Source organism: Magnolia sinica, chromosome 14, assembly GCF_029962835.1.
Source record: "Magnolia sinica isolate HGM2019 chromosome 14, MsV1, whole genome shotgun sequence".
Classification (NCBI taxonomy): Eukaryota; Viridiplantae; Streptophyta; class Magnoliopsida; order Magnoliales; family Magnoliaceae; genus Magnolia; species Magnolia sinica.
In genome coordinates, this window is record NC_080586.1 from 7954324 (window position 1) to 8098502 (window position 144179).

General features: G+C 39.9%; 4 protein-coding genes across 15 annotated transcripts; all 4 read right to left on the minus strand.

Annotated features, from left to right (window-relative positions):
• Positions 1-435: 435 nt before the first annotated feature.
• LOC131224676 (outer envelope pore protein 16-2, chloroplastic) lies at positions 436-9105 on the minus strand. 2 transcript variants are annotated; one of them, XM_058219955.1, is made up of 7 exons: positions 8849-9086; positions 8702-8753; positions 3277-3348; positions 3051-3082; positions 2611-2644; positions 1144-1211; positions 436-731 (listed from the first exon to the last, which is right to left on the minus strand). In XM_058219955.1, the coding sequence occupies exons 1-7, from the start codon at positions 8978-8980 to the stop codon at positions 588-590; spliced, it is 534 nt and encodes a 177-aa protein (XP_058075938.1). In that variant the 5' UTR covers positions 8981-9086; the 3' UTR covers positions 436-587. The 2 variants fall into 2 exon arrangements, with proteins under 2 accessions (XP_058075938.1, XP_058075941.1); XM_058219958.1 differs by lacking the exons at positions 2611-2644; positions 3051-3082 and having other exon boundaries at positions 8849-9105.
• A 3100-nt stretch (positions 9106-12205) lies between these two features.
• LOC131224775 (uncharacterized) lies at positions 12206-70051 on the minus strand. Of its 5 annotated transcripts, none has more exons than XM_058220133.1 (26): positions 69764-70051; positions 50127-50207; positions 49170-49269; positions 48973-49057; positions 48836-48885; positions 48684-48740; positions 47220-47299; positions 46604-46663; positions 38155-38254; positions 37973-38050; positions 28636-28703; positions 28457-28525; positions 28290-28367; positions 28110-28205; positions 27014-27084; positions 26728-26805; positions 26420-26513; positions 25289-25387; positions 24353-24520; positions 23353-23570; positions 23135-23249; positions 15727-15858; positions 15512-15619; positions 13677-13786; positions 13440-13541; positions 12206-13347 (listed from the first exon to the last, which is right to left on the minus strand). In XM_058220133.1, the coding sequence occupies exons 1-26, from the start codon at positions 69806-69808 to the stop codon at positions 12852-12854; spliced, it is 2838 nt and encodes a 945-aa protein (XP_058076116.1). In that variant the 5' UTR covers positions 69809-70051; the 3' UTR covers positions 12206-12851. The 5 variants fall into 5 exon arrangements, with proteins under 5 accessions (XP_058076116.1, XP_058076117.1, XP_058076118.1 ...); XM_058220134.1 differs by having other exon boundaries at positions 24353-24514; positions 69764-70050; XM_058220135.1 differs by lacking the exon at positions 15727-15858.
• Positions 70052-100555: 30504 nt separating this feature from the next.
• LOC131225188 (uncharacterized) lies at positions 100556-125756 on the minus strand. Of its 7 annotated transcripts, none has more exons than XM_058220662.1 (6): positions 125677-125756; positions 113888-113965; positions 113211-113302; positions 113008-113092; positions 112870-112919; positions 100556-101087 (listed from the first exon to the last, which is right to left on the minus strand). In XM_058220662.1, the coding sequence occupies exons 2-6, from the start codon at positions 113941-113943 to the stop codon at positions 100990-100992; spliced, it is 381 nt and encodes a 126-aa protein (XP_058076645.1). In that variant the 5' UTR covers positions 113944-113965; positions 125677-125756; the 3' UTR covers positions 100556-100989. The 7 variants fall into 7 exon arrangements, with proteins under 7 accessions (XP_058076645.1, XP_058076641.1, XP_058076644.1 ...); XM_058220658.1 differs by having other exon boundaries at positions 113203-113302; positions 125677-125750; XM_058220661.1 differs by lacking the exon at positions 125677-125756 and adding an exon at positions 119151-122326.
• Positions 125757-142676: 16920 nt separating this feature from the next.
• LOC131226020 (uncharacterized) lies at positions 142677-143393 on the minus strand. The gene has a single exon (XM_058221673.1). It carries the CDS (start codon positions 143391-143393, stop codon positions 142677-142679), a length of 717 nt encoding a protein of 238 aa, XP_058077656.1.
• Between the last annotated feature and the right edge of the window lie 786 nt (positions 143394-144179).

The following is a 144179-nucleotide window of genomic DNA, read 5'->3' on the forward strand; positions in this document are numbered from 1 at the left end:
ATCAAGGAATGTGAAACACTTACATAAATGCCATCCAACCCCTTCATCAGGTATGATCCACACAGATTAAGGGACACAAATTCAATGGCTGTTCATTGCTCCTATGGTGTGTCCCACCTGAGGTGCCTGTGATTACAGTTTGGATCCTATGCAGACATCACAGTGGGCCCACATGACACTTGATTCCATGGTAAATGGATTGGGGCACATGTGATCATTCCTCAAAAGGAAATATTCAATCTTCAGCATAGTCCCATCAGATGATCCTACCCATCAGTTCTAGCAGTTGAACACTGACCATTGGCCATAATTTCTCCATTTTTCATGGACTACCCAACTGGGGAAATATTGGGGCATGGCCCATCCCATCAGATGATCCTACCCATCAGTCCTACCAGTTTTATTACTGGATCTATTAGGAAAACCTGGTCAAAATGAAGGAAATGCAAGTTCTTAAAAGATAGATGGATTGTTCAAAGTTCCAAACATCACATGCCTCATATGAAGGAAGAACTTCCTTCTCTCCAAGGACCCAAAACCCAGATAGAGAGAGATTTCAAAGGAGACTAAACAAAGATGAGTAAGATCTAGAATACGCCGGTGAGAAGATTCGCAGCCGTTGAGAGCGCTGCTCCAGTGATGGCGCATTGAACAACCTGCTCATGAGAGGCGTCCTCGGAAGTGAGCGCCAACGTCGCTCCTGTCAATGCCCCTGCCACCATACTGTTTTTCTGCAGGAAATTCACTCTTTTAGCCATTGCATGTAACTTGAAATTGCTGTGATTTGTGATGTTTGCAAACATCACAAATCACAGCAATGGGGTTGGATGGCCTGTCAACGCCGCTCATCAAGTGGGCCATACCATGTTGATGGCTTGGACCAAGAATCAGTCTGCTTCACCAATCAGGTGGGCCACTGTAAGGAGCCAACACCAGTATAATAAACAAAGGGTGGTCTGCTAACAAGACTTGGACCTGTTCATTGGTTTTTGTACTCTTAACCCAGCTGATGGATGGTCCTGCCTAACTTCTACAATGGGCCCACGTGAAGATCATGCCTCCCACATGCATGCATGGGTCCACACATGTAACTAATCGAATCTTTAAGATTAAAGCGGACAGATAAAAGCATGCGAAAGTTACCCAATCATGAGCTCCCCGAGCTTCTTGTAGGCCATACGTTATGCCGGAATACAAACCAGCAGCCAGTCCTGCACCCAATCCCTCATTAGAAACCACAAGAAATTCATAAAGAATCCAATAGCTTCGTGACCCAAGCACAATTGAAAACATGCTGAGTCGACTCAATCTGCTAAATACCTATATGAAATTTTGTACAAACCACTGAATCAAGGATACCAAACTCACCGAGTCTTGGCTAGGTGTGTAAAGCAGCCAGCACATGGAAAAGAAGCACAAACAAGTAAAATCTGCCTCCCATCCAAGGGGAATTTCATGACCCCCGTGCAGAGAAATGTGCAATTTTCCAAAGATTTCGACTGTCGCACACCTGTGGTGGGGCAATTGCCCATGAAATCTCCCAGCCAATTATGCATTTGATCTGGCAGTGCTCCGAGAATGGAAGATGATGCCCAAAAATCAAATCCAACTTGGATTTTTACCTGTCAAATGTGATTTGCTCATTGTGTGCCGTAACGGCCATTACGTAAAGGTAACGGTAGAAACCATTACACATTACGGGATTTTAAACAGTCCATTACAGGGGCAATAAAGGTTTTTTGGGTGTTTATTATTATTATTATTATTTTATTTTAAAAGAAAAAAAGAAGAGACTAACGGCCATCACAGCCCATATTGTAAAGGTTAACAGTGGTGGCCTATCATAAAGGTAATGGCGGCGGCCTACCGTTACAGTTATGGAATACCTTGGAATTGTTGCTATCTTTTACCTTTCCCTTTTACTCTATATTGGTAGGCCACAGACCATATGGTTAGAAACTTTTCGGACATCCCATCCCTGATGAGCCTATCAAATCAACAGCCCATGGGTCGCATGGGCATAATTGGGAGAATCAGCTGACTATATATTTGCTAAGGCTTGCCTCCCTGCAATGCTACCCAAATCCACTTTCCCTTTAATCTGACCTGAGGATGGCACGGTGCCGTATTTCGTGCTTGTGTGCCCAGAATTCTGCGATTAGATAATTGACTTGATGGGCACACTGTTGATGGCAGACACTAAATAAACTGCCGAAATTGGAAGACTCTCAGCCCTCAAACTTTGGACTACAACAGGTGTATTCTTTTCCCCTTAATCATCTGATCAAGGGTTAAGATCTTCCAATCTGGAAGATCTATTGGAAGATCCTAGGGTTTCCCACATCCATCGGATTGGCATCTCAGTTTACTGAAACATGGCCATGCATTGCAGAATTGAAGGACCATATACATTCTCTGAAGCTAAGAAACTAAGAATCCAACTGTTCCTCATCTGACAACAAGATCCTTGATCTCTAAAATGGTGGGGCAAGCAATTACAAAATAGCAAGCGATCACATCCATTGCGCAGATACACATTCCTATCACTCGTGTAGAGAAAAGAGAAATACATAAAAGAAGCAACAACATGGAACTTTGATTTGTACTAACCCCATTGGATTGACTCCTTCCCAGTGTTTCTCACCTGCAAAAAAGAAAAAAGAAAAAAAGAAAAAAAAGAAGAAGAGCAAAACCTAATTGAGCTTCTTCCAAACAGTTTGACTAAGGCAGCATAAACCATAACCATAAAAGAAGGCAATGTTTGGATGCCATAAATGTCAATTCAATCACAATTCAAAGTGACTTCCATCAAAGGCTCAACTCGAAAGACTTGAAAGTAACAGTCTTAATTTCGAGCCAGACCCATATACAGATGCACGGGAAGGGAATTTACAGCTTTGCTTTTTCCACTTTATCAGACCGCCATCTGCAAGTTACTTTGGTAGAGCATCCAAACACAACCTTAGTAAGGGGGTGATATTCTAAAATTCTCGACTCGTGGCAGTAACTACAGAGGACTTATAGTCCATTGAAGGCTTCTCATTTCTTACCATTGCTTCGAGAGATTTCCTATTAGTCTCTCCTGCCAAACACAACGTAAACAGTCTTCAGATCAATAGAAAGTAAAATCTATAGGAAAATTTCCACAAGCTCTACATGGAATAGATCCCATCGTTTTCATCATAGATGGCGGTTTACTATTTCAAGGAATAGTTGCAAGCAATACTTTTTTTAAACCTTTAATGGAAGGAAGATAAGGTGGTTGATTCTAAGTACCTTTGAGACCCGGAAACCGATGTTTCTTGCTGCTTGCAATATCCGGCACTGCTGTTGAGTCAATTCCTGCGCCTGAAAATACGATATTCTTTTTATTACTTATGTTGGGGTGCAGCAATCATCTACTGTACACAGGCCAAAGATGTATCATGGCCCCCAAAATGGATGGAGCTTGAACAGAAACATACTGATACTGATCAGACAACCCTAATCCAACTATCTAAGTGGCTACTCATCACATGAGTGTTTAGAAAAAAATGGAGAGTGGTCTAAATTTGGAGGAGGAAATTCGAGGTAGAAATTGCATTTGGTCTTGAAAATGCAACCATCATGTTTCACATGCATGCAGATTCATCATAAATCACTCTGCCTCAATGGTCTATCCATCCAATCGGCAGGCTATGGATGCCTGAAATACAAACATGCCATGTTTGTAAGTCTCTCTGATTGGAAAATGACATCAATCATCAGTAGGGTCTGCAATGGGTCATGTTAACCCACGGGTCAACTGGCCCAACCCACTTCCGAGGGAGGTTTGGGTCAAGCTAAATGGGTAGTGGGTCATGCTCGGTTAGAAAATGTGGCCCGTTTAAGTAAATGGGTCGGCCTAGGGTTGAATCTTACCCTACCCAGCCCACCCATATAATATAGGCATTTTTTTTTTCCACACACCCCACACGCACCCGTGGACTCACACCACAATGGGTGCTCGAACCCATGACCTCATGTTGAAACTCTTGTGAGTCTACCACTGGGCCATAGGGTCGCAGGCAATAGACCATAAGCATAGATACATACAAATAATGTATGTTTGCATGTATCCACTAATTGGGCAGTGGGCATACCTTTAGCCCCAAAAACCATATGTTTGCATGTATCCACTAATTGGGCAGTGGGCATACCTTTAGCCCCCAAAACCATATCTTTGCATGTATCCACTTATTGGGCAGTGGGCATACCTTTAACCCCAAATACCATTTTAAAACCCAAGTGAAGGGTTGGGTTGAGCTGGTGAATCCTAACCAACCTAAGCACAATCTAATGAGTTGGGTCAGGCTTGCCCTTGATGAGTTTTAAGTAGGTTGAGCCACGCCACAGGGTAATGTGTTTTAGGTCGGGTTTGGGCCGTAATCCTTGCCCCAGAAAATAGGTTGGGGCTTGGGATGATCACAACCCGACCCATTGCTACTCCTAATTATCCGATCATGTAAACTCGACCCATTGCCATCCAAAACCCAGCCCATACCTGGTGGGGCTTTCCATGATCACCGATCTTTCACACATGGTTGCTATGCTTACCATTAGAGGTGGCGACTAGCCAGCTTCGGGTCAGGTGTAGGGGTATCCATACTCATACCCGTTGATCGGCTCTACAACCATACCCAGACAACCAGACCCATGTTAGACCTAAAATGGGCACCCATACCCATTCCTATTGTATTGGCCTATTGGGTTAGGGTACCCATTTATCATTTCAAATTGAAAAAAAGAAAAAAGAAAAAGCACAAGTACTTGCAAAAAATTAGACTTTGTAGCGGAAACTAAAAGGTGATTTATTCTGCAAGAACATAAAGAAATAGAAACATGATGCTTTAGATTAAACTTAAAATACCATAATCTATCAATCTTATTTTCGATCCATCCCACGATTAATTAGCATAGATATGGCATGCACTTGAAATAAACCATGAATTGTAAGTGGCCCACATTATTGTTGGATTTAATGAAATTTGGGAGGCCATCTTTTCATGGTGTAATGATCTTTTTGATCCATCACAAAAGTAATTAGTGTGCGCGTGGCATGCACTTACTCAAATTAAACAGTTACTTGAACATGTGACCCACAATATGGTTGGATTTGCTAAACTTCGACGCGCCCACTTCAATGGTGGGTCCCTTGTTGGATTGACTATATGACATGCACAATGCACACACCAAGGTGAACCCACATTCCATAGTGGGTCAACCCAGTTAGGTGGTTGGATGGCATACACAATGCACACACCAAGGTGGGCCTACTTTTCACGACAGCCCTATTGGATAGTTGCATGGTATCAATCTTATTTTCGATCCATCCCACGATTAATTAGCATAGATATGGCATGCACTTGAAATAAACCATGAATTGTAAGTGGCCCACATTATTGTTGGATTTAATGAAATTTGGGAGGCCATCTTTTCATGGTGTAATGATCTTTTTGATCCATCACAAAAGTAATTAGTGTGCACGTGGCATGCACTTACTCAAATTAAACAGTTACTTGTACATGTGACCCACAATATGGTTGGATTTGCTAAACTTCGACGCGCCCACTTCAATGGTGGGTCAACCTTGTTGGATTGACTATATGACATGCAAAATGCACACACCAAGGTGAACCCACATTCCATAGTGGGTCAACCCAGTTAGATGGTTGGATGGCATACACAATGCACACACCAAGGTGGGCCTACTTTTCACGACAGCCCTATTGGATAGTTGCATGGTATACACAAAGCACACGTTCAAGTGTGCCAACTTAGAGTTTTCATAGCTTGTCTACCTTAATAGCATAGGTTGGGTGGTATTCACAATTACTGCATATAATAAGGTGAGCATAAACCTCTTTCCTTACATAGATTTGTAAATAGGGAACTGCTAATTATCTTTAATTAGTAATTAAATATTATAATTGTGTAATATTAAGGATATAATATAAAATATATATGATATTAAAATATAATTAAGTTCGGGTTCACGTATTGATACCCTGTACCCGCACTCATTTACCTATGTCCATACCGAGCCAGTGTTGGCCTGGGTTCAGTTGCCCGTCGAGCATACCGAGCCCGCTGTTATCTCTGCCTACCACTCACCATTTAAGATAGACAGATGACTGTCAAGGATGCAGAAGCTCAGAACATAACCTTCTATCTTCAGCCTATCTTCTGTTCATGAGATTTGCTACTTCCACACACCCCTCTCAGCGACGTATCTTTACCCGCAGCACAATTGCCACCCTTGCAGGTGCCAGCAACATGGGAGGTGGACCCTGCAGTGAAGATGGCGGCCATATGCACGCTGGATGTGCATTTTATAACCGCTCATCCATTTTGTGTAGGAGTGCTCCACCTGATGAGTGGACCATCCTAGTTTTGCTGACGAAAGTTACATGATACTTGCATGGCCTATGGCACTTGATACACAGGCACTCAGGAATTATATAGGTGGCATAAATTAAGGCATAAATCAAATCAAATCAAATAAAATGAACTAAATTGTGGAACCCACACATTTGCTAAGTTACAGTCCCAAAATCAGACTGGATAGATAATCCTAACCTCCGAGTCCCAAAATCAGATTGGACGGACAATCCTAACCACTGATTCATGGACACTTGTTTCTTGAAATAAGCCCACAGGATATTTTCATTTTAAAAGGCCAATAAAAATGCCCACTAATCCAATGGTCAGATAATCAATTAACATAATTTTTCTTCACGACACTTCTAAACTGGGTACCATAATTTGGACAGTTTAATTTTAGTTACTTGTATGCCATGTATGCAATTTCTAGGTGATTTCTACATACATGACTTAGTTGCTACCCGAACTAGCGATGTGGGTGGGACCCTGACCATGGGACCTGCCTCGATGTATGCGTTGTATATCTTAGCTGTCTATCCATTTTGCCAGCTCATTTTAGGGCACAAGCCCAAAATGAAGCAGATCCAAATCTCAGGTGGACCACACCACAAGAAACATTGGTCATTGAGTTAAAAACTTCTTAGGGTCCACCATCATGTTATTTTCCATCCAACCTGTTAAAAAGTCATACAGACTAGGATGAAGGAAAGCACAAATATCAGCTTGATCCAAAATTTGTGTGGCCCATAGAGTTTTTAATGGTCAGTGACCACTGGTTCTTGTGTTGTAGTCCACCTGAGATTTGGATCTCCTTCATTTTTGGGCCCATGCCCTAAAATGAGCTGGCAAACGGATAGACAACTTAGATATACAATGCATACATCTAGGTGGCTCCCACTGTTAGGGTCCCACCCACATTGCTGGTTCCTGGGTCGCAGCTAACTAGCTAAATCGTGTTTGATTTCTACTAGCCTGCTGTGTATCATCCATCACACTCTGCCAGAGTATGAAAGTTTTTCTCTTTTGCTAATGCTTGTCTAAACAGCTTCATGCACCGGCTCATCAAATGTCCGACTCATGTGCCAGTGTGACACGTCGGCTGCATTTGTGTTATGAGCAAATCTCTTATGTTGATTATGGAAGGGCTATTTTTTCTTTTTTCTTTTTCTTTTTAATTTTTTTTTTAAATTTTTTAAATTTATTTATTTAACACACACACCCCCACACACTCACACCATAGTGGGATTTCACCAACTATGGATGCTCAAACCCTTGATTGGTGTTGAAACTCCTGAGAGTCTGCCACCGAGGCAAGAGTAAGGATCCTTATGGACAGGCTGTTGTTCCTTTTCACTTAACCATCTATTCTAAGCCACTGATCGAAGGATTATGATCTTCAATTATAAATATTCTTGGGGCATCCCTCAATCCTTGGTGTGGCCCATCGAATCAACGGCTAGGAACCCCAAACCATTCCACATGCACCCGCTAAGCAGCCGTGGCTTGGGCATGGCTTCAGTGGAGGTGGGTGGGACCCCTGACTGTGGAGCCCACCGTGATATATCTGACTACATCCACGCCGTTCATCCGTATTAAAAGCTCATTTTAGGGCATGATCCAAAAAATGAAGCAGATCCAAATCCCAGAAGAAACCATGGCGATTGGCCATTAAAAACTTCTTGTGGTCTACAAGAGCTTTGGATCAAGATGATATTTGTATGGTCTCTTCATCTATGTGTTTGTTACCTTATCAACAGTTTGGATGGCAAATAACATTCGGGCGGAATCCATGAAGTTTTTAACGGTGAGGATTCGACTTTTTTCTGTGGTGTGGTCCATCTAGGATTTGAGTAAGCTTCATTCTTCAATTCGTGCCCTAAAATGAGCTGTCAAAATGGTTGGACGGTGTGGATTTAAGGCACATACATCACTGTGAGCCCCACAGGGGTCCCACCCAACTCATGGGGACAACATGCAAATGCATTCTCCTGATCTAAACCGTCCATCTTATGGAATCCAATCCTGATGGGCCCTGACCCAATAATCAAGCATAAAGAATAACCCAACGTCCTATCCGTTGATTTATCCAATTTAAATTAAGCTTTTGAAAATGAAAGAATCGACAACGGAAAGATTCATCCACAAGTTTTGGATCATCGTCCATGGACGCTGGATCCAAGAATCTGAACCGATCATATCATTGAACCACATCTTCATGTGGGTCCTAATAAGTTGATGCATGCATCAGAGCGTGCATCGCGATTAACGCAAAACGAAACATTTAAAAAACCGCTTTTACCTTCTACGGCGGTCAGATACGCCTCGCGAGAAACCGCCTGAACTGCTCCAATCTAAAAGAAAAAACCATAAACTGTTTTGAGGAAAGAAAAACCAGAAACCGCAACTGCCACGAGAGAGAGAGAGAGAGGTGAAAGGACGAAATTACCCCTGCGACTTTGACGAAGCTCTCTGCAATTCGGTTGAGGAGAGGATGGCCAAGATCGAAGAGCCCTCCCTTGTCGAAGCTTCGAAACTCGTCCAAGAGAGAGCGATTCTCCAATTTACTGGTAGCATTCATCTTCGATTCTATTCGGAGAGGAGGTGAGGAAGGAGAAGGGCTAAAATAGAATTTTCTAAAGAGAAGATGGGAGGAATGCAGTCGGAGAAGAGAGATTTGCAGAAGGAAGGAGAAGGAGACGGAGCTGAAGAAAAGTTCCTGGGAGAGAGGAGATGGAGACACGTGTCCTTTGGACTCTTACGTGTCAGTCTTTTCGCCGGGAAACCGGAGCTTCGGGGCGCATTTTAGGCGGTGGCCGTTAAATTACAATCCTGTCCCTGCCCGCCAAACTTCTCTTTCGCGTTGCCTACCATGTGTGCCGGACTGTTCGTGGCAGTTCTCTAATATGCGCATGTTGCGTCTTTTAGTTGGCCCCTGGCCTCACCCAACACGGTGCGGCCATTACCGTGGGGTCCACCTTGACGAATGTATATCCACACCGTCCATCCGTTTTTCCATATACGTTTAGTGCATGAACCCAAAAACGAAGCAGATCCAAAACTCAGGTGGGCCATACCATGGGAAATAGTGGTGATTAACAGTTAAAAACTTCTCGTACGCCCCAAATGTTTTACATCAATTTTATGAACGCATTGTCGGGCATACATCCATGTATGTTTTCTATATCAACTCCGTCCATCTATTTTTCCAGTTCATTTTAGGGAATAGGTCAAAAATTGAAGCAGACCCAAATCTCAGGTAGACCACACCAAAGAAAAAAAGTGGTGAATGACCATTAAAAACTTTTTATTCACCTCAAAAGTTTTGGATCAAGCTGATATTTGTGTTTTCCCTTTACCCAGGTCTGTGTGACCTTACCATCGGGTTTGATGGAAAATAAACATTAGGATAGACTTTAGGAAGTTTTCAATGGAGGGCAATCAATGAGCACTGTTTTCTGTGGTGTGGTCCACCTAAAATATGATCTGCTTTATTTTTTCGACCATGCTCTTAAATGAGCTGGAAAAATGGATGGAAAGCGTGGTTATTCAACACATGCATCGAGGTGGGCCCATGGTCAGAGACTCACCCAATCCGCTCCCCAAATTTACCTAGTTCCAAATTGATGTATCACATCGGAAGATCTTTTGTGTGTACGGTCTAAGTAAGTGTTCCCATGTGATGAACATACACAATCTGGTGGGGCCTACACAGCCAGTGCTTCACTGTTTTGTAGAGTGTAGAAGATGCTTCACCAATCAGAATGGTTGGGCTCCGTTAGATGAATCGGGGCAAATGCTTGTGTAGGGCCCACCGTGAAGTATGTTTTATATCTCTTCCGTCCATCCATTGCGCCAGCTCATTTTAGGACATAAGCTCGGACGTAAGGAAGATCCAAAAATCACGTGGACCACGCCACCACGGGAAACAGTGGCCGTTAAAACATTCCTGCGCTAGCTGTGATGATCATATGCCATCCAACCCGTTCATAAGATGACTCCAACCTGCATGAAGGTAAAACATAAATATCAGCTTCATCCAAAACTTCCACGGTACCCAAGAAGTTTTCAACGGTGGCCATTCAATCCGCACTGTTTGTAGTGTGGTCCACTCGACCTCCTAATTGGGACCTTCTCCTAAAAAGAGCCAGAAAAACGGATACATCATGATGAGGCCAATAGAGCTTTAAGTTACGGGCAATCTAGAGCGTCCGTCAATCCATACTGTCCAATTAGTGGGCCTAACTGTGCATATAGAGCATATGAATAAAAAAAAAAAATTAGGTAATATGATATTTATTAGGGGCCACTATGATATTTATTTGACATCCAATCTGTAGATTAGGTCATGCAGACCTGAATGATGGAAAAAAAAAAAAAACAAATATCAGCTTAATCCAAAAATTAGGTAACCCCAGGAAGTTTTTAATGGTGAGAGTTCAATCAACACTGTGTGGCCCACTTAAGAATTTGATCTACCTCAGTTTTGGGTTCATACCCTAAAATTATTTTTAAAAATGCATGGACGGCGTGGATTTATCATTAACATCTTGGTGGGACCCACCTAAGTATCCCAGCGAAAGAATTTTATATGAAAAGGCTTTCGCCGCATCATTCAGATAGTGGGTGAGCGTTCCTCTATATATATATATATATATATATATATATGGAGCGGAAACCATTGAATGTGCGGTCCAAATAGCCATGCAAGAACACAAGCACGCACCGTCATCATCGACCTACACCTGATTATCATCCAGTGGTGATTCCTACGGGATGACAATAGGCAGCATCGTTAGTTGAGCTGGCAATAATCAGGTTGGTCCCTCAGATTAACAACGGGCCATTCGGTAATTTCTCTTCTCAGCCGTTCAAGAAAGTATCCATCAATAGACTACTTTTAAGAAATATCAAATTAGCAAAATATAAAATAAAAAATTCGTTGTGGCCCATCTTAAGTGGAGGTCACCATTTCAATGTTTAATTTGATGCATTTGCCTGAATAGCAACTGTCAAAACCTGCCAGAGTATCCAAGTTTAAAACCAAGATTCAGCTCGTCTTAACTTGAAATAAAATTAGCCTCTTTTTTTTGGGGGGGGGGGGTTTTGGCGGTCAGGGGGTCACAGACTATCCAAGAGAGCCCCATTTATTTATTGAATACTAAGGCCATCAACTGCCTAACTCACCGACAACTTCAACTGGAGCTCCACCTGGCTCTACCACCCATTCCAACACATTTGCATGTAATGGCTGCACTCCTGCTGCCCACACAGGCAGTCCAGTTCGCATAACAAAAAAAGAGTGAAACGGAGTTCAGTATCTACTTTCATGCAATTGAAATGCAAGACAGTAATGCAGATGAGACTTCTTCAAAAACAGGAAACCACCACATTCAGGAACTGAGAGGCATTACCAAAAAATGAACCAGTTACTGGAAGAATCAGAACCCAACCCAAACACACCCTTACGAACAGTTTAAAAAGGAACACAAAATGGCAGAGTGCAACACATACATGGAAGATTTGGCGTATAAACTGCCACCCTAACAGCTAGCTGATTCAGCCAACCACCAGGCGGGTGATTATGATCCATCGGATCAAGACAGGTGCACCCCACCAGGTGCCATCTGATCAGAGGTAACGCTGTGATGAAGATTGCAAGCACCAAAATATAGGTGGGAGATATCCGTCCAATAAACATATTAGACCATTGCTCCTCTTCTAAAGGCACAAGTGGAGATTATAAACCCAAGCTTTGCAGCCAGAAATCACTTGGTAAAATGCATATCAAGTAGAAAAAAAGAAGAAAAAAAGAGAACCTACATTTGCATTTAATGATTATAGATTGCGAGTTCAAATGTATTAATCACACAAAAAGCTACTCCCAACAAAATCTAATGTACAGTAAGAGACTACAAGCATCAAAAGATTATAGTGTACATAGCCACTTTGTGATTATAGCTCACCTGTTATTTCTTTTGAATTTAATACCCCTCTTCTTTTTGTACTTGAACCCCAACTAATTTCTACCCGCACTCCCCACAAAAATTGAAAAAAAGAAAGAAAAAGAAAAAAGAAAGAGAGAAATGCAGGGAGAGAATGGTGCCCCTCCAACATGGGCTCACAAATAAATTACAAGATCATCAACCAGAAAAACGGGGGCGGAACATTAGACTATGAGATGTCTTACAAGAGACAGCAACACAGTTATGCCGCAGCACCGAAAAAAAAGAAGAAGAAAAGATGAAACAGATGACATTACCAGATATGGGGCAGGTTGCTGACACTATCAGATTTCTACAACAGATGCGATGGCGCCTTCGTGAAGGACCGATGTGATTGTGTAAAGTCCCCATCCAGGGGTTTTTCCTCCTTTAGAAAACAAGGGAAGCTCAACTTATGTTCTTCAGCTCTGACTGGAATCCGATGATACAAGAAGGAAACCCGAGTCATCATCGTACCGAATATGGCTCTGAACCTGTGACATTTGCCCCGTTGGCCATCTCTGATGTGGAATTACTGATCGGCATCGCTGGGCAGTCCTCTCCAGTTGATTGTCTTGTGTCCACAGCATCAGGCAAGCAATTAGAACTACTTGAAACTGTATCTTCCTTTTCGCTATCCGGCTCATCTGAACTGCTCTTCCCATCGTCAGTTATGGGACTCTTGGGTGTGACTGGCCGTGTACTGGGTGGTTCTGCATGATTGCAAGTCGAACAGGCAGCAGCAACATTGCCACCATTCGAGTTCTTCTCCAGTCTGTGTTTCTTCACTGGCTCGAGCTCTTCATTGGTGTTGTCAGTGCTGGAACCCAATTTACGCTTTGACTTGTGAGAGTCAACTGCTTTGTCATTCCCTGTTGAAGTTTCCTGTTTACTTCCTAATGGCGGATTGTAGACTTCTTCATCGTCGTCGTCATCATAATCAACTAGCCCACAGGATCCCGGCCTACAAAATACAGAAGGCAAACATGAATACACACATGGTGTGAAAATGCAAACATAGAGGTGGAAAGAGACTACACTGACTAATCAGAGTACCTAAAGGACAGGTAGCTATCACCGGTTCCATTAGGCAAATTGGGTTGTGCCAGTTGGTTCCGTGTATGTGACTCCCGAGCAGATGCAGTATCTTCTTCATCGCTGATTAAGAAAAAAAAAGAAAAGAAAGAAAAAAAAGAAGAAGAAGAAGAAGAAGAAAGAACCCAATGCTCAGTTTCTCTGAAGCTCGACACAAAGTCATTCATACAAGCATGGCCACCTATAACAGGCACAAACCTATCCTCATTGAAGTAGTCTTCTTCTTCTTTCTCAAGAGCACGAACATCAATCCGCTTTCTAGGGTCTGCTACATTAGTAGTGTTTCTTGATTCAAAGGTCTCTAGGGACTAATAAGCACAAAATGTGTTAGGATAGGAGGAAAAAAACTCACATGTAACACCACACTAGCAAGTCTCATGAACTTATTAACCAGCCAAAGAATTCAACAAAGGATGTGTATAATCGGAGTACTTGGCTTTTGTAGTTGTTTCCAATGTTTTCAGTATCAGTGTCGACAGATGTATCACAACCTTGGGAAATAGAAACATATCCAGTATCGCATGAGAAATATCAGATGTTTCGTGAAATGTATCTACTTTTGGGAAATATTGGGAAATTGGTTGCATTTTTCAATGAAACTTCAGGGAATGTTACAAAAGGCATCAATTTTTTTTTTTAAAATGATGACAAGGTGTCCCCGCCTCTTTTTAAGGCAAGACTATTCCCTGCGGATGCACGCAATCATCCACAAACCATGTGCATCGGGTTACACACTTAAAATTTTAATATCACAAAAAACAAGTGCACATAATAAGTTCCCTTTGTATAGGGTCCTAAACCATTTACTGTCCGACATAAGTGATACAACTACATTCAAAATCAACATTAAGCAAACATGATATTAGCACATTCAATGTATTAAATACATAAATATTACGCTTAAATAACCACTTATCGATCTATTTTTTTTTTAATAATTTATTATATTTTGTAATTAAAAAGATATTTATTTTTAAAAATTTTCAAAAACTTCCCCTCAATCTGTGGATCAGCCTCCAAACACTCTAAAATCATTTTTCCACACTCTAATTTTTAAGTTAAATGGGTGAAATGAGGGAAAATTTTCACTCCCCCAATTTCCTCCTATTTCCCCCAAATTCAAGAATAACCGCTGATTAATCTAGAATTTATGAAAACACTCAGAAACACAAATATAAAGTCTAAATAACTGCCAATCAATCTGAATTTTAAAAAAAATATATATTTTTTAATTATTTGATATTTTTTAATCATTTTTTCTTTTTTGAAAATTCCAAAAACATCCATCAATCCGTAGATCAGCCTCCAACCACTATAATATGATTTTTCCACACTTTAATTGCAAGTTAAATGGGCAAGATTGGGGAAATTTCGGATTTTCACCCATTATTTTCCCCAACTTACCCATTTTCTCCAATTTTGCAAATGGGATGTTAAAATCAATGATTGAGCATGCAAAACGTGCAAAATCATGGATTTTCATCTTTATTCTACTGATTCCAACCGATTTACTGGAAGAAAAAAACTGATTAAATTTTTTTAAAAAAAAATCACCACTTCCAATTCAGGCCCACCCGATCTCCTATCTCAATTTCCACACCCAAACCCCTTGTTTCTTAAAAAATGGAGGGATGATGGTTGAAATTAATTTAAAAATGTATTACAAGTATTTGACAAAAAATGTGTTTTTTGAGGATTTTTTGTTAATCTTTTTCAAAAATACAAAGGAGACTAGCGGCTGCCGGCTGGAGTGTATCGCCAATACTGTTGTCTCGTGTCATCAATATGAGAGAGTATTTAACCGTGATATATTCAATATATCGCATTGTACAATACGATATATTACAATATATCCAGCGATACGCAGAAGTCCAGTGACTTCCAGGCTATTCGTATCTGCACACCACGATACTGATAGTATCAGCTCAATACAGCAAACACTGGTTGTTTCTACTCTTAAACTAAGAACTACGCATTCTACATCCAATCTCCACAACCTTATAAAATTTGATCCACTCAGAGAGAGATTTCACCTGGTCATATTTAACTTTCAGGGCTTGAATGGTTCCCAAATACTCAAACTTTGCCAACTGATCCCAGAAGCAATCAACTATATACAAAATTAAGGTTTTGAGATTTTCCTGCACAAAAAAGAAAAACGGTGGTTAAGTGCCACAAGAAGAAAAGAGGCCCTGAAACAGCAACTTTGAATGCAGTGGAAGAGGCAAGGCATAACATAGAGAAGTACCTTACGGATATACTCGAGTAGTTCTAGAACAGCAGAGTTCAGAAGATTATATCGATTACCGTTACTAATGAAAACATGTATGATCGGTTTTAGAAGGTTGTTCTTAACGATGTGACGATGAAGATGATCATCCTGTAAATTAACAAAATCCCAGCGTCAATTAGCTCTCAGTCAAAAAAAAAAAAAAGAAGAAGAAGAAGGCTGAGAGATGTTAGATGGTAATCCATCTGTTCCATCATTGTGATATTGCAAAGGACATGGAGTCTTTTTTCAACAAATATGGAGTTGCTTGGAGACACAGTGATTCTCTTCCTGATGTGATAAGTAGTTGGAATGCAGGCCCATTCAGGATAGGAGAAGCATTGCGTGGAAGATGATGCCATATAGCATTATGCAGAGTTTGTGGCAGAGAGGATTAAAAGAATCTTTGAAAACAAATCAAATTTGGTGGGTGCAATAAAGAGGGGCACATCCTGGGCACTTGTGACAAGAAGTTTCGTGGATGCTCGTTGCAGGAAAGTTTGTGGAGATGGAGTGGAAGAGGATCTGTGGAGTCATTCTCGTGGGGATTATTTCAGTTTCCATTTCATTTTCATGCACTATGTCAGTCTGTTTCGGTGACGTTTTTCCCTGTCTTTTTGGAAGCCAGTATCTCGTTTCGCGTTAGGTATGTGTCACTAGAGTATTTACTAGACTTTAATCTTGCATCTCCCCTTTCTCCAGTTTAAATATCAAGACTTCTTGCAATACCATATTTTAGAATATATTGGTACAGCATCTCATGCTTCTTGAAGCCTCCATGTTCTGCCCCTTGTAATTGTGTCAAGACTAGATATTCATTTTCATGTCCAAGTTACATAGTGGAAGACAAGTCAAAGAAGAATCATAGCAAGAGTGAAGGCTAACCAAGATATTCTATTTCAGTTAGACATTGTCCATTTCTCTAGTCCTGCTTCACCTTCACCAAAAGACACCTCCAATATGATGCAGCATTCCAATGAATTGATCTTTCCAAACTGCGGTGATGTTGAACAGGTGGAAGGAAAACAGGACCTATAACTTTACCTTTTGCATAGGCTGGAGTCATTTTCATCAACCATGGTGGCACACTTTCTGAGAGAACGACATCAAAATGCTGCGGAACTGAACCAAGGTGGCTCACCTTCCGAGAGAATGACATCAAAATGCTGCAATACTGATATATCATTGAATAGCCAACTGAGTCCAACATTTCATGTAGGTGATGGGAACGGATTTGATTATGAGAAGATGAATGGTAATAAAAAAAATAGCATGTTGGCAATTGCGTCCCATGGCCATATTCCTTGATTAAAAAATGCTTTAATTAAAGATCATAATGAAATCATTGGGGGCATGGAAGTTAGAAGAAACCTGTGGGTTGAAATTAGAGGTGGGCATCGAGTTGAGTCGGACCGAATTAGGTCCAACTTGACTCGATCCGATTTTTCAAGAACCTGACCCGAACTCAATCCGATCCGGGACTGAGTCCAGCAGGGCTGACTCGATCCAATCCGAATCCTTGCTGGCCTGACCCGAACTGAGTCCGACTCGGTTTGGGAAACCAAATTGAGTCGGATCGAATTGAGTCTGTCTAGTCGATTCGAACTGAGCTGAATCAAGATAGGGAGAGAAAGAAGGAGATGTGCGAAACCGGGAGAGAAAGAAGGAAAGAAACGAGAAGAGAAAGTAGAAGAGGAGGGAAATCAGGAGAGATGGGTGGGTGCAGCGCCACCTTCGGGTAGAGAAAGAGGGGTTGGGGTTCGTTCGGTTCGGGACGGGTAGAGAGATGGGTGGTAAAAAGTAAAAAAAAAATATATGTAAAAAACGTATATGTAAGACCTGACCGGATTGGATCGGATCGGATCGGATTTCGGATCGGATCAGTCCAGATTGACCACGATTCAAACTCAATCCGATGTACGATCGGATCAAAGTGGTCCTACTCGATCCGCACCGATCCAGGCCTTCGGATCGAGTCGGATTCTGCCCACCTCTAGTTGAAATTTCACTTATCGACTTAATGCTGGCTTTGGATAACACATTTATCAATCTAGGATGTAGGTGAAAGAGGGAAGAATATCAACTTGAGGTCCCTTTGGTACATTCTCTCAGTTCTTTAGAGCAAGTATTCTGGAGGAACCAAAGAAGTCTGAAAGTGGGATGATATCAAGCCCCACTAGGGTGAAGATTTTTTCTTTTTGGTAATTGGTAAACAATCTTGACCTTTGATCATCAGGAATGTGCTACCCGTCAATTACTTCATGTACTGGTTGGATGAGGAAAAATGTTGATCAGTTTATGGAATCTCTTGCATTATTCTAAAATCTGTGGCTGAGCTTTTCAAAATATGGAAAGCCAAGCAGGACCTTTCTCCGTTAGAGGAAGAATCCTATGACAAGACTGGAGAAGATTCAATGGGCTCTTGTGGATTGGAGCTCAATTGACAAGGAAGCATTTGGGTCCATGGGAATTCAGATGCCCAGTACTCACATTTGAATCTAGTTAGGGGGGTTGTTTTGTTTTATAAATGCCATCTTCCATTCAAATATTGTTGCATAGAAGACAATAAATGGCAATGATGATCAATCATCCCCAAAAATACTACAATCTCACCAAAAAAATAACAACAACATCCCATGATCACCGTTCAAGGCTCCCTGGAGGAAAGGATATGATGATGGAAAAACCCTGCGAAGGTTAGACTATACATGGACCACTCCAATATCATACACTGAATCTTCTTCTTAAGAGGCTCAATCAGGACGACCTTGTCTTTGAAAATTATGCGAGTCCTCCCCTTCCACACTCCCCACATGACAATGCATATCCACATTCCTCTTCTAAATCATAAAAAATTTATTGTTGCCAATCTAAAGAAATTGGATAGTTACCATAGACAATAAGATGTAAGGGCCTCAACAGCACCCTTTAATCATCAACAACAAGTGTTGCCAAAACTCAGTCTTGAAGGAATCAAACCCAAGGGGTACGAGTCACACTCTAATATTGTTCAAACACCATGGATTTCAACTCTCGAATATCCATTATCATTGTTGTAGTGGTCCAAGAATTTTAGGACTTCAAACCCCCTAGAGACTCAGACTCTTCAGGTCGCTCTCGATCTCCTCAGACACTTCTATCGCTTTGCCCTCCAACTTAGCTTCTTCAACAACCTACTCGCTTCACCAACGAGTCCAGCACCATAGACCTATCTCCTTCCTTGGTCCGCGGACCTATCACTACTAAGATTTCCTATACCTCTTCGTTTCAAGACAATCACAGTGACATTTGATGTTGACATGGTGCCCAACTAGGCTTGAAGATCTCTGACTCTCACTAGTGAGAAGCTAGTCCAAACCTCAAGCTTAGAATGAGTTGGCATGTGCTTATGTAGTCTACCATGCTATTTATGCCCAGCCCTTGTGCTAACACTATACTTGACCACCATGCAGAGCAATATGAAAATTGGAAGAACAGGCTTCGACTGTAAGGTAGAGAATATAAATCTGGCTGAGTCCAAAATGGGGGACCACTACACCAATAGTCTAGATAATGCCACATGGTACTCATCCAATGGTCGGAGTCCGAGAACCTTTTAGAGTTTATCAGAGGATGAGAGCTACCCTAGTTTCCTTGTGGGTAGGTGAACATTACATGGAGCCTAGTGAGCCCAATTTGAGTTCCTATCCACGTTGAAGACCCCACATGCATGATCATGCATCTTTGAACACCCCACACTAGGAAGATGCATGTGGGCTGCTTAATTGAGAGTATTGGACCATTGGATCGATTGGATACATCTATCAGACAATAGGATTTTACATCAAATCGTTGAATTTCGCATGACGGGTCATCTTGACCATTGGACCATTTTGATCGCCAGGTCATCTTCATCGTGGACTCATATTGGACGCTAGTTTTACATTTTTTTTGTTTAGTTAGTTTGATTATTTTGGTTTATTTTTATGATGTAGTTGATATTAGGGGTGTTTTGGATATTTTATGGTATTACAAAAACACCCTAAATAGAGCATATAAGGCCTCGACATGTGAAGCCTAGGGCATTTTTATTTTTTTTTAAAGGTCACATATTATATTAATAGAAAAAAAGATAAAACAAAATAGTAGGCTGCACCGCTGAGGGAGCTACATAGACTACTATAAACCTAAAAATAGCAGATTACAGCCCTTTAATTTTTCTACATTAACAGCCCATTCCACAACTAACATTCTAGCTCTAGCAGCAACACGAACAGCTCATTTGGATGTCCTGCTAAAACATCTGCCGTTTCTTTCTTCCCAAACAGCCCACCAGACAGCGAGCAACACCATTCTCCATAATGGCAACTTGATCTTCTCAAAGGAAATTCCATGCCAAGCCTTTAAAAAACTTCCTGCTGAATTTGGGGCTGCCCAAAACATTCCGAAACGGGATAAAATATCCTTCCAGATATGGCTAATGAAGGGACAGTGAATAAATAAATGGTTCACCATTTCCTTGTTGGACATACAACAAAGGTAGACATTAGTGAGAATCATCCCTAGGGCATTATTAGCAATTGAATGAAATTTTCTTCTTGCTTTGTTTTGAAGCAAAATTCCTCCTGTGATTGGATTTTGGTGTGAAGCCATTGAGTGTATCCAACTATCTTCTCCCACTTTTTCTTCTCTTTAAGGTATTCTTTTCACTTTTCTCTTCTTCCCTCTCTCTATTTTCTTTCCTCTCTTTTATTTCCTCCCAAATCTCATCCCCACCATCCCCAAAACCCTACCCAACCATACAACCATCCCATGTCCGTACGACCGTATAGACGCAACCGTACGGCCAGCCCCATCCCTCCTTTCCCTCGCTGGTCTTTGATCCTTCACCTTTAAAACCCCATAACCCTAACCCCTAAAACCTAGAATTGCAAACCCTAATCTCCCAAATTCCGTAAACCTAGAATTCCAAACCCTTATCTCCCAAATTTCGTAAACCTTAAATCTCCAAACCCTAACAAAGCACAAGTGAATCCTCATACTTAGATCGAATCCCATGCTAGATGGAAGTTCTACCTTCCATTGGGCCGTTTCCGATCGATAACCCTAAGATCCATCTGCGGGATTGTGATATGGCCTTGAATTTGAGCATTGTTGACTAGATTTCTTTAGATTTGTGATAGATTGTCAATATTTTATATTTTGATTTACTTTAATAATCCATTTATTAATTCATTTGCATCATTATAATTTAGGCTATCCGTACTGCATCAGATATCTAGCTACAAGGTTAAGAATAGGAAAACTCTAAAATCCTCAAGAGGACTCTAGACAATACTATCTTGTAGGCTTTTCTAGAGTCTTCTACACTCCTCTGCCATGTACGAGTTAGCCAAAATGGTTGCTTGCAGGGAAAAGATCTCTCCATGACAGGGAGCATTAGAAGCTAATGAAGCCAATTGAAAACCAAGGGAGCCAGACAATTTGCCAATCATGATTGTGAAAACCTAAAGGACATGCCAAGGCCACAAACGATCGGATTCTGACCTTGGACAAATCTTAGAAAACATGTCGATCTTTTCTGTACATATACTTTATGGGTGATGAATGGAAAAATGCATTAGGAGATACGTGGTTACCATTCCTGACCATTTTCTTTTCAAACACCAAATACTTAGGAACACAGCCCTTTGCAATTACGTGAAGGATATGGAAAAGGAGAAATAGAAGGATTTTCAAAAACAAGATCAAGCCAATGAAGCCAATTAGAGATTTAATAATGAAACTTTTGGTGCATTAATCCCCAAGTAAAGTGGAATTTCTGGGGGTCACTGTTTTGGTTCTTTTAAGAGATGGGAAAGTGACAACTATCTCCATGAAAAAAAAAGAAAAAAGAAAAAAGAAAACCAAAATTACCTCCAGGCCTCCCCTACTGGTCTCTTGAAGCTTAGCTTTGATGGAAGCTCAGTGGTACTACCTGGCCTGGGTGGGTTGTTAGCAATGAGTACAGTGCAATCAAGTTGACCTTTTCCAGTCCACTTGGATACATGCATTCTAATGAAGTGGAACAATGGGTTGCTCAAGGTCTTGCCATCTTCCAACCCTTTGATTCTGGAGGGCGATTCTCAGAATGTCAACCAATTGGCATCATTCAGACCTGGAACCAATGGAGGGTACCTTATTGAGGAAATCCTTATTATCACTTCTCATCTCTATATATCTTTTTTCTCATATTCCGAGGTAAATGGGGTTGCTAATCACCTTGCCAATGAAAGAGTGACAAGAAGATCACTTGTGATTGAACCTCCTTACCCCCATCCCAACTTTACATACCCTTCAGATCGTATCCATCCTTTTCCTCCAATAACAAGTTAATCTTCGAAAAAATTTAAAATTAGTGCAAGCATCATGAAGACCAATGGGTCTGAGTGAAGTGTCACCTAAGATCAGTGATGATTTTAAAGACTTAAAGGGAGGCAATAAAGGAATTGCAGTGTGGGTGTCCCAGCTCCTAAAGGAACATTATTCAAACAATAGTGAGGCAGTTACAAAAACCATTATGCAGGTAAAAGGAAAAAAAAAACATGGAGGATGGAAAAGATAGTTTATCATGGTAATCACACAAATAGTGCAAAACAATTACCATCAATCCCTTCTTTTTTTCTTAATGAATGGTATGATTATATTAGCCAAAGGGCAGCAAGTGAAAACCAACAAAGAACAAAAACCAAAGGCAGCCAAGGGCGGGCTACTGCAGGAACAAAAATAAAAAATAAAAAATCATGTGGTAGCAAACCAAAGTAAGACTAATCAACCTAACAGATGTAAACTAGCCCCCATCTAACGTCCAAAATGAATCCAAGGAAACCCCTCCTTTGCTAGTGAATCAGCATGGTTATATGCTATCCAGTGGACATGAACAAAGACCACATCCAGACTCTTGCAGAGTTCTCTCGCAGACCACATCCTCCAGACGTGAACAGAGGCTGTCCACAACTATCACCAAACTGTCAATTATCAACATGCGACTAATCGAATAGATGCATCCCCGAAAAGGTGAAATTAGTGATATTTACCAACCAAAAATGACAAATTGAAAAAGCCCGTAAAAACCTATATCTAGAGAATCATGCCGGACGTCACAAGTTACTTCTTCTCAAAACTAACAGGTTAAGAGGCAGGCTCAGTCTAACCTACATACATAGAAAAGAACCCCACATCCAGGATCGACCCCACGATCTATTAGTCTCATGAGAAAAAAAGTTGATCTTGATTTAAATAACATAGCAAACAAGAAATTGTTATCCACCCATAGCAGTATGCTTTGTGGATTTGATAGAACATTCACTTCTTTTGAAGGATAAAACCAAATGGCCATTCCGAAAACAGAGAAAACCAAACCACTCACATTGCGGGAAATAATAGTCCGCAGGAAGCGAACAGCAGCAACCACCAAGTATTTTTCCTTTCTGCGAGTTAGAAACAAGACTTTTTCTATCAGGTTATTGGCAAGAAAGTTGCACCTGCACAGAAAACAGAAAAAATAAAATATGAATTTTACAGGGTTCCACAGAAACACAAGCAAATACACCATAAATGGTCAGCTAACCAAAACTAGAAACTTACTTTATCCTGTAAGGATGGTGAAGAACACAAAAACACAGAAGCTCACAGATGTTTGACAAAATTTCAGGTTTAGTGACAACTTGAGTTTCAACTCTTCCACCAGAGCCATGTGATTTCCGGGTAGCTCGACCTGTTCCTCTAGGAGGGCATGATGCTGTTATAGTATCTATTAACTGATCCAAGTGTTTGTCATAGAAAATCTCTACAATTGTGTCTCTCTGCAAAAATTAAGAAACACATACAGGCTCAGGTACATATACTGGAAAGAATATACAGAAAATTTAACAGTAGTACAGACTATAAAATATTGATTAAAGCTGGAAATATTTTTACGCCAAAATCATAGGTAAGAGTTTTCCAACAATTTAGACCAGAACGAATAACCAAAACCAAACTGAAAACCAAACGACCTGCACAAATAAACTTTGAGACTGGTCAGGCCGACATTCGTACAGGCCGAACCCCCCATAAGTTAAGGACTCGAGTCAAACCCCAACCCGGCCCATGAACTAATGAAAAGGCCGACCCACCAGCCAAATATTCAGCCCACCAGGGTAAAATAAGTGAGTCCATGCTGGAATGACCTTCTGGGCCATTAGGCCTGACTCAACCCAGGCCTAGGACCCATAAATCATCAAGCCTGAAAGCCAGGCCCAGGCATGCCATCCTCAGGAGAAACACTGCTCAAATGGGGTTAGGGTAGGTTAGGGCTAGGCCAGGCTGCCCCGGGCCAGTTTCAATCATAGTGCAGATATATGTACGACTGCATGAGCCTAATTGCATAATGGTATTTAGTTTTACCAATATTAGGCATACTTCCATTCTATGTAATATGGACATGGAGACATCTGTTGGAGTTGTATGAGTTGAGTTGTACAAGTTCGATTCGCAGACACATCTGTACTATAGTTGCACAAAGCTTGACAGGAAGTCGCAACAAATATGGGTGTAAACATCAAGTAAGCGGGAGTGAGAGCATGATTTGAAGTGGGAGCAACACCTGGTTATAAGATTTGTGCAATTCAGAAATGTAGAAGTACTTAGCATCATCCATCGTAGCCTTGCCCAAGCTATCTGGGTCGGCTTCCCGAATCTGCTCTCGCCAATCATTCCTATCTGAGTCCCTACCTTGGTTAGTGAATGAGCCTTCATATATTGTGTTCTGTTGCTTCCAGGGAAAGCCATAGAATAATCAAGAATCGAGATGGGAATTCTCATATTTATTGCAATAATATTGTATCTTAAATTATGATTATTCATATTTAGAAAGTATTATAAAAGTAAAAGGTAATTATAAGTTCGCATAAAAACCAGTTTTCCATATAAGCCATGTCCAAGAGTGTCAAACACAGACACATCTCAACATGGCACAATTTATTAGGTATTGTCACTTGTTACATAGCCTTTCATTCCATCATCAGCCTGATTAAAGTGTACACAACTAAGAGCATCTTTGAAAAGAAGACGGATCATCAAGCAATCACAAGCATTACTCATCAAGAACATGATCAAATGAAAGCACATCAACGTTCACAGTTGGCACTTCTAATAAAGGATCTAGATCAGCATTCAGACATGGAAAAAACGTCTTCCCCAGGTCTTTGCCCAAGGTCCAGGCCAGGCAAGAAGAATAACAATTTCAAGAACATGAATATGTGTGTTCCTTTAACAGGCTTCACAAAGTAATGAGGGGGAAAAAAAACAGAAGAAACACCAGCCATTAATAAATGGTAATAAACAATAGGATCCTACTGTTCAGACTGTTTCCATGTACAACTTCCATGTCTTGTCTCTTGTGTGATGTCTAAATGCATAAGCATCAATCACAACATCAAGCAACGACATACTCCCATATATAATAAACACTTCATTAAATTGCAAGTCATTCGTATCGAGAAGTCATGAAATGGAACAGATAAGGAATAATCCAGGGCACCTGTGATCCAGACAACGTGAATGAATCCAGCAAAATGCGCATAATCTCGAGAAACTGGCAGTGCATATCCTCCCCAAAGTCCGTTATCATACCTTTAACCTGTAAATCAAACCTCCGCGAATTGATGCACCAATTAATAGGAAAAATAAACCATCCATGACTTTGACTAAGTTGTCAAAAGGCAAAGCGTCACGGAATAGTTCAGACATAACTATGAAAATAATGGCATAAGAAGTGCAAGTTCAGAAAATTCCAAGATTCTTATGTCGTTCAAAGTTGATTTCTGTCATACTCCTAGGTAGGGACACTCTGAAGCCGATTCTCTAGTTAAGGAGCAAATGGGCCTCTCCCGCAGTTTGTAGTACAGGTACAGGTGTTGAATGCAGTGAGAATCGGGCTCAGTGGATCCTTAAAAATCAAAATTATCTGGGTATTGCAATGATTCATTGCTGCTCATAATTACAACATATATTTATTAAAAAGACAACTACAAAAATTCAATCAAGACAGTGATAGGAAGTGCTAATACAATTCCTGGCTTGGAGACCCCTTCTTTTAATAGCATGTTAAAATACTCCCCCTGACAATAGGATTTGTGACCAATTGATAAGCTGTTTTTAAATAATAAAAAAAAAAAAAAACTTTCACTACAAATTATAACAGAATATTAAAATCAGAGTTCAAACATTCTTATTTATTTATTTCAAATTATAACAGAATACTAAAATCAGAGTTCAAACATTCTTATTTATTTATTTATGCTTTTGAAAGGAACACTGGACTCGTAGCAGATTAAGATTTCAAGTCTCAAGGTATGCAGATCTCTTATCCGACTTGGGTACAGCAGTTCTTTTTTTAATGTTCAGTAAATTCTTCTTTTAACTGGTCAGTATGAAAAGATCGAACAAGCAAGGAAAACATGTGTCGATGGTACACCTCAATTCAGTTGGCAAGTTGGTGGAGAACAAAAAAGGAAAAAAGCAAAAAGAAACAAGAAACAAGTCAACCACACGTTGCCATGCACGATGCTGCAACTATTATGATCCAGGACTTAAAATAAATATATAAATAAATAAATATCATCGAATTAAAATAAATATATAAATAAATAAATATAATCAGCATACGTACCAGGAGTCCAAGAAGTACATTGCCCTCCTGTTGAATGACGTATGTCCTCAGGAGGTTTGGATCTTGGTTAAGGAAAAGGATAAGGATGTCTGTCCTGCATTTCGAGTTGATTGAGCAGATAACTAAAGATTATCATTATCAACGTCTAATAAAAAGTCAAAACTAAACAGACCCTAAAGCTGGAGAATCTGAATAGAGAAGGCACAGAATAAATATCATCGTCCTCGTCTAATCCTTATCCCAATTAATTGGGGTCGGCAAAATCAATTACCCAGAGTAAATATGAGAAAATCTATCACAACAATTACCCAGTCAACACAAGCCTTTTGTCTGGACTCTGTAAAACGTCAGTGATAATGTCAAAGATGCCTTCATTCACAAGATCCCTGTAAGAAATATATAAGTTTAAAATTCAGAAAACAATTTGACGAGATTGCCATATTGAATCTGATACTTCCTGAAATGACACTCCGCACAAGTAACAAAATACGGATTCAAAGATGAATTTTGACAAATGCCACAATCACTGATCCTCATCGAAGTAATGGATATAAAATAGGGTATCGAAACCGAAAAACTAGAAAAATAACATACCGAAACAGACGAAGTTGCTGGACCAACTGCAGGCTCTTACTTAAACTACAAAACTCTTGCAAGAACAAAACCTGTTCCAGAATGTAGTTATACATGGTCAAGCCTTGCAGCAGCAAGGGGTAAAGCAATGCGTTAACAAAAATGTTAAACAAAAGAAACATTCACAACCAATTCTAAAAAAACACATCCTACCATTGTAAAAACAATTAACGGGTATGCACTATCAAATAACCCATTCCGTGGCACAATCTCCATTATTTAGTAAATTAAATTGAAGATTTGGTTGTTGCTTTGACTCTTGCAAACATCAGCTTGTAACTTTGTAATGAATATAGAGATTTCTAAGCTGTAGAGTGAAAGCAGTGACACGGGAATTGCAACTGTGAGTAATGATATGCATACATGCAGAATATACCCACATTTATATTGAACTATTTGTTCATAGTAACTTGTACTCTAATGTTGATTGTTGTGAGACCAACATGGAAATAAACTTTGCTAATTTTCTGATATCCTTAATTAAAATGGAAAAACTGAATCCTATCTGACAAAAATGTTGTGAGACCAGTAAGGAAATAAAATTTGCTCATTTTCTGACATCCTTAAAATAGGAAAAACTGAATCCTATCTAACAAAAGTGGTAAATCAATGGTACTAAAGATGGAATTTTTAGCCCTTCATCATTTTTTACTTTGAAAGCACTTCTTTCTTATGAATTGAAGGGTGATCAAATGGAATCAGAGGAAATATGCTCTCAATTGACTAATTTCATGCCTGATTGCTATATCGTTTACCATACACAAGCATGTAATGGAATGCTATAAATTGCTTAAATTTTGATGTGGAATGTAAGAATATGATTATCTCGGCTAAATTCATTTCCATATTAGTATCTACCACACACACACACACACACACACACACACACATTATGAAAGGTAATATCTATTATCTATATTTTACAATTTTAGAAATGGAAAAAAATTGAAGAATTTTCAATTTCATTTCATGTTACCAGATTTTGCACTTCAATTCCATTTACAGAAAACTGTCAAAGCAAAGTGCCTTAGAGATGAAAAAAGAGGTGCCAAATTACCAAATTCCTCTTTGATTCTGCCAAGGTGGTAGATGATTTCATCCTTGCGAACAGTTCTTGAATAAAAGTACTATCATCCTTCAGCAAAGAAACAACCTATGACAAATAGCAAAGTACATATTAGAATTTTGAAAGGCCAACCTAACTCAGAATGTTTAAGAATCAAGCTGAAAATCTCACAGCAGCATTATTTCCATGAATGATAGAGTTCAGATTTGCAACCGTCGCCTCATCCAATAGTCTTGGTAAAATGACATCCTAAAATTTAAGTGATTACAGTAAGAATTCTGCCAGAAGTTCCCACAAACCATCATATAGCCCAATGTCTTAAGTGAAAGATTCCAAACCTTTATATAACCAACTCTGTAGGTTTGATGAATCTTCGACAATACCGAAGGATCCTTAATTGGTATGGCCTATGAAAAGGAAGATACAAAATCAGATTGTTTAGTTAAAGAGACCAACACATTTCATTCGCTGATGACATTATCTCCCATTAGAAAGGGGAAAACCATGGACATGTTACCTCTTTAAAAACGACATGCTCTTTCAGGAAAGCACGATGCCGTTGCACTTGAGGAACCTCAGGATCATCTATGCAACAGTCACAAGAAAACATAAAAGCAGAAAATGTTGGTATCACATAAAATAACACAAGAAAATTCATTGTTAAATGACAATCAATCATGCGAGCCCGATGCCATCGCTATATGGTTGCTTTAGGACATCACATTATGCCTACATTCGGAAACACAAGTGATTGGATTGAAAACATTCAGTTTAAACAAGGGGAAAGACCAGATCATAATATGGCTTACAACTATCATCACAAGATGCAGCCCTCAAGTAGCAGTTACATTCCTTTCAAATCCAATTTGAAATTTACGTAATTGTGATTTGGAGATAATTCTCAAATAACACAAGAAAATTCATAGTTAAGTGACAATCAATCATGCTACTCCCAATGAACATAGCTAAATGGTTGCATTAGTACATCACATTACGCCTACATTCGGAAGCACAAGTGATTGAATTGTAAACATTCAGTTTAAACGAGGGGAAAGACCAGATCATAATGAGGCTTACAACTACCATCACAAGATGCCACCCTCAATTAGCAATTAAATTCCTTTCAAGTCCACTTTGAAATTTACGTAATTGTGATTTGGAGATCATTCTCAATATTACTGTTAACAAAGGTGGTTGCAATCCAGTCATTTCCACTTTAGAGGCAAATTCAGATGCAAAGAACAAAGAATTCAACCTTCGTGTGTGTGTGTGTGCGTGTGTGTGTGTGTGTGCGCGTGTGTGTGTTGAATATGTGCGAATAAACATAGGAAGAGATGACAAGAAGAAGGAATGCTCTGCAATATAATTAACTAAGCACTGACTTCTGTATGAATGTCAAAAGTGTAAATGGGATATAGAAAAGAATTAATAGAATTTTGATGCACTCACGACCAAACAGTTTTTTTTTTTTTAATGGATAATATAGCTTTTATTAAGAAAAAGAAACAAAATAATACGAGGGGGGCAGTATGCTGCACCTTCACGGCCTACCACAAAAGAGAATCAGAGATGACCAATAAACTTATACACACTCCCCAACATCATAAATCCCCATGTCCCCCTGACGCAAATTTAGCACAACTAGCCCTGCTGAGTCCGAATCCACATCTAAAGTTGGTTTCTCTAGGAATGGCTGCAAAAACAATAGGTTGATCCCCACAGATCTCTAGCTTCTTCAGTGATGTTTGCGATCCTCCAAGGGTGAGCCCCACCTCTAGCCCAAACAATAGCACTGGAAGAGTATCCAGTCCCGACAGATATTTGTTGGAGGATTTGTGCCAGCCATCTAGTTCATGCATAATCCTTAAAGATTTGCTCGTCATCAATAGCCCCAACCATGGAGATCAAGTGCCTTCAATCTGGCAGAGAAGGCATGTTCAGTCAACCGAGTTCTGTGTCGGTTGACCGACAAACTCTGTTCCTCTGCCGGTCAACTGAGGTTTGTTTCCGTTGACCGATACTCCTTGTTGATATCTCGCTCGACCGATGGAATGCGCAATTTCTGCATAAGTGCGGGTTTTGTTTCTAATTTCCTAAGGAAGTCTATATAAGCCTTTATAATACGGGATTAGGGTTAAAAAGAAGAAACGAGTGCTTAACGCAGAGAGAGGTTTGGAATGGGGATCTAGGGTTTCAAATCTGTAAGTTGTTCCATCTCTTGTAACTTTCTGATTATAATGGACTGTACGTCGCATGGTACCGTGGTTTTTTTCCCACAAGGGTTTTTCCACGTAAAATTTGTGTGTTCACTATGGTTGCTAGAATTTTCATTCTCTATTGCATTGTTTGATTCTATTTGAGGTTGCTTCCGCGCCCGACAAGCCGTGTTAGGGCTTGTTGCGTTCCCAACAAACCATACATAATTCAAACAAAATACAATATCAAAGTTAAGTCTGTCCAATCCCTTTGTAGGAGCTTCCAAAGTATCATGCATGTAGCTGACAATTAGAGATGTCCCATGCATAGCATACAACTTGACCGAACCCATAACAAAAGTCGAAAGCCATGAAAAGTTCATCAAATCATTCCTAGGTCAGATAGCCTTGAAAAGTTCGAAGTTTGGATGCCTAACTGATATCAACCCTCATTCGCTCAGGCTAGGAGTCAACTAGACTTCAAAATTTAAGAAGAGACTTCCTTTGGAAAGCTTCGAACGATGGAAACAAAATTCATCTCTTGAAATGCGAAAATGTCTGTAAGCGTATCTCTTAAGGCAAAGTTGGTCTTCGGCAATTATTGGTAATGAATTCACTGCTCCTTGGTAAATGGCTTTAGCAATTCAACATAGAGGAAGGTCAGCTTCGGCAAACATTAATTGCTTGTAAGTATGGTCTTAAGGAAGGAGGATGAGAGGTAAAGGAATCCTCACTCTATCGGGCTTCTCATATCTGGAAGACCATATCAGCGGTGAGAAGGGACTTTAAGGAAGGCATTTCTTTCTTCTTAGGTGATGGTGCCCATATCCAGTGTTATCGATATATCGGCCGATATTATCGTTATCGCACCCCTGCGAGACGAAACCCTCGCGATAACCCCCGGAAGATACCAAAAAACCCAAAATCCAGATATCGGCCGATATATCGTCGATATCGCTTGATATATCGACAATATCGCGCGGAAAAAAAAATTGAATCAGAAAAAAAAAAAAAAAAAAAAAAAAAGAGAGAAATCGAAGAGTACCTGTACGCTACAGCGAAGATCGGTGATCGGAGGTGGGCCATTCGACAGGTAAATACGCTTTCCCTCTTTTTCTTGCAATTTTCTTCCATTTCCCTCTTTCTTCGCTGATTGGAGAGCGTCCGTGGAAATTTTTTCGAGATTCCAGTGAGAAATCAGGCCGGATTGAGGAAACCTCGCCGGAATCTCGGAAGGCATGCATTCGTGAAGGAGAGGGAATGGGAAGGAGAGAGGCGCGAATAGGTGAAAGGGGTCGCGCTGATGGGTTACTGAAATCGGGACGTGTACTGAGTTATTCAGACACTCATCGTACTGAGTAAACTTTGTTGGGCCCACTGTGAATTCATGTGATTTATCCACACCGTCCATACATTTTTCCAGATCATTTTAGGGGTTGAGCCCAAAACTGAAGTATATCAAAAGGTCAAGTACACCATACCAAAGGAAACAATGGAAGTATTGATTTCCACCGTTGAAACATTTCTAAGGCCCCCGATGATGTTTATTTGTCATCCAAACTGTTCATAAGATCACGCAGACATGGATGAATGGAAAACACAAATATCATCTTGATCTAAAATTTCTGTGGGCCCCGAGAACTTTTCAACGGTAGACTTCAATTCACACTATTTCAGGTGGTGTGGTCCACTGAAACTCTGGATATGATTAAATTTTGGTTTAAAGCCCTAAAATTATATTATAAAGCTTATTTACGGAGTTGATACAGTGCATGAAAGATGGTGGGCCCCACAGAGTTTTCTCAGTACGCTGAGTTACTCAGTACGCAGTCCGCTTCCGTCAAAATGCAATCGGTGCGTGGTGCGTTACTCAGTACGCTCTTATGGTACTCAATAAACTCACTTGGGCCCACATTTAATGTATGTGGTCCATCCACGCCGTCCATCCATTTTTAATGATCATTTTAGATGTTGAGCCCAAAATTAAACCATATAAGCAACTCAAGTAGACCACATTACAAGAAACAGTGTTGAATGAGCGGTGGCCATTAAAAACGTTTTGGGAGCCATAAAAGCTTTAGATCAACCTGATATTTATTTCTTCCCTTCATCTGGGTCTTTAGGACCCAATCAACAGATTGGATGTCAAATAAACAGTACAGTGGGCCTTACGAGGATTTTAATGGTGGATATCCAATCATTATTGTTTTCCTGTGGCGTGGTCCACCTACAATTTATATCCCTATAATTTTTTGTATTAATCCCTTAAATGATCCGTAAAAATGGATGAACGGAATGCATGAAACAAATACATTATGGTGGGGCCCACAGAGCACCGACCACTAGCATTAATGCAACTGACATTTAATGCTTTGTGCATTTTAATGCAACCAAGCTTATCATTTGGTGTGGTCCACTTGAATGTTGGATCTGCCTCAATTTTGTGCTCATGCCTTAAAATAATATGAGAAAAGGGATTGACGACTTGGATGTATAGATACATCATGGTGGGCCCGCCCACAGAACCGCCCGTTCGAAGCCAAGGATGGGCGGGGGTAGTACGCAATCTGCGTCCTGACAAGTTGCGTAGCCAAACTGAAGTGACACACCAAGTTCTATAGGGCCCACCATGATGTATGCGGTGTATCTACACCGTCCATACATTTGGCTATATTATTTTAAGGCATGAGACAAAAAATGAGTCAGATCCAAATCTGGAGTGGACCCCACCACAGAAAACAGTGGGGAGAGGGACGCCCACCGTTAAAACCTTCCAAAGGTCCACTATGATGTTTATCTGAAATCCAACCTGTCTATAAGTTAAGACAGACATGAAAGAAGGGAAAAAATAAATTTCAGCTTGATCGAAAACTTTTGTGGTCCTTAGAAATTTTTAATGGTGGGCTTCACTCTCTCCACTGTTTTCTGTGGTGGGGTCCACTCGAGCTTTTGATCTGACTCATTCTTTTCTCATGGCCTAAAATGATATCGCCAAATAGTTATGTTTTCATACATGACTATGATATATTTATAAATATCATGCATCCAATTTAAATATAGTTGCATTAGTTCAGTTAAACATCGCATAACTTAGGACCCTAGACAAAGGAAACTTATTATGTACATATTTTTTTTGAGATGTTATGATCTAAAAATGTGTATTAAAGGCTTTTTTAACAATCCTCAAAGTTTCATTAAAAATTTCAACCATTTCCTTAATGTTTCCCCATGTTTCCCAAAAAGTGCGATAAATTATGCGATACAAACGATATATCCCATGCGATAACCGATACGTATCTGTATCTCAAGGGTGCGATACATAGTGCGATACCGATATTTCGAACACTGCCCACATCAGATTTTGGAAGGACCCTTGGTGTGGAGAACGTCCCCTTGATCTTGATTTCCCTTCCTTGGCTAAGCCTTGCGACATCTGAAGACTTCAAGGAAGCCCACTGTTTTCACAACAAACGCCCTTTGGAGCATTGGATGATGCCCTGCAAAAGAAATTTAATGGATAGGGAGATTATCGAACTTGCTTCCCTATTACACCACCTCCGCTTTTAGATCCCTACGGGTGAACCAGATCGGTGAAATGGATCAATCATAGCTCAGGCCAGTTTTTAGTAAGCTCTTTCTATGAAATGTTAAGCCCGGCATTGTCAACTTCTGGTAAATCTTACGCTTACCACTTTTGGTCCTACGATGCTCCAACTAAGGTGGTTGCCTTCTCTTGGTTGGTAGGGAGAAGGAAAGTATTGACGATTGATAATCTTCAGAAGTGAGGAATGGTTATCTCGAACATGTGCTACCTTTGCAACCAAGATGTTGAAACCATAGATCATCTTTTCATGTTTTGCACATTCACGTTTTTAGTTTGGATGCACTCCCTGGCCTTATTCGGGTGCTCATGGGTTATGCAGGGGAAAGTTGGAGACCTTCTATGGGCATCGCATGGGGGAGGTATGGACAACTCCATTAGAGCCATTTGGATGGCTGATCTTTCTGGCGGTTTGGAACAAGTCAGGATCAAGTGAGACCGTGTTTACGCTTGTCAAAGCTTCTATTTTATAGTGGGCAGCCAATCTTAATGTTAAGCAAGATCTTTTAGTTTCTGCTCTAGGGTTGTAGTCAATCTCTTTGGGTTTCTTTCCTCAATTCTTTTCCCATCTTGCGTGCAAACGGGCCTTTTAATAAAATTCTCATTACTTAAAAAAAAAATCATAAATAAAAGATTTTATTACAGCCACCCAAAGGACAAGCAAAACACACCAATCCATTAAGGCAATGGATACAATCCGAAGTACAAAGAAATGACCTCAAGCCCCTTGGTGAGGCAATCATCTATGGAATTTTCCTTATTGGGGATTGATGAAATGAAACATTAATCCACTGAAAAAGACACCATGTACAGTTGATAGAAAAAGCTCGATGCAAAGCGGATTACAGTCATGTTCTTGTGTTACCAAAGTTGCCCCCCAACCAATCCCTAGGTGACAAAGATCTCTACTCGAGGTTTCATAGTGAATGGCTCCAACATATTTGGGCATAAGGATCCCATCGGTAGAGCTGGGCAGAATCCAACCCGATCCAACAAATTCGACCCTATCTGATCCAAACCGAAGGCCATGATTGGGTCGGATCGAGTAGGCCCACTCAAATCCGACCGTACATCAAGTCGAGTTTGGATCAGTGACCAATCTGGCCCGATCCGATCCGATTGGATCTAATCCAATCCAATCCGCACAATGTTCATTCAACACTGTTTCCTATAATGTTGTCCACTTGAGATTGGGATATACCTCATTTTTGGTTTAATACCATAAAATGATCCAGAAAAATAGATGGACGACATGAATGAAATAAATACATCATGGTGGGGTCTACAGAGCACCGACCACCGGCCATTAGCTGGTGGCAGGGGGAGTAGCCAATCCGTCCTCTCAACTCATGGCTCAAGGTGCATCGAGCACCGAGCTCTAACACAAGAAAAGGGACACGGATTTCCTGCGAAAGCCTCACAAGTTCCTGCGTGGGATGCTAGGTGGGTCCCACCGTGATGTTTGTGATAAATCCACACCGTCCAACTGTTTTGGGAGCTCATTTTAGGACATGCGGCCAAAAATGAAGTGTATCCAAAACTCAAGTGGCCCTTACGAGAGGAAACAATGTAGATTCAGTGACCACCGTTTGAAACATTCGCATGGCCACAGAGTTTAATATCAGAAGAAGTTTTTGGTGTTTTCACTTCATCCGAGTGGGAATGACCTTATAAATTGTTTGGATGGCATATAAATATCAGGGCACTTGAGCTTTAGATCCAGCTATTTTTTGGTATCATGTCCTAAACTAAGCTCCCACAACTGATGGATGGTGTGGATTTCTTACAAATATCACTGTGGGCCCCACATAGCATCCCAGTGCAGGAAATCTGCATCCCAAGAAAAGAAAGACGATAAAGGAAGCAGATTGGCAGGTGTACCACGCACCAGCCAGCTGGTGTATTGACATCAGCAAGTTCTGTGGGTCCCATCATGAGGTGTGTTATATCCAAACTGTCCATCAATTTGGCAAGCTCATCTTAAGGCTTAAGCCAAAAAATAAGACAGATCTAAAGATCAAGTGGACCACACTGCAAAAGGCAGTAAGGGGTTGAACGTCTACCATTGAAACTCTTTTAGAGGTCACGAAAGTTTCGAATCAATATGAAATTTGTTTTTCCTCTTCATCCATGTAGTTGTGACCTTATTAACAGATTGGATGGAAAATAAACGTTGTGGTGGGCCCTACGAATTTTTTAACAGTGAAAATCATATTTTGTTATTTTTTTTAAATTTTCAAAAAAAATAAAAAACAAAAGATTCGATCCGAACCATACCCAACCCGATCCGACTCGGTTTCCCTAACTGAGTTGAACTCAGTTTGGGTCAGGCCAGCAAGGCAACGGATCGGATCGAGTCGGAGGACCCGGACTCAGTCCCGAATCAGATCGAGTTCGGGTTAGTGCATTAAAAATTTTGGACCGAGTCAAGTTGGACCCAATCCGGTCCAACTCGACTCGATGCCCACCTCTACCCATCGGGGTAGGAAACAATGGATTTGATCACAACATGATCATCCCTAAGGACTCCAACCCTGGAATAACTGGGATTGCCAAAAAAAATTAGTTTATTTCTTGTATTTATAGGTAACATGATCCACATACCACAATGAAAATGCTAACCAGCTAGGACCTTCTCTACCTAAAGTAGATATCATGAAATAATTGTATGGTATTTCAATATTTAATTAATTGGTGATTTGGTAATCAATTAATTGAAAGTGGAATATACCACAATTCCCCTTCATAGAGTGGAATGGCGGAAAAGGATTCACGAAGCTAACCCCAATTAGTTGGGATAAGGCTTAGATGATTATGATGATAATTTGGTAATCTAGACTTTTGCTAGATGATTCTGATTAGAACGGAATATGCACTCTTTTCAAAGTTTCCTTCGACTATTTATTATGCATTTGAGTAAGTGTTCCCAATTCAATTAGCAGAGCAAACACTTGGGACACTTGAATACATGGCACCAGTGCCACGTGTCCAAGTAGAACTCCCATCAGTGATGGCGGAAAAACTTCCAATCCTCAAAGGGAGTCTAGACTCTAGCCTAGCTTCATCTGAATCTTCTAAATATAATTGAATCAGGATATGTCACTTTGACATGCCCCTCTAGTTTTTTTTTTTTTTTTGAAAGGTAACATGCCCCTATAGTATTCATCCCTAAACTAAAGTTGCACAAAGTGAGAAAAGAAATGGCTATAGAATCTAGTGCGAGAGTGGAGAAGCAACGGTTTCGAAATGTTAGCACATATAAACAACTAGAAAGCAGGAGCCCAAGTCTAAACCACAATTTGAGGCAGGAGTGGCAACTCGTTAGAAGGATCATATAACTAAGCCAAAAACACACGGACACAAGAAAAGTTATTTAATTACTCCACTTACCAATTCTCTCCATGGTACCTTCCTCTTTTCTAGGTTCCCTCTCCCTTTTTGCCATCTACCTCCATTTTATACTGATGTCTTAGTAACTATCACCCTAAAATTCCTTCCCAGTCAATGTTTAAGTCGCCAATGCAGATTCTCAAAATTTCTCAAATTCTTCTCCTTAATTAGCCCGAAGAGGATAGCATATGGAACAACGTATGAAACACCCAAAAAGATCCTGAAGAGGTTGATTAAAAACTCTACACCTCTCTAGCCAGCAAAAACTGTAGAAATAGATTACTCGCCAATTCCTTGTCATCCTTGCAAATAATTACTAGATGAATGCCGCCCCTTCAAAAGAGTTACAAGTAAACTCCACGATGGCATAAATATCCTACAAGCAATTTGGAAGAGAATATGCTACCCGGTCACAAATCAAAATACTCCTATTCCTTTGTCTGCTAATACTGAAAACAGCATGAAGACCAAGAGAGTATATACAGAGTGCAGCATGAAAATTTTGGCATCGGAATAAGACAAATTCTCTACCTATAGATCGCACTTCTCATGCAAGCTGATAGATGCAGTATACATTGTAAATCACCCAATTAGAAACCTTTATAAACAAGCAACAAGACTTAAAGAGCAAACAAAGTAAATTGCGAGATGGCATTAAAATAACCTACATTCAAGAGAGCCGATAACATCCATGATGAATTCATCTCCAAATATTTTATCAAAGATCTGAAGGCTATTAAGTAGAACTGCAGACAACAGAAAAGGAAAGATGTTTCTTAATATCAACAATAGGCAAGAGGAAAAGTAATATAAAGTAGGCACAGAACAGTAAAAAAATACAAGCACTGACTGATCCCCTTGACCAATTTGAATATCATGTGAAGACCATCTTGATTTTCAAGGTCTTCACAGATCCTAAACAAGTCCATCAGCTTAGGGAAAAATTCTTGCTGCAGGAAGCCAAAGGAAATGCAAATTACTTCAGTAACATTATAGTAAAAAAATCCTGCAAGAATATAGCAAAATTACGAGGAGAAATGAAACAACAAAGAAATGCATAATAGAAAAAAATCATGGGGATATCAAAAACCAAATGAAAAGGAACTTGAAGCTAAACAATCATGCATACATCAGCATAAAAAGATCAACAGAAAAGGAACTTGAATCCCTCCCTCCCTCCCTCCCTCTGCACTTGAAGCTAAATCAATCAGACATGCGAGTGGGAGCAAAAATTAAGAAATATAAACCAACAACACTAAATACAGATCAACTGGAAACTCAAAATGACAAAGAGAACTTATCCAGATTAAGCTCTAGAGATGCAGGAAGCTATTCTAGACTTTACAATACAAAAATTGTTGCAACAATATTTCCTTTATTTAAGCGGTCTACTCCTCATTTGGGATGTTGTTGTTTTTTTTCCCTGGATGTCAATCCAGAGAAGGTTTGCTCTGCCCCAAATCACCATATGGAAAATTTCCAAGTCATCCAGGCTTGCAGTTAACTAGATGAGTAGCTATTTGTGCAAGAACATTAATTTATCGCAAATAGCAGGTACATCCAAATGGACCCAAATCAATTCTGCGCCATTATTTTTTGAAGGGTAGACGAAAATTTTATTAGAGGCCCGTCGACAGCAGCCGGCGAAAAAAAAAATACAAAGGGAACAAAAAGAAGGCAGAGCCAAAGGCTCACCAAACAACTGGAAAAAAAAAAAAAAAAAAAAAACCCCACTCATCACCCTGGGGTTTTTACAAGGGCCCCCCATTCATAAACAAAAGCAAATACATTAGCTATGACCGCTTTAGTTGACAGGGATGAGTTTGGAAGCAACGTCTATTCCTCTCAGCCCATGTTGCCCACCAAACCGCTGGAAGGGAGATTTGCCATCTGGTCCCATCCTTGACTCAAAGACCTTCCCTATGCCCAATGTTTTAAATATCGTTATCATGCAATGTATCGCACCCTTGGGATACGGAAACATATCGGTTATCGCATGGGATATATCGGTTGCATCGCGTAATGTATCGCTGTTGTTGGGAAACATGGGAACATTGGGAAATTCGTCGATTTTTTCAATGAAACATTAAGGATTGTTGAAAAGGACATCAATACACACTTAAAAATCAAAACATCACAAAAAAGTGCACATAATAGGGGTTTCCTTGTATAGGGTCCTAATATATGCGCTTTTCAATTGAACTGATGGAAGTATATTCAAAGTCTATTTATATAATTTATAAATGTAAGAAGACATGTATGGAAACACAAGCAATACATACAAAAGCAAAAGAAGTATCACTAGATTAGGTTACATACATGTTTAATTTTGTGTTTGGATACAAAGATTGCAACTGATTTGCGAGAAGTTGAAAATTTTCGATTTTTCTCAACTTGACCTATCTCCCCCAAATCTCAAAATTGAAGTTCAAAATCCATGATTTTTCATGGAATACATGAAGAATCATGAATTTGTAACCATTTGACACTGATTTAACGTGATTTACAACAAAAACATAGATCAAAAATAAAAAATGCTCACCAGATAGAATAGGTGAGATATATCGGCACTACCTGTGCATTTCGTATCGCACGGGTGGGATACAAGATATATCGTGGGATATATCGGCTGATATCGTCGATATTTAAAACACTGCCTATGCCAAGCCCAAAGAAGGTCCCTGACATTGCTTAGGAAGGGGAATGTTGAAGTGAAATTTGAGAGGACATGCAACCACACCTTGAAAGCGAATGGGCATGAAATAAATAGGTGGTCCACTGACTCCTCGGCTTGAAGACACGAATAGCATCTATTCATAATGGCGAAAGAGCATTTTTTAAGGTTATCAATAGTGAGGACCTTCTTCCTGCCCATGAGACATGTGAAGGCCGCTACCTTAAGGGGAATAGTGTGTGCTAGAAGGGCGTTGTCCAAGATCTGACAACCTCCCACAAAAGCTTCATGACATTCTGAGATAATATTGTCCATAACACCCCTAAACTGCGAGGAAAGGACTTTTGCTATGATCTTATACGGGCTTCCAATGAGGCTTATCACGCGGAAGTCTTTGATATTTTCAGCTCCTTCCTTTTTGGGTATGAGAGCGATAAACGTTGCACTATACGCCGAATGGAAACCGTCATGAAGGAAGAATTCATTAACAAAATTTAGAACGTCATTTCTTAAGATGTTCCAAAACACTTGGAAGAATGGCAATGGACAACCATCCGGCCCCAATGCCTTGTCATGGCCTAAACTATCCATGGCCTCCTTAACTTCTTCTTCTGTAATCTGACATTCCAACTGTTTTGCTAGATCCTCCGACAATGTGGCAAAAGGCAAGTAGTCAAGCTGCGGTTTGGCCCAAGCTTCCTAGGATAGCAACTTCTCATAAAAAGGAGACTATGGCTTTGCATACTTGAGACTTTTCTTTGATTCTTTCGCCGTCGACTAAAATGATAGAGATTTTGTTGTTCCTGGCCCTAGAAAAAGTTATTTTGTGGAAGAAACTCGTATTACAGTCTCCTTCTTTAAGCCATAAAGCTCGGGATCGTTGTCGCCATTTAATTTCATCTTCTTTTAGTTGCTTCGAATATTCTTGAAGTAATGCACAACGCCTATCTCTTTCTTCATCAGATATGACTTGACCTTCTTCCTTAATATCAAGTGCGTGGATCTCATCGGCAATACGTGAGGTTTCGACTGCCACCCCCCAAAAAAGGCCAAGAGAGTTCAAACCTAAAAGGTTTAGGTCCCCAACTGTCGTACGTAGAGTAGAGGAGGATCGATCTGTGATCAAAAATTGTTCTAGCCAAACCTTTCATCTGGATCGGAGGATATCTGCTCAACCACTTGGGGACACCATAAACCTGTCTAACTAGGACATGGTTGGGTTTTTTTTACCATTAGACCACATAAATTTGGCACCTTGCATGGGAATATCGATTATTTCAAAACTTTAAGCCCAATCAACAAACACCTGCATGTTAGAAATGATTCGAGACCCTAATGACTTCTCATGAATGAAGTGCATCACGTTGAAGTCTCCACCAGGGCAGGGACCACCTGGAGGGTTGTTTGCAGCTCGTCCCAGAATCTCGAGCTTACAGCAACCTTACAAGGTTTGTATACAGCAGCGAATAGCCATTTGAACCAGATGATATCTCAAACTACAACACTAACACGGTGAATTCACCATTCCAACTATCTTCCTTCCTCCAAATAGACAAATCCCGAGCCACCAAAATCCCACCAGTTGATCCCATTACATCCAAGACTACGTAATCCTTGGAAGAAACCCAAAAATCATCCAAAATATAGTCATTAGTGGAAAATTTTGTTTCATGGATGGCGATGATTTGAGCTTTTGAACTTCTACAGACCTTGTTAACATGCAACCTCTTCTCTTTGCTACCCAGACCCCTGACGATCCAGCTTAGGATATTCATCACAAAACGGATCTTGCCCTCCTGCCCATGCCTCTGCTTGATACCTGACACAAACTTACCCAATGTCTCCAGGCGCACTAGTTCCCTTTGGGCCTTGGGGTTTCGATAAACAATTCTTACCACCTCCTCACCTCTCTGCTCTATAAACTGAGCAAAAGCGATTGCATCTTCATCACAAGACTGAAAGGACATACCAAGCTTCCTTCCTACCCTATCTATGATATGATGACTAACGAGCACCTTTTAGAGTTTATCAGAGGAGGAGAGCCGCCTCAGTTTCTTTGTGACTAGCTGATCATTACAAGGAGCATAGTAGACGCAATTCGAGTCCCTAACCACGTTGAAGACCCCGCACTGAGAAGATGCATATGGACTGCTTAGTTGAGAGTATTGGACTGTTGGATCGATTGGATACATCTATAGGACCATTGGAATTCGCACGATGGGCCATCTTAACCGTTGGCCCATTTTGATCGTTAGGTCACCTTCATCGTGGACTCATATTGGATGCTAGTTTTAGTTATTCCATTTAGTTAGTTTGATTATTTTGGTTATATTTTATGATTTAGTTGATATTATTTGTGTTTTGGACATTTTATAGTATTAAGGGTGTTTTTGTAAAAACACCCCAAATAGAGCATATAAGGCTTGGACATGTGAAGCCTAGGGCATTATGGCTATTAAATGAAATTTTCTTCTTGCTTTATTTTGGAGCAAAATTCCTCTTGTGATTAGAGTTTGGTGTGAAGCCATGGAGTGATTCCAACTATCTTTTCTCTCTCTTTCTTCTCTTCAAGGTATTATTTTCACTTTTTTCTTCTTCCCTCTCTATTTCTTTCTTTTTCTTTGTTTCCTCCCAAATCTCATCCCCACCATCCCCAAAAGCCTCTAGACCTAAAACACATCCAATAGTACAACAGTGCGGACCGCCCCTCCTATCTATACGAACGCCCGTACAGCCAATCACATCCCTCCTTTCTTTCCCTCTTTTTCGTCTTTGATGATTCCCCTATAAAACTCCAAGACCCTAAACCTAAAACCCTAACCCTAGAACCTAGAATTCCAAACCCTGATCTCACAAATTCCTTAAACCTTAAATCTTCAAACCCTAACAAAATGCAAGTGAATCCTCAAATTTAGATCGAATTCTATGCTAGATGGAAGTTCTAACTTCCATTGAGTTGTTTCCAATTGATAATCTTAAGATCCATCTGTGGGATTGTGATGTGGCCTTGAATTTGAGCATAGTTGACTACTTGCTTTCTTTAGATTCGTGATAGATTGGCAATATTTTATATTTTGATTTACTCTAATAATCCATTTACCAATTCATTTGCATCATTATAGTTTAGGCTATCTATCATGCATCATGATATCTTTCGTTCAGTCTATTTCGTCTTCCGAGAAGACTGAGTACAAAGGCATAGAATCTTTGATTCTATCCCAATCAAACTTCTGATCTGCGCTTTCCTTGGGTTGCCAACATGTTTTCATTACCATTGTAGTTGTCGAACACATTTGCAGTAACCTGGAGAGGAGTGACATCCACGGTTTCTAAGAAGAGCTTGCCCTCCCCAAACTGACAACCTTCTGCCCAGACGTTGATGTCTATTAGAGTTGAAACACATGTTCCCTCTTCCTGAAGCACTGCTTGAAGACTTAACTCATTTGTAGTCAACGTCTTTGTCCGATCCTCCTGAACTTCTGTTTAAGTAGAAGAATCTGACCCTAACTAAGATTTAGAGCTCATGGTACTAGAGGAAGAAATTCATGATTGGAAAATCAGCGTAGTTTCCCAAAAGAATGACCCTCGATCCTCTTTTGGAGAAAGAATCATTACTTTAGACGGGTTAGGAGGGACATTTATGTCGGCTTCAAAAGACAATTCGCTCGCACGTCTCTGGGTTAGCTCGTGAGAGACTTCGGAACCAACTATTAAGGAGGGATCGGGTTGGAACGTGTCAAAAGACAAAACACTCACATGTGTTTGGATTAGCTCCTGAGAAACTACGGACCCGTCTTTTAAAGAAGGAAGAAGGCCGCACGTGTCTGGATTAACTCGTGAGAGACTTCGGCATGTGTCAATAGGAGCTTCGTGCACATCCGAGGTTGAGACGTGGCCTTTAAGATGACCACAAGGCGACGTTAATTCGCACCCAACTGTCTCTCGAGGTTCAAAAGAACCATGTGTCACCATTCTCGTGGTTGGGGGCTTGGTTTTGATCTGAGTCTCAAGATAAACCTCGTCTTTAGTATCAAAGGATGCACCATCAGTTCCTAAGGCACCCAAACCTCTCGTCTGTCACAAAAGGAGACTTTAAGCCTCAAGATGGGACTGAAGCTCCCTCCGATCCTCTCCAATCAGATGCGAGATAGGGGTCTCGTCGACACAAGAGACCAAGGTCTCCCCATGTGATCTCTCATCCAATGTCACGTACTGAACAAGGAGGGAGTATGGGTGTAACTCTACACCCATGGCGCACCGAACTCCACACCCCTCCTCGCTCGCCACATGTCTGCCTTCAGACTATAGAGGAACATCGTTCGCACAAAGCCTCTATAATTGAACTGGGGCTCCCCCGATGATTATTGGGGGTACTCCTTCCCGAACGCCATCTCTAGATGGGGTTTTGAGATATTTCTGTTTGCAGAGCTTCCATTCGTCACCCCACCGGTAGGGAGTACCCCATATTTCTTCCTCGACTATTTTGATTGGGATGCTCACCTCTCCTACCTGGATCCTGATCTGATCTGGCACCAGAGTAGACTTTTCGTTCTGATGCAGATCCTAGCGACGCTGATGTCCTCTCCCGACTCCGATCTTTCGTAAATGGCAAGGACAGAACCTAAGCAGCTTCCCATCGCAAGAAACACCTCCTTATTCCAGATCTCCAGACGGATTCCCCGTAAGAGAAACCGTCCATCCTGCGTGCCGAAAATGGATTAGTTTTCCCACCTTCTCACCTGATGGATGGGGTCGTCCTTGAACGGAGCTCCTACCATGATAATCTCTTCGATTTTAGACTCCTCCTTGGGAGAAATCCAAACATCGTAAGTGTTGAGGGCCATTATCTTGTAATCACACCCTTCCATCTTGCAACATGACTTTAGCCATAGTTGGATATGAGAGAACAAGGCGCCTCTCTTTGTAACCGCTACCACCGATCTCCTTAAGAACAGCCAGGACTCTTGAGTAACAAAGGGATGCACGTGGATGGCTGGATCAATATCAGTCTTCTCTCTCCAACATGTTGCCATAATCGGACGATCTTCCAATATTGCCACATCCCCCTCTTCTCCTCAACATTTGAGGGTTGTTGTTCCTGACTACGGACTCCTTAAAGGAGCAAGGCTTAGACATTGCTGAGGCTTCTCCGTTGGGAGAAAGGAGGGGTAGGTCGGTTTTGCGGGTTGGTATATGTTGCATATGCAACTCCTGCCCCTAGAATCGAGTCGGTGCCTCTGTTTGAGCAGGCTTCTTGCCCTTTGCCTTCTAAGCTTCTTCTTTGTTCACAATGTCCGACCCGAACCTAACCCTTTGGACTAATATTCTGTCCCCTAAAACTCTCGCCATCCAGCAGATTTATCGTATGCTCCGGCTCTAGCTCTCCCTCCCATTTCATCCGGATGAAAGCGAAGCCACAAGGGATTCCTAATCCACGGACCCTAGGGATAACTACATCCGCGACTTCCCCTGCTCGACTGAAAACCTTTGAGAAGTTAATACGCATCCAACCCACTGGATAATCTTTCACGAAAAGGGTCGGCAGCTCGTTGAGAGGAGCCGGTGCTAGGACCTCGCCCTATTCCCCAATCGCCTCCTTCCTCGAACCTCAAGCCATTCACCATCGTTTTTGTTGTCTTCATCAACCACTTTTCTTTTGTCTGATTCATTAGAACCTCAAGCCATTCACCATCGTTTTCGTCGTCTTCATCGACCACTTTTCTTTTGTTTGATTCATTAGATTGGAAAGGGACCCCCACTTCGGAGAAGGATCCGCCATCCTTAGAGCACCCCCCTAGAGAACAGCTGCCCAAATATCTCGGTTCCCTGTTTCTTGTGGCTACAGCTTCTCCTCGCCTTCTTCTTCCGCTGCTATTCCGCCCTTTAGTCATGCCTCAAAAAGCTCACCACCACTATAGCTCGCATTCTGCAGCATTTTAGATTGCACCCTCTGCTCAATAAGAGGCTCCGAGACCGGTTACACCAGCATCCGAAGCATAACAAAGCTTCCAGAGCTATCAGTTAACTTCTATTAGTAGCAACACTTGGAGGCTACTTAAACAGTGTATTCAGAGTGCATATCTCTCCTAGTAATGCACCAGATCATTACATACAGTTGGGCTACAACAAGCTCTATCTCTTAAAATAAAACATAAACAGTGAAACTATGGAGCACATACAGCATCACATCACTTATAATTGAAATTTAGGATTACAGAGCTGAATAAATTATTTATGAAAACCAAAATCATCCGGGGTAGGAGATATATCCAGAATACCTAATTAAACCTCCACCTTTATCCTAATCAAACTAGAACCCTATTTGTGAGCATAAACCTCTTCAAATTTCAAATTGCAAACATCTGATTAGCTGTCAAATGGCAGTTCCTTAGATTGTATGCATTTCTAATTGCTTCCAGTACTTATCATGTATAACTGGCAGAACCCACTAAAGGACTACAGCTGCAGCGTGCATCATAAATTGACCCTTATATTGTCAGGATAATCAGAATCCTATGAAACAATGCAATCAATATTACCCATTCATTAGATATTTTCTTCAAGCATCCCCAGCAGAAGACAGATACTTCTCGGTTCAAGCTTAGAAAGTAGATAAAATGCTTACGTCTTGTAATATAAGCTCCACGACATGCATCTGATCTGCAACGCCACTCTCCACCACAGTCTGCATGTCATATTCAAGTTTAGCATAATCAAAATTTTGAAAGGCACGAGGGAAAAACAGGAGGAAAATCGATTTCTAAACATTAAATTATAGTCGACAAATGCAGACACCAAATTCACAAAAATACAGTCACGAACCCTAAATCACAAAATTACAGTCACCAAATTCCTCAATCGAAAAAACATTCACCAAACGCTACCATCAATAAGCTAAAATCTGACATAGCAGTATCAATGACTTCCTATGGTAGAGATCATAAATCATGCAAAGAGTTTATCTGTCAGCATGGGACCAGGATTCTTATGAAGTGCTTCCAAATAAAAGATCAGTACCACAACCTCCAGGAGTAACTTCTCAATGTGCTCTGGAGTCTCACAACTTTTAAAGTGAAACACAGACTGTTGGTAGATACAATGGCCAAAACATAATGGTTTTTTTAGAAACTACAGTGAACATTTAATAGCAATAGTTATACATTGAGACAGAGGGATCAAAGAATAACATAGACCAGAAAAAAAAAAAAAAAAAAAGAAGAATGATGGAGCTACATTAGCACCTTAAGAATCAAAGGCAGAGTGGATAGCTCAACAGCTGGAAATTCCCTCAACTCACTGTTGATACTATGAAATGTCTCATCTGCAGAAACAGGAAAAGAGCAGCTTAAAAACTCAGTGAACAACCATGCAATATATGTATGAAGATAATGGCTAACTGCAACCAAACAGATTTGAAACAAGAATCAATCAGAAGCCTAGAGTTAAAGTAAATACTAGCTCTGTTGTCCTGACACTGACCAAGACTGCATTATATAGAAAAAGAAAGGCTCAGGAGGTTCTCACAATGAGGGATTATTCAGGCAACATGTGTACAAGATTAACCATGTGGACCCACCATGAACATCCCCAGGAACAAAAAAGACACCAGTCCACTCATCCGATGGCAACATACGCATGCAAGAAGAAGATTAGATTATATAAAAAAAAAAAAGTAGGAGTTTATCCTTTTTCCTGATTCTTCCTATAACAGTCCATTCTACTTCAATTCATCAAAACCCACTCAAATATTTTGTCATAATCCCCAAAAGAGGCCTAGATCTAGGCTAAAGATGACTTTCTAAGCTTCCTCCATAGTTTAAACAAAAAGGGAAGAGAAAATCTGAGAAAACTGAAAAAAAAAAAATTCAAGTTTGAACCTTTATGGCTGTACTGATCACATATCATATGTTGATACGGCCCGTCTTTTTAACTGAGTCCAATACAGCCTCATATCACATAATGTATCAAGCTGATATAGACACAATACACCCATTCGGCCAATACAATATGGATATTTCACTCCATGCATGCTGGTGCAGACCATTTTGTCATGGCCATGTGAGAGGAACTAGAGCACGTTTTCTCTTATTCACACAAACAGGGGGAATAGATTAGGGTATGACAAGCGCCAAAAGCTCGCCATTACAACATGAAGTTACGAATGAGCCAGCTACAAGTAGACAAAAACAGTGGCAATTGGCTGGGCAACCCGACCTTACCCTGTAGAGTCAGGGCTTTGGCCCCTAAACTTCGTCCAAGGGCCGAACTGTGCCCAATGCTTGGGCTTGGACCAGGCTGCAACAGAAGCAATGATGAACAGCCTGGCCCGTTGGCTCGATCCAATCATTAAGTGGGCCGCTGCTAGATTGGTCAAACATTTGGGAACCAATCAGTAAAGAAATGGTCATATTACATAGTTTGTAACTTTCTGCCAATAACCCTGACAGGTCAATATTACTCCATTAGCAAGAACAACAAATAGTAACCCATTTTTCATTAATTTTCAAATTCAAGCAATATCCACTAATTTACCCAATGAGATTCAAGTTAAACTGCCTTGAAATCAACTACGATCAGCTGGAAAAAGTTATCAAACCATTCACATGCATATCATTGAGTTTGCAGTATTCCCATTTTTTGTTATATAAAACACAGTCAACAGACTGATATAGTTTACTATAGACCAAAGCACAGAAGAGAGGTACCATTGGCCTGTGATGTCTCTAGAGTCTCCGACACTGGACGGGGACCACTCTCCAGATCTACAGCAAGATCCAAAGTACAAGATAATGTGAATAAGTGACACTGAATAACCACCCTCATACAAAAACAATGTGAGGCGTAGAGAAATACTTACTACTAAGAGTACTAAAATGCAGGTTCCTCTGCACAGTGCAGATGTGATCCCTACAAGAAGCCACAACAAAATTAGAGCTAAAACATCATTTATTTAAGCTCACCATGCACCAGGGCTGACAAGAAGGACAAGCTTACCAAATATAAGTGCAACCTGTAGTCTCTTGAAAACTAAGAGCCAATTCTGTAGAAAATTCAGGATCTCGCCAAGAAATGATTGTGTCTGTAAAATCAAGAAATTGCCCCAAATTGCTAAGGTAGAGGTAACTAAGACCTGTGAAAATTGATAATTAGCATATCCAACATCTCCACTCCAGACAAACACACGGAAATACCTTCTTGCCTTCGATAGATATCATCCGAAGAGATTCGGTGCCGGAGTAATGTATCGTTATCTTCTTCATCAATGACAAACAAACCAAGATCTTCTGTTCCCTGTGAATCAAACATTTATAACTAGATCAACATACATGAAATATGTAAATAGACTATGGGATTTATCATCATCATAATCATCATCAAAGACTAATCCCAACTAATTGGGGCTGGTTACATGCATCATGTTCCGCCATTCAACTCTATCAAGGATGATATCCTCAGTTAATTGGAGCTGGCTACATGCATCCTATTTCAGTATTCCACTCTATCAAGGATGATATCCTCAGTTCAACCATAGGGCATCAAATCTTTTCTTACTGACTCCACCCACATCCTTTTGGGCCTTCCCCTTGCCCTTTTGGAGCCTTCAACTTGAACCAACATTCTCCTTCTACCCATAGGAGTTCTTGGTTAATGTACTCTATTTTAATTAATAAAGCCAGATAATGCTCTCTGATAGCTCAAAGCTGACACCTAGCAGGCATCAAAAGTTCCAATGCAGTGTGACAACCCCGATTAACATAAAATCATCAAGAGGGGTGACATGGTTATCAAACTAGAAGGACACAGAGAAGGACCAGATGGTGGGAGCAAGAAGATTACATATAGGAACTAAAAGTTTTAGATCCTTTAAGTCAACCTAATCAACACCTAGCATGCATAAAGCTTGCAAATTTCATGAATCTTAGCGAAACAATATGTGCACCAACATTCGCTGCTAAGAGAAGCTCATAGGCCAGCAACAAAGCTTTGGTAGGCATATTGATCAGAAGATCTAGTCAAATCTCATGAGGCGGTTCATAGAAGATGATATCTCATAAGGTAGTTAAACAAGCATCGGAAATTCAAACATCAAGTGATAGTGAGAGAAGATAGATCAGGTGGATATGGCAGCTTCATAGAAAAAGACATACCTCCAAATAATCAACAGTAACATGCCCGGTTCCCCTGTCATCCCATTTCCCATCATCATTCAAGCGGTAGACTTTAACGCGCTGAAGCAACGAAAACAGTTAGATAAAAAATCATATGGGTTAGCTATTGCCTGCAACATAAAGATACTATGAAAAAGGCTTCCAAAAAACATACAAAAAGATTTTATTTTGCACACCAATACCGTAGAAACATAGAAGTCTAAAATTTGCAACCAGCTACATGAATATGTACTACAAAGCATCGATAGATGGCAACAATTCCAAATGGAATATGAAAATTTGAATCATAAGGTATACTAGCACGTAGTGAAGGAATTTGCAGCACAATCCTACATCTCAAGTTTCATGGAGCTTATAGCCCACTATGGTGAAGAATATATAAAGTTGAGAATCTATTAAATCTGCATTTAAGCAATTAGTTCAATTCCAACGGAATGGTGTACATCAATTCATGGCAGCATGACAAATATTTAAACAAAAACATGGACATTCATGTAAAGGACTTTGCGGCATAAACCTACATCTTGAGGTTCATGGTGAATTGATAAGGTCACCTTAGGCAAGAACATTATCATAAAGCTGAGAAACTACTAAAAATATGCTTTTCAACCATCCAAAGTGCCATTATTGCCCAAGAGAAGGGGAATCATTGGATAGGCATTTCCCTTTTTTCTGTATGTTGGGATACTTTATAACAAAAATAAAAATTTCAAAGAGGGGAACTTATCCCCAGAACTCATATCTACGCCTTTCTTTGCTAGGATATCAATAATACTATTCCTTTCTCTTCCGGTACAACCTAGAACCTAGACGTTTAACCCTTGCAAATCCACTCTCCTCAATTCAATTTGTGAACCTCAGTGTCTAGAGACCCCTCGTGTGCTCATGGGATCACGTTGATCAGCACCAAAAGAGATGTGCATAAACATGATAATTCCCACCCAAAGCACGATTTTAAATAGTGGTTTCAAAGTGTGACTCACATTGAGACAGAGCAGTACGACTTACCCCAACTCATTTTGTTTTAGTCCATTTTAGTCTGGAGACTCATCCCAGTCCCCACCGAAACCTATACAACTTGGGTTAAACCAAGTTGCATTGGATGATATCTCAAACCACTAAAAACAAATGCCCTAACCCATGCTTCGAAAGAACACAAGCTAGTAGAGCCTGAGAACACCCTAATAGTAGTACCCACAACATCATAAATAATGCCTCCAACCCCATCCTGGCCCTTATGATGCATCCAGGTCATGGTATGTTGTAAAGGCCGTTACGTAAAGGTAACGGTGGAAACCATTACACTTACGGGGTCGTAACGGCCGTAACAACCGTTATGGGGAAAAAAAAAAAATTTGACTCGTAATTGCCGTTAACGGCACGTTACATCCCCTATAAGGGCAATAATAGCCCTGTAATGGTCTATTACGAGACATATATAGGTTTTTCAAACTTTTTAATCAACATTATGGAGCAAATACAAGTTTTTCGGGGGTTTTTTCAATAAATAAAAAAATAAAAAGAGAAACCGTAACGGCCATTACGGGGCCATAACAGCTGTTATGCCCCGTATCGTAAAGGTATCGGTGGTGGCCATTACTGCCACCGTTATCATTACGAAATACCTTGATCCAGGTCATCCATAAATAAAAGAGGATCACAAAATGTACACAACTTGTTGCTGTTGAATGAAAGGCTGAATAAGAATCTGATTTGTGGGTCCCACAAGTCTAATCAGATGGCCCAAAACAGTAACTAAACTGTGTGGCCTATATATGCAAAGACTCCAAATGTAAAGCCCTTCTAGGGACTATAGCACTTTTGGGTATTTTATAGGACCGTAGAGCCAATAAAGTCCATTAGTGGGGCATTCTGGAGAATTTTGGGTAGATTCGAAAAGCGTGCTATTTTTTGGTGTCTTAGTTGGAACACTAGTTGGATGGCTCCTATTGGTCAACTTCTTTTTGCTAATACAGCACACAATCCAAGTAAGATAATGACATCTAAGACCAACGGAATTAGACAACAATATTGAATCAGAACTTAATTGTAGACAAATGGATCGACTTAGACATAAAATTTTCATTGAATAAATTTTTTTTGAGTGTTTTCTTTTATCCTATTGATTAGAAGAATGATTATTACCCAATACACGTGGTTGTGGGTGATTGCGTGTATCCGCAGAGATTAGTCTCACTTCAAAAATGAGGTGGGGACACCCTGTGTCTTCAAAAAAAAAAAAAGAATGATTATTATGTTTTTTGTCATGGGTTCTTGCTTCGAGAAGTCTGTTGGGTTCTCCTCCTACAGTCCCAGGTCAAGGGTTTCTTCCATCTCTTCTTATGAATAAAATATAAATGCAATTTACTAAACCTGGAACCAAAATACAAGTACAAAACCTAAACAAGGGGCATAAAAAGCAAGATGATACAACAGGAACAATAAAATGGACCACCACATAAACTCCTGTCCATGGAGATCATCTCGGTCCTACTAGCACCCAATTCAGCCAAATCATCTGCATCAGAACTAGCATCTCTAGGCACTTGAGAACATACATCCCAGCTAGTAATCAAATTGAGCAATTCCTCAATTAAATCCACCTCTCTCCAAAGGTAAGATCAGTGTTCCAAATATTAGCAATCGATTACATTGCTGATATTACCAGCATCGCCAGCCTGATGATATCGAAATTACTAGAAATTATGATATTTCCTAGTATCAATGATAATATCGTCGATATTACCAATATATCACTAGTGTCAATACAATTAAAAAAATCACCACAAGCTCAGTTGTTTAAATTGACGGTGTAAGCGATACTAATGATATTATCACCAACACCAATTCTTCTCCTGAAATACATACATTCATGCGATGTAATAGAAAATTCAAAAAAAAAAAAAAAAAAAACAGAGAGAGAGAGAGAGAGAGAGAGAGAGAGAGAAAATACAATCGTTCAAGAGATTTATTTGGAGGTATCAGTTGGGTGCTGGATTTAAACCATGCCTATCTAATTTTTCTAGGAAGCGGCTTTGATTTGGAGGAGATTCAAGCAACGGGAGCGATAGTAGGTCAAATCTTCAAAGGTGAATTTTTTTGCAAAAACACCTATTTTTCTTAAGAGTTGAGGTTTGATTTCAACCCAAATCCATATCTATGCATAAGTATTGACATTGATTTGAGTTGAAAATCTCAACATTTGGGGGTATTTTTTCAGGAAATTTTGGAAAATCCTATTTTCCCTCATTTTCTCTTCTAAAATTACTAATTGATGGCCCAAACTTTAATATGTTTATGAGAGTCGGCCAATCTGTCAATTCATGTAAATTTTCCGATATTTCAAAAAATAAAAATTATATAAGTTATTTTGAAATTTTGAAAAATAATTTAAAAAAACCTATTTTATTTGGAAAAACGATTATCGATTTTATTTTATTTCTTTTTTACTTATGGTTAGCTATTGATGATCACTGAGGTCCATTTTTTCAAGAAATATATTACATTTTCAAAGATTTTAGAAATATGATAAATAATTACATTTTCAAAAAATTTAGAAATATGATAAATAATTACATTTTCAAAGATTTTAGATATATGATAAATAAATAAATAAATAAATCTATTTATATAAAATATTATCTTTCATTTCAAAAATTATTTTTTCCATGGATGTATTTATGTGTGGATGGATGGATGGATGGGTAGATAATGAATCATATATCATGTATCTAAGTATGTATGTATGCATGGATGGACGGATGCATCATGCATATGCATAAATGGATGGAATGGATTAATCACGCATATACATACATATGGATAGAAGGATGGATCAGGTATGTATGCACACATGTATGCATGCACGTATAGTCAGATCATGGATGGATGGATGGATATATGCATATACGTATGCGGATAAGTATTTTTTTTCCATTTCCCTTAGGTTTTGGATGTCTTAGTTATTCTTTATTAGCTACATTTGCATGATATGAACTCATTTTGCTTACTATTGCACTTATCATGTATAGTTCTTTTTTGCAAATTTTAGTTCCTGATAATTTAAACATGTATCTTTTAACATCTCCTAAAGTTTCACTAAAAATTCCGCCTCCTTCTACACGTTTCCCTCAGTGAGGGATACATTTCCTTGTATCAACAATATATATACATGTTTTCATATACCCGGTTAATGATACATGTAACGATATCGATACTACGAACAGTTGAACACTGCATAATAGATTCCCTTAGTCTAAGAAATAGCATTCCTAAATTCCACTTCGAAGATGAGAACCCAAGACAAAATCCCTAGCAACCTTACAAGGTTGGAGTGAAGTCACTACTTCCACAAAATTGGAATCTCTAATCCTAGTCGAGCCTAAGAGCTCAACAATTGTTCCGCCATTGCTATCAAGCAAGGATCCCTCAGGAGCATCCGTCCCAGTTCCACTCAACAAAACCAACCAGGGGAGCTTTCCAAAAGGCTGATGTCTTGGAATTACGCCAACTACTAATTTTCATACCACTTTGCCTTTGGCAACACAGAAGGCATTCCCTTGAAACATTAACTCACCCTAGCCCAAGATAAAATTTTCTTGACGATAAATTGCATGAGTAAAGCCTTGTCGTTAAAGACACTACCATTTCTCTCTAGCCTAACACTCCACAACCCAACAAACAGCACCACCATGGATCTTACCTCAAGGAACCCATGTTGTGGTCATCCAACTCCTGATGACTTCACTAAGTAGAGCTAAGGATATCCAATTCATAACAAACTTAGATAAAGTCATAAAACAACATTGTAAATTTTCTTCGGTTCACGATAATGGAGCACTAGCTGATCGATAGTCTCTTCCTCATGATGGCACATACAACACCAGTTTGTTATAGCCATAATTCTGTTTTCAAGGTTGTTTTAAAGTTGATCGATGGTGAGAATTTTGTCAAGGCAAGCCATCCAGGTGAATGCTCTTTGTGCAAGACTAAAGCTGCACAAATCCTCTACGACCCCTTTGAGCAGGAAACTAAATTGCCCGCAAAGCGAAAGATCTGTTGATGAATATACCATCAAGTTCTAGCACCTAAATTCTTGATGCAGGACAATTAACCATTTGCCCTAAAGGTTCGGACTGATAGAGCATGGCAAATCACCCTTTATCTCATAGCCCAGGCCCACATCCCATGGGTTAGGACCTCAGCCGAACCCTCCTCGTGGGCCCCACTTCACGTGGGTTCCGCTTCACATGAGACACCCGCTTCACACGAGTGGAGCCCGCCTCACAAGAGCCACCTGCACGGACTGCCCACCCCGAGTGTGCCCCTGCATCCCACAGGCCACCCCACTCGAGCCCAGTGTGAAAACGCCTCTGCATTAATTCTTCAATTGGAACCCGATCAAGGAAGGTGAACACCCTACAAGATTGTAAGATGGGTGAGATTTTTCATTTCACTATCCTTCAATTATGTTGAAATGTGGGCACCAGTAACCTTGCCCCTTATCCTTTGAAAGAACTTGAGAGCAATGTTTTAAGTATTGACGATATCGGCCGAAATATCCCACCATATATCTTGCATCCCACCTGTGCGATACGAAACGTGCAAGAAGTGGGATTACATCCCACATGTTTGATCCGGTGAGCATTTTTTATGTTCGATCCTTTTTTCTGTAAATCATGTTAAATCAATGTCAAATTGTTACAATACATGATTTTAAAGCATGAAAAATCATGGATTGGGAGCTTTGATTTCAAGATTTGGAGGAGATGGGCCAAGTTGCGAAAATTTGAAAAAAAAAATTTCAAAATTTCCCAATTTCTTGCAAACCAGTTGCAATCTTTTAGTCCAAACATAAAATCAAACATGTATATAACTTGATCTAGTGATTCTTCTTTTGCTTTTGAATGTATTGCTTGTGTTTCCACACGTCTTCTTGCATTTATAAATTATATGAATATACTTGCATCAATTCAGTTAGACAATGCATAGATTAGGACCCCATACAAAGAAAACCTATTATGTGCACTTGTTTTTTGTTATGTTTTGATTTATAGGTGTATTAATGTCTTTTTTACAATCATTGAAGTTCCATTGAAAAATTCGACCAATTTCCCCATGTTTCCAACAATAGCGATACATTATGCGATACAACCAGTATATCCCATGCGATAACCAATGCGTATCCGTATCCGTATCCGTATCCCAAGTGTGTGATACATAATGCAGCACCGACATTTCGAACACTACTTGAGAGCAGCCCTTCACTATTAGCCATAGCATATAAATCCTTGGACAATTCTGCCAGGGAAACCTCTGAACACCAACCACCTTCCAAAACTTCACCTTCTCCCCATTCCCGATTGTAAAATGAAAATGATTATTACAGAAGCTATGAGTCCACGAAATAGCACACCAAAAGGAAAAACATGGTGAACACCAACCGTCTTTTTTTTAAGGGATAACAAAGAATTTATTGCAAAAAAAAAAAAAACCCACCAACCGTCTTTCTAATGGAATTTTGTTCGAGTACATGGTGAACAAAAGAAAAAAGGGAATAGAGGGGAGAAGGAAGAAGGAAAAAGGGGAACAAATGAGAGAACAAAGAGGCATCCCCACATTCTTCTCTTAAATTTTTTTGTGTATATTATCATTAAACATAAACTGAAAATGATCAAATGACAAAGGATCCATTTGGCACACATCATACACCTATGTGGATATCATTATTTTATAACAATTATACTTATGATATAATTGATGACAATGGGATATATAGTGTTGGCAGTTATTAGCATATGTTGAATGCACTCGTCTAATGGACTGTGGACTGCATGCATGTTTCCTTCCAGGTAGCAACGTGAGGCAAACTATGAAGGTTGGTTGTTATCAAAATAAATGGATTCCTCTCTTTTTTTTCTGAAAATCCAAATATCAACATAATGCCGCCATTAACATGAAGAGGAAGAGGCACCAAATAGCGCTATTTTGATAACACAATGTTATCAAAATCGCCTATTAAGCCCCAAATGCCAAATAACTTATCATAATAACCTTGCTTTTATGCTATCATAATAACATCATTTTTATGCTGATGGTGCAATGGCACATGCCAAATGAGCCCAAAAGATACCTCAGCATGCGTAGCCATAGGAAAGGGAAACACAAAATACGACAACTATTAGACATTCTCTACACTCTCCCCCAAGCTAGAGCATAGACATCACACATGCACAGTGTTCACCCTACATATCACCAAGACAAGAACAACTAGAAGCCTCGGTGAGAATATCAACTCACTAATTGTCTGAATGAAAAAGGGCATAGCCAATAATTATGAGAGCACTTGCTCTCTTACAAAGTGAGAGGCAACTTCAATATGCTTTGTTCTTTCATGGAAGATAGGAGTAGAAACATTAAGCCCCATTTCCTATAGATATTAGTGACACCACGTAAGTTCACATCTAAAATGTGCCACAACCCAATATTGGGCACTGGTAGAGGGACAAGCAACGACATTCTGCTTTCTACTTTACAAGTAATCAGACTGCCACCAACAAATGTCCAGTAACCACTGATTGACCGCCCGCAATTAAAAGATCCAACCCAATCTGCACCGTGGTACCCACTCAGGTTCATCTGACAATCATTAAAATCTAGCAATCATTTTCAGAATATTTCAGATAGTGAAATATGCGATTGACAGTCTCAAGGTAACAAAAGTATAGAGAATGCATAAACTGACCAGTCATACTAACAGCAAATGCAACTCTGGGTGATTAATCATCATATAAATGAATTGGCCCATGAGGCATCGATAAAAACCAAGATCATTTAGAACCTTAAATTTTATCATGGAAATGGTGATTAACTTCGAATTGAGTCTTTATCGTTTTAGCATCTAACATGCATATATCAACATGAAGATCAAGCTTCCTCCGGGAGATTTTGCTCATTTTGGCCTTCACAGCTTAAATTCCAAGAAGGTATTTAGAAGTCCAAGATCTTAATATCAAAGACACTCCCCAAGAAGGATTTAACATTGTGGTATCTCGTGGTCACCATCATGAGTAAGGACGATATCCTAAATATATACTATCAGAATGGTAGCGTAATCATACTTCCTTTCTATAAACATAGAATGATCTGATGTACTCCAATGGAATCCAACCTGAGAGATGACCATAATGAACTTGTCAAACCAGGCTCAAGGTGAAAACTCCAAGCCTCAAATTACTTTCAAGTTGCACACCTCCCCCTTCTCCCCTTGAGGACAGAAATTAAGCAGTGGTTCCTTATATACTTCTTCTAAGGGTCGCGATGAAGAAAAGCATTCTTCACATATAATTGATGAAGTTGGTAGCTAACAAAAGAACTACACAATTTAGCAAAAAGAGCAAACATCTCCTGATATTCTCATAAATTTTGTTAAGTTAACTCCTTAGCCACAAGATGAGCTTTGTATATGTCTATTGAACCCATCTGCTTTATGTTTTGAAGCATACACCAATTTATAACCCACCTCAAAGTTGATACCCAATCGTAGTGTATGCTTATGTTTTAATGCATACACCCATTTATAACCTGCCACAAATTTTACAACCATTTGTAGCTTACAACAAATTTTCCTTCTAGCATATCAACCAGATCGCTCTTTCTCTCCAAGGCTATCATCTCTTCCATCATGGCAACTTTCCAGTGCAGATGGGCCAGGGCATCTGCAACCTTCGTAAGAACAGCAATAGAAGGAGGGGAAAGATATGCACAAGAGGAAGGTGAAAGTGGTTTATTTTAAAAGAAAACAATGTTGTTGATTGGATGGAAAGTAGACAATCATTCTGCTTTTCATAATGCAATAGGTAATTAGGCGAGGAAAAAGGAGTGAATGCAATCAGCAAGTTGGGGGATGGCAGACAACAGTTTCAGAATACATGTCATTCTCCTTCCTCCAGTTGTATAGTTTCAACGGTTTCTCAACAAGTTTACGCTACTCTTGAATGGATTCACTTAGACAAGTGGTTACCATGAGAAGAGTAATTAGATCATCAAAAGATAAAAGGAGAAACAGTGTTGTTCCATGAAGGGTAGGGTATGTTGTTGAAAAAGGTAACATCATTAGAGACTTGACATTTTGTCATTAATGGACAATGCCACTTACACCCCTTTCAGAATTATAATGTGTGGAAATATATGTGTTTGTCTGTATGTTTTGTACTCATGTGGAGGGTTGTAATGTTTCTTTCAAGTTAATATATATGTGTGAGTGTGAGAGTTACTCATTAGACTAACATACATAACACTGTGTATGCCCTAGCCTCTCTCTCTCTCTCTCTCTCTCTCTCTCTCTCTCTCTCTCTCTCTCTCTCTACACTTCCTCTTGCATATTTCTTCTCCAATCTACTCCCACTTGGTATCAAAAGAGCTTTCGCAACCTACAACAGTGGTTCCCATTGCTAACGTCATCCATTCGTACAGATGACATCAGCAAGGGATGGATAGGCAATCATTTGAAGCTGAAAATTATGAGATTAACAAGAAAATGTTTTTAAAGATATATTGGTGATTTTTGGCATTTTTTGGAGATGTTTTTTGTGGTGTTTCAGCAAAAATAGAGAACAAAAATATGGACAACCTGCGCAAGACTCTCTGTTGCTTTGAGGCAGTTTCAGGCCAATCGATCAATCTGTCCAAGTCAAAGTTGATAGGGATTAACATGAAGCAAAAAGAATCCGAAGGTTGGGCCTCCTCTCTCCAATGCGCAGCTGCTGCCCTTCCCTCCTTCGTCAGCCTGCCTTTATGCATAAGTGCCCCCCCTAAGTCTGCCTGGGAGAAGGTCTTACTCAGAATAGGTGCCTATCTGGCCAAATGGAAGTGTAGATTTCTCTCTCGTTGGGGGGCCGGCTCACCCTAATAAAAGCAACCCTCTCCAACCTCCCTTGTATATGATGTCTCTCTTTCGCTGCCCCACTTCTATCGTCAAGTCCATTGACAAGCTAAGAAGGGATTTTCTCTGGCATGGGAAATCCGAGAGATCCAAATTTCACCTGATGGACTGGAAGATTGTCTGCAACCAGATTCAGCATGGTGGTGCAGGGGTAAAAAATCTCCATCTTATGAATCAGGCGTTGTTGGGGAAATGGACTTGGAGATTAGGGGCAGGTGCCGGGAGCCTTTGGAACTCCCTGATTAAGGGCAAATATGGCAGGTCGATCTGCGGCTGGTGGACGAAGGAGTCCTCTCGATATCGGTCTTCAACTCTGTGGAGAGGGATCCTCAGCATGAAGGAAAAGGTTCTTTCGGCGGTCAGATTTCAGATCGGTAAAGGTGATAAGATCAGATTTTGGGAGGACGCTCCCCTGAAAGTCAATTTCCCGAACATATTTATGCTGGTTCCCAACAAAATTGTTCTTGTTATTGATTGCTATTCTATCACTGTTGGTCAAGCGGTCTGGCACATGGAGTGTAAGCACTATCTGCAAGATTGGGAAATCCAGGAATATGCCATTCTCCTAGCCTGCGTTCAAAGAGCAGTCCCGGATCCCTTAGCCGCAGACTCCATCCTATGGAACCTAGATAAAACCAATGTCTTCACGATTAAATCCCTTTGCAGGGCTCTAGAGACCCAAGGTTCTGTCTACGCGCCCTCCTTTAATCATATTTGGAAGTATTCAGTCCCTCCCAAGATCATCGTCTTCGGCTGGCTGGCGGGCGACCGGGAAATAAGAAAATTCTGACTGTGGATAACCTGCGCAAAAGAGGGATGCCCATGCCTAACATCTACCTGTGCTGTATAAGGAATGCAGAGTTTGTCGATCATCTCCTCATTCACTGCCCCTTCGTCTACCCAATTTGGGCCGAGTTTTGCTCTCGATTTAGTGTTGGTTGGTTTTTTCCTTCTTCGGCGAACCTCCTCCTCAAGGCCTAGTATGGAGTTCGGCTTGGCAAAGGCAGGACTCGCTTGTGGAGATTGGTGATCCTTGCCATGTGGTGGGCAGTGTGGAATGAGAGGAATAGCAAATGCTTTCGGGATATCTCTCCTCCTTCCTCCGTGGTGGCTTCTAAGGCTAAGGGTTTTATTATAGAATGGGCGGCCCTGGCGCCCACTTTGAAGGGTTATGATTTTCTTTTTCTGGGTGTTTAGTTCGATTGCCGCCTCGGCATCCCGTTTTGGCCCTTCCTCCCCCTCTTCTCCTTTTGTATCTTTTCCCCTTTTTAATGCACTCATGATTTCTCAAAAAAAAAAAAAAAAAAAATACAGAGAACAAAAAAATAGATTTCAATTTTCTTGTTGTGTTGTTTTTCTGAAGGTTTTTTTAACAGAATTTTCACATAGAATAGGTGAAACTGATCATGTGCAATCACCAAAAACAAGAATCACGAAGTTTCATCAGGATTTGGGTGTGTTATAACATATTTTTGGTGAAAAATGGATGTCATTGGGCCTTTTTTTTTGCGGTTTTGCTGGAATTTCCTTATTCCTTCCTGTATTGATGTTATGGGGCTGTGAAATGCGATGTAGAATCATATTGATGGTGATTGTGTAGTTGATGTTCTCGTTCTGTGCTTAGAGGTATTGCGCACACAAACTGTTCGACATAATGCTTGACTCAACTTGACATGGGGTATTTTTACAAGCAATGGAACTTTCCTTTTCCGTTCATCATCTCTTCCTTTATTAGGCCCTTGTCATTAGTTGTGAGTATAATTCACTCGCATTGTGTCACACGTGTTGCACACATGTCTTCACATGAGTAATGTTGCACATGTTCATGAAAGAATTTTGCATATTGGAGTTGATGACTCGATGGTTGTCGAGTTTGGCTATGGCCTTCTATTTAAAGAGAGGATTCAACGAATGAAGAAAGTTCAAGCTACATTCTATAGACAACCAACATTCAAAGATCTTGTATCCTGCTATGTTGTGTTTGAGGGGGGAACAACAGCCCATGCTGATCATCACCATCTTCTTTGTATGTATTCCAATTTGGGCATGATCGATATCCATGCTCCAGCTTGAGGGGGAGTGAGAATACATGTAACTATATTTGTGTGTGTGTGTGTTTTGTACTCCTGTGGAGCGTTGTAATGTTTCTTTCAAGTTAATATATGTGTGTGAGAGAGAGAAAGAAAGTTGGTCATTAGACTAACATGCACAACACAAGCTGCCCTAGCCCCTCTCTCTCTCTCTCTCTCTCTCTCTCTCTCTCTCTCTCTCTCTCTCTCTCTCTCTCTCTCTCTCTATACTTCCTCTTCCACTTCCTCTTGCAGATTTCTTCCCCAATCCACTTCCACTGTGTCCAAAAACACATTTCATGGCCAGAGGGCCAATCTATTTCTCGAAGGTCCAAGCACATGAAAAAAGTAACCACAACAAAACAACTTTTGGGGGATAGAAGACAAAGGAATGTCGAGCTTCAAAAGTCTAAAAAGTAATTACCATCAACGATAAGAGACAACGACCAATTAATATATATGTTGTAGTAAGAACTACTTTGTCCAAATAGATTTCAAGTACCATCATACCTATCAAGATCATGGTATCCCAAATCTAACGATAGTAACAGGCTAACAGCCGTTACGTAATAGTAACAATCATACCCATTACGCATTACGAGGCCAAAACGGCCATAGCGGCCATTACAGGAAAAGCAAGCCATAACAGCCCTATAACAGTACAGAAACGGTTTTTAGAAGGTAAAAAAAAGAAGAAGAAGAAAGAAGGAACCGTAATGGCCAATATGGGAGCCATAGCGTCCGTTATAGCCCATATCATAACGGTAACGACGGTGGCCGTTATAGCCACCTTTACCGTTATGGAACACCTTATGAAAAAATTTATCAATCAATGACTTCATCGCTACTTTTCATGAGATAGAAATTGTGTTTCGACCCTCACTTTTCATAATAATAATCATCAATAAAGGAAACGTAATACCGAAAACCAAAAATGGATCGATTCAAGGTAGATCGACATACATGTATGGGAGAAGCACTAGAACTCTTATCATTGCTAGCTGAAAAAGTTCTGCAACGCTTGGACAAGCGATAAGCTTCACACTGAAATTTTAAATCACTAGATATACCAATCTTGTTAGGAAATAACAGTACGTGACCTAGACAACTACACTAAAGCTCACAATGATACAACTCAGTTTATCCACAATGATAAACCTCAGTTTATCCTTTCCACAACAGAAGGAGGTAGACAACCCTGTCCCCTTCGAAAACCACTCACTCTATTAAATACAAGAGCAGATCTCTCTGGGTGAACACTGTTGTCATGTCCCACTATAGTAGCTCTTTGACATGCTTCTCCTCTAATATAATTATAGACAAGACTCTAGGGAAGGTAGGAAATCCTTTCCAAGAAAATTTACCATTTGCAACTCAAAATCAGCATGAAGACCTGCTAAGAAATCAAATATTCTTCTTTTGGTGTATGCTTTTTTACATAAACCGGAGTAAGAGCAAAGTGCTGATCATGGTCTGCTTCTTCCCACTTTTATGATTTATCTTATTATTCCAACCAACACTTCCCCTTGCTGAATATTTGCTATCTTGGGGTGCGCCTCGTAAATCCAAGCAAAGTCATCCAGCTCAGAGTATACCGTAGCAATTGTCTCATAACTCTTTTACTATTCTCAGAAACTACAAACCATGACTATTACTAGGATACATCAAGTAGAGTCATGACATCATTGTCGGATACCGCATTCCCCATTATCATCAGATGGATCATCTAGAAAGAGCTCTTTCTTGTTATAGTAATACACACAAGATTCTTCCAGCTTTTAATAAACATTTTAGCCATCTAAATAACTTTTACTTTCAAGCTTGGCAGTGATCATTAGCCCATCATGATTATTTTGACCATTTCCCATGGGAATCTGAAACTTCCTGCTCACTACAATAGCTCCCTTCCAACATACTATAGACTTAGAATCAATAGATCAGCTAGAACTCGAGGCAAAATGATCCAGACATGAGATTAAAAAGAAAAGATCATCATTCTCAGGTTTTTGCACATCTGGTGAACACGTTGCATCCGCAGCCGCTAACCAGTTTATATACAATTTACTATTCCTCCAGCATAAATACAACCATAAAACTGAAACCCATTCCGCGAAAATCACCCCAGCAACAACCCAAAGAAGGATAACATCACTCACGTCTAAGTCACAGAATGGGATGGAACTTTTGGTTGATATCTGAATGCCGACAGGGTGGGGAGGATAGACTGCTAGAAATGGCAAGATGATAATGGTGCTGATGGCAAAGTGAAGATGCCATCATGAGGAATGTTTGGGTGATGGAGACATGATGGCAAGATAATGATGATGCGCAACAATAGAGGGGCAATGTCAACGAGTGCAGATGATGAAGATGACATAAGGCTGGGTTTATGCGAATGGATTCTGCGATCATACATCACATCAAAGCATGCCATGACACCATGTTTAAATACATAGTGAACAAAAGATAAAAGAGTATCAGATAGGGAGATAGTGAGAAGAACATTGGATTGAAGCCAACTATGATACATGCTTAAATGCATAGTGAACAAAAGTAAAAGAGAACAGAGGGAGAGAATGTGGAGAACAACAACTGAGATCCAATCATCCACAGTTTCCAACATGGTAAAAACCTGATGACTTATGGTCTAACTGACGGTACGGGTGGAATCCCTGAACAGAATTCATGTAGCCGGACGTTCTTCAAAATGATAGGTTGGTTTGGCGTCCGGATAAGAAGGGCCTATTTTCTGTGAAATCCTTATATCTTTGCATTGGCAGAAAATCAGCGTTGTCTAATGAGTCAGGACAGCTAAAGTGTGGAAATACAAAGTGCCGCCCAAGATTTCAGTATTTGGTTGGTTAGTGGGGAGAAGAAAGGTCCTGACGGTTGACAATCTAAGGAAAAGGGGTATGATATTATCAAACATTTGCCTTTGTTGCATGGCAAATGAAGAAACAATGGACCACCTATTTATTCACTGCCCTTTCTTCCAAAAGGTTTGGTCAGTCCTGCTGTCTTCGTTTGCGGTATCTTGGTCCTTTCCACATTCGACAGATAGTCTTCTTGCAGCTTGGCATGGTGTGTCCTTGAGTAAAGATACGGTGGTGGTTTGGAGAATGTCTCTTTTAGCCGTCTGGTGGGCAGTTTGGGAAGAAAGAAACAACAGATGTTTTGGGAATGTTTCATATTCAGTGGAGGTCATAATTAAAAAGGTGCACCAATTAATGTTCGAATGGGCGTCAAATGTTGTTAATCTGTCTTCTTGTAATTTTTCTCTTTTTTGATAGGTGTGAGGCCTGCTATCGCAGCGGGTTTTCCCCCTTCTTGTTTTCTTTTGTTCTTTAATGAAAATTGCAGTCATTTCTCCAATAAAAAATAAAAAATCATGTAGCCAGCCCCAATTAATTGAGATAGGGCTTAGATGATGGTGATGATGACCATGGTGACAAAAAGCAGGCTCAAAATCATTTAATATGGTGATGGAGATTTAATTTGCCTAGCCCATTTATGAAGAGGAAAATCTGAAGTTGATCGCTATCGAAGGAGGCATGAACCAGATGATGGCGACGATAATGCAGAACTTTGAGATATCATTGAAGATACCTCTATTGATAAGGTGCTACTAGGAGAGAATTGAGGTGGATCAAAGCAAAATGTGGTGCTGAGAGGGCCATGAGTGCCCACTTGCACCATTCAAAGGACTTAGTTTGTAAACAACGACATTCCGCCATACATTTGCTGGAAAAACATGTGGTAAGTACACAATGGAGTAGAAAAATGGGACCGGTTCCCTTGACAGTCTGTCCAATACAAAGCTTCGGGCTTATGGAAGGTTGCAGTCATGATTCTGAATATCGGTATTTGGGGGCAATCAACCTAGCTGAAAACGATACAATATGGGTGTCGTGTGTCAATATCAACCCGTATTGGCCCGTAGCAGTTGAATTTTTTTTTAAAGCCAAAGCATTAAGGAAAAATGTCAAGAAAAAAGGGAAAATGAGATATTAAAGAATCTATCCTTCTTTTTTTTCTTTTTCTTTTTTTCTTTTCTTTTCTTTCTTTTCTTTTTTTTTTTTTTGCATTTTTGACATGCATACAATTGTGTACTAGATCATTCTTTGATAAGAACGTTGTGTATCGATTTGACATGTTGAAAGTCAACCAAACAAGCCCTACTTGCACACAAATCAAGCATGACTTGGTGAATTAGTGCCCATTATATTGACATACAATAAAAAGAAGATAAAATATCAAAAAGAGAATGAAGGTTTATTCTGATTTTGCCCATAATGGTATATTCCACTTCGATTTGTCAAATCCCACTCGAATCATTCGTTGTGATAACAAAATTGGTCTAGATCTAACCTAACATGACTTTCTACACTTCCCGCCATGGTTGAAATGAAAAAAGAGGAAAAAAAATGAGAGAAATTTTGAAAAAGAAAAATCAAATTGGAGCCATTATGGGCATATTGGACCTGTATCAGTATCGATACACCCCGTCTCATCCAATACAACCCATTTTTAAGGGTGGGCCAATTTGGTCTCGTATGGCACATCACATCAAGCTGATATGGATACGATATAGCTGAATTGACTCATACGATACCAATACAGATATTGAAAACTATGGTTGTAATTGAAGCCGGGAATCTTTTCGGGAGAGAAATTTCCATTACCTCTAGGGAAGACAACCGAAACAGATTCTGGCTAGATAGGTGATGTGGGGAACTGGAACTAGACCTCCTATGGTATCTTTCCCCAGTCTATTCAACATTCTGACAGAGGAATGTGCTCTCATTTCTCAATATGTATCTTCAATGGGAGATTGTGTAGTTTGCATGCCTCAGTTCCAAAGAAATCTCACAAAGGACAAGGTTGAAGAGTTTTCATGCCTTATGGCACTTCTACAAGGTGTCCAATCAGGATAGGTGGGTGTGGAATCCTGAAAGATCAGGCTAGTTTTCAGTTAGATCTTTTTTTAATCAGCTATTTCCTCCCATTCATCGTCTTTTTTTTTTTAGAAAGATGATAATATTATTAGGGCCAAAGGCCAAAAAGAAGAAAACAAGACAACAAAGAACAAAGAAAACGAAAACAAAAGAAGGAAAACCTTACAATCAGGGAATCCAATCCCTTATATACACCACCCTATTAAACACTCCCTCAGGGGTTGACTTAACACTCCGAAAGCACCAGCTATTTCTTTCTAACAAAATTAACCACAGAGAAGCAAGCATTGCAGCCTTTCATCTCAAATTTCTCATACAGCCTTCCCCTCCAACATGCCAAGTTCAATAAAGAGAATTGATCAAACAAGGCATCACCCGAGAGACATATTGGCCAGCCAAAGAATGCCCGACCATATTAAGGAAGGGGGAGCAGGCATTAGACAATTAGACTCTGTCAATAAGGCCTTGTTAGGTAAATGGGTTTGATGTTATCGTGTCAAGGAATCCAACTTGTGGAAAAAGGTTATAGAAGCCAAGTATGGTTCCTCCCGGGAGGGGTGGTGGACTCGGGACTCCTCCCTCTATCAGGTTCTCTCTTGTGGAAGTCGATGGTTGCAGTGGCACCTATTACGTTTAGTGGTTTTAGGTTCTCTATTGGAGAGGGCACCGGAGTTAGATTCTGGGGAGATGTTTGGTGTGATGACACCCCTTTACGTAACTCCTTTCCTAGATTGGCTAGCTTTGTCCAACTCAGAACTTATTGGTTGCCCAGTGCTACTCCTTTTAGGATTATAGAGGAATTTGGGTCCCTGTTGTAGGAACTTGAATGATTTGGAATTCAACAATCTGCTGAACCTCCTTTCCCTTCTCTGGGGCAGCCAGTTCAAGGTCTTCAAGATTCCCTGGTTTGGAGCTACAGAAAATCCAGGACTTTCTCTGTGAAATCCTTCTACTCTATTCTTATACGAGAAGGCCAAAGAGGAGATGACTGCCATAAGGCAAAGCTTTGGTTCTATGGGGCTCCCACCAAATTTGCAACCTTTGCATGGCTTGCTGGGAGAAATCGGATCCTGACAATTGACAACCTCCAAAAGGGGGGGCTCTGTATTCCTAACGCTTGCCCCCCTTTGTTTGAGCGTGGAGGAGAAAGTCGACCACTTGTTCAGTCACTATTCCTTCTCTCATTCATTGTCTGGTGGGCCGGATCACATCATTATGTATGGGAAGTATTTGGGGAGTCCCTGTGTCCTTGCTTTCACATGGTTGGTGGGCAAAAACAAGGTGCTGACTATCGAGAATTTGCAGACAAGGAATCTGTTAATTCCGAATGCTCGCATAATGTGTCTCACTTACATAGAACTGGTTGACCATTTATTCATGCGTTGTGCTTTTGCCCAAGAAATATGGAAGTCCTTATCCTATTCAAAGTGGAGCAAGTGATGTCAATTTCAATGATTGAGCTTTTTCAAGCATGGGATGGTGGAAGAAGGGGTTGCAAAAGGATGCCTGCCATGTGGAGGATGTCCCTGAGTCTTTATCAGTAATTTGGCATGAATGGAACAATAAGGCCTTTTGGATAAGAGGTGCTCTGCAGCTATTGCTTTTCCAGAAAGTAAAATGATTGGACATCGAATGGGTAAAGGTCATTGAAGGTTTTTAAGGATATATGCTAACATTTTTTCCTTTTTTTTTGGGGGGGGGGGGGGGGGGGGCGGCAAAATTTTGTGAAAGGATATGAAATCGAAATAGAACACACTTAAAACAATTAGATTTATTGGAGGAAACTGCATTTGTCTGAAGCAGAAGCAAACTCATAACTCTCTGATTCTTTCCAGTGAGACAAAGAGTTTGAATCCAAGGAGATATTAAAAAACGATTTGTATCAGTAAGGAGTCAAGAGCATAGAAGTGATCCAAGAAGAGTTTCTTTCAAGATGGCGAATGAATGGTCACATGTCGAATGACTTCTGGAGGCATAACTTGGACTCAGGCATGCTCATTTTGAAGGTCTTGTCAGCAAGTATGATGATTTTTTTATGATGTATTTTGTGAGCTTCTGGTCATTAAATTAAAGAACAAATATCAGTCGCAAGATCAGTAAAGGACTTCTGAACTTCTCATATTTAGTGGGAAACAGCAATTTACCATGTTCATGGGAACTAAAGCTTTTTGTTCAGCCTATTGACAAAACACTTGTATAACCTTCCACCCCACATGCATGATTGAATTTCAAGGCCCACTGGCCCGAATGCCATATCCAAGTTTACAATACAAAGAATAAAACAAATAATTCGAGCCCAATGGGTTACATCCAATAGACATCAATTGCATCTTTATATCTTGATCAAAGCAGTAATAACAACAGATACTGCTAACTCCAGCAATCGATTTAAAGCATACAGAAAATCACATAGGACGAATTGAAAAATCCAGCAACAAAAAACCCTAGTTTCCAAAACAGCAGAAGATTGCACTCAAACAAGAACCATGTTCATGCGAAATTGACAGCTCAACTCAAATCGGAAAATACTAACAAAATAGCCAAAAGTAAAAAATCATGTCACTCTATCGGCTTCAATTCTAGGACAACCAGAAAGAAACCCCCAAAATCAAAGAAAGGAAGCTTCTAGAACAATCAAATAACACTTACCTGCATGGAATTCGGAGCCGTTGAGTTCTTTCCTGGAGCACCCATCGCTGCCCGAAAATATATATATAGGAAAATTGCAGGAAAAATCCGGAAAATGGGGGGTAGGATTTCAAAGAGGGGATTTTTTATTTTAAAAAAACTCGGGAAAAAAGAAAAGAAGAGAGTTGCAGTGATTAGAGCTCAGAAATCGAACAGAAAACCCTAACGGCCATTAACGTCGAAGAAAACCCTCGTTTCTCCCCTCTCTCTCTCTCTCTCTCTCCCCCTCTCGGCGCACTTTCCCCCGCCCTTCGATAGAAATACCAACGATTTATAAAAGGAGTGAGAAATACGTTAATGCCCCTGATCTTGCTGTATTTTACAATAAGTACTAATGTTCCGTACGCTGCCGATATATGGTTTTTCGCACGTGTGCATTTTGCTCACCCTCGATGCACAGCGGCGTAAATACGTCCGGATGGAAATTTTTCGCACGTGACAAAACACTCCTTCCATCGGGTAAGCCTCAGAAAATTTCATGTTAGGATATTTCGAACTATCAGATCGATTGACATTTCTGGTTTCAACCGTCCATGTGCTGGGCACTGTACATATGGTTATGACCATTGGTTCACTTTGACTTCTGGGTTATATCCTGTCCACAAGTGGGACAACACAGTTTGGACGGTTTGATTTGAGGTTAATACATGTAAAGTATAGTGCATGTATATGAAAGAACATATTTCGAAGAGTATGGCATGGCATTATCACTTGTAACGCTTTTTACACTCTCCACCGTACTTTTGAGTACTTGTCAAAGTTGTTTTTACAGGTGACCACCTGCTTAGGTGACAAATTTCTTGATTGTATGAATGGGAAAAAAATTATTTTGATGTGCATATATGTGTCGTGTTGATGTTAACTTTGATACTTTGATATGATGTGATAGAAGATATGCAGTAAGAATTTGTGTTCATGGTAAATAAGTAATTGATATTAAATCATTCAAATATTGGTCTTAATTTTGATGTATCGCAAACTATAATTTGCTTATTTGGCCATTTGATTATTAGTTTGGTAATTAATTATTCAATAGTAAAAATGGAATATGTATGGGGTTTAATTTCACAAGCATTGAAAAATAATAGAACGAAATTCATGTAGTTGAGCTCAATTATTTAGAATAAGACTTAAATGATCACAATGAAGTGTCTATGAATCAAAAGTTAGGATTGTTCAACCAATTTAGCTTTGGTACTATTACCTAACGGCATTGAGATTCGCCATTCTATCAATTTTAATTCAAGTTAATGGATGTCAAATATAAAATTTAGGAGTACGTGCGGAATAAGCATCATATATGTTTTGTCAATGCATCAAATAACTCTATGTACATGTATATTCATTGTATGAAAGAGAGCCTCCTTGCATGCATACACAGACACATATAAAATACCTCTTTTTAACGACATGTCGCTACCATTTTTTGCGAATTTAGTTCAAAGTAATGAGTATTGTCATTGTTGTTTTAAGGATACTACAATAAACTAGCTTGTGAGTATTTATACAAAGAGGGCAAAGGTTTTATATCGGAACTCAACAAGCTTTAAATTTCTTCATTTGAATTTTCCTCTAAAATTGTCATGCGCAATGATTGTGATAATAGGTATCTATAACAGCATTCTTCCACATTGTGTCTTTTTGAACTTATAAACTCGATATTAGATTGGTGAATGTATGTCACGTGTACAAATTATAAGTACCTGCTGATCAACATTGTCCTCTGCCGAAGCATCGAATAGTTCATATGTATATATGCATGTTACACAAAAGCGAACCTCCTTGCATGCATGCACATAAAAAAGCTTGTTTTAATGACAGACCCCAACCGTTTAAGAGTAAATTCATATTTTTGATGAATATAGCTAACGGCATTGTGTGGAGAATCTGGTTAATGGCATTAAGAATGTCAGTATTCTTTTGATAGATCATACCATTGAGTTGACTTGTAAGTATGTACATATGAATACACTGGAGGCCTTTCTTAGCAGAACTTTGACAAGTTTCAACTGTTTCCTTTAAATAATTCAGTCTGTGTAGTGATTATGATAATCTCCGGTTACAAAAAAAGAAAGGTAAAATGAGACCACCGGCCTAATATAACATTTTTTCTTTTATCAAGGATGGGGACTAACGACAATTGTACAAAACTCTCATAAGTGCAGTGTAATAGATCATGACATAAGTATGTTACAATCATGTACTGTGTGATAGTCATTACATAAGTTGATTACAATCAACAAGTTTATTATAGTCAACAAATGACAAGACGATAAAGAGTATAATTAGAAACAAATACATAGTAGCAGCACCAATATATAATGAGATAAGAGAAAGCAATCGTAGATGGTTTAATCATGTGCAACGAATATTATGAAAAAATAAAAATAAACTACACTGCTTGGAGTGAGTCAATATAAGATAATGGTTCTAAAAAATGACCAAGGGAAAAGACTAAATAGATATGAAGGGAGGTGGTAAAAATACTTGATGATCTATGATCTAACCAAAGTTCTGACCATTGATAAAGTGAATTAGCAAAATGCAATTCACGTAGCCGACTCCAGTTAAGTGGGACAAGGCCTGGCAAATGACAACGATGATAATGATGATGGCATGGATATGCATTATACGAAAGTAAGCCTCCTTACATATGTGCACGCACATTAAAAAAAATTTGATTTAGTGACAAACCACCGTCGTTTAATAATGAATTTATATTTTCCATATACATGATTAGTGGCACTGAGTGTTATCTTCGTTCTTTTTATAAATACTGCAATAAATTGGTTTGTAGGTATTTGCACAAGGCATGCATTGTGTAACAAAAGTCAATCAATGCCTACTTTTCTTTTGGACATTTATTTGAATCCAACATGTAATGATCATGATAGTTCTCAATCACGAAAAATATGCCATATGTGTTTTGTTGAACTCTGAAACTCGAAGCCAATGCTTCCAACTCCAATATCACAAATCCTTCATTAGTTATTAATCTAGTAAAATTGATAATGATTTATAATACCAATGACTTTTAGACGATTTTTACTTATTTTAAAATAACTTACTCAAAACAATAGGAGAAAATGTTACCCTTAGTCCAGACTTGCTTTGACATTGAATTTATTGTCAGGCACATGTTTTCTGTCATGAATCAAATTCAACTAATCATACGATCACTAGACATATTTATCTCAACAAATATCATTAGAACACGACTAAAAGATTATTGATAGATGGCTAAAGTAAAAATAAATAAATAATAATGAGTGATTAAAACCATAGGACTAGTATCATATTTTAAAATAAAATCTTCAACATATAAATAATCTACCCAATATAGTCGTATTAAGCATGCACAACTATACATAACTGCCCATGCAGATATATAAATATATTAACATGATCCATATTTCGATCAAGTTAATTTCACTAACATGCATGTAGATGCATACGTTTTTTCACATTCCCCATGTACATGTGGATGTATATGCTCGCAAAAGGGATGGAAAATTATATTCTATTAAGGCGGAAGAAGCAAATAAAACACTAGCGAAATTTGGTGCAACAATCACCATAACAATATTCATAACCCACCATAATTAAGTGAGTTCCTATGGGGCTTAGCGTTCCGAACTGATGGGTTTCGTAATGTCTTTTAATCACTTGATTAGATGAATTTTACCGACCTTTTGATGATTTTAGCAAATTTATCCATTTACTGTCCATGGTCCATATATGTGTAACTGTGTTACCATACCTTTCGTAAAAATGCTTAAAACCTTTCTCTCCAATATATTCAATACAAATACATATGCATTTGACTGCTTTTAACTTTAAATGAAGTTGCTCCGTTGCCACATTAATATAAGAGATAACGTGGTAGTGGATCGAGTGTATAAAATTGCATTTTAGTAATTTTAGTTTGCTTTAATAAATAAACTTGAGTTTAGGATGTTCAATTATGCCCGAAGGTTTTGTGAGGCCGACTACCGAGTGTTGTGCATGCATGTGATAGACCATATTTAGCAGAGTATGGCATGGCATTATCACTTTTAACGTCTTTTGACACTCTTCGCACTGTTAAGAGTACCTGTTAAAACTATTTTTATAAGTGACTACTAATTGCCCAATAATTTTCTTAGTTGCATAATTAAAAATAATAATAATAATTTATTGTTTTTTTGTGCATATACGTGTTGTGCCAAAAGGAACATCGATATTATCATATACTGTGATAAATGATTTGCAGCCACCTAGAACCTGCATTCATTGAAGTAATTGATATCAAACCATCCAAACATTAGTGCTAGTTTCGATGTATCATGAACGACAATTTGTTTATTTGGTCATCTGATTATCAATTTAGTAGTCATCCATTCGACAATAAAAACTAAATAGTACATGTAACGCCTTGTACTTTTCCATACTCGGGTGTTACTATGGAACCTAACTTGGCGTAAACACAAATTTAAAGTAATGGAATGATCACCTACATTACAACCTGAGCAGAGCGAGAAGAGAAATCTTTATCAATTCATTAAACCCTGTTAGAGACAAATTAAGTTATTCATTATCAACACCATCTCTTAGATCACTAAACTCACCCTTCAATCTTAAGGTAGACCGTACATATGCACTAGGACTCCTCAGAGAAACATTAGGTTGATTGCTCTAATACTTGATTTCCCTAATCTAACCATCAGATTGTAAAAATCACTATTTTGGTTACAATTAGATAACCTCAAAACCATTGAGAATGTTCAACATAGACTATGGCAGCCCTGACCTTAAAAATCAGAACCCAATTCATCCAATCTGTCATTCAATGGACCGTAACACTCAATTAAGAATCCATCTCTTAATCAAATACTATATGATTAATAAAAAAAAAATATTAAAATCTCTTTAGAATTTACTAAGGAACCCAGGAGCTAAGATTAGAGATGATCCAACCACTGGATCGATAGAAACTTGCAATTTAAAACTTAAAGATCGATTGGAATGGCCCACTTAAGCTTTGGATCTCCCTTATTTTTAAATCCCCTGCCATATCATGGTCGTGCAGAGTAAATGGACGGAATGGATTTGCACTAACCATCACCGTGGGCCCTACATCCATCGCATGTGTGCACCAAGAGTGGTGCACCCATGTTGCACGGGACCACGTATTCAGTCAAAACAAGTTTGACTCGATAAAAATAAGAGAAATCAGATATTTCTCCATTTCTCCCACCCGCCTCAATTTCGAACAGGCCGTTCATCTGTTGCCGACGGTGACCCACCATCAGACCTCATATCGAAGATCCAAGCCGTCCATCATGTTCAGGATGAAATTTAGACCAAACCCCCATCACTATCACACGTGACCACTCGTGTACACGTAAACGACCTCAGGCGAAAAGAGCGTGCGTGAGAGGGAATTTCCGAAAATATAATGCAGATCGCATCTGCTTCGCTGTCAAACCAAGTGCGCGTTCTTCCTCTCATCCTAACCATTCACCTCAGTGAATCCCTGACTTACAATCCACGTAGACTTTAGAGCTTTCTTATAACAAGAAAACCACTGCTCCACTTGGAAACGTAATCTCCTTAGAAAACTCAAACGACTGTTCGAATGGTGGGTCCCACCGTGTTATAGGATGAAATCCACACCATCCATTCATCTCTGATCGTCAGATCAACCATCTAATGATGACCCGCCATTAACGGCCTGCCCATCTTCTCCGATTGGTTCGAAAAGCCCATTTATGTTATGTGGACCCCATTCTTTGATATGAGTCGCTCATCTGACAGCTCATAGCTTCAAATGATCATTCCACAGGCTGGATCTCAGCCACGCAAACAACTCATAAAGAGATCATCATCAATCTCTCTTTGGAAATCGGGATTAACAGGCGCGGCTGTAACTAACTGGCCGATTACGAGCCGATCCTTCTGGACGTTCTCCAGGCTATAAATGCCTCTTTTTCTTTTAGGGCAGCATTCTCCAAAAAGAGAAAAGTGAGAAAAGAAAGGAAGAGGGAGAGGGAAGAATGCCGCTACCACATCGAGTTGGGTCGGCTCAGTTCGAGTCGTGGCCAAGTCCAGCTTCCCATATGAATCTTCCATCAGAGAGAGAGTGAAGTAAAAGGAAGAAAAGAAAGAGGAAAATCCAGAGAGAATGAAAGCTGAAGAGGAAGAAGATAGAAAACAAGAGAGAGAGCGAGAGTCGAGTGCAGGGCTGCTGTTACCATGCCGCACCAAGACTCGGCTCAAATCTGCCGAGTTTGGGAAGAATCTGAGTTGAGTCCAGTTGCTGGACATTCGCAATAGGGGAGCAAGAGGTGGAAAGGAAGAAAGGGAAAGAGAGAAGAAAGGGAGAGGAGACGAAGAAGAAGAGAGAGAAAGGAAATGGCAGGGGGAAGAGGCAGTCGGACTAAGTCGACTCACCGAGTTGTCGGGTGAGTCAGGTTGAGTCTGGCTGACTGTTAGACGTTCCGACAGGGAGAGACAAAGAAGTCGAGAAAAGGAAGGAAGAAAGTAGAGAAAGGGAAAGAAATAAGAAGAAAGAGAGGGTGAGAGAGTTGTGGGTTACCTATTTAAATCGAGTTGACTCAGTTGGACCTTTCCCAAATATTCCACATTTAGTTCCTCGGTCAAGCAAGGCTTGAATCCATGCAAGTTCAAATTCATAAAGTGAGGAATTTCCCCCATAGCTTCTTTCATTCATTCATTTCCATGTTAGCTTAATCCTCTAATATAGAATTATAAATGTTGATTTTATCCTTCTTGCTCTTAGTTTGGGTTGATAGTCATGGACTTTTAATCTCTATTACTCTAACTCCATATCTGTTAACTATGGTTATAGAATGTTGTTCTAAGATTTCCATTTGTGACTGGTTGAATATGCTTCTACTAATCATGGCATGCAATAGAGAATTTTCATATTAATCTAGTTATAAATCATATAGTGAAGAATTACCCTTATTGACTCTTACAACCACTAGTTTTTATCTTAGTTTAAATTTAATGCCTAAAAAATTTTAAAATGTTGTGAATATGAATTTGTTCCTGTCATTGATGTATATGAGTTAATGCTTTGATTCCTATTCTATATAGATTATCCATGCGTATAGAATTTAGCCTTGTACCCTCTATGACACATGCGATTGCTTAAATATAGGTATATTTCTCATGGGTATGACAGGAGCCTTCAAATTATATTTTATTTTGTCTTATAGACCGTATAATGTGGATTACATGTTAAATGTCTTATGTTGTAAAAAATGTTGAGTGAACTTTTAAATATTTCAAATTATTTAACCGTACTTGAGATGGACATGCCGTATTTGTGGGCCTTCATTTGAGTTTAAAGTAATTATAAGGATCCATGTTAAACTCATGTTTAATGTTTAATAGTTTACCAAGAGCCACATGATTTGATTATGTATGTAATTTAAAGAGCTATTTTGCTAAATCTAAATAAAGTACATGAATACCATGGTGCATGACATCCACGCATGATATATGAGCTTTTTTGAGTGCTTAATGTAAGCTACACTCCGTTCGATTTATTGAAAGTTCCATCACTTTAGCTAAACTCATAGTGCATGTGCATTTGTGTCACTTTGGGCGCTCTTCTTTACATGAGGCTTTTTCGAGATTTGAGGACCTTCTCGAGCGTACCCTGTGTATTTTTCCAGGAGGTCAGACATCCTTAGATGCACTCACTTACATGGCCTTTTCCAGGTAGTTAATCTACCGCGGGCGGTCTTTTCTTTTGACAACTGGATGTGCATCCCTAGATCTATGACTTGAGCTTACATTCATACATTTAAGCATGTATTCATATGACTTTGCCTTCATTATGATATTATTGTTTTATGAAATGAAACTGTTGGTTTAATCTACATTGGAACGATTTAATATGCTTTAATCTTTGAGGGAAGTTCCCACTGAGTTTTTACTCATCCAATTGTGCGGTTGCACCTAATAAATGCAGGTTTGATGATAGGTGGAGACCCCCATGGCAGGATCCCAGGGATGACCGAGGTGGAGTTTGACGAGGAAGAACTCTATGTAAATGTAGCCGAGCCGTTGGAGCTCAACTGTTATTTTAGGATTTACTTGCTTTCATATCTTAAATTTTTAAGTAATGTTTGAGTTGTAATAGCAATTCTCCTGCTGAGGGATTTCCTATTGCTTTCATTTACATGTATTAAACTTCCTTGCTGTTACTCTCGATATTCTAGTTTATATGGTAGTTGTCTTGTTTTACATTATGAAATTTGCTACTAATTAGATATATGTTAGTTCACTTCGTGACGTAACCCTCGGGTTCTCGTACTCGAGCAACTACCCTCGGGTTTTGAGAATCAGAATGTTACAGTACATTATTCAAATTCGCAAGTATGAAAAAAGATATAACGAGATTCGTATAGCTAAGCTCAATTACTTAGAATGATACTTAGATAATCACAACAAAGCATCCATAAATTAGAAGTTAGAATTGTTCAACAAATCTGACCTTGGTAAGATGACATATTAGCAGTAAGGTTCGTCATTTAGTCGATTTAATTAAAGCTAATATATGTCACATATACAATTTAAGAGTACATGTCAGTTAAACATTATATTCAACCTAGGCACCAAATAACTCAACGCATGTGCATTTGCATTTTATGAAAGAGAGCCTCATTATATGCACGCATGCATATAAGATACATTATTTTAGTAACATGCTGCTACCGATTTCAGTGAATATGGTCAAAAGTTATAACATCTCGAAAAAATCCGTACAAAGACCCGAGTACAACCTCAGGTGGAACAACCCAAGGACCATACCCAGTTGTATAACTTAATCGGGATTTAATTAAATGCTAAGCATTTGGTGGGTTAAACTTGGGCCACCATTTCCACACATGGGTAGACCTAGAATCAGGAGTACCACTGGCTCAACGCCATCTGAAGACCTAGGAGAAATCCCAAGGGCTTGTCGCTCTCGGGAGTACATTGAAACTCCGTAAGGAACCTAGACCGCACGTCGGGGGTCCGATGACCTTAAAATTATAGGGCGATGTCCGCCCTACTGGGCTTGAGAACCATCACAGGAACCAAGCCCAGATAGTGTCCAGAAATGCCTGGCTTGGGCCGTGAGTTAAGTGCGTGAGAAATGCAAATATCCTAAGAAAATAAACTGAAACTTAAGTGAATTGGATTGTCCGCTCTTACGCAAAGTTGAGGATTTCAGACCATTGGTTTATGACCAAACTTCACACATGGAGAAAGGAAATTTTCCTTGACAGGTCCGTATAACTGTGGCCCCAATTGAACTTTCATAATCGTTGATCTGACACGGGCGTCCCACGCCTGATCTGCTTATCCGATCGCACCGAAACTGGGTACGTGTGTTGATCCATTGTCAGGGAGCCGACCCCATGACATAGATGAGCCTTGGGCCTTCCTAAGAGCCTTGTTTGTCAGAAATAGCCGCTCGTAGGGTATAAATATAGTACAAAGTGGCCCTGGGGCCATTTGCACCTCATATGGGGCTATAAATAGCTCCCAATTCACCCCCTCTCTCCCAAATACGAATTTTCAAACACTAAGGAGAGAAAATAAGAGAAAAAATAAAATAGAGAAGGAAAAGTTAGGAAAAAACCGTTGCAACTGTGGAGAATCTTCTCCCATGGATCCACGGGCCTAATCACTGCTATGTTTCGCTACCAAAACTCTTTCTATTACAACTTAGGGTAAGAAATACTAAACCCTATAGTGATGTAAGTCTCCCGGATGATTTTTCTTTAACCTAGCTAACCCGTTTACTTGTTTAGGCGACCGACGTTCCTTCCTTGGAAACGTAATCCCAGGACGGAGTCCGAGACGGGTGTGCTACCGAAAGGTGCGAACTATAAACGCTTAGGTTACGGTTTATCAATACTTTCATTATAGCTAATGATTTATGTATGCTACAATTGTTATGGTAAGATCTCGTATTGTCTTTAACATGCATATTTTTCCTATGAAATAAATCGACGTATTGCATATGATAGATAATGCAGTCTATATGTTTGATGTAATGTCTAAATGAGGAATAAATAATGATTAGTGCTTGACATGATTGTTAACCTAGGATTTGCTGCTGTCATATGCATATGTATCTTTCTTTATATAACCAATTGATAAAATACGAGTTGTAGTTAACATAGTCTATGTGTTTGATGAAATGCCCAAATGAGAAATTCATTAGTATTGCTTATCGAATGCTGATATATATATATATATATATATGTTACATGTGGGTGTTAGCAACATTTGGATAGGAATGGGGCTACAATCGTAGTCCATGCAATCAGAAAACATCCATGATTGAGTGGCCGAATTAGTTTGGCCACCTTAGGTAAACCCGAAAGACACAGGTCGTATGACAACTACCGATAGTGGCTAGGCCACGAGGGGCGCTTATATGCTCCATGTCAATTAGGTTAGCGTGCGTCTATACTAATCGTGCTTGCCTAACGAACTAGTTGACCTATTGTGTGTTTACCATGTATGGACGTGACTGTTTGAATATAAGGTACCCCTCACCATCGCAAAGATCTACTTTTAACCATGGTACAACGATCCTCAAGACTCATGAACCGGGCATGGTGGTATGGGACACCGTGTTCGTGCTGACGGCATACGTTGGGGTGACGAGCCTCCCCATAGCGATCGCGAACACCACTTCTTACAACCTGCCAATCGTATATGTTTATCTAGGAGTGACGAACCTAGACGGATCCAGAACGCAGGAATATGACCGTTACGGTTGTCCGATGCCCAACGTTCGATTTAGGTCAATATTATAAAGGGAGGTACCCTAGCTTCCCAAACTTACTGGATGAATGAACATAAATAATTACTTGGCTAACATGATTATGCATCATATTACATTAGATAGAATGAGACGAAAAGAAGTTGAAGTCGCACGTTTGAGGAAGTGTTGTCATATGCGAAACAGGCGGTTGGAGTCGCGTGTTGATGGGTGAGGGCATGCATCATTACATGAACTCCATCCTTACATTAAGAAAGAGTAGTTAGGAAATAAGTGTTTATTATTGCCTTATCATTACTGCATTGATTGACTTGATAACATGTGTAACTTTTGCCTTATGGAACCATTGAGTTGATCACTCACTCCCACTTTGGGACGGTGTTTTAAAACACCAACCATACGCTAGTGTAGATGCAGGTACGGACAACGTCGAGGCATTGGAGTAGGACTTCTTGGATAAGGAGGAGGAATTCTCTTACTTGCAACTCTCGGGTGGGCCGATGTAGGCCATATGCTGATGGACAGGGGGGGCACTGGGCATCTGGGCCCAATTAGATGTTACACTTACATTACATATTTTGTTTATTTTTGAACATTTCACATGTATATATTAAACCCAAGTACGGACCCGCACTCTGGAAGGAAACTCCGTGAAACATACATACATATGTGTGTGTGTGTGTTTTGGACTTACGCACATGCTCAATTATATTAAATCTGGAGCATGATGTGATGTTTAGTATAATCTCATGCATGCTTAATTTATCAACATGAAAGAAATCTGAATATCATCTTCCACACAACATAAGTGATGTTCAGAATATCGAGAGTAGAGCTTTGCTCGACCTTCAAAATTCAAGGCGTTACAAAAGTGGTGAGTATTGTCATTATTCGATGATACTATAGTGAGCTACCTTGCGAGTATTTATACAAAGTGAGTGATGTCTTTTTATAACAAAACTTGACAAGTTTCGACTTTTTTCTTTGGATTTTTCTATAAATATGCCATACGTGATGGTTGTGATAATAGTCGGTTATAATAACGTTCATTCACACTGTTTCTTCTTCAACTTTGAAATTTAAGGCTATATTAATTAATATATGCCACGTGTACAATTCATGAGTACTCGCGGATCAATCATTGTCCTCTGATAAAGTATTAAACAATCTATATGTATGTATGCATGTTACACAAAAGCGAGTCTCCCTGCATGCACATAAAGAATGTTATTTGAATGACAGACCCTATCGTTTAAGGGTAAATTCAAATTTTTAATGAATGTAGCTAATAGCATTGTGTAAAGAATATGGTTAATGGCGTTAAGAATTTTATTATTTATTTGATAGATAGCATCGAGTTGGCTTACGAGTATTTGCATTGAATACACAAAAGAGCCCTTTTTAAAGAACTTTGATAAGTCTTAACATTTTCTAAATAAAAAATCCAGCTTGCATTGTGATAATGACAATCATTAGTTTTTTTTTTTATATATATATATAAAAGAGAAGGCAAAATGATATTAGATATTGACTTGCACACTTTGCCATTTTGAGCTTAGAAGCCTGGAACTCAGTTGATCCATGCTTCATTAATAACGTAATACAACATTTCTCATTTCATCAAGGATGAGGATCGGCGACAAGAGCAATAAACCCACACAAGTGCAACGTAACGGATCATTATGTACGTCGATTACAATCATATGCTATGTGATACCCATTGTATAAGTATATTGCAATTAATGAGTTTATTATAATTGACTAATAACAAGATGATGATGATTAGAATTATAAATGAATACATAGCAATAACACCAATATGTAATAAATGAGAGAAAGTGGATGTGGATGGCTTGATTATTTGCAACGAATATCGAAAAAAACTATGTTGTTAGGAATGAGTTGATAAAAGGCGATGACTTGAAAAATAGCCAGTGGGAATGCCTAAAAAGACATGGAATGATGTGGTAAAAAAGAATTGATGACATATGGTCTAATCGAATGTATGACCCTTGATAGAGTGGACTAACAGAATGTGATTCATGTAGCCAACCCCTGTTAAGTGGCGTTGTAACGCCCTGAAATTCGGGGGTCGAGCATAACTCAGCTCCCGAGTTTCAAAACATCACTTATGCAACATATTTGATGATGGATGTATGTTGTCTCTATTAGTGCATAAAACATGAAATAAATTAAGCCAAAGTGCAGATATAAATCAAGGATAAGTGAAGAAAGCAAGCGGAAGACTTAAAGAAATATATGTATGTACATGTGCGAATTCCTGAAATACATACACATACCAGGTCGCAATGTAAGTGTTACTATAAAAAATTACAAGTATCAAATTACATCATTTAATTCCCAAAAGAAATCCCAGCATCTCGCGCATGAGAACAAGGCTCACAAAAACCCGTCTGAAAACTGCATAAAAGAGAAAACAGCCTCATCATCCTCAATCTCCGACTCTGCCTCAAAGGTTGCATCAACATCTGCAACATCAGAAACTAAGACAAAGTCTGGTGGGTGTTTAACACTGCCCCATAACGTGGGAGTGAGTGATCAACTCAGTGGAACAATAAAGCACAGGTTAACATGTTATCAGTTCAATCAAACAGTAATGATAAAGCAGAACAATTAAACATGTCCTAAGTACTCTTGTTAATGTAAGGATGTATGCAAAAAGATACGTGCCCTCACGCGTACACCCTCAGCGTCTTCATCTTACGTTACGCATGACATCGCCTCAAAGTGCGCCACATCTACAAAGCACATGCAAATGCAGTGCATGAACATGATTACCAAGTTGTTATTAGTCATTTTCATAAAGTAGGATTGGGAAGCTGAAGTACCTTCCTCATATCACCATCCAAACAGTGATCCATTTTAGGGTCGTCAGTCCTAGACATCTTATACGATCATATGGTTTCAGGTCATTGCAAAGGGCTCGTCACCAATTAATGCACGCCTATCATACCTCCGTTACCACACTAAGGCTCGTCACCTCAATGCGGTATATAGGCATGCTCGAGGTCACTACAAAGGGCTCGTCACCAATCAATGTACGCCGACAGCACGAATATAGTTTCTCATACCACCATAATCGGCTCACGAGTTTGGTTGCTCACTGGTCACTACGGGGAGGCTCGTCACCCCAGCGTAGGCCGACAGCTCGACCATGGTGTCCCATACCACCATGTCCGGCTCGTCAGTCTTAGCGGATCAAGGTACCATGGTTAATAGGATTTTATTGGTAAGTTCGGTACCCTATATTCAAACAGTAGCGTCCATACATGGTGAACATATATCAGACAATTGGGTAACTTGACGAACTCGACTAGCACGAGCGCACGTTGAGTTGAACGACATAGAGTGCGCAAACACTCCGCGTAGCCAAACCACTGTCGACAACTCCAATACGACTCGGGTTCGTCTAATCACGACCTACGTGGCGAAAGCAATCTCAGCCATGAACTTAAGGCCGACTACCAATTTCCTAGACTATTCATAGTCCCAAACACATTACACTACAACAGATATACGTATTGAATGTACAACAGTAATGGAACAACAACTTCAACCATGGAGCATATGAGTACTTGAAGAATATCAACTTAACATGAATGTAAGCATAAGTAATGCTTGAACTTAAACAACAAGGAATGTAACTTGCATAAAGGAAATCATACACACTAGTGGGAGAGTTGATAATCGCTTCTCAACGCCCATACTAGGTTGATATATCACACTTTAGATCATTCAGACATTTCTACAAACACTTAGAATACATAAAGCAACATACATGACGTATGTTGAAATACACGCATTTGGACAATTCCTTTTGCCAAGGAGTTGCCGCACATATAATTAGCATAAGTACATGACAAATAATCATGGCAATCATATGTTCATATTTTATACGCATACGGTACTTTATACATACACAGAATACACAAATCTCAATATAACACATGCATATCAGGAACGCAGAATAAACATAACATTTGGCATGTGAAAACTCATCCATAGCAAGAATAAACCATTCACTGGCATTGAAAGCCTTGAAAACCATAACCTATACGATTAAAGTCCGCACCTTAATCCAGAAAAGAACACCGAACTGATTTCTGACGATTTGTCTTCGTCAACGGCGACAAGATAACCTAAGACAAGAATATAAATGAGCTACAAAAACACAAAGACTATTCTAAGCTCTAACACAGATTAGGGTTAGGTTAACTTACCCAAAGATGAACTCAGAATCGCCGGAATAACGATTCAAAAGTGAAGGTTCAAGGATGAAGAACAACATGAAAGAATCTAAGATGATTCACCAACTTCTCTCTCTTTTCCTTTCTCTTTCTTAGCTAGGGTTAGGAAATTCGTATGGAAAAGAGAGCTAGGGTTTTAAGGTCTATAAATAGGCCTAACATTGATGAAAATAACCCCAGGGCCAAGGTATACTTAAGGTATAACCAAAACCGGCTTCTTACGATCCAATGAAGCACTTCCGGTGGACCCATTACCACGAAAGGTCGGACTTAAGCTCACTGACCATGGATCTAGGTCAAGCTGAGTTTTCGTACCGACCGGATCTTCAGATCAGCTGTGGCGGACCACACACAATTCAACGGTCACCGAATCTTGATCAGGTCCACAAGCACTATACATGCCTGGGCCACCTTCCCTGATCAGAGGGTGAAATTGGGTCAGAATCCAACGGTCAGATAGCTTAAAATCGTCGTGCAAGCGACACGACTCAGATTTCATAAAATCTTATTAAATTTCCAACCGTTCTCACACTCTTCACTCCGAACTCAATCAAATCGACCCAGAACATCACATGGACTTGATTTTCGAGGTGATGGTCAAGCCCAATATGGTGACCGTAACAGCCTAAGATCATCGCTAGCGGACTTTCGACGCGCAGTCCAGGTCTGACCCAGATCTTCCAAAAATTTCCAAGAACAACTGGATTTAGCGATGGATCCCAGATTTCAGAGTAACACAGCCCTAACTAATCTACAGGTTTTGAGTCATGCAGATACAATTTAAAGTGATTGATGCAAATTTCACAAGCAATTGAGTATAGCGCTAAATTACCCCAAAAAGCTACTAAGGAAAGATTAGCACAAAATTTTCAGAGTCATTACAGGCGTAAGGCTTAGATGACGATGGCGGCAACGACAATGGTGTTGATGATGACATGCATATGCATTTTATGAGAGCAAGCTTTCTTACTTGTGCGCACGTACATAAATATACATGTTTTAGTGACAAACAATCATCGTTTAAGAGTAAAATTAGATATTCCGCACATGTGATTAGTAGCATTAGTATTGTCATTGTTCTTTTTATATATATTGCAATGAACTGGTTTATGGGTATTTATACAAGGTGCAGCAACAGAAGTTAGTTAAATTCTACTATTCTTCTGAATTTTTCTCTAAATCCGGTATGTAATTATCATGATAATTGTCAATTACAAAAAAAAAAATGGCATTCGTGTCTTGTTGAACTTCGAAACCTGTAGCTCCATTGGTTAGAGCAAAATGACGAGAACATGACCCGCAATGATCCATTTGCCGAGATCTCGAGCACATCGATTGTTTGTTTGGAAGTGAAATGCCTCAGGACATTGACACATGCAACATACAATGCTTCTAACTCCAATATCACAAATCTTTCACTAGTCATTAATTTAGTCAATTTGACAATGATTTGTAATACTAGTGACTTTTGGAGGGTTTTTTTTTTTTTAATATAAATTTGCTCAAAACATTAAAAAAGAAAATTACCCTCGGTCCAAACCTACTTTGACATTGGATTTACTGTCAACTATCAATTTTTTATTGCAAACTAGCAATCAATCTTACAATCACTATACATATTTATATATCTCAACAAATATCATTAGAGCATAACTAAGAAATTATTGATGGATGGCGAAGAGAAGTGAAAAAATAATAAGCGGTTAAAATCATAACTCTAATACCATATTTAGAAATTATTATCTTTAATATATAAATAATCTACATAGTGTAGTTGTCTTAAGTATACACAACCATATAAATAACTGCCCATGTAGATATATAAATATATTAACATGATCCATATTTTGGTTCACTTATTGACTTTACTAGCATGCATATGCATGCATTTGTCTGCATTCCATTTGCATGTGCATTGATGTAGAGCGGGTCGCAGACAGTTTCATGGCCAAGATGGATCAGAAAAGGCTCGGTTGTCGATAAAAGTGATCTGGACCGTTGGACCTTAGATTGGGCGTATCTCATTATCCGGAATAAGTTATCGAACGAATAATTTATGATATTAAGGTAAAATGAGCTACTTTGGCCACCCATTGCGGAAGTTGAATTGGCAAAATACCCTTGTATCGATGGTCGTTTTCCTATTTTAATTACGTTTTTACTATAAATAGTAAGTTTTATTTTAATTATAACTCTTTATCTGTTGGGCTTTAGGAGTTGCGCCCAACGTGAAAAGAGCTTAGAATAATTAAGAGAACAACTTGGTGAAGCCAAATAGGACACTTACTATTTTTGGCTGAAAACCTCGTGCACTAGTAGACATCACGACCGTCTATAAATAGTAAGTTTACTATTTATAGTAAGTTGCGAATTATAGGAGTTTTAGTTGTAGTTTGCTTCTGATTTCTCGACCATTGCTTGGTATCCCTATTTAAAGGGTTGTGAACTCGTTTATTTCATTCATTAATCAATTTAGAATTTTATAAAATTTATTTTCTATTTTGCATGCTTTCTTTCTCGTGGATTCGAGATGCCTCTATGAGAAGTCTAGAGAAGTTCCGTGGATTCGGAACAGTTATCCTTTAGAGGAAGACGGTGCTCGACCTCATCACGTTCATCCCTATGTCATGCATGCAAGGAAGATGGAGAATTGCGTTATATTAGGGCAGAAGAAGCATATAAAAAACTAGCGAATTTTCATTTAACAATCACTATAACAAGATTTGGAATCCACAATGATTAAATGGGCTCCTCTTAGTCATTTGATCAGGAGAGTCTTTTAAAACCTCTTGTTTGCTTCGCTCATATGAATTTTAGGGACCATTTGATCATTTTAACAAATGTATTCATGTGCTATTAATGATTTATATACGTGTACTTGTGCTGGCATACATTTCACAAAAATACTTTATTTACAAGACATCTAATACAAATATATATGTATTTAAATGCTTTGAACTTTGAATGAGGTTGTTTCATTGACATTAATTTGAGAGATCACATGAGAGATTTGTTGTATGAAATGACATTTTGATAATTTTAGTTGTTTTAATAAATAGGCTTGAGTCTTAGATGCGAGTAGAGTTGTACACAAACCGAGTTAGCTCGGTTAACTCGCTTGCCTCGCCTCGCCTCGAAATTGGGTTCGAGCTGAGTCCGAGCTAGACCAAACTCTACTCGACTCGGCTTGGAACTTGACTCAAACTTGACTTGGTTTGAATTGATTTGACTTGGATCGGGTTCACTTAGTATAAATATTATATATATATATTTATATATTTAAATATATTATAGATTATATATTATTTATATTATATATCATATTATATATATATTAAAAACTATAAGGGCCTGTCTGGGAGCATGAATTTAGAACCCCTGGATTTGGAACCCCCTAGATTTGCAATCCTCTCGGTTTGTTTGGCACCCTGGAGTGTGAATCAACTTTAATTCAAAAGTACCTATCCATGATATATTTACAGGGGTTTGAATGTAATTACTAAAGCAACTTTAATATCTTTAATTAGTGAGATATATGTAGTTTTTGACACAATGGCTGTGATAAGCCCATTGAAATATATGCTTTGCCCAAAAATGATGAAATTCTAATCTTAGATGGGCCACAAGTACAATATCATGTCTAAGTGACTAACTAACAAATTTTGATCATTGATTTGCATGGATAATGTTGAACGGTGCTGATCATCATTAGTGGGCCATGTGTCTAATAGAATGATAGTGTATAGTGAAACACATGTTACACCTACCACTATTGAAATGATTTTAAGTATAATCCAAGCTCTAATCATGGATTGCAAACCCCCTCAAAGTGGGGATTGCAAATCTCTTGGATTTGAAACTCCCGAATACTTTATGCTGCCAAACAACTAAGGAATTTGAAACCAACACATGTTACACCTACAACTATTGAAATGATTTTAAGTATAATCCAAGCTCTAATCATGGATTGCAAACCCCCTCAAAGTGGGGATTGCAAATCTCCTGGATTTGAAACTCCTGAATACTTTATGCTGCCAAACAACTAAGGAATTTGAAACCCCCCTCGAATCCCCTTCAATCCACTATGCCAAGCGAACCTGAAGCCTAAACTTATTGGTTTGAACTCCAACTCAAATTCAACTTGAAAGACTGGGCTGAATTTAGCTTGACCTAAAACTTCTGTAAACCCAATAAGGTTTAACCGTGGGACTTTAAACCCACACCTTTTCTAATAATGTGGTCCCCTCTAGCTTTGGAGACATAAATTTTTTTATCTGTCCTCCCGATGTGAGATGGCAAAACTGATGGACGGAATGGATGTCAGTGAACCATTGCGGTGGGCCTAAAAATCCTTTAGGCCACTTGAAGAATCTGCAACACGTGGCGCAGGACACTCGCATCCATTCCGTCTTTGACTGGCTGTAACGGACATGGATCGCGTCCGGCCGTAACATGCACACGTGGCTACCGTGCATTAATTGATAGGTGGGCTCGATTGGACGTGTCGTTTCTCGCCTTGGTCGGCGCCTACGTGCGAAACAGTATATTCCTTTTTGCCCACTAGAAGAACTTCGATACTCTGGTAGCCTATGATGGACGATACACAGGTACATTGTAGAAGTTATATTAAACCATTTAAATTATGGATCAAAGCTTAGATGTATGATGAACCCAAACTTATGCTTATTTAATTACATGACTATCGAATTCGTAGGCATTTATTGGACGTTTAAAAAATGGAATATATCCAACGGTCTTATTTCAACAAACAAGTGTCCAGAAATCAGTGGGTAGGATTTCTCGACCAGTCTGATTTTGGGACTGTGACTTTGCTAAATCAGTTTCTGCATTTTACTCGGTTTAATCTGAGTTTATGTACGCCACGTGTACAGCTTCTGAGGGACGCAGTTTGGCTAGTGAAGCTGCCACCAGCCAGGTGGCCAGTGGTCGGTGCTATGTGGACCCCACCATGATGTATGTGTTTTATCCACGCCGTTCATACATTTTGAAAGATAATTTTAGGGCTTGATGCTAAAAATGAGGTAGATCTAAATCACAGGTGGACCACACCATAGGAAAAAAGTAGCGATTGAATGTCCACCATTAAAAACCTCCTAGGGCCCACTGTAATGCATCCAACCTGTTGATTAGGTCATAAAGACTTGGATGAAGGGAAATAATATATATCAGCTTGATCCAAAACTTGCATGGGATCGAAGAAGTTTTTAATGGTGGGCGTTCAATCAACACTGTGCGGTCAACTTGAGATTTGGATCAACCTCATTTTGGGGCTTATTCCATAAAATGATATGGAAGAATGGGTGGACGGCATGGATGAAACACATACATCATGGTGGGGCCTACGGAGCACACTGACACTTGTGGTTGTTCACTTGTTCTTGTTCGAACAGAGGGACACCATTCAACCTCTTTTTCTACAGTAAATGTCAACCGTTCTTTTCTTCTACAGTGCCACCATGGTAAGGTGGACAAAAGCCACGACCAGCCATGGGTTGTAATGAGTCATTTGGGTCGGTCTTGAGGACATCCAAAGACCAATCCACTTACTAAACAAGCTCAAAATTCATGACCAAGGTATCATCATGAAAAATCGAAGCTGAAAATGGAAAATCCTTGAGCCAATGATTGCTAAAATGAAAATGAGCCAATCACATATCTGATTCATGGTTAAGTCATGTTGGAATATTTGGTTGAATTAAATAGACTATTAAAAATCGAGAACAAAAGAAAAAGAAAAAATTTTTGAAAAAGAAGAACTTATTGAATTGAGTCGAGGCGTGACTAAGTCACTCGGCTTGAAATCGAATTTGCTCTCCTTGGACAGCGTTCCAAGTGCAACAGGTTTCCAGAGCAATCGACCTCCAGGATACAACGACTATGACCCGGTCCCAGCGGTGCACTCACTGTACACGGGCTTGAACCACTTGCAGTTTAATCCAAAAGTGTTGAGTTGACTCAGCGATGAACTCAATAGAAAATGCTTAAAACCGAATATTAGAGAGCGTTTTATAAGAGAAGAATTTTCGTATGTTTAAAACTGGAATCGGTTGTCTTTATATAGACTCCGAAGTGGTGCATAAGCACCATTTTCAAAAGGTTAGGTCCGTTGGGTTTAAACCCAACAGAGGCAACCAACCGGAAGGGACGCATCTATCTGGTTTAAAACGAAAAGGCGCAAATACGAGTACACTCCCGCACATACAGTCCTGCGAGTACCCATACACACACCCACGCGAGTATACACACACCGCACCCGCGCCCACGCCCAGCCCAGCCCAGCCCAGCCCATCGCGTCGCGTCGCGTCGCACACACGCACATAAACACGAACACGGACTTGGCGCGCCCGCACGCGTGTGGTCAATGGCATAGATTAGAGCTATTGGCATAGCCCCCCCACAGGACCAAATTCACATGCCCCCTGAAAGGGGCTCAAGCCCTAAACAAAAATACTATCTTATATACAAGATAGTTAACTTTGTCAAATCCGAGGACAAAACCCCCAACTCAAAAGTACTACAACTTTTCAAAAATGGAGGAAAATTACCGAAAATTTGAAAATTCAAATTTTAATACTATTTTAAAACAAAATATAACAATCCCCCACATGTTTTAAAATAAAACCCTTTCGGATTAAAGCGTAATAGTTGTGCAATGGTACCGGTGTCACCATAGACTTGAATCGATATTAGAGTAAGCTAGACAGGTCTACAGGAATCAGGTGACACCATAGTCTTGAGCCTGAATCCTTTTAATGTAGATCGCAAGTACATGCCACTCACACAACTCTTCCTCTGCAAGTGATTCTGCGATTCGGTGCGTTTCGGCCATACACCATTACCTGGATTTCATGAGTGCTCTAGAGAATTCGCCTAGATTCTCATAGGAAGCGGCCTCCACCTCCACACCCATATAGGTGAATTCCATCAAGTGTATGCAGCAACTGTATACACCCACCAAATATATGGCTATGGATTCATTAAGAGTTCTAACAACTCATCCTTCTGCGTTGCTGCTCGCACTGTGTATCATAGAAGAGGCTCATACAACTCAGTGCAATCGTCTACCTCGTGTCTTGTTGTTTACCCATTAAACTTATCTCATGAGATCTCCACTTGTATAGGTTGGGTTGCCGACACTGGTAGCTCATATATTAGGCTCAGCCCCATTCCCTTCGATGTATCATTGACTAACCTTTTAGATAGTCCTTTGGTTAGAGGATTTGTTAGATTCTTTTCTGACCTCACAAAATCAATAGATATGACTCCATCACGCAACATATGTTTCACTATGTTGTGTCTGAGTCTAATATGCCTGCTCTTTCCATTATATATTTTACTATTTACTTTCGCTATAGCTGCTTGACAGTCACAATGAATAGATATGGCCGATACAGGCTTTGACCACAATGGTATATCAGCTAAGAGATTTCTAAGCCTCTCGGCTTCTGATCCAGCCTTTTCTAAGGCAATAAACTCGGATTCCATAGTAAACCGGGCGATACATGTCTGCTTGGTAGACTTCCAAGAGACTGCTCCTCCACCTAAAGTGAAGACATATCCACTCGTGGATTTTGTCTCATCTGAATCACTAATCCAGTTAACATCACTGTATCCTTCTAATACAACAGGAAAACCATAATAATGTAAATCATAGGCTGTACTGCCTTTTAGGTATCTCAAAATCCTAGACAAAGCATTCCAATGCTCTTTTCCAGGGTTATGTGTATATCTACTTAGCTTTCCTACTGCAAAAGCTATGTCTGGTCTAATGTAGTTTGTTAGATACATAAGGCTACCAATTATTCTGGAATACTCCAATTGAGACACGCTATTTTCTGTATTCTTCATGAGAGTCACACTATAATCATAAGGAGTACTGACAGGTAAACAGTCAAAATGGTTAAACTTTCTCAATATCTTTTCAATGTAATGAGATTGAGATAATATAATAACACCATTTTTTCTGGTTACTTTAATACCCAAGATTACACTAGCCTCTCCTAAGTCTTTCATGTCAAACTTAGATGACAAGAATTTCTTAGTTGTATTAACTAATTTAATATTAGTTCCAAAAATAAGCATGTCATCAACATAAAGGCATATAATAACATAATCATTTTCAAAAATTTTACTATATACACATCTATCTACATCATTTATATGATAACCATTTGATTTTAAAACACCATCAAATTTTTCATGCCATTGTTTAGGAGCCTGTTTTAAACCATATAATGATTTAATTAGTCTACATACTTTATTTTCTTTTCCTGATATCTTATAACCCTCAGGTTGTTCCATATATATTTCTTCTTCTAAGTCTCCATTTAGAAAAGTTGTCTTAACGTCCATCTGGTGTACCACCAGTTTATATATGAAGACTATCGCTATTAAGACTCTAATAGTTGTAATCCTAGTTACAGGGGAATATATATCAAAGTAATCTATTCCTTCTTTTTGTTTAAAGCCTTTCGCTACCAACCTAGCCTTAAACTTATCAATAGTCCCATCTGGTTTTAGTTTCTTTCTAAACACCCATTTACAACCTATTGGTTTATTTCCAGGTGGTAGGTCTACAATTTTCCAAGTGTTATTAGATATAATAGATTCTAACTCATCATTTACTGCTTCCTTCCAAAAGGTTGCATCTGGAGAGTTAATTACTTCTATATAGGTGGTAGGATCATCTTCTACTAAGAAAGTAAAAAAACCATCTCCTAGGTTAGTTTCTCTTCTAACCCTAGTATTTTTTCTTGGTTATATCTCTTCTACTACTTTCTTGTAAACATTTTTACTAGTAGATGCAATATCTGATTCATTGACTTCCCCTATTCCTATAGATTTAGATTTCATAGGGAATACGTTCTCAAAGAATTCTGCATCCCTAGCTTCCTATAATTGTATTAGGATATAAAATATTATCCTTAGTTTTTAAAACTAAAAACCTATAAGCCACACTGTTTTGTGCGTAACCTATAAATACACAGTCGGTCGTTTTAGGACCTAACTTTCTTTTCTTAGTTTCAGGTAATCCTACTTTAGCAAGACACCCCCACACTTTAATATATTTGTAACTAAGAACATGATTCTTCCAAAGTTCATATGGTGTTTGTTCAGAAGATTTAGAAGGAATCCTATTTAGAATATAACAAGCAGATAGAATTGCTTCTCCCCACATATTTGAGGGTAAGCCTGAACTATTTAACATAGCATTCATCATTTCTTTTAGAGTTCTATTCTTACGTTCTGCTATTCTATTCTGTTCTGGTGTATAAGGAGCTGTAGTTTCGTGAACTATTTCATTCTTTTCACATAATTCTCTAAATTGAGAAGATTCATATTCACCTCCTCTATCTGTTCTAAGTCTTTTAATTTTTATATTTAACTGATTTTCAACTTCAATTTTGTATTTAGAAAAAGCATCTAAAGCTTCGTCTTTGTTTCTTAATAGATAGATTCTAATGAACCTAGAGTAATCATCTACAAAAGTTATGTAATATCTTTTTCCACCTCTAGACATGTGATTTCTAAAATTACCTAAGTCACTGTGTATTAACTCTAATAGAACAGATGATCTTTCTATTTGTTTAAAGGGTTTTCTAATGAATTTTGATTCGACACATGTTTCACATTTGTCAAATTCTTCATTAGATATATTAGGTAATAAACCTAATCTTTTCATTTTCTTCAAAGATGCTATATTCACATGACCTAATCTACTATGCCATAGATAAAAAGGTTCAACGATATAAACAGAACTGAATGTCTTCTTATTATTATCATTGGATACATTTATAATGAATAAACCATCGCTACAGTACCCCTTACCAACAAAGGTTTCATTCTTAGTCATTACAAGCTTATCTGAATCAAATACTAATTTAACACCAGCCTTATTGAGGAGTGAACTAGAGACCAAGTTTCTTCTAATGTCGGGCACATGTAAGACATCATTCAACATTAGAGTCTTTCCAGAAGTGAGTTTCAGAAGTACTTTCCATTTCCCTACAACTGGAGACGTTCTAGCATTACCCATGAACACCTGTTCATCATCTCCTGATACTTGGTAGGAGGTAAACATGCTACGATCCTTACACACGTGCCTAGTTGCACCAGTGTCTAGCACCCACTCCAAGTTGTTTATAAGGAAGACTTCTGACACCACAGCTACTATCATGTCAGACTCATTGCCTGTTTCTGTAAGATTAGCTTGCGGCTTATCTTTGTTTTTCTTAAGCCTACAGGTTTTGATATGATGCCCAGGCTTTCCATAGTTGTAGCAGTTTTCTTTTTTCTTTAATTGACTATTTGCATTCTTCTTTTTGAGCCTGCATTCATTTGCATAATGTCCAGGTTTGCCACAGTTATGATAGATGCCATTTTTCTTATGACTTGCCCGACTTGATTCCACAAGATTCGCCTTTGAATCTATCTCATTTTTATTTTCTTTTTGGTCCCTGATTCTATTGACCTCCTCTATTCGTATGTGTATGATAGTGGTTTTCAAAGAAACACCGTTCTTTTTATGTTTCATTCTATTCTTATATTCTTTTCAGGAGGGCGGTAACTTTTCTATTAGTGCTCCTGAAAGAAACACTTCATCCAACTTAATTCTTTCTGTCGATTGTTCGTGAACTAGACTTTGAAAATTCTGAATCTGATTTGTGACAGGTATATCGTCTGTCATTTCATAATGAAGGAAATTAGCAATTGCATGTTTCTTAGCGCATGCATCTTCTAATATGTATTTCTTTTCCAAAGCAGTCCATATGTCTTTAGCAGACATGTAAGAAGCATACACGTTATATAGTTCGTTGGATAAAGAGTTTAAAATATAATTTTTACAATTATTTTCATTTGTTACTTCAATTTGATTTGCTGGATCTATAATAAATGATTGAAATAAATTGTATAAAACTTAAGAGTGGTCAGTGCGAACATCAATTTCTGTTTCCACCATTTAAAGTATTGTCCAGCGAACGATTCGATTTTGGCTAACTCAGTTGAAGCATTTACTGTTACTGTAGCCATAGTCTATGTAATTCAACAATTCGATTTCAAGATTGTTGGAATATTTGGTTGAATTAAATAGACTATTAAAAATCGAGAACCAAAAAAAAATAAATTTGGAGAAAGAAGAACTTATTGAATTGAGTCGAGGCGTGACTGAGTCACTCGGCTTGAAATCGAATTTGCTCCCCTTGGACAGCGTCCCAAGTGCAACAGGTTTCCAGAGCAATCGACCTCCAGGAGACAACGACTATGACCCGGTCCCAGTGGTGCACTCACTGTACACGGGCTCGAACCACTTGCAGTTTAATTCGAAAGTGCTAAGTTGACTCAGCGATGAACTCAGTAGAAAATGCTTAAAACCGAATATCAGAGAGCGTTTTATAAGAGAAGAATTTTCGTATGTTTAAAACTGGAATCGGTTGTCTTTATATAGACTCCGAAGTGGTGCATAAACACCCTTTTCAAAAGGTTAGGTCCGTTAGGTTTAAACCCAACAGAGGCGACCAACCGGAAGGGACGCATCTCTCTGGTTTAAAACGAAAAGGCGTAAATGCGAGTACACTCATGCACATACAGTCCTGCGAGTACCCATACACACACCCACGCGAGTATACACACACCGCACCCGCGCCCATGCCCAGCCCAGCCCGTCCCGTCGCGCACGCGCACACGGACTCGGACTCGGACTCGGCTCGGCTCGGCGCGCGCGCGCGTGTGGTCAATGACATAGATTAGAGCTATTGGCATAGCCCCCCCACAGGACCAAATTCACATGCCCCCTGAAAGGGGCTCAAGCCCTAAGCAAAAATACTATCTTATATACAAGATAGTTAACTTTGTCAAATCCGATGTGGGACAAAATCCCCAACTCAAAAGTACTACAACTTTTCAAAAATGGAGGAAAATTACCGAAAATTTGAAAATTCAAATTTTAATACTATTTTAAAACAAAATATAACAAGTCAGTCATTGAATACAATCAATGGTCTAGATAATATAGAAGAAGCCCGATGGATAATCAGTCATTCTCTTTTCCTCTCCCATTTGCTTTTGGATGCATGCAATTGATGAAGAGAATACCTTCATTTTATAAAGAGAGGAATCCGGCGGACCAAGATGCTAGGATTCAATGGTTGTGATATATATATATATATATATATATATATATATATATATATATATATATATATATATATATATATATATATATATATATATATATATATATATATATATATCTATGGATTTGCCCCTATTGCATACAGCCTTATTTATATATTCTTTTGGTGATTTAATTTAAGAGAGTTATGCACGGAATAAAATGGATATCCACTTGGAGATATTTTGACCTACGTACAAGTAATTACTCATAACGGTCCCCATGGGACCATCCCTTGTTGTGTTTTTTAAAATAAAAAAACAAATTTCAAAAATAAAAATTTATTTTAATAAGTAAATAAATATATTAATATTTGAAACTTTTCATAATTAGAGTCTGCGGTCAAATGGTAAGAGGAGTTTTTGCTTCTGCGACCATGGTTCAAATCTTCTCAAGGATTGCACCGTCCGCGTGCACGGCATGGGCTGCTTGGGGGCTTTATTAGGCGCACTTGGCACTTCACATGGAGCCAAAAGAGCTTTAGTCTTTTTGGTACTGGTTCAAATCATTTTGAGTCATGGTGCAACTTGAATTAGATTAGGGTCTACCATGAAGTATTTTAACCTTAGTGTTGATTAAGAGTGACTGTGACATGGTTGTACATGTGACACCTATGCCAAGTGTCGCTTATGTGGCAATAGTTAAGATGATTAGAACATATGGCTACAGTTTTTACTGTTAGATAACTGTTTCTGTCTAAATGGGTACAGAAATAACTACTATAGGACAAAGTCATGTCCTTTCATGAAAGAGAATTGTTTGTTGTGAATGGGTATGAATTTCTTGAAGAGGCATATTAGCATCTATTTGAGAAGAAATCCATGACCTTTCAATTGATATAAATCCTGGATATTATAATCCATAAAGATACATTCTTAATTCTTAAGATTATATCATCTTCTGTGTAAGTACCTTCGATCTGATCTCTTGTTAAGTTTTTTCTGAACATATTAAAAGCATATTGGTGTCAAATCTAGGGATCTGTTCAACACTTAAATGTGCAAAATTTCGTGTTAAAATTCGAATTAAGAGTTCATTGTATCTTGAAGACAATTTGTAGATTTCATATGTTTGCACTTGCTGGAACTACCAAAAAAATGGTAGCAAATCTGTCTTCATATATTGACTATTCAAGTCAAGCCTTGATCTTGATAGATCTCATTGTCTTATTATCTTTTTCTTCTATCCTCTGTTGTGTACAAGATTCACTTAATTTCTAACATCAACAACCCTCAGGACTCAAATTATAAAACCTAGTCTAAATATTACCAATTCTTAAGCCTAGGCGTAATTGGTACATCTTTAGGATTAGTATGAATTTTGTATATTGATTTATAAGGTTTAATTATCTATTCATTAGGAACAATGAATTTTCCTATTTGGAACTATGTTGGTAGAAGCGGGGTTGGAAGTTGGTCCATCCAAGCCATTGATCTGTTTCATCATGGATGGGCCATTCCTAGAATATCCTATCAATTGATCAACTCCTACCTTCCAATTTGTTGGCATGCAAATACATGGTTAAAAAGAAGTGCATAAAAACCACATTCAATGGAGGAAAGACCAAAGATTCAACCACTAAGATCTTTCATTTGTAGACCATGACAAACGAGAGAGAGAGAGAGAGAGAGAGAGAGAGAGAGCCTTAACTTTACTCCGTATGTCTTCCCATGTTCTTTTGTGACCCAACGTCCAATATTATTTGAAGATTAGGGGAATGCAATAGTTTGTGGATGTGGGGCCCATGCTTCATCCAAGGCATTTTGATCTGTCAGACCCAATCATGGATGGGCCATTCCTAGAATATCCACTCAATTGATCAACTCTAACACTTTGGCAGTTGGCATGTATATGGTTAAAAAGAAATGCATAAAAAAACCACATTCAATGGACGAAAAACCAAAGATTTGTTGGTTAGGATCTTCCAATTCATACAAAAATGCTACCAGGGCTACGCATGGGCAGAGAGAAAAGGAGGGAGGTCTTTGTGAGGAAAAGGGTGAGGGTTACCTACAAAGAATGAAAGGTGTAAGCTATATAGAGAGGGGGAAAGAGGTGTGGAGGAAGGATGCAGGGAGAGGAAGAGGTAGGCTACACCGAGAGAAGTGTGGGCATGGGCTGGGGGGGGGCGCTTAGCTGTATTTTGAATCTCTTCCCATGTCTTGTTAAAACCCGAAGTCCATGGCTGCATTATTCAAAAAAGAAAAAGGAAAAAAAAATAAAAAATCCACTGCTACTCTTGTGCTGCATATGGTAGAGATAGATGTGGGCCAGTTGGGACTCTTAGGTTGTGGTGGATGTAGGAAATAAAAACATGGAACGTCCTTGCACTTATAGAATGTCGAGAGTGGCTTAAAGACATATACCACTATACGCTTCTTGAAGATAGTCGCCACCTCCCAATTGTGCAGGGGCTTCGGCCACACTATCCTCGAGATTCAATTAACCTTTGCTTGATCCAATCTTCCAGCAATCCACACTACCCAATAAAGACACAATACATGACCTTAGCTCTAAATGCCGAAAACAAGCAGGAAAAAAGAAGAAGAAGATGGAAGTTGAAGTGGTTAAGCACCTCTCCCTCTAATTCTTATAGGAGGAGATTAAGTATGCAATTAATAAAATGAATAGTTCCAATGCAATGACTAATAGGAGCTTCTGGGTCAAGACCTTATGATCAATCAATGGGACCTGGCCGGAAAGTGTTCTTGCCTCTATCATTAGCTCGGGTAGTCCCCGTTTCTGGTGTTTCAGTCACCTTTCAATGGCTCCCTTAATGTATGTGCCAGGAAGTTTCTGAAGAAGCGGGCTACTCCCCGAAAATGCCCTGCCCGTAGGTTCTAGTGTCGTCGGGGCAAACTTGATTCTTTGTAAGCAACTCGGGTGGGCTCCTTTTTTCCTGCTTGTTTTTGGCATATACTTAGTGGAATCTTACACAGTAGTTATATAGGAAATATCCTATATAAACCACAATTCAACTCCACTTTTCATATGGCACAAGTTTCAAAGAAGCATATGAGAAAAAAAATCAAAATTAAAATTAAAACTAAGTTAACATGGAGTATCTGAACAAATGACATTCCATGCAATGGCTCACTAGTCAGTCTCGAACCACCCAATAGCACGCGGTATAGATCATGTGGGAGTCCCATGCAACGAGACTCATTGCTTGTTCACCTGCTACATTGACCACACAACCCCAAGCAAAACAAAGAAGCTGCGGAACTAACCATCGCTAAATCAATATAAAAGTAAGACCAGTTGAACAACCCTAGAACATGATTTGTTGAAATAGGACCACTGGATATTTTCCATTTTTTAACCCATCCAGCAAATGTCCTCCAATCCAATAGGGATAACTAGACAAGCATAATCTTTGGGCCACAATACATCCAAGCTGGGACCCACAATTCAGTTTGAGTTGTATACCATGCATGCAATTTCAAAGTAAGATCTAATTGCCCGTGTATCATCCATCACACTTGGCCAGAGTGTCAAAAGTTTTCCTCTTTTACTAAACAAAAATATTTCCACCTGCCTATGGTGACAGTGATATATAGAATTCTTCACCTGCGAATTGTTGTAACATTCATCACAGAAACAATTTCCAAAAAACAAGCAAAACTATCAAATTCAATATGGGAGTGGGCTACATCAGTTGACATATTTAGGTGCTCAACAAAATCAAGAACAACAAATACTGACCTGTTGTGACTAATTTTCGGAGTCAAGCAAAATTACATTATTTAGACGAACGATATTCAAGTTCAACAGCCTTGAAAGCAACAAAGGTTGAATTAACGAGATTCAGGTTCAACAGCCTTGAATCAGGTAGAAGAGTTCTCAAGCTATCCACATGCACATTATTAGCTTTGCAGTACATCATTACCCTTTTTGGTTCTGTGGAAGGTCAACAGATAGGTGTAGTTTACTGGAGACCCAAGCTTGGAGGAGAGTTACTACGAGTCTGTGACGCCATCGATGTCTCTGGAGTCTCTGATGCTGGACATCGACCATTCTCCAGATCTACAGCAAAGTCCCATCACAAGATAATATGTGTAGGTGACATCAGGGTACTATAAGGTCAACCTCATGGGAACTTCCAATGAGGTCGAGCTGTGTGGGCCCCACCGTGATGTGTGTTGATTTCAATGTTGTCTAGTTTGCCTTCGAGAAATCCTTTGAGAATCGGGTGTCCTCCAGCATGTGTAATTTTTCGAATTGGGTTGGGAAACATGAGTTGGACCTTCTGATGGGGAATGTTAAGTTTACGTGTTCTAATGGTAGATCGCCCCCCACCATGTCCTCGTTGGATAGGTTTCTAGTTTCACTAGGTTGGATTTCCCAATTTCCCCTTACTCAGCAAAGAGGCCTCCCCAAACCAATCTCTGATCACTACCCAGTTTTTTAGAACTAATGAAATTAATTGGTGCCCGAAACCCTTCATTTTCGAGCAGTTTTGGCTTGAAGTGGAGGGTTTCCCCTCTTTGATTAAAGATTAGTGGGCCTATTTATTGATTGAGGGTCTCCTAAGTTTTGTTCATTGCCCTCATTCCTAAGCTGGAGGGAGTTGGATGCTTGAAAGACTTTGTCTTATTAGTTTGATCGGTAGCGCTTACAAAAGACTAGGTGTCCTCTGTAAGCTTGATTTCGAGAGAGGTCATGTAGACTGGGCCTTTTTAGACTATATGATGTCTTGTATGGGTTTTGGCCTAAAGTGGAGATCATGGATTCATTCGTGTGTCGCCTCTGTTAATTTTTCGATGATTATTAATGGATTCCCCTTTGGTTTTTTTAGGGCCACCGGGGTCTCCAGCAAGGACATCCCCTGTCCCCTTTTCCTGTCATTTTGGTTTCAAAAGTTCCAAGTAGAATGCTAATTATGGGTTAAGAGGTTGGGCTTTTCAATGGGTTTTCGGTTGATAATTTCCCCAATAGCATCTAACATCTCTAATTCATTGATTACACCCTTTTATTTTGTGAAGCTAAAGATTCTATGGTTGATTTCCTGAGCATAACTATATCCAGTCTAAGGTGGTATGAAGTTTGAAGGTCAATAAATATACCATACATCCCTCTTTCAATGCTCAAAATCAGTTCTCTCCCCAGTTGGCAAACTCCGGTGAGATTTCCTTTGGCAGGGAGGTTCCTCTTCCAGAACATGTCCAAAACACATTTCATAGGCTATTATGAAAACATCACAGTGATTTGATAAGCATTAACCATTTGATTAGTGCCTGTAACATGGATGGTCAAGATCGAGTATACAAAAACAGGTCCAACCAACAGTATGATCCATCTATTTGTTAGGGGCTATCTTTCTAAAGAATTGCTTTTGTTTGGCAACACCGTAACCATCCGATTGATGCTTGGAAAATGGATGGCTATAGAAAGTAATACCCCAAGAAGAAAGGATGGATTGGATCATCCTATTAGTGCTATTTTTGCATGGTAGCCTGTGAAGAGCGTCCTAGACTGAATGGACATTTCAGATCAGTCGATTTGACTGTCCAAGAAAATAGATACAATAGGAGCACTATAAATTATGGTGCTCCAATAGCATGGGAGCATTTTTCATATTAGAACTAGATTTTTAAAAATAACATATCAGATTTTCCATGTTCCATGGCGGGACCTGCCATTAGAGCCTACATGCTGAGCAATCTACGACGGAAACTATCCATTTACTAGACCTTACGCTATATGGGCGACCATAATAAAATTAGGATGATTTTGAACATCCCATCTATAAAAAGAATTTTAAATGGATTGCAATCTGTTAGACAGGCTCACATGCCTTGTATACCTTGTATAGTTAGTATACCTTGTATAGTTCATTTCCATAAGTAGAGGATTTTGATTTTATTATTTTCCTTGTATAGATGACTGTAATCTCTATATATTCAACCCCTTTGGGTTGTCTCAAATACAGAAAATCTTTCAGCTCCTCTTTGTTTTTTCACTGTTTATATGGTACCAGAGCTTCACTGATCCAAAACTGGCACCACCTGTCGGATCCGACCATCCTTGCGTCCGGCCACCATCTCTGCTGCGTCCGGCCCTCATCTCTGCTGCGTCCGGCCACCTCTACAGCGTCGTCCAACCGCACCTGCTAGTCCGACCACCCCTATAGCGTCGCCCCTGCTCGTCCGACCACCCCTACTGCACGCCCCTCTGCTCTCTGATCTGTTGTTGTTGCCGAACTTCGTTCCAGATCCAGCAACCCCTGTTGTTGTTCCAGATCTAGATTTTCTAGATCCAGCGACCCCTGTTGATGTTGCTATTACGCCAGATCCAGAAACTGCAATCCCTTGGGTATCTCCTGCTGCAAGGTACATCTAAAACCTTCTTCTGTTGCGACTTTTTGCGTGCTTTACATTACTTCAGATCAATGGACAAGAACTCATCACGTACAGAGGCCCCACGTTGTAGTTTTGATGGCACCAACTATTCTCTATGGGCCATCCATTTTCAGAACTTCCTCAAGGGTTGTGGTTTGTGGGGACTAATTGATGAATCTGTTACTATCCCCACTTCCACAGATGCCGACAAATTAGCTGATTGAGAAATGAACAATGGACGGATTATTACCTGGATTCTCGATTCGGTCGATCGGTCCATTGCTGTTGGCCTCACACCTCATCGCACTGCTAAGGCAATGTGGGAGCATCTCCAAACAATTTATCAATAGAGTAATGCGGCCCGGTTATATCACCTGGAACAGGATCTCGTTAACCTTACTCAGGGTGACAATAGTATTCAATCATTTTACTCCAAAATTGTCACAATTTGGACAGAGATGGTTATGATGGATCCAACATTTTCTCATGACTTTAAGATATTCCAAACTATGCGCAAGAGTGCGCAAGTTCGACAGTTTCTTATGAAGCTGCGTCTGGAATTTGAGCATTGTCGGGCTGCTTTCTTGAACCGTAGCCCTACTCATTCATTGAATTCGATTATTAATGATTTATTGGCTGAGGAACAACGATTGAAAGTTCTCTCTCTTCCTTCCTCAACTCCGGGATCATCTGATATGGTGCTTGCTGTGTCCACCACTACACCAACCTGTGGTTCCACTCCTTTGACTTGTCGCGGCTGCAACAAGGTGGGTCATGTCGTTGCTCAATGCAAAGAATGGTACGTTTATTGTCGACGGATTGGTCATGGTACTCAGGACTGCCATACACGTGCCTATGCATCTTCTTTCGGCCGTGGTCGTGCACTTTCTGATACTGCTGTCACTATTTCTTCCAAGCCGTCTGCTAGTGATACTGCATCCACTGTTTCTACTGAAGGTCTTTCATCACCTTTGACTCCTGCGATGCTCTAGTAAATCATTCAGGCCCTTTCTGCGTCCAGTATGTCAGGTATATCCCCATCTTATACATGGTTCTTTGATTCGGGTGCTTCCAATCATATGACTGGTACTGTATCCCATCTTCGTGACATTCGTCCCTACACCGGAAATCATGCTATTTCTACTGCGGATGGCACTAGACTACCCATTTAGTCCATTGGATCATTGACTTTCTCTCCTTCTGTCAATCGCCAGTTCATCCTTCATGATGTGTTTCAGGTCCCTAACCTCTCCTCTAATTTAATTTCAGTTGGTCAACTCACATCCAATAACTGCTTAGTTATATTTCTTCCCAACTGTTGTTTTGTGCAGGATCTGGCAACGGGAAAGGTACTTGGGATGGGTAGGTGGCATGGTCGTCTGTACGTGCTTGACTTTGATCCACCTGTCACTCCGACTCGTTGTTTCTTTTCTCCATCTTCATCAGATATTTGGTCGGCAAATAAATTGTGGAAACTGTGGCACTTTCGCCTGGGTCATCCATAGTCCGATCAGTTAATTCAGTTATTTTCTTCTGGCATGTTAGGGACGTTTCTCTTAATAAAAAAGATATGGATTACTCTTGTTCATCTTGTTGTCTTTCAAAAAGTAAGTGTATTCCTCTCTAAGTACTACAAAATCATCTTCTATATTTGAACTAGTGCATATGGATGTCTGGGGTTCTTCACCAATTATGTCTCTCTCTGGGTTACGATGCTATATTATATTCATTGATGATTTCACATGTTACACCTAGATTTTCTTTCTGCACTCGAAGTCACAGGTTCTTAAAAAAATCAAGATATTTCACTTTATGGTGGAGAGTCAATTTTGGGTTCTAGTTCAAACTCTCCGCTCTGACTCAGGGGGGAATATCTCTCAACAGATTTTTGTACATTTCTTCAGGGTCATGGGATTATTCATCAGACCACCTGTTCTGATACTCCACAACAGAATGGGGTGGCTGAACGAAAAAATTGTCATATTGTTGAAACTGCCAACACCCTGATGACAGCTATGAGTGTTCTTCGTTTTTGCTGGGCGGAAGCAATGTTACATTCAGTCTACTTGATTAACCAGATGTTAACCAACGTTCTGAACAGTAAATTTCCATACTTTGTTCTCACCGACTTACCTCCTGCATATTCCACATTTCATGTTTTTGGTTGCGTCTGTTATGTTCACCTGGCTTCACGTGAGTGTAACAAACTATCTCCAAAATCGATCAAATGTATGTACTTGGGATTTGGAGAAACTCAGAAGGGTTTTCAATGTTATGATCCGGTTTCTCGTCGTGTTCGGGTTTCACGACATGTTGTTTTTCTTAAACATATTGCCTTTCATTCATCTCTTCCTCCTCCGCATGCCCTAAACTCTCCTGGTCTAACCACCTTTCCTGATATTCCTTTTGCCTCGAGTACTCTCCCTCGTCTGTTGCAGGTTTACTCGTGTCGACCACGTACAGATTCACCACCTATTAATCAACCCGAACCTACTGTACCTGTTGCAGATCCTGAACCTACCTCGATACGTCGTTTCGCTCGTGTAAATCGAGAGCCTGATCGCTTGATATGCTCTATGTCTGCCATGAATGCTACTCTGGATACTGTCTCTATTCCTACTTCATATACTCAGGCAGCCACTCATGATTATTGGAAGAAGGCTATGTTAGAAGAACTTGCGGTATTGGATGATAACCATATGTGGGATATTGTCACTCGACTCACTGACCAACAACTAATTGGTAGCAAATGAATTTATTCTGTCAAGCTCAAGTCTGATGGATCATTGGATCGATAAAAGGCTCGGCTCATTGCTCAGGGAAACAAATAGGAATACGAAATTGATTATGATGAGACATTTGCTCCCGTGGCCAAGATGAAAACTGTTCGTACTCCTCTGGCAATATCTTCCGTTCGCTCTTGGCCACTTGCTCAGATGGATGTAAAAAATGCTTTTCTTCATGGAGACCTCCAAGAAATAGTATATTTGAAACCTCATCCAGGCTCTTTAATTCTTGACAATAAGGTATGTCGCCTAAAGAAAGCCCTGTATGGCCTCAAACAGGCACCTCGGGCATGGTTCCAACGCTTTCACGATGTTGTTACAGGTGCTGGCTTTACTCAAAGTAGTCATGACCCATCCTTATTTTTGCGCACCACTACTTGCGGAATTGTCATTATTCTTGTCTATGTTGATGACCTACTTATGACTGGTAGCGATGTTACTGGCATCTCGACTTTAAAGGAAGTTCTGCAACGGCCATCTAACATACTTTCTTAGGCTTGAAATTTTACGTTCTAAACGCGGGATCCTGGTCAACCAGCGTAAATAGACCAAGGATCTTCTCACCTTGTCATCATTGACGGATCAGAAGACAGTTCAGACTCACTTAGAACTTAACATTCAATATGGCCGTGATGATAGTGATCTCCTTGCGCAGCCCGACTTATACCGCCGTTTGGTTGAGAGTCTGGTTTACTTAACTATGACTCACCCTGATATTGCCTACGCTGTCCAAGTCATTAGTCAGTTTGTTTCTACTCCTCGGACTCTTCATATGACTGCGGTATTGCGCATCCTACGGTACCTACGTGGAACTCTAGATCGATCACTGTTCTTCTCCTCTACGGTGACTCTGGACTTTCGTGCTTATTCGGATGCTGATTGGATTAGTTGAGCTCTCACACGAAAATCTACCATTGGCTACTGTGTTTTTTTCGGCACTTCTCTCATCTCTTGGAAGTGTAAGAAGCAGGCCACCGTTTCCAAATTGAGCACAGAAGCCAAGTATCGGGCGATGTCCACTGCGTGTAGTGAGCTTGTCTGGTTACGTGGACTTCTTTCCGACTTGGGCATTTCTCTGCAGAATCCTAATCCACTCCATGTCGATAATCTAAGTGCCATTTAGATTGCCTCTAACCCGGTTTTTCATGAACAAACGAAGCATATTGAAGTTGACTGTCACTTTATCTGCGAGAAATTTCAGTCTGGGCTCATTTCTCTTCCACATGTTGCATCCCATGACCAGATTGCCGACATTCTCACTAAGTCTCTCACTTCTGCATGTCACTCATTTCTAATTGGCAAACTATTACTTGTCGATGACCAGCATTAGTTTGAGTGGGGATGTTAGACAGGCTCACATGCCTTGTATACCTTGTATACCTTATATGCCTTGTATAGTTTGTTTCCACAGGTAGAGGATTCTGATTTTATTATTTTCCTTGTATAGATGACTGTAATCTCTATATATTCAACCCCTATGGGTTGTCTCAAACACAGAAAATCTTTCAGCTCCTCTCTGTTTTTTCACTGTTTACACAATCAACCATAAAAATAAGAGTTTTTTTAATCATCAATTAAGCTTGACTGTAAGGAGATAGATTACCTCTCAAGTCATTTCACAAAGTCGGACTAGAGTCAATCTCAACAAGGTCTTCTTTCCCCGCTGATTCTACCAGGCCCGTTCCCTTGGCTATGGTTTCGTTGGATAGTAAACAAGGACAATGGGAATCTCATTTACCTTAAGAGAGTCATAGTTACTCCTGTCGTTTACCTGCGCTTGATTGAATTTCTTCACTTTCACATTCAGAGCACTGGGCAGAAATCACTAGTGATAAGCATGTGCAGAGTTCAGATCATTAGACTTTCTTAATAAGTGGGGCCATTGGGTGGGGACACAACTTGGAATAATCATCATGAGTCGCAATCATGGAGGCATTATCAATGTGGACGTGAGTTACCTCTAACCCAGGGTAAACCAGGGTAGCCCAAAGCTTTGGTGGGGCTCACCATGATGTTTGTGTTATATCCACGTGATATCCGGCAGGAAATCTCCCAAATACAACTTAATTTGCATGGAACTTATATTTCAGTACTTTTTTTAAATGACCGGTTATTGGGCGTCCGATCAAATGGGTTAGTTGCTTGGGTGGGCCCCACCGTGATGTTCATGTAAAATCCATCCTGCCCACCAAGCGTGTCACCTCATGTTAGGTCAAGGGACCAACTGTCACTGCCATCTGTGATTTTGGTGGACCACATGATTGGAAAGAGTGTAAAAGGCAACGATCGCCATCCAAACTACTTCCATTGATATGGCTTGCCTGAATCACAAATGGACTTGATTTTAGGCCCCAAGCCTAAATTTTGATGTGGCATCTAATGGTTGGAGTGGATTTCACATAATCATCATGGTGGGCCTTGTAAAAATCAAGGGTACGCATCTCTCTCCAACTGCTTTCTTCAATGTGGCCCACATGAATCACGAGTCACCATAACGTTTTGGCTCTAGGCCTAAAATGGGATTACTCATCTAATGATCGAAGTGAATTTCACATACACATCATGGTGGGCCCCGCAAGAAATCCTCACCGCCCTCCCTCTCCAACTGTGTAGATATTATGCAGGGCATGTTTGGTCTACGGGTTTAAATGGTATGGAATTGCATTAGATAGAATTAACATCATTATTGCGCAATGATTGCATGTTTGGAAATACAATGGTATTTTCACCGTCCAATCACACGTTTGGGATCAAATTCTTCCCTTGGGAAATATGTCATATTAAGGGAAGCATGTGTTTAGTGGAACATGGAATTGTAATCAAAGGATAACATTTCATAAATGATGCTGGTCACTTGTACACACATGCAACTTGAATGTCACATGTAAAGGGCACATATGGATGGCCGACGTGGATAAAACACACGCATCTGCCTGGGGACCACAGATGTAGTGGATTTAGAAATCCATAAGAAATCCTATAGTATCCACCATTGGCTCAGGAATATATGTTAACGGGATTAATCCAATCATTCCTCTTATTTCCAAACATCGGATGGAATTTGCATGGGACCAAATGCAATTCCATACAGCTAAATCCCATCTAATACCACGCACCAAACAACCCCTCAGAGATACTGAGGAAAACAAAACCGAAATTGCATGGGACATTGCTCTTAATTCTAAGAGGGCGCATGTGATGTTTACGCAAGATCCACTCCGAGCATTAGATTTTAGTCTCATATTAGGCCTAGAGACAAAAAAAGGGCCCACTATGATTCTGGTGGGCCACACAAAAAAAAAAACCAATTGGGAGAGAGATTTCCACCTTGATTTTTACAGGGCTCACCATGATAACACTATGAAATCCATTCTAACCATTAGATTCCAACAAAAAATTTAGGCATGTGGCTCAAAAATCATACACATCTGTGACTCACGTGGGCTCCATTAATAGAAATAGTTGGGAGGGTGAGCATTGCCCTGTATATTGTTTCCAACCACGTGATCCACCGAAATCATAGATGGAGCTGATGTTTGGGCCCTTGGCCTAATAACATTGGATGGTACACCTGATGGTCGGGATAGATTTTACATAAACATCACAACACTTGAGCCCTCGACAAATCCATATTAATTAGGTAGTTTTTTTTTTTTTTTCCTATCGTATATAAATTATCTCGATGACTCTAACATTTGACTTTTAAATTTGAATGGTAGCTATTAAAGGGCACTAGATTACGTGAGTCAAGGTTGAAACTTTCGTGGAGCCGACCATGATGTTGATATGTTATCCAAACCATTCATAAGGTTATTACCACTTAGATAAATAGTAGTCACAAGCAATGTTTTAATATTGACGATATTGGCCGATACATCCTACGATATATCTTGTATCCCACCTGTGCGATACGAAATACACACGTAGTGTCGATATATCACATGTTCAATCCCGTGAGCACTTTCAATTTCCGGTCCTTTTTTTATTGAAATTATGTTAAATCAATGTTTAATGGTTACAAATCCATTGGTTCTTCATGTTTTGCATGAAAAATCATGGAGTTGGAGCTTTGATTTCAATATCCATTGGTTCTTCATATTCTCCATCTTTTTTTTTTTCAAAAATTTCCTTCAAGCAGTGGTGAATTGAGACTAATTACGAAATTTGAGTATAGGTGGTCCGATTTAGGAAAAATTGGGAAAAATTCAAAATTTTCCCAATTTCTCCCAAATTGCTCGTGATGTTGAACTCCAAACATGAAATCAAGCATTTATGAGGGCTGATCTACATATTTGTTAAGTCCTCAATTTTCGAAAAATAAAAATCATTTTTAATTAAAAATTAATAAAATATATTTTTTTCAAAATTGTCCTTCAACCAGCTGTCCTGTCAATTGAGACTGATTTCAAAGTATTTAGGAGTGTTTGATGAAATGATCATCACAAACACTCTAAATGTTATGCATTCAATTTGAATATAGTTGCACTATTTAGTCAGACAACGTATAACTTAGGACTCTATAGAAAGGAAACCTATTATATGCACGTCTTTTTTGAGATGTTATGATTTAAAAGTTTGTGTTAAAGTCTTTTTTAACAATCCATGAAGTTTCATTGAAAAGTTCAACCATTTTCAAAATGTTTCCCCATGTTTCGCAAAAAGTGCGATAAATTACCTGATACAAACAATATATCATGTGCGATAATTGATATCCCAAGGATGTAGCATGTAACGCGATACTACCGATATTTTGAACACTGGTCACAAGTATCATCCTCATACAAAACTTGTGGCCCTCACAAAGTTTCCAATATTGGGAGTTAATCCCTAATGTTTTGTGTGGTGTCGCCCAGATGAGTTTTGGATTTGCTTGATTTTTAGAATCCTATCCTATTGTGGTCTTGCAAAAATTGTTGGACGGAGTGGGAATCTCTTTGGACCTCATAAAGCTTTTGACTACAAGATCGTTCCAACAACTCAACTGGGAGGTGGATTGCGTGTTGACCTTGTCAACACCAACCTCTGTGGTGGCAGGACTTTGTGGGGCACACCATGATGTATGTGTTCTCTCTATTCAGAAGGGGGGAAGGTATCAAACTCTTAGATTTGGTTGATTTTGCGCTTCTGGGCAAATGGATGTGGAGATTTGGAAAGGAGAGGTCTAGTCTTTAGAGAACTGTTACCTCTGCCAAATATAGTATGTAAATTCCTCACTGTACTAAGCATCGTATGTTTGGAAAGGAATTGTTCCAGTGGCTCCCTCTGTGTTGGAAGGTTTTGGGTTCTTTGTGGGTAATGGTGTTAGAATAAGATTTTGGGTGGACATGTGGTGTGGAGACTGTTTCTTATGATCTACCTTTACTAAGCTAGCCACCCTCAACCCTTATGTGAATATTTTCGTGGCCTCATGCTTCTCAGGCATAGGCGAGAATGGGATTTGGCTCCCTCCATTTAGGAGGAATCTTCGAGAGGAAGAGATATTGGCTTTACTAATCGTCTGTCTCGATTGCAAGGTATCCTTCCTTCTCCGGAGGAAGAAGACTCATTGATTTGGCTGCTCAATGCGTCGAGTGCCTTCTTGGTCTGATCCTTCTATGGCATCCTTTCTAAGTCCATTACTTTAAGCAACTGCTATCATACGAGCTACATCTGGTCCTACAGTCTCCCTCCCAAAATTGCGACTTTTGCATGGCTTGTTGGGAGGAGTTGAGTGGTAACAGTTGATAATCTTCGCAAAGTGGAATGACTATGCCTAATGTTTTCCTATTATGTATGCAAGATGCGGAGACAATCGATCACTTATTTCTCTGTAGTCCTTTCTCTTTGGACAGTTGATTGGTTTGGTGTCCTTGGCCTTCCTGGGTCATGCCTCCCGGCATTGCTGGCCTCCTAGTCTTGTGGCAATGCTGGTGATAGGGGAGATTTCGGGAGGAAGAAATGGAGGGTTGTTTGGGCTATTCGGGAAGAAAGAAATAACCAGTGCTTCCAAAATAGAAGTTTCTCCTCTGCTGGGGTTTTTAGTTAGGTCCTTTTGTTCAGGGATTGGGTTCCTTGGCTTTTGGGGTTGGGTTTGTTTTTTGGGTTTTCTTCTAGCCTTCGGGTTGTTGGTGTTGTATTTCTAGTTTTTAGCATTTTAGTTTTTTTAAAAAAAATATTTTTCTTTCCCTTTTCTTTTCTTTTTCGTTGTTCTTTCCCTTTGTTGCTTTTTTAGCCTTGGCCTAATAAAGCTATAATCTTTCAAAAAAGAAAGAAAGAAATAAAGAAAGAAAGGCATTTAGGTTGGGTTCAGGTTAGGTTCGGGTTGGAATTCGAGTCAGGTCCAGTTCCAGGTTGGGCAGTCTTGAGGCCAAGTCAGTTCTGGTTGTCCCTTGACCTAACCCAACCCACCAAATTTGCAACCCTATCATCAAGTCTTTTCTTACTATCTCCACCTACGTCCTTTTGGGCCCTCACTGGCCCTTTTAGAACCTTCAAATTGAACCAACTCACTCCGAATGAGCATAGTTTCGTATGCACGTGACAGAATCATCTTAAGTCTAGTTTCCCACATCTTTATTACCTATAGGTGCTGCTCTATTCATTTCTAATCCTACCCTTCCTCATCTTCCCAATCATCCATCTCAGCCCCCTCATTTCAGTTACCTGGTACAAAAACAACATGAAGTTTAAATAAATACTTACTATTAAGAGCTCTATACTGCTGGTTCCTCTGCACAGAGCGGAAGTGATCCCTATGAGGGGCCACAACAAAATAAGAAATAAGACATCATGTTCAATAAACTTACAATGCACCAGAGATTACAAGGAGTGTAAGCTTACCAAATATAAGAGCAACCTGTAACCTCTTGAAAACTAAGAGCTAATTCAGTAGACAATTCAGGATCTTGCCAAGAAATGATTTTGTCTGCAAAATTCAAGAAATGGACCCATAATTGCTAAGGTAACTCAAACCCGACAAAGAACTGATAAGCAGTATATTAAATATCTACACTGCAGATAAATACATGAAAATACCTTCTTGCCTTTGATAGATATCATCCGAAGAGATACGGTGCAGGAGTAGCATTTCGCTATCTTCTTCATCAATAACAAACAAAGCAAGATCTTCTGATCTCTATGAATCAAATATTTATAACCAGACCAAGATTCAAGATATAGGAAATGAAAATATGCTATGAGATTAAAGTATCTTACTGTAATTACTAAAGCCAGATAATACTCTCAGATAGCTCAAAAACGACACCTAGAAAGCATTACTAGTTCGCAACTGCAGTGCGACGTGGTTACCAAGAGACCCCCAAATAGCATAAAATAATCATGAAATCCAACTCAGTGATCAAACTGGAAAGAAGCAGAGATGAAGGTGGGAGGAAGAAATTCAAATACAAAAACCATAAATTTAAAATCCTTTAATTATACAAGTTAGTCAACGACTAGAATGCATATTTCATGACTCGTAGCAAAATATTACGTGCACCAACATTCATAGTGTAGAGATAGCTCTCAGGGCAGAGTGGTCAAATCTTTACAAGATGATATTGATTGGAAGATCCAGTTGAATCTCATGAGACAGTTCATAAAAGAGGATATCCAATAAGATAGTTAAATGGGGCATTGGAAGTTCAAAACATCAGATACCAGTGAGAACGAAAGAGAAAACAGGCAGATAAGGCAACTTCTCAGGAAAAAAAAGACAGACCGCCAAATAATCAACAGTAGCACGACCAGTTCCCTTGTCATCCCATTTCCCATCATTCAAGAGGTAGACCTTAACGAGCTGAAACAATGAAACCAGTGAGACAAAAATCACGGCCATTAGCTGCAGTATATACTGCGAAGAAAGCTGCCCAATGCAAGAGAAGTTAGAAACATTAATAGGAAACATAGTAGAAGGCCTACAACCATTGCAGGAGTATGCACAAAGCATCAATAGGATGACATAATTCCATAGAGAGTTGACAAGAATATGATCATAAGGTTGACAATCTATTAAATCAACAGTCTCGCAATTAGTTCCAGTGGAATGGCCCACATCAGTTCACGGTAGCATGATGCACATTTAAACAAGAAATGCACTTGCATGTACGTAAGGACTTTGTAGCAAGAACCTCCCTCTTGAGGTTCATGGTGAGTTGGTAAGGAAACCAAGGGGGAAGAAAATAATCATAAAGCTGAGAATCTACTAACCACGTGTTTTTCAGCCACTATCACTGAAGAGAATGAGTTGTTGGACGTGTGGTGTTCCATTCATTCATTCATTTTTTATATTTTTTCTGAATGGTGGAACAATTTATAACCGAGAAAAAAAACGGGTGGGGTGGGGGGGGTGGGAACATATCCCCAACAGTGAAGGCACTCCTATCTACACACTTCTTTGTTACGGAATCAACTGTGCTACTCCTTGTTTGTTAGAACCAATAAGGTCAACCCCACACGTCCCCTCTCCTCAATCTAATTTGTGAGCCTCCAAGGACATAGACCCCTAGTGTACGCTCATTCGTGAATCATCGTGTATCACCAATGGCTCCAAAAGAGATGTGTATAAGCTCCACAAGACACACCAAAGCATGGTTTTAAATAGCAGTTCCTGGGGACAGCCAGTACAATTCGCCCAGCTAATTTTGTTTTGGTCCATTCAGTCAGGTGACTCATCCCAGCCCTGACTAAAACCGATACGACTTGGGTGAAAAAGAGTTGTATTGGATGATATTTTAAACCAATATGCTAAGTACCTTAGCCGATGCTTCATTAGCTTCACTAGAATCACACAAGCCAATAGAGCCAACACCCTCAGCATATGAACACAACAGGAAAGGGAAACATACAATACTCGTAAGTCTTTAACTATTCCATATTCTCTACACTCCCCTTCAAGCTGAAGAATAGGACGAGACATGCCCAACATGTCCAAAGTATCACAAAGACAAGTACAACTGGAAACCTTGGTGATAATATCAACCAACTGATTATATGAAGAAAAAGGGGGTGCAATAGACTATTTTGAGACCATCTGCTCTCTTACAAAGTGAGAGAGAACTTCAATATGCTTTGTTTGTTCAATGATGACAAGATTTGAAGTTATGTGAATGGCAGCTTGACTGTCACAATGTGAGTCGGCATGAAACATTTAACCCCTTTTCTTGAAGATAAGAGTGAAGCCACATAAGTTCACATGTAGCAAGTGCCACTGCTATATTTAGATTCAGTGGAGGAAAGAGCAACAACACTCTACTCTTTTACTTCTCCAAGTAACTGATTGCTACTAACAAATGTAACCATTAGGAGATCCAGCCCATATGCATCACAGTACCTTAAGTTTGGATGACCATGATTAAAATACAGGAACACTTGGGGTAGATTCCAAATAGAGAAGAAAGTGATCAGCAGCCTCAAGATGGTGAGAGCGACCACACTTCACTTTTTTTACTTTTCCAAATAATCATATTGTCACCAACAAAGGTGCAAAAACCACTGATAGGCAACTCAAATTAGAATATCCAACTCAATTTGCATCAAAGAACTCACTCATGGTTAGATGACTGTAATTATAATATATCAATCTTTTTCTTGAGGCAGATTTCAGATAGCATAGGATGCATCGGATAACCTCAAGATGATGATAACACAAAGCATGAAAAAATTGACTAGTCACACTAACAATGCATGGAACGTTTGGGCAACTAACCACTGTGTTAATGAGTTTGCCCACGAGGTATTGATAAAGAAAAAGATCACTGAGAACCGCAAACTGTTGATTGTGCAGATGAGATGATGATTAACTTCAATTTGAGCTCTGCTGTATAGAACCTAACATGAATGTATCAATAACAAGATCAGGGAGTGGAGTTCTTCCTTCAGATATATAACTTCCTTGTTTTGACTTGCAAGTTCAATTCCTAGGAAGGATTCTAAGAGTCAAAGATCTTTAATATTAAGATCCTACATGGGAAGGATTTAACGTATCTGATGGTCTCTATCACCAGTAAGGGCATACTAATGACATACTATGATAATGATGACAAAACTGTGGTTCCTTTTCATGAACATAAAATGATCTGAAGTACTCTGCTGGAATCCAACCTGAGAAATGACAGTACTGATCATGTCAAAACATGCTGAAAGTCACTGCTTCAAGCTATAAATTGCTAAACCGGGTGACAGATCCATATACCTCCTCTTGAAGATCGCCACGAAGAAAAACATTCTTCATGTCTAACTAATAGCCATTTGCAGTTGATAGCTACTGAGAACCCCCAGTAAGTTTAAGTTGGCAATAGGAGCAAACTCTCTTGATTATCAATCCCATGTTGTTAAGTGAGCCCCTTAGCCACAAGAAAAGCTTTGTATCTTTCTATTAAACCATCAGGTAGTTTTAAACCCACTTGCAGTCTACCTCCAAGGCTGTCATCTCTTTCATCATGGCAGCTTTCCGATGTGGATGTGCCAGGCCATCCACAACCATGGAGGAACAAAAACAAAAGAAAGAGAAGAAAGATACACATGAAAGGAATGAAAGAGATTTATAAGAAGACAAGTTGCTTATTAGATGGGAAGTACATGATTATTACACTTTCCAAAATGCAATAGGTAAATTAGGTGAGGGAGAAAAGGGAATGAAGGCAATTGGCAAGTCGAAGGACGAGGCCTGGCCAACAACAGTTTCAGAAGACCCATACTTGTCCTCTCTCCATGTGTACACCTTCAAATACTTCTCACCAGGTTTAGGCTCCTCCTGAACGGATTCACTTGGACAATCAATTACCATGGAAAATGAATTGGATCATCACAGGAGTACGAGAAACAGTGTTGCTCTATGAAGAGAAGTAGGGTGGATTCTTGAAGGTCACTCTCATCATCATAATCATGTAAGCCTTATCCCAGCTAACTGGTGTTGGCTACATGAATCCTTCTCCGCCATTTCACTCTATCAAGGGCCATGGCTTCAGTTAGACCATACATCATCAAATCTTTCCTTACAACCTCCACCCACATCCTTTTGGGCCCTCCACTTGCCCTTTAAGAGCCTTTAACTTGTTCCAATTCACCCCTAGCTGGTGCAGTTCTTAATTTCAATTGCACATGCCCAAATCATCTAAGTCTACTTTCCCTCATCTTGTTACCTATTGGTGCTACTCCTAAATTCCCTCAAATGCATTCATTTCTAATTCTCCATCTCAACATCCTCATGTCAGCTACACTCATCATATGACCATGTTGTTCCTTAACTGCCCAACATTTTGTTCCATAAAGCATGTCTGGTCTTATAGCCAACCTATAAAATTTCCCTTCAGTTTGAGTGGTACCCAACAATCACATAAAACTCTAGAGGCACATCTCCATTTCCTCCACCCTGCTTGAATTATATGGGCAAAATCCTCTTCTCAATCTCTCCATTCTCATGAATTATCGACCCAAGATGCGTCCTTGAAGAAAGTAACATGGTCAAAGTTTTCTTGTCATGAGACAATAACACATACCCCTTTTGAGAGTTGAGAGTTAGAATGTTATAAAAACAAACACTTTATGGCTTGAGGTCCCGATTTATTTCTTGAAGGCCCAAGCACATGAACAAAGAAAACACAACCGAATACCTTTGGAGGGGCTAAAAAGAAAGGAATACCAGGCCTCAAAATTCTAAGAGGATAACTGCCATCAAGGATAGAAGATGGCATCAAGCTAATCATTCAGGTTGCAGTAAGAACTGCTTTGTTTCAATATACTTTAGGCACCTTCATCCCTATCATAATGGTCCTAGTGGCCTAATGGATTATAATTATTCTGTTATGCTGCCCAATTTTGTTGTCGCGTGTGAGTACAAGAGGTTTGGGATTCTATACCACGTTCGACAAAATAACTCCGTAACTAACAGTACAAATAGTCCCAAGCATTTTCAGAACCAAAAATAATAATTAAGTTTGGACAATCTTATCAAAGATTTTAACAATTAATGTGATCTCATCCCAACATTTCATGAGATAAACAATCCGTTTCACATCCCAACTTTCATGAAATAATCATCGAAAAAGACAATTTCATAGTAGAAACCAGACATGGATACATCCGAGGCAGGTCCCTAACCACTAGAACTTTTATTAATACTAAGAGAAAAGGAACTTATACAAATCTTGGACACTTGGTATGTTCCATACTGAAGTTTTGAATCACTGGAAATATCAAGTTTATCTGGAAATGATAATTGACGAGGCTTTGAAGATAAGTGAAGCAGACAGGTATACCACAGATACACCTTTTTTTTTTAAAAAAAAAGAAGGGTAACAGTAACTTTATTGAGAAAACACCAAACAGGTGCAACTAAATACAGAAAGAGCCAAAAAGCAAAATTACAAAATTTTAAGAACTTTATACATGAAGACCATTCCAAAACAAGGATTTCACCCTAAATAGCATGCCTCCCCTCTACTGGAGACATTTTGAAAGCATCTCCCGTTTCTCTCAACCCAAATTGCCCACCAGGTAGCCAGGATAGTCAGTCTCCAAATAGCCTTCTGTTTCCCGATATTCACACCATGCCAACCTGAGAGGAAGGCCTCAAAAAAGTCTGGCATAACCCAAGACAATCTGAAAGAGTTAATAAGCTTGCTCCACAACTCCGAAATAAATGTACAATGAATGAAGAGATGGTTGATTGACTCTGCATCCTTCATGCACATTGCATAGACATTGGGAAGAATCATAGTTCTTTCTTGAAGGTTATTTATGATCAGAGCTCTCTTTCTCGGACCAACCCACCGAAGGCTGCAACTTTAGGGGGGGGCCCATAGTACCGCATATGAGATGTGAATTCACATCACCCATCCCAACAACTGAAATTTCTTCCTATCCTCCAACCCTTGCCACAGAAAGCCTCTCCTTATCTTCTCTATTCTAGCCGGAACAAAAATAGTCAAATAGAATACCGAAAAAGGGACATGAAATACAAGGACAAGTTAGATAAAACTGACTTGATAAGAGGAATTGTCTCTCCTTATCTTTCTACAAGATACTCCAAGCTCGTGGCTGCTACTAAGTTTATTTGTTTCTATGGAGCTCCCCCGAGAGTTGCGGCATTTGCGTGGCTTGTTGGTCGCGGCAAAGTTTTGACAGTTGATAGCCTCAAGAAGCGGGGAATAGTTCTCCCAAATGTATGTTTGATGTGTATGGAAAATGCCGAATCAATAAGGCATCTCTTTCTGCATTGCTGGGTAGCTTGCCTTTTGTGGAATAGTATCCTATCCATGTTCCAGGTTACTTGGGCCTGCCTGATCTCCATTGATTTATCCATTTTGTCTTGGCATGGGGTGGATCTCAAAGAGGAATTGAAAATCCCTTGGAACCTGTGTCTTTTGGCGGGGCTTTGGGTTATTTGTGAAGAAAGGAACAGTAAATGTTTTAGGAACTCGAGCCACTCTATGGGATGGGTTGTGTCGAAAGCAAGGGGCCTTGTGGTTGAATGGGCCTCGTGTTTTTTTTTTTTTTTTGGTGGGGGGTGGGGGGGGATTGATTATTCTTACATTATGTAATTAGCTTGGGTGGTTGCAAGCCCTTTCTTTGTATAGTTCATTGCCTTTTTTGGTGCTTGTTTATAATATACTTTTGTTATCTTTCAAAAAAAAAAAAAAACCTGACTCGATAACCATTATTTGACCGCCCAAAGATAAATATTGACTCTTCCTTTCAAATTGCTCAACAACTGCATTCCATAAGTGCTTTGTCGGTTTCCCAATGCAAAACTAAAGCCCAAGGTATGTTGAAGGGAAGGTTCCCACTCAACACCCAAAGACCCTAGCCAAGTGGGCGACCTCCTTTTTAGACACACACACTTCCAATTTTTTTAGCATCCTCAAATTTTCTACCATCCTTTCTTCCACTTTGCAAAATAGAAGAGTATTATCAGTGAGCTGCAAGTGAGAAATGGGAGGATTCACCCTATCCATGCTAAACCCTTTGAAGAGGCCAACTTCTTGACCTTCGCCAACATCCTACCCAAAGCTTCAACCATCACTGCAAACAAGTAGGAGGAAAGAGGGTCTCCTTGCCTAATTCCACGTGATAGCTTGAAGAAGCCTTTCAGGGAACCGTTCCCCAAAATAGAGAAGGAAGGAGAACTAACGCGTTCTTTGATTCAACCTCTCCACTTTGGCCCACATCCCATGCACCTGAGCATATAGTCCAAAAATGTCTAGTCCAGGTGATCGTACGCTTTTTCCAAGTTTAGCCTACACACAATACTGCCACCTTCATCCCTATGTCGAGAACCAACACATTCATGCGCAATAATAACAATATCCATAATGTCTTCCTTTGATGAATGCCCCTCAATTCTTGGAAATGGTTGTTGCCAAGACCGCTCGGAATCTTGAAGCTAACGATTTTGCTAAGATCTTATACGACCCACCAATAAAGCTTATCGGACTAAAGTCTTTCAAGCGTTTTGCTCCTATAATCTTAGGATAATGGCAATAAAGGATGCGCCTAACTCCTTCGACAAGTGACCTCTATTGTAAAATTCAACCATGAAGCTCATGACATCCTCTTTAATTACCTCCCAAAATCCCTGATAAAAGGCTAATGGGAAGCCATCGTGGCCAAGAGCTTTATCCCTGCCCTAAAAAATCAACCGTGGTCTTTACTTCTTCCAAAAACAGCCTCTTGAACGAATCCGTGTCAACATCGTAAAGGCTACCAATCTCCAAATTATCCACTGCAGGTCTATCCGATCTCTCATCCATAAGAAGAGATTTATAGAAGTCAACCACTGTGTTGCACACCTGAACTCTTTCATCTATTATTTTGCCGTCCACAATAATATTGCCTATCTTGTTGCATCTCAGCCACACACTGGCAATGCAGTGGGAAAACTTGGTTTTTTTGTCACCCGCATTTAACCCGGTGGCCCTCGAACACCGCTTCCATTTTATTTCTTCCTTCAGATGACTTGAGTTGTCTTGAACCAATCTAATTCTACTGGCCCTCTCATCCTCTAACATGACCTCATTTTCTGCCTTAAGATCTAGGGCATGAATTCCCCTAAGCAAATAATCCATTTCCTTCCTACTCACGCTTCCCTAAAAATTCCTTTTTCCATGACAAGAGTTTTCTTTTTCAAAAGCTTCAACTTCTGATAGAAATGGAACCCTATGTAGCCCTCAACATCGAAGGACTTCCACCAATCTTTAAGGCAAACGGTGAAACATTCAACTTCCAACCACGATAGTTTGAAATAGAAAGTTTTAGGCCCCCCAACTTTCTGCCTTAGTTTCTAGCAAAATGGGCCAATGGTTAGAGGCGGGATTAGGCAACCCACTCAAAGTGGCCAAAGGGAATTTCTCCACCCACTCCACAGAAAGCAAAACCTGTCCAACCTAGAAATGACTGGAGAAACTTGCCAGTTAGACCAGGAAGATTTCCCATTAGACATCAAGAACATCCACCAGACTATGTCTGCCAACCCAAGCTGAGAACTCCATGCTATGAATAATTCTTCCATTGCTTGACTTCTTGAATGAGAATCTGGTCACGTTGAAATCCCCTCCAATACACTACAGACAATCGAACATACCCCACATCCTATCAAGCTTTGCTGAGAACTCATACCTTCTCACCGCAAGATTCGACCCCATAAACTAAGGTAATACACCACTTGAAACTGGAGGAAACATCAGAAAGAACCACTGACAGAGAAAAGGAACCACCCATGAGGATTCTTAGTCCAAAAATTAGTGTCCCACACAATCAGAATACCACCAACAGACCCTGTGGACTCGATAATCAACCAGTCTTTTGAAGAAACTCCCCCATAAAGAATCCATGATTGGCATGTCGATAACCTGCAATTTGGTTTCCTGAAAACATACCACTTGAGGCTTCGACCTTTTGCAAACATCCTTGATTTTAAGCCCCTTTTGCGAGCATCTCAACCAACTTAAGTTCCAACAAACGATTTTCATTTGGGCACAAATCTTCCCCTTCTTCCCTTCCTGCCCCCTGGAACTTGCTCCTTAAGAAGAAAATGGACATTTGAAGCAAGACTTACCAACTCTTTTTAGCCTCTAAGAGATAGTTGAGTCTTCCTCAGGGGAGATGCTCGAGGAAGAGGACTTCCTTTGGCTTTGACTAATGAGAACAGAGCGTAGTAGCCATCCACTTCCAACATTGGCCATCTGAAGAGGTGAGACCTCTAACACTCCCTCGATCTTGTCCCCAAATGCCCAATCATCTTGTCCATCCCTTCAAGCAACCTTTCCTTTGAATGGACTACAATCTCCTCTTCAAGCCTTGCTCTCACCACCAGCCCGCTGTTGAAGTCTAGATCCTTAGTGGGTAACTAGGGATATAGCTTCTCTACCAGATGTTAACAAAGGAAGAAGGCTTTGGGAAACGCTAGAGCAAAAGAATGGCGCGGGCTTTTGGTGAGAAGTAAAAGAGGAAAGGAATAACTTAAATAAAAAGAGTAGGAATTTTGGAGACAAGTGCTGCTTGAATAAAACAGCTCTAGTCGAGTGGCGGGGGAAGAGATCTCACACTGAGGCACGGTGAATTAAAAACCAAACTGACGTCGGCTATGTTACGTGGCAAAAGAGAAGCCCCTCCCTTGAACAGGCTCCCGTCAGCAGGACACACATTCTCCTACACCAGCTTAGTAGAAAAGGTCACTCAAACCATCATTACAGTCAAATATAGCTAATGCAAAAAGACCAATAAAGTAATTTATAATAATTACTTATTTCATTTTGACTACAAGGTATTACTCACTATCAAACATGCCCTTAAAGCATGCAAAAAGAGTATTATTTTCTCTCATTTAGGGTGTGCTAGATCATTGTCCATAACCACTTCCTTCTATATTGGGGCTTGGCTTTATTGTTGAATATTAGCCCATCATCCCTCGACCTATGGGAGGCCTTGAGGATTAACTTGCTACTTTATCATTGATGATGGTTCTTGTTGGGCATTAAATCCTCTCGCAAGTCTCTAATTATTTATACCATCGGCTTTGAACATAATGTTTATGCCTTCGGCATTTTGAATACATCTTTGAAAACAAATTCATTCTTTATAACCAGGCTAAGACCATTAAGATATCTTGAAATCTTTTGGTCTTCATACTCGCAAAACCTTATTTGTAATATTAAGGTATGGAATTCCTCAATGTATTCATTCACCTATTTATTCCCTTTAAATTATGACATTTTTGATAGAGTTCGCTGGCAGAACTCACGAGAAGAAACTTCCATTTTAATTTTTTTCTCATCTTTTCCAATGAATTTACTTTTTTCATGTGACCAAAAAACTTCATTGCTACTAATTTAACTTTCCGATTGTCTTGTAATTTCCTTGTTCTCAAAAACCTCTTGTACTTTGCTTAGCCAACCATTGGGCATTAACTTGCAAATGACCATGGAATTTTAAAAAATTCCACCTTAATTCCAGGTTCTCCATCACATTGCAAAAAACAAAAGATTCCATTATTGGTGTTTTCATTGGCCGGGGTCACCGTTTATTGGTTATGATCTTGACATTTCCTTTAGTCTTCAAATTCACCCCACATTGGAGTTCTCCCACTTGATTATTAAGATTGCTCACCGTGTGGATGAGTTGATCAACTCGCTCTATAAGGTATGGATCAGTTGGATTAAAGAATGAGTAGAGAGGGAGAAACCACTACAGTGGTATTTGTTCTTCTCTTACAATATTTGAGAAAATTCACGAACTCACAAATATAGAATATCCTACCTCCTAGACCACCCCTACCCACCTGCTCTTATACCAAAAATAATGCAGTCAGGCTATCAGGCCAATAAAATCTCGAAACCCGAATCATAAAGATATTAACAGATTACACACAAAAGAATGTTTGAGTAGAGAGGGAGAAATCACTTCGTTGATATTCGTACTTCTCTTACAATGCTTAACAAAACTCACAAACCCACAAATCTATAATGCCCTGCCTACTTAGACCACCCTAAAGACAATCCCTATGAATCTTTAAGAAAGATCCCCAACTATTAGATTGATTTCAAATCAATCTATAATTTATTTAAGATATAAAAATAAAATAAAAAAATCTCACCAATAAAAATTTAGCCTAAAATACCAAAAACAAATCTACTAAATACCCCCAAAATCTCCAATCATTTCACATCAGCCTATCTTATAAAATGGTAAATGTCTTTTACCACATTTAGGCCACAAATCTTGCAACAAGCAACCTAAAATCACCACGTATTGGGGGCCATGGGCTTACATCATATTTAGTCTGACTCAACCAAGTTGCGAGTAACTCATTGTATTAAACCCGATCGGTCTAATTGAGTCCAAGTCAACTTAGAAGAGTCTCACAAAGCTCGTCTAAGACTCAAAAGTTTTAAAACCATGATTCAGAGCTTGGTCCCCCTCAATTACAGCCATGTTCACCAGAAGAGGATTGTGTCCGAACCCTGGTCAGACCTGTAAGCATCCGACTAAATTCGTGCGAGGGCCCACCATGATGTATCTATTTATCCACGTCGTCCATTCATTTTCTCATATCATATTAAGGTGTGGGCAAAAAAATGAGGCAAATCCAACACTCTAGTGGACCATAACAAAGATGACTATTGCATTTAATTCAACTTACATTTAGGGTCTGTTTGGTTTGACATATTTCAGGGGATTTGCAGTCTATTTTACACTTTTTAAACATTAACTACATGATACACGGATCAGGAACTTTTAGGTACAGAAAAGGAGATGTACTCCGTGGATCCCACCATTACGTATAAGTTTTATCCATCCATTCATTTGGCCAGATCATCCGAGGTTATGCCTCCAAAATTAGACATATCCAAAGCTCAAGTGGACGACACTACGGGGAGAAAATTTAAATGGTTAACATTCAATCTCTAGTATTTTATATAGGGTGGTCCACTTGATCTTTGAATTTATCTCATTTTTGGACTCATGCCCTAAAATGATTTGTACTAATGAAAGGATAGAGTGGATACATCATACAACACATATCATGGTTGGTCCCACCAAGCTTTGGCTTCAAATTATTATAAAATTTGATTGGGGCAACTCCTCTTCATTTTCAAACACACGTGGTGCTGTTGATGTATGCATTTAATGCTGAATTGAAAGAAATTACATGAAAATACATATAATTACATCAAATTACAGGGCCCCTTAATACTTTGCGCATTTAATGCAACCCAAGCTTATTATTTGGTATGATTCACTAGAGCGTTGTATTTGTCTCATTTTTGAGCCAATACCTTAACATGATATGAAAAAAGAGATGAACAATGTATATAAACAAATACATCACGGTTGCCCCCATGCAAAATCACAATTTTACTTGAATTTGTATAGACTAATAAAATACCCAAAAATAATAATAACACATTTCATGATTTCAGCTTAATTTCTAGTATAATCAGCAAGAAACCCAAAAGGAAAAAAAAAAAAATCTTTGACAGGAAGCTTCCTGGAGAATCAAAGAATACTTACGTGCATGGTATTCGGAGCGTTCATTACTGGCAAGACCATTCTGTGGGAATTAGAGCTCTGAGATCGAAGTCTCTCTTAATCTCTAGTCGGACGAATACATGACGCTTGATACGCCAGCAAGCGGATTGCCTGGAGACCCTGTTCGTGGGGATGTCCCTGATTACCAGACTCTGTGGGGCCCACCTTGGTTTATGTATTTTATCCACGCCGTCCTTACGTTTTGTCAGATCATTCAAGGCATGAGCCCAAAAACGAGGCAGATGAAAAGCTAAAGTAGACCGTACCAAAGGAAATAGTCGGATTAATGATACCCACCGTTGAAAACTTCTTAGGGCCCACCATAATGTTGATTTGCCATGTTGATAAGGTCATCCGTACTTATGCAGGACTGGATGAAAGGAAAACCCAAATATCATCTTATCCAAAACTTTTGTGGACCCTATGAAGTTTTCAACGGTAAATGTTCAATCCCTACCGTTTCCTTTGGTGTGATCCACTTGAGCATTGAATCTGCCTCATTTTTTTGGTATCATGCACTAATATGATCAGTAAAAATGGATGGACCGAGTGGATAAAACACATACATCACGGTGGGCCCCACAAAGTGAAGTCAGTACGGATGTCTATGAAGCCAGATGTTCAATCCCCACCGTTTCCTTTGGGGCGTGTTTGGGCGTTGGGATTGGAAGGGATTCGGTGGGATGGGATTCAAAAAACATAATTACCCTGTTGCCATGGGATAAGAATAATCCCATGATTTGTTGGTAATCCGGTGGTACATTGAATGGATATACTAACCATCATTCGAAGTTATTAAGAATAACACACATGTGTTATATCTAGACCGTTCATTTGTTTTGTAACCTCATTTTATGGCATGGGCCTAAAAATGAGATAGATCCAAAACTTATATAGCCCCATTGAATTTTTCAACGGTAATTATTCAATCCCCATTGCTTTCTATGGTGGGGTCCACCTGAGCTTTAGATTAACCTGATTTTTTGGCCCATGCTCTAAAATAATCTCAAAAAATGGGTGGACGGTGTGGATCTAACCTAGACATCATAGTGGGACTACACAACTTGCTAACATTGGGTGAAATTGGCATCAAACCCAATGCAATTCCGTCGACAGCTTTTCCATCCTCCCCAAACATGGAGTGGAATTGGCACGGGACCAGATGCAATTCCGTCCCATCTAATCCCTTCTAATCCCAGTGCCCAAACAAGCCCTTGATGTGATCCACTTGAGCTTTGGATCTTCCTCTCTTGCTACGATCATGCACTAAAATGATCAGTAAAAATGGATGGACCGAGTGGATAAAACATTTACATCAAGTGGCCCCCACAGAGCGAAATCAGTAAGGATATCTCTGAAGCCAGATGGGACTAAAAAAGTGTATTTTGGTTCCACATTAGATGTTCATATGGCATCCAAACCTGCCCACGTTGATGTTTATCTGCCATCCAAACCGTTTATAAGGCCATTCCTAATGGGATGAACTGAAAACACACACACACACCGAAAAAAGAAAAAAAAACTTAACTTATCCTTATATAGAACTTATGTGGCAATGTGAATGTTTCAACGGTGGTTGTTCAATCCCTATTGTTTCCTCTCGTATGGCCCACTTGAGTCATGAATCCGGCTCATTGTTCTTATTGTCTTAAAATGAGCACGCAAAACGGATGAACGGTGTTGATTTCTCACAAACATCACGGTAAGCCCAACTTGGGTTCCCAGCGGCCTTTGCAGGAAATCCGAGTCCGTGATTCGCGCATGGAATGCATACTCTTCTTGGGAAACGGATTGGCTACTCCCCCTGCGACCAGCCCCGGTGCTCTGTGGGCTCCATCATGATGTATTTGTTTCATCCATTCCGTTCATCCATTTTTAAAGATCATTTTATGGCTTTATCCCAAAAAGAAGAGGTATTTAAATATCAGTGGACCACACCACAGGAAAACAATAGTGATTTGATATCCACCATTAAAATCCTCCTAAGGCCCAATGTACTGTTTATTTGACATCCAATCTGTTGATTAGGTCATAAATGCCCAGATGAAGGGAAAAAACAAAAATCAGCTTGATCAAAAACTTTTATGGCCCCAAAAAGTTTTTTGATGGTCGACACTCATTAAACACTGTTTCTTATAATGTGATCCACTTGAGATTGGAATATATCTCATTTTTTTATAATATTGTAAAATGATCTGGAAAAATAGATGGACGGCATGGATGAAACACATACATCATGATGGGACCCACAGAGCAATGACCATCAGCCATTGGCTGGTGGCAGGGGGAGTAGCCAATCCGTTTCCCTCTTCTGGTGGACGCCGATTGGATCCTGACTGTGGGGCCCACCTTGATGTATGTTCATTGTATCTATGCCGTCCATTCGTTTTGAAAGTTGACTTTAGGGCATTATTAAAAAAATGAAGTAGATCCAAAACAGGTGGACCATACCACACGAAACAGTAATGATTGAATACCCGCCATTTAAAACTTGTTGAGGGCCAATCGCCATTGTTTACAGTGGTGTGGTATGTCTTAACTTGAGCTCGCAAAATGGATGAACAATGTAGATATAAAACACATATATTAAGGGGAGCTCCAGGGACTTACTAAGCTGTTACCCATACTCACCTAATACGCACCCCACTCGGCCAGATATCCATAGTATTTTCATAAGAGCGAAATTGGTAAGGTCAAGGAAAAAAAGACTTTCGTGAGGCCACGACCGTGGCCCATTTTGATGTGAGCCCATTTTGATGTATGTGTTATATGCCCATGTAGTCCATCCGTTTTCTTTAATGTATAAACGGTGTTTAGACCCATTTTCGGCATCATCGGGCTAATCATGGCCCGCCATTTATTAACATCATATGATTGTAACTCGCGTAAAACCTACTTCCACTTGAGAGTATCTTTGTTTAGCTTTTTTTTAGTGATAAGCTCTCATGTTATCAATGCAAAAGCGTTGACGCTGCCTTTAGGAAAGTGAATCATCATGTGTCATATGGCAATGTGCCCAGCATGTTTATAAAAGACCCAATAAGAGAGGAGATCTATGGCCATGGTTTTCTTATAAGGCTATACATCCAGCCGAGTCGAATTAAGCTTGGCTCATATGTGCTCTCCTCGAGCTCAAGCTCACCTTCGAGCTTAACATTGGAGCTTGCTTTGTTTACCAAACCTTTCAATACGAGCTAGTATATCGAGTCAAGGTGAGCTTACCTTGAGTCAAGTCGAACCTGCTCCCATACTCAACATGTCACGCCCCAAACTTGGAAACCGGGCTCACGAAATTTTCGATTGCCGAATCCGATGCTGACAGCCTCCGCAGTACCTCATTCTTGGCTCCTTACGTTCATACGCCAGATTCCGATTCTGGGATACTACAAGGAGGAATTTTTTTTTTTGTACATTTAACTCGTAATAAGCATAACCACAAGCATACACAAATCACAAAGGCAACATCAACATTACATATCCACTAATATAATTAGTTGGGTACAATGCTGGAAGGAAATACATAAATAAAAAAAACCAAGCCCCAGAAGACTACCGCACGCTCCAAGCTTAACATTGCTGCAACCTAACATCACCTGCACGCATCTATCGTGCATAAGCTTATAGAAAGCTTAGAGGGTGGTATAAGTGTGTGCACAAGGTAAGTGTTAAATATTCCATATCAGAGTAATCAAATTAAGCGGAAGTACTGACAAGAGCATGAATTATCATAGTAAACAGAATATTAACAAGATCATAAATCATACGATAACAGAGTAAGCGAAAATACGGACAAGTCCATGAGTCAATCAATGTCAGAATATTTAATGTAGAACAACTATGCAAATGAAGAATCATAGATAGCCAAATATCAGATGCAGAAGATGCAATACAATATACATTCCTGATGAGTAACACAAATAGTGTCAGCCGTACCTAGACCATATGAATGCAGGGACACAATAACCCAAAATGTCGTATGCCGCGAATGTCATGCAATATGCGGTGCGAATGAAATGACCATACTGGAGTGTGAAGTCGGGATGATAGTACATAGTATCGCGACTATGGGGTCCATCACAAGGGACTTCTATACAAACCAGTCCCATACCTAAATTTGGATAGTCAGACTCAATGTGGTAAACTCCTGATTTCAGGTTAATCATGCGCCCCAACCGAAATCCTGGCCATTGCGAGGGCACACGTAACAAATAGTTGCGCACCACCAACCCGAGTGGATAGTAAATGAATGAATGCATGGATGAGTATGCAACTCCTGCTCACTAAATCCACATATCAGTACAGTTCCTCTCTAGGATCATCACCGAGGTCTATTACACTACGCCAGCTTGCCGCCCCTATCCGAGCGCACAACTAGGTAAGTGGAAGAGCCTCACTATCCGCCTGCCAATATCGGGCCCAACTCGTCGATAGCGGACGCATTCCTCAAATTGGTCAAACTCAACCTAGATATTGCCCCCTCACTCAGGCGGGTAAGGTCACGCCCCCTCCCAACCGACCACGACACAGTGGGAGATGCAGCCTACTGGTATACGGCCCTCATGCGCTCATATATATCCACTCGGTCTCGACATTGGGGCGTCTCCTGGCCACGGAGGTTTAAGAATTTTCACCTAAGGACATCTATGGCGCCCGTATGCTGGAACCAAATATTTCCGGTGTCCCATTTGTCCATCCACGATACGCCTGTGGAGGCTACGACCCTGGTGTCGCTAGTGCGTACAGTAATCATAATGCGAGATGCATGAGCCATACAATCCAGTCATGCATCAATCCTGTGCATATTGCGTGCTCAAGTGAGATAATTTCCGCCTATCAGGGAGTCTCATAACAACATGCTCAATGACATATGCAATGATCAACCACATCTCATAATAAACATGCAGATGATGCATATGGGCATGTATCATGATGCTATGCTGTCATATACTCATAACCGGTATCAATAACCGACATCAACAATCGGTCTCGACAATGTGGATATTTAACCAACATTGCCCCCAAGGAATGACCCACACAGAGCCAAACATATAATGGGCCCACAGCCTCACACAAAGGCCTAGTATACATCATAATGGGCCTCAATTACGGGTCACATTTACATCAAATAAGTCATGACAAATTCGGAATCGACCTATACAATCGGCCTCAACGAATCAGAATCGGCCTCGATACTCGAGTACGACAATCGGGATCGATTGATAATAAAAATCGACAATCGGTCACGTCAATCAGAATCGACAAATCGGTCACGACATTCGAAATCGGCAATCGGTCATGACAATTAGAATCGATCGATAATTAGAATCGGTAAATCGGTCACGACAATCGAAATCGACAATCGGTCATGACAATCAGAATTGATCGATAATCAGAATCGGCAAATCGGTCACGACAATCGAAATCAACAATCGGTCATGACAATCAGAATCGATCGATAATCAGAATCGACAAATCGGTCATGACAATCGAAATCGACAATCGAAATCGGCAATCGGACATGACAATCAGAATCGATCGATAATCAGAATCGGCAAATCGGCTACGACAATTGAAATCGGCAATCGAGCATAACAATCAGAATCGATCGATAATCAGAATCAGCAAATCGGTCACGTTAATCGGAGTTGACAGTTGGTCATAATAATTGGCCTCGATCGCTAATCGACAAACGGCCACGAATACAACTCAATGGACCATGCTAAAAAAAAGGGGACGTGAATACATAACAGGTGGGCCCTACACATGGGCCCAATATACGTAACAGGTGGGCCTTGCACATGGGCCTCATACACGTCAAGTGGGTCGCATCATGTGGGCCTTTCCAATGGGCCAACGTGCATCAAATGGGCCACACCAATGGGCCCATATACATCAAGTGGACCGCATTAACGGGTCGCACCAATGGGCCCATATACATCAAGTGGACCGCATTAACGGGTCGCACCAATGGGCCTCAACCCATCTATAAGTGGGTCGCATCGATGGGCCACAAATACATCTAGGTGGGCCCCCCCATGGATGGGCCATAAATACATCAAGGTAGGGCCCACCATATTCCCCATACAATTGGTCATAAGGTCACAAAGACCTGGGTCAAGAGGGAAAACAAATTTCATATAGATCCAAAACTTCTGTAACCCTAAAAGGGTTTCAATGGTGGGCGTTTAATCTCCACCGTTATGTGTAGTGGTCCACCTAATAGACAGCATGGATATAGAATAAATACATTAATGGTGGGCCCCATACAACACACTAATGATTATCAACACCGTCAAAACCTTGTCTATGTAAATCAACACCATCTGGACACTGTCCAGCTCATCAACACCACCCAAATATTGTCTAGCACCATGGACGGTGCGGATATGTAACAAATCATTAAGGTGGACCCCATGGCTTGCTGACATTGATACAATAGCCATATAGCTAGTGTGACCTGCTGGCCCACCATCCGGATGGATGGTTTGGATATAACACATGTCATGGTGGGCCACAGATGAATGGTAGGATGAAACATATACATCTTGGAGTAGCCCACGTCCTCAAACAGACGGACGGTTGGATATAACACAACCTCAAGATCGGACCCACGTCCTCAAACAGACGGACGGTTGGATATAACACAACCTCAAGATCGGACTCACGTCCTCAAGGTGGGTCCCATCTGGGGACGGCTTGGATGATAGAACACATGCGTCAGGAGCCACCGTACTTAGCAGATGGACAGCCCAGATGAAATATACATCAGAGTGGGGTCCACAGCACCTTCCAGCACCTTGGACGGTGCAGATGAAACATTATATCATGGCAGGCCCTATACAGCACTGTCCAGGTGGACGGTGTGTGTATAAACAAGTGCATCATGCTAGGATGGCCCCATCGTCCAACAAGCTGGATGGTGGATGGCATGGATGGAAGACATGCGTCAGGTGGGTCCGCACGAGTGGGACCCACCGGCTTAAATAAAGTAAATATTTATATTATTATTATTTGTTGTGTATATATATATATATACATATTAGTTTTATTCATACAAACGGAGCTGCTGGACGTTCTAACTGAATGGACAGTGATGGATGTCTAAAAGATTCATCAGGGTGGGCCCCACCGTCTGAAAATGTCAGACGGTGTGGATAAATCACATACGTCAGATGGTCCCACAGACGGACAGTGGATAACACACATACCTCATAGAAATCCCACCGTCCAGAAACACTGGACGGTGGATGTACACGCAAGTCATGGATGAAACACAGACATCAGGTGGGCCGACACGTGTGTGGGGCCACGTTGCTGGGCAGATGGATAGAATACATAGATCACGTGTGGGCCCCACAGAATTTGCTGACGTACCGTGCAACAGTTGCTGCTGCTACAGTGGCCTGTTGGCCCACCGTCCCTATAATGCACGGCTGGGATAAAACACATTATCATGGTGGCGTCCCACCGATTGGACGGCCAGATATAGAACACATCATCAAGGTAGGCTCCGTGGATGGATGGCCTGGATGAGATATACAGTCCAGGTGGGTCCCATCGTCCTGGGATGGATGGTGTGCATAAAGCGCATACATCATTGAGGCCCTCACAACACCGTCCAGATGGACGGTGCAGATAACACATACAGGGAGGGGCTGCACAACACCGTCCGGATGGACGGTGCAGAAGGCACATACATCATGGAGGGCCCCACGTGGCAGGTGGGTCCACACGTGTGGAACCCACCAACTTTGCATCTAGCTAATATTTGTTTTCTCCCTTCATTCACGGTCGTCAAGCACAAACAGTGCCATTGCTATACTGTAGCTCACAATAGCAATAAATCTGCACCGTTGCAGATGGTTGGTGTGGGTGAAACCAACATATCAAGATGGGTCCACTTCAGCGTGGCCCACTAGCTTTAGATCAAAATTGATATCTTTGTTTTACCTTCAACAATAGGTCTGTTGATGGACAGATTTCTGCCTAGCTGGACCTGTCCAGGTCTCATGGTCAGGATGATCAGCAGATGGACGGTGTGGCTACATCCCCATACGTATACAACACATATAACAAGGTGGGGTCCACGTCAGTGGGGCCCGCCAGCACTGAATCAATCTGATATTTGTGTTTTTCCTTCAAACAGAGCCTCAGCAAGGTACCCCTGTTGGGCGGGCAACATGGATAAAATACACATACATGGTGGGTCCCACCAGTAGACGGTCCACCAGGAGGGTGGGACGCGTCCAGGTGGGCCCTGAAGATGGACGGCTGGAATAGATAAAACATATATATCACAGTGGCCTGCAGCAAGACAACAATCTGCTGCTGGATCTGGCCCATCTTTGGCTCTCGTCCTAAGATGGTCTCTCCAAATGGATGGTGAGAATGCAGAGTAGTACATCAAGGTGGGGTCCACGAGAGTGGGGCACCCCACTCCAGCAAGAAAATCAAACTAATATTTGTGATTTACCTACATCTAAACGGCCCTGCATGACCAGCCGGTCATGCAGGCCCACACGGCCAACAACACAGTCCACTTGCTGAACTGTGTGGATGAAGTATGTACGTCAAAGTGGGGTCCACGCAGTGGCCCACTGAGTTTAGAAATCAAGCTAATATTTATGTTTTCCTCTCCATCCGAGCCTGTGTGACCGACCGGCCACACAGGCCCAAAAAAAAGGGCCAGCAAAGGGGCTGTTCACTGGACAGTGGGCGTCCCATTGGATGGACGGTTTGGATATGATACATGCATCATCAGGTGGGCCACGTCCATCAGGGAAAAAGAGAGGGGAGTAGAGAGAGAAGGGAAGGGAGAAAGAGAGAGAGAAGCACCCACTTAACTTTCTTCTTCTACCCTTGGGTTCTCAAGCCTTCTAGGACCCCTTTCAATGGTGGAGATGGGCTTCTAAGGGTTGGATTATGAGGGATCTAAAGGTAAGAGGGCTGAAAATGGAGCTTGCTAGGGACGTCCATGGCTAGCAATGGAAGTGAAGAGGAAGAGAGAGAGAGAGAGAGAGAGAGAGAGAGAGAGAGAGAGAGATTGTAAAGGAGAGGGATGGGTGTGATGGGTGTACTTGACTTGAGGGGTATGGGTTGTTTGACTTTGGGGGGTTGCTTGGGAATAGGGTATTGTACTTGGCATGTGGGGTGATTGATGGGATTGATTGATGTGACATTTCTCTTGACTTTGCAAAGTACGACATTTTCTTCGAACTGAATGCGGGCCCACATCTCCTGGCCCGGGTATCGAATCAGTGCGCGAATCGCGACGTTAGAACCGCGGCGACGGCGCGGTCACTAGAGTACAAGTCTCGGGTCGAGCCAACTCTTATATATGGGACACGGCTCAGGATCGCGTGCAAACGCCGATAACAGATCACGAGTCGCCAGAATTTGACTAGGAGGACCGCGGAGGCCAACGGAACGGTACGGGCTAAGATACGGGTCTTACACAACCCGACCCAACCCAATCCATCTATCAGCACCCACACTTAACTTGACCCAACACCCACACCCCGACTCAACCGAGCACTAACCCGCATCCGACCTAACCCGCACCCAAGTTAACGCAACAACTTGATCCAACCCAGCTACTCGACCCAACAAACTCAACCCCCAAATCAAATACTTAATTATATAGAGCCATGGAGGTACCTTATTGTTGGTGCTAAGAGAGAGAGAGAGAGAGAGAGAGAGAGAGCTCATGCTAGTGGGCGAGTGCAGGCCGTAGGGCTGAGATGAGTCGGACAGATGTTGAGCCGGACAAACACTGAGCCGGGCAGACGTTGAGTAAAGCTCGGGCGAGTAGGGAGAGGAGGAGGAGGAAGAGAGAGAGAGAGAGAGAGAGAGAGAGAGAGAGGAGCTTGGGTGCGGCGCGTTAGGTAAGGGAAAGGGAAAGGGTAAGAAAGGGACAGACAATGGGAAGGGTAGCATTTTTTTTTAATAATAATTTTAACTATATATATATATATATATATTCGAGTTGAATCGAGCTCAAGCTTCGAACCGAGTCGAGTTAAGTTGCACTATGCTCGACCTTAACTCGTTTTCAAAACGAGCTGGGTCATATAAAGCTTGGCTCGCATCGAGTCGTCGTTCAAGTTAAGTCAAGCCAAGCTTTTCGAGCTAGCTTGGCTCGTGTACAACCCTATTTTCTCAATGAGGTTGTCTCTTGCAGTCTTTTCAAAATGGGATATCCCCATAAAGACATTCTGAGAAGCAATAGCAATCGAGAATGTTTCAAGCAGGAAGAGATCAAACCCCTATCTAAGCCAACCCATTTTTTATTGAGACCTAAGTTGTATGAGAGATTCTCATTGGATAATCCCAAACCTTCCATTGATTAAAACAAAAGGGACAGAAGAGTTGGATGAGAATGCAAGTCTGTTGAATTATGACATGACAGACAGATCTAGTCCATTTAACAGTGTGGTGATAAAAAGAGACAGGGGAATACCCATATACTCCTAAAGTCGCACTTTGATCGGGAATATGGGAGGTCGAGATGTGATGGATCTTGTCCATTTATCGTTCCCACCACCCAAATTCACTACATAATGAATGGTGAAAATGCTTGACACCTCTTGGTGACCTCTTGCTCAATCCATTTAGTAGATGTCACGCCCCGAAATCCGGTACCTGGGTATATTCGACCCCGATTCCGTACCCGCAGGCATGACTTATGTTTTGTATGTTTACACTTCATAATCCATACGTATATTGACAAAATGATCTCACTCATAAAATCTAACAATCCAAAAATTTTATAATTGAACATTTATTTAAAGAAGAATAACATGTCCATGTTCTGACTATTCAAGATTACCATCAAACACATGTCATCATAATATTGTCATACTAAATGTTCATTACACTTATTTAGAAAATGGTAAAGAAACAAAAATAAATAAAAGAAAATCTCTTTAAGCTCCTCCATGTGATCCCGATCCTGAAATTTTAAAATCCCAACAGGGTAAGCTGCGAAGCCTAGTGAGTAATCTCAACACAGATTTCAAAATAACCTCATATAACATGAATAAAAGTATTAAAAGATACAATACCTATTTAGGTAAAACAACAAATGAGGAGATTTAATAAACACAATTTTCAATGTAAATTCAAAGAAATATGAATGAATGGAATCAACATATAGTATACTCCATGATAACATGTGCGGTTTATTCTTTTTAACACCACGGCCAGTTTACACTGGTTGGCCAACACCCGCGCCAATACAATACTTAGCCTGGCAATGAGAACCTCTTGCATGATATACTCACCCATCCAAAGGGCACTTGATGAGGGACCCATTTGTACATTAGCTAGTCAAACTACTACCCTACCGAACCTGGCAGTGGGAACCTTTTTCAATCCTGACATGCTCACCCACTCAAAGGGTACAGTAGAGGTTCCAAAAGGTACCAATTGAGTTTCTGGTACTTTCAACCCAAGGGTCTTGATCGCCCCACCTATTTACGCTTTAGGGATTTTCAACCCAGAGGACTTGATCGCCTCACCTATTTTCTGGTGTTTCATAACTATTTTAATGATGCATGATTTTAATATTGCATAAATCAAATATTTCTAAATATCTTCCATGACTACTATTCTTCGGTCAATCCATAATACTTGATGTACATGATTTAATAAACTAAAAATAAAATTTTCAATCAATGTAAATTGTATGTAGATAATTAAAATTTTACATAAAAATAAAATAAACATTCAACATAATCTATTAGATCATGGTTAAAATACAATGAAAAAAATAAACATGCAATGTGATTTATTAAATCTTGATTAAAAAGGTAAGCATGCAACATGATTTATACGATTTAAGATCTATATAAAAAATATATATAAACTCAAGATTTTGCAATAACTTTTAACAAAACAAAATCGAAATACAAATAAATAAATTTTTTTTTGATAGGATTAACAATAAGACTATAAAACTTCAATGAAATCATATTAAAGCAATGACAACAAAAATAATAATTTAAACAACATTTTAAGAAGCAGGGTAAGTAATTACGTCAAATTAAAAAGTACATCCAAGATGACAATTTTGTATTATAAGTACAATTGAATTAACAAATAAAATGAATTAAATTAAATTATATAAAGTTTTCATAAATATCAAGTGAGAGAAAACTCACTTTTTCTTAAAAAGTATTTTCTTTTCTTTTTCTTTTTCTTTTTCTTTTCTTTTCTTCCTCTCTCTTCCTTTTCCTCTCTCCTCTTTTCTTTCTTCCTTTTTCTCTCTCTTCTCTCTCTCCCTCTCTTTCCAACGTGAATGTCCAGCAATACTTTCTCTCTCTCTCTCTCTCTCTCTCTCTCTCTCTCTCTCTCTCTCTCTCCTCACTCTTCTCACATCACAGCACCTCACCTCACCTCACCTCACATTTCACCACCTACCACCCTACTCCTATTTATAGTGATTCATTTCATTGCCTATTAAACACGTGGGGGGAAGGCAACGGTTGTTGCTTTGGTTTTCATCTCATTTGGTTACGTTTTTTTTTTCTTTTCTTTTCTTTTAGATTTAAACAACGTGCACCATTAATATCGTGTAATGTGTCATGCATGCCACGTGTGTGGCACATGTATCACATGTGTGTGGTCCATGTATGTGATGTATATGATGCATGTATGCCACATGTGAAAGGTATGTGTGCATGATGTGTTTGGTGCATGTGTGTGGTTGGGATGTATTTGATGGTACATGGATGATGTGGATGGATGGATGGATCAATGTATAATAGATGGACGGATGGATGTATGGGTAGATGGATGGATAAATGTACGGCTAGATGAGATCGGGTAATGGACTTTATTATGTACCTGTGGATTATTGGTGAGATGGATGGTCAGTTTAGATGGATGGTAGATGGATGGACAAGTATTCTGATGATTTTAGCATATGGACGGTTTGATGGTTGTATCGTTGGATGGATGGTTAAATATATGGTTGGATTTATTAGTTAACGAACAGTTGGATCGAATATGTCCAAATCAATGGTTGAGATTGAACCAGTTGATCTTGTGGATCGATGGTCATATTAGACTAATTGGGTACATTGATCAATGGTTAAAATTTGACGGTCAAGATTTATTTGGGTTGTTACATTCTACCCTCCTTAAAAGAAATTTCGTCCTCAAAATTTACATACCTATAATGCGAACAGGTGAGGGTATTTCTCTTGGATCTCAGCCTCGTGTTCCCAAGAAGCCTCTTCCTCGGTATGGTGACTCCACTGAACCTTGACTAATGGTATAACTCTAGATCGAAGCACTTGGTCTTTCCGGTCAAGAATATGTACTGGTTGTTCGATGTATGAAGCATCTTCTCGGATCTCTAATGGTTGCCAGTCTATAACATGAGAAATGTCTCACTCATATTTCCTTAACATCGATACATGGAAAACATCATGAATACCAGACAACTGAGGCGGTAAAGCAAGCATATATGCGACAACACCAACCCTCTCTAGAATCTCAAACGGACCTATATACCTTGGAGCCAACTTTCCCTTTTTACCGAACCCCATAACGCCCTTCATAGGAGAAATCTTTAAGAAGACATGATCTCCAACTACAAACTCTAGATATCTTCTGCGATTGTCTGCATAACTCTTCTGACGACTTTGGGCTGTGCGCAAACGGTTTCTAATGATAAAAATCTTCTCCGTTGTCTCTTGCACAATCTCTGGTCCAAGTAAACTACCTTCTCCAACTTCTGTCCAACAATTTGGAGATCTACAAGGCCTCCCGTACAAAGCCTCATATGACGGCATGCCGATACTTGTCTAGTAGCTATTATTATAAGCGAACTCAATCAATGGTAAATGATCATCCCAACTCCCTTTGAAATCAAGCACACAAGCTCGGAGCATGTCTTCAAGGATCTGATTCACTCTTTCAGTCTGCCCGTTAGTCTGAGGGTGAAAAGCGGTGCTAAAATCAAGAGTGGTTCCCAGTGCCTTCTGTAAACTTCTCCAAAAATGAGATGTAAACCTAGAATCCCAATCGGATACGATAGATACAAGCACTCCATGCAGTCTAACTATTTCTTTAATATATAGTTTACATAATTCTTTTAGGGGATGGGTAGCACGTATAGGAAGAAAATGTGTGGACTTAGTTAACCGGTCGACGATGATCCAAACTGCATCATGATTATTACGTGTCCGTGGCAATCCCATAATGAAATCCATGGATATGTGCTCCCACTTCCACTCAGAAATCGGTAGTGGCTATAACATCCCCGACGACTTCTGATGCTCTGCTTTCACCTGTTGACACGTGAGACATTTGGCTACAAAATCAACGATCTCCCTCTTCATATTATTCCACTAATATTGCCTACGCATATCGTGATACATCTTCGTACCTCCTGGGTGGATTGTGAATTTAGTGCGGTGTGCCTCGTCCATAATATCCTTCTTTAATTCAGCCACATTTGGTATACATAATCTTCCTTGGAACCTTAATCTACCATCAGTACCAACTTTCCATTCTGACTTACCACCTTTTTCAGCTCCTATTACCTTAGCTTGTATCCATGAATCTTGTTGTTGAGCTTCTATAACCTTATTAATTAAGGAAGGTTGAGCGGCTAGGTTCAAGAGACGAGCTACAGACGTTTGCGGATTCAATTGGATGTCAAAATCCTTCACTGTATCTAACATTTTCCATCGCTGAATCATGAGGTGAGCGATTACTCTGTGTGGCTTACGACTTAAGGCATTTGCTACTACATTGGCTTTACCTGGATGATATTAAAAGGTGAAGTCATAGTCCTTCAAGAATTCCATCCACCGACGCTACCTCATATTTAATTCTTTTTGAGAGAAAAGATACTTCAGACTCTTATGGTCTGAAAATAGCTCGAACTTCTCCCCATATAGATAATGCCTCTATACTTTGAGAGCGAAAACCACGGCTGCCAACTCCAAGTCATGAGTAGGGTAATTCTGCTCATGCACTTTCAGTTGCCTAGAGGCGTAAGCTACAACCTTACCTTGTTGCATAAGGACACAACCTAAACCTCTATATGAAGCATCACTGAAGATTACAAACTTTTCACCACTCGAAGGAATGGTGAGGACAGGCACTGTCGTCAACCTAATATTTAACTTTGAAAATGCCTGATCACAAGTATCATTCCAAATGAACTTTACACCCTTCCTGGTTAATTGAGTTAACGGTGCCGCAATTCGAGAGAAGTCTTTGATAAATCTTCGATAATACCCTGCTAAACCAAGAAAACTACGTATTTCGGTCATACTCGTGGGCTGTTCCCACTTTAATACTGCTTCTACCTTTGATGGGTCTACTGATACACCCTTCTTCGAAACTACATGGCCTAAAAATTTCACTTCCTCCTTCCAAAAGTCACACTTTTCAAATTTAGCATATAATCGATGTTCCTGCAGGGTTTGAAGAGTGACTCTAAGATGTTGCTAATGTTCTTCATGTGTCTTTAAATATATAAGAATATCATCTAAGAATAATATGACAAAACAATCTAGGTGTGGCTTAAATACTCTGTTCATCAGGTCCATAAATACTGCTGGTGCATTTGATAGTGCAAACGGCATCACGAGAAACTCGTAGTGGCCATAACAAGTCCTAAAGGCCGTCTTTGGTATGTCTACTTCTTTAATTCTAAGCTGGTGATATCCTGACCGCAAATCTATTTTGGAGAAAAACTTAGCTTCTTTCAACTGATCGAAAAGATCATCTATCCTAGGAAGTGGGTATTTGTTTTTAATGGTAACCTTGTTTAGTTGGCGATAATCAATACATAATCTCATCGAGCCATCTTTCTTCCTTACAAATAAGACTGGTGCACCCTACGGTGATGTACTCGGCCGAATGAAACCCTGCTCCAATAACTTTTGAATATGCTCCTTCAGTTCCTTCAACTCTACTGGTGCCATACGGTACGGTGCCATGGAGATTGGTGAGACTCCGGGCATAAGATCTATACCAAATTCGATCTCTCTTCTTGGGGGCAACCATGGTATGTCTTGAAATACATCGTAAAACTCACCTACGATTGGAATTTGATCGATACCTACTTCATGTGGTTCTTCCTCCAAAAGTGTTAAGAAATCGCATAACGGTCCATTCTTTTGCTTTCCAAGAAACTGGAGTCTCGATCGCCTAGGAATAGAGAATGTCACGGTCTTCTCAAAACAATCCAAATTTGCATGGAACGAAGCTAACCAATCCATTCCCAGAATAACATCGAACTCTTACATGTCTAATACGATAAGGTCGGCTAACAATACGGAATCTCCAACCATGACAGGGCAAGATCTACATATTTGATTTAACACTACAGAGCTTCCTATTGGTGTAGCAATTACTAAATTCTTATCTAGGAGTTCAGGATATAAACCCAATGTATGCATGAAAAGAGTCGAAATAAAAGAATGTGTAGCTCCTGAATCAAATAAAACTTGAGCGGGCGAGGAATAGATAATTATGGTACCTTCCACCACTGCTCCATTAGCATTTGTGTCTGATGGTACTATAGTAAACACACGACCCTGGGCTGGTTATCGAGAAGCCTGACCTTCCTGCCTCGGCTGGTAGTGTTGTTGTTGTGGGCGTTGCTGCTGCTGAGGGGGTCTTTGTTGTGAGTTTCTCTAATACTGTTCCGGTACTTGATGATATGGGGGTCTCTGGTACTGTGGTTGATGTGCTTGAAACTGTAGCTGAGGTCTCGGGTGCATCTGCGGGGGCGCCTGATAATGTGGTTGCTAAGGTGGTTGTTTACAAAAACGCGCAGAGTGACCCTCCATTCTGCAGTTATAACATTTACCCGTAAATCGGTTCATTGGCTGAGCAGGAGTTGAGGTGTTTGTTACCATCGTCTTTAGTTTCTTAGAAGCATCACCCTGTGTTTGAGATGTATTCGATGCAGCCCTAGCATTGCTCTTCGCTTCTCTCTTTTGGTTACGACTTTTTCAGAATTCTTCGTTGTCTCGCTCTATCCTTAGAGCCCGTTCTACTACATCGGCATACAATCTAAGCTTAAGTAGAGTCAACTTGTTACGAATTGACCCTCTCAGACCTCGCTCAAACTTCTTAGCTTTGCGAGCTTCATCCTGAATCATAAATGGGGCAAAACGAGATAATTCAGTAAATTTAGACTCATACTGGCCTACAGTCATCTCCCCCTGTTCTAAGCTTATGAATTCCTTTACTTTTTGCTCCTGTACATACTCAGGAAAGTATTTCTCATTGAACTTCTCACAGAACATATCCCATATCCATGCAGTATCTTCTTCAATTGTTCTAGCAATTGTCTCCCACCAGTGGTCGGCCTCTCCCTCTAACATGAAAACCGCAAGTGTAACCTTGTGCTCCTCATCACATCCTAAAACAGTGAATATCTTCTCTATTTGCTTTTTCCACTTTTTTGCCTCCATAGGGTCCGACAAACCCTCAAAAGTAGGCGGCTTCAATCTCTTAAATTTCTCTATTAAGCCACCAATGTCATCCTGCGCAACTTGGGCGGCTCCTCTATTATCACGACGAATATGTTGTCCAAGAATGGCTGTCATGTCGCCTAAAGCACGAAAGACCCCATCCAGTGATTGGCCACTTTCGGTGGTCCCCGGTGTGGCTGCCACAGGACTGGCTCTACCTCTACCTCTATTTCCACGCCGGCTCTCAGACATGTTCTAAATTAAACAATAAGTTTTAGATATCACATAAGGAAGGATCACTAAAAGACAATACTACAAGTTAAGTTTTGATCACAACAACACTCGCAGGGGATATATCCTAATTTTCAAAGTGACTAAGTTTTCAAATAAAACCCTAAGTCCTCAATGATTCTAAACTTGAGCTCTGATACCAATCTGTCACGCCCCGAAATCCGGTACCTGGGTATATTCGACCCTTATTCCGTACCCGCAGGCATGACTTATGTTTTGTATGTTTACACTTCATAATCCATACGTATATTGACAAAATGATCTCACTCATAAAATCTAACAATCCAAAATTTTTATAATCGAACATTTATTTAAAGAAGAATAACATGTCCATGTTCTGACTATTCAAGATTACCATCAAACACATGTCATCATAATGTTGTCATACTAAATGTTCATTACACTTATTTAGAAAATGGTAAAGAAACAAAAATAAATAAAAGAAAATCTCTTTAAGCTCCTCCATGTGATCCCGATCCTGAAATTTTAAAATCCCAATAGGGTAAGCTGCGAAGCCTAGTGAGTAATCTCAACACAGATTTCAAAATAACCTCATATAACATGAATAAAAGTATTAAGAGATACAATACCTATTTAGGTAAAACAACAAATGAGGAGATTTAATAAACACAATTTTCAATGTAAATTCAAAGAAATATGAATGAATGGAATCAACATATAGTATACTCCATGATAACATGTGCGGTTTATTCTTTTTAACACCAGGGCCAGTTTACACTGGTTGGC

Bases quoted from the DNA above. Each gene is read 5' to 3' on its own strand.
- LOC131226020 (XM_058221673.1), bottom strand. From the start codon at position 143,393: ATGTCTGAGAGCCGGCGTGGAAATAGAGGTAGAGGTAGAGCCAGTCCT.
- LOC131225188 (XM_058220656.1), bottom strand. From the start codon at position 114,115: ATGCTTTGTGCATACTCCTGCAATGGTTGTAGGCCTTCTACTATGTTT. The intron at 113,093-113,202 runs GTATTTTCATGT...TGAATTTTGCAG, and splicing joins TATCTATCAAAGGCAAGAAG to ACAAAATCATTTCTTGGCAA. The intron at 112,920-113,007 runs GTAAGCTTACAC...GGCCCCTCATAG, and splicing joins ACAGGTTGCTCTTATATTTG to GGATCACTTCCGCTCTGTGC.
- LOC131224676 (XM_058219955.1), bottom strand. From the start codon at position 8,980: ATGAATGCTACCAGTAAATTGGAGAATCGCTCTCTCTTGGACGAGTTT. The intron at 8,754-8,848 runs GTAATTTCGTCC...TTTTTCTTTTAG, and splicing joins GCTTCGTCAAAGTCGCAGGG to ATTGGAGCAGTTCAGGCGGT. The intron at 3,349-8,701 runs GTAAAAGCGGTT...TCGTATTTTCAG, and splicing joins GTATCTGACCGCCGTAGAAG to GCGCAGGAATTGACTCAACA.
- LOC131224775 (XM_058220133.1), bottom strand. From the start codon at position 69,808: ATGGGTGCTCCAGGAAAGAACTCAACGGCTCCGAATTCCATGCAG. The intron at 28,704-37,972 runs GTAGGTTATTTT...ACTGTTGCATAG, and splicing joins TGTTATCGGCTCTCTTGAAT to ATGATCCTGAGGTTCCTCAA. The intron at 15,620-15,726 runs GTACTTCTCTAT...TTTTTTGTGCAG, and splicing joins TACTCGAGTATATCCGTAAG to GAAAATCTCAAAACCTTAAT.